Source organism: Haliotis asinina, chromosome 1, assembly GCF_037392515.1.
Source record: "Haliotis asinina isolate JCU_RB_2024 chromosome 1, JCU_Hal_asi_v2, whole genome shotgun sequence".
Classification (NCBI taxonomy): Eukaryota; Metazoa; Mollusca; class Gastropoda; order Lepetellida; family Haliotidae; genus Haliotis; species Haliotis asinina.
In genome coordinates, this window is record NC_090280.1 from 80,728,057 (window position 1) to 80,872,235 (window position 144,179).

The 144,179-nt window shown below is 39.2% G+C and overlaps 7 protein-coding genes across 12 annotated transcripts; 4 read left to right on the plus strand and 3 right to left on the minus strand.

The window, feature by feature from the left end:
• Window positions 1–1,590: 1,590 nt before the first annotated feature.
• On the plus strand, window positions 1,591–48,815 carry LOC137272348 (MLX-interacting protein-like). 4 transcript variants are annotated; one of them, XM_067804755.1, is made up of 18 exons: window positions 1,591–2,047; window positions 21,055–21,161; window positions 21,842–21,915; window positions 24,857–24,982; window positions 27,146–27,344; window positions 28,069–28,158; window positions 28,619–28,713; window positions 29,188–29,667; window positions 30,373–30,496; window positions 32,380–32,612; window positions 33,102–33,210; window positions 33,991–34,109; window positions 34,848–34,976; window positions 37,082–37,163; window positions 37,793–37,892; window positions 39,602–39,725; window positions 40,514–40,643; window positions 41,116–48,815. In XM_067804755.1, the coding sequence occupies exons 1-18, from the start codon at window positions 1,731–1,733 to the stop codon at window positions 41,244–41,246; spliced, it is 2,769 nt and encodes a 922-aa protein (XP_067660856.1). In that variant the 5' UTR covers window positions 1,591–1,730; the 3' UTR covers window positions 41,247–48,815. The 4 variants fall into 4 exon arrangements, with proteins under 4 accessions (XP_067660856.1, XP_067660929.1, XP_067661001.1 ...); XM_067804828.1 differs by having other exon boundaries at window positions 34,848–34,964; XM_067804900.1 differs by having other exon boundaries at window positions 1,620–2,047; window positions 27,167–27,344.
• LOC137273471 (N-acetyllactosaminide beta-1,6-N-acetylglucosaminyl-transferase-like) lies at window positions 46,542–57,390 on the minus strand. The gene is made up of 2 exons (XM_067806213.1): window positions 55,902–57,390; window positions 46,542–50,016 (listed from the first exon to the last, which is right to left on the minus strand). The coding sequence occupies exons 1-2, from the start codon at window positions 56,965–56,967 to the stop codon at window positions 49,724–49,726; spliced, it is 1,359 nt and encodes a 452-aa protein (XP_067662314.1). The 5' UTR covers window positions 56,968–57,390; the 3' UTR covers window positions 46,542–49,723.
• A 22,482-nt stretch (window positions 57,391–79,872) lies between these two features.
• LOC137283227 (transcriptional adapter 2-alpha-like) lies at window positions 79,873–97,863 on the minus strand. The gene is made up of 13 exons (XM_067814662.1): window positions 97,760–97,863; window positions 93,863–94,039; window positions 93,068–93,159; window positions 92,320–92,417; window positions 90,173–90,223; window positions 89,603–89,767; window positions 87,590–87,653; window positions 86,949–86,992; window positions 86,224–86,334; window positions 83,622–83,782; window positions 81,551–81,638; window positions 80,698–80,771; window positions 79,873–80,065 (listed from the first exon to the last, which is right to left on the minus strand). Exons 2-13 carry the CDS (start codon window positions 94,025–94,027, stop codon window positions 79,874–79,876), a joined length of 1,305 nt encoding a protein of 434 aa, XP_067670763.1. The 5' UTR covers window positions 94,028–94,039; window positions 97,760–97,863; the 3' UTR covers window position 79,873.
• Window positions 97,864–98,047: 184 nt separating this feature from the next.
• On the plus strand, window positions 98,048–103,507 carry LOC137283239 (thioredoxin domain-containing protein 17-like). The gene is made up of 4 exons (XM_067814670.1): window positions 98,048–98,236; window positions 98,845–98,926; window positions 100,045–100,126; window positions 102,868–103,507. Exons 1-4 carry the CDS (start codon window positions 98,098–98,100, stop codon window positions 102,934–102,936), a joined length of 372 nt encoding a protein of 123 aa, XP_067670771.1. The 5' UTR covers window positions 98,048–98,097; the 3' UTR covers window positions 102,937–103,507.
• A 2,522-nt stretch (window positions 103,508–106,029) lies between these two features.
• On the minus strand, window positions 106,030–120,865 carry LOC137272120 (zinc finger protein 184-like). Of its 3 annotated transcripts, none has more exons than XM_067804646.1 (6): window positions 120,814–120,865; window positions 115,651–115,735; window positions 114,709–114,785; window positions 112,238–112,432; window positions 109,459–109,714; window positions 106,030–108,959 (listed from the first exon to the last, which is right to left on the minus strand). In XM_067804646.1, exons 1-6 carry the CDS (start codon window positions 120,820–120,822, stop codon window positions 106,732–106,734), a joined length of 2,850 nt encoding a protein of 949 aa, XP_067660747.1. In that variant the 5' UTR covers window positions 120,823–120,865; the 3' UTR covers window positions 106,030–106,731. The 3 variants fall into 3 exon arrangements, with proteins under 3 accessions (XP_067660747.1, XP_067660676.1, XP_067660609.1); XM_067804575.1 differs by having other exon boundaries at window positions 115,633–115,735; XM_067804508.1 differs by lacking the exon at window positions 120,814–120,865 and adding an exon at window positions 116,295–117,063 and having other exon boundaries at window positions 115,633–115,735.
• A 3,576-nt stretch (window positions 120,866–124,441) lies between these two features.
• On the plus strand, window positions 124,442–126,400 carry LOC137283250 (glutamine synthetase-like). Its single transcript, XM_067814679.1, has 2 exons — window positions 124,442–124,592; window positions 125,220–126,400. The coding sequence occupies exons 1-2, from the start codon at window positions 124,442–124,444 to the stop codon at window positions 126,398–126,400; spliced, it is 1,332 nt and encodes a 443-aa protein (XP_067670780.1).
• A 2,987-nt stretch (window positions 126,401–129,387) lies between these two features.
• LOC137283259 (dynein light chain 2, cytoplasmic) lies at window positions 129,388–131,302 on the plus strand. The gene is made up of 2 exons (XM_067814686.1): window positions 129,388–129,472; window positions 130,531–131,302. Exon 2 carries the CDS (start codon window positions 130,537–130,539, stop codon window positions 130,804–130,806), a length of 270 nt encoding a protein of 89 aa, XP_067670787.1. The 5' UTR covers window positions 129,388–129,472; window positions 130,531–130,536; the 3' UTR covers window positions 130,807–131,302.
• Window positions 131,303–144,179: the final 12,877 nt, after the last annotated feature.

A 144,179-nucleotide genomic window follows, 5' to 3' on the forward strand; every position in this document is an offset into this window, starting at 1 on the left:
TGGTCAACGAAGAAAGATCCCCCTGTGGAATGGTCAAGGGACCAACGGATCCTGGTCCTGAAACACAGATTGTACTCTGGAACGGGACCAAACGTGTCAAGCTAACTGTTGATCAGCACAACAAACAACCCTGAAAAACGCATAGGAAAGATACTTAAACTAACGTCTCGTCTGAAAGTCCAAGTTCAACAAGTAAAGAGAACGCCTCTTGAGCGTTTGGAATCTTTGAAGTGGTTTCTATACAATACATTCATGTATTAATATTTTGTTACAGACACACATCACGGTATGGTAAAACCCGAACAGAATCTTTCAAAATAAATAAGTTCAATTTTCAACCCTGTTTGTTTCTATTTAATAGGTATCCAATCGTCATCATCCAGGTTACAGTCAGCTGCAGTAAGCCCTACCATAAGTAACTGAATGAGTTCTACTAAATAGATGGTTACCATTTAAAACTAATGAGCACCAATGAGCAGTTATGAAGGTGTCAGGGTGAGGCCAATTTGCCTGGCGGGTCAGAAAATACAGCAAGGCTATTCTAGTAATTAGTGTATTCTTGTTTCTCTATGTTTTGAATGGTGGCATCCCATTAGTCTTAGGGCCCATACGTTATACATCGTACATAAACATTTATCGTGATTGACCGCTCTTGTAAATGAACCCTTCGTACCTCTGTAGGTAATGGAATCACACGCACGAACGAACGCACACACAAACACAGACAGACAGACACGCATCCCATCTTAGTTTAACATATACGTAGCTATTCAATAAACTCACCGTAAATTCAATTTTTGAATAATTAGAGCATTTTCTTAAATGTGCAAAGCAGTAAAGGCTGGTAACCCTGACTATATTCCTAGCCTTTGGCTTCTCGCGTTCCGACAGGACAATAGGCGACGGGGTAGCCTAATGGTTAAGCCGTTCGCTCGTCACCCGGTTTCGAATCCAAATGGGCATAATGTGTGAAGCTTATTTCTAGTGTCTCCTGTCGTGATATTGCTTAAATATTGCTAAAAGCGGCGTAAAATCCAACTCACTCGCTTCGACAGGATAAGAATGTCTAATTCTTCACGTAACAAGCACACCGGGTTCTGGTAATATAACCACTCTATATCGTTTATTCATTGGCTATTTGGCTACAAGAGGAATAGGCGCATGTGACAATTTTTCCCCCCAATTAATCCTTAGCAACGGGTCAACAGGCATCTTTGAAACTGATTAGGACTTTTGTTAGTATTATTTATAGTGTCCTAAATATTTAATAATGTTTCATAAACACTTGCTTAGGATATAATCGGAATTGTATTGTTGTACCTGATTATGCAGATAAAGTGTGAATTTTTTATTGAATTTGTCTTTTTTGTATCATAGGCAACAGTCTTTTATTCTCAAAGTTAACGGCATTTCATCATGACAAAAAAAAAATCCTATAGAACTTTCGTGAAAAAACACCCAAATCATAACTTTGGTCTTGCAATAACTGAATACCGTTAGTGGTACAATTGGATTTGAACTGAATGTTTATGGTTACAACCTGAAATAACACGGAAATATGTACTCATGAGTTATCTTTTCCTAACCTTGAAATACTGTGGTTTGATTGGCTAGCGTTCACACCCTCAGCGAGTGATCACGAGAGTAATGTCGACCATAGACATTCTTGAATTGTTTTCTCAAAAGTATTTGGCACTGAAGTACTGGCAGTCCAATGTCTCGGATTTGTTATGGCCGTAGAGGACCCCTTGAAATCGCATTCACCGGAAACTATGTTGGAAATTCAGAGTAACAAATCAGAAGGAATGAAAACCGAAAAGACGAGCCACATTCATAGTGGGCATTTCATGATAAGCCGTGTACATGATCCCGCTACTGACGAATTCGATGAATATGACGACAAGTCCGGTGATTCTGTCGGATACGATTTTATGGAAGCGACGAAAGAGACTTCGCAAACCTATAGTTTTGGTCCAAGAAGCACCAGGACGCTTGCAATTGACGCGTCGCTAACGAAGCTATTTCAGTGTTTGACACTCGCGTACAGGTGAGGCCCGTTCTGTTGTTTCAGTGTTTGGGACAATCATGGCCTACATTCTTTTACGCAGTGTACTTTAATCTGAGTTGTTAGATTCATATGAAAACTGTGTCACAAATTCAAGTTTACCCAAGGCTTAATGTCGTGTGTCACGTACCGCCCCAGATGGCAATATGTTGGGCACGATGGACAAGAGTTATCTTTGACCTCAATATTCTTCACATTCCTTAACCCATTTGGCATTTGTTTACAATTTTGCAGCGACCTTGATATTTGAATTTTCGATTTTTTTGCAAAGTGCACATTGGTTGAAATGTTGCAGCAATCACACTGAGGGCATCTGTATTGATGCTTAAAAATGAGGAAATGGCCTTGAACAAGTCTATCAGCTGATTGTTCCATAACAATTGGAAAGCATCACCACACATTGTTTCTAAATGAAAATATGTTGTTGTTTCTTTGTGTTGATGCACTTGCATATGACCATTATTCTGCAGAGACTTTTCAATTTCATGATCAAAATATTAGTTGTCTTTTTTTAAAAAAAAAAAAAAAAATACAGGATGGGAGAGATTTAGTCAGTTTCTACTTTATCAGCGTTTTCTTTCAAAGATAATGAATAATAAACCTCTATATTCTTCCGTTATTAAATCATGGCAGGATGCACATTCCTTTGCTATTAATAAACATAAGAGTGGCAATATTGTCAAAAGCATATGCAGGTAAAACTGTACTATTGCATCAGTCTGAGTCACATACCAGATAGTACCTCACCAAAGCATGTAACAGAACTGGTAGTTGAATGATACATTTCAAAATGATTTTAAAGTGCAGTATAGATGGTTGGAACACATTGTCAAGGTTAAAGTTTCTGAATTAAAATCATGCACAGTAGTACAGCAGTATTAAATTGTAGATAGGTACATACTCTTTGATAAGTATTCTGTCTGTTTATTTTGTCATCAACAAATGATTTGGAAAAATATATGCATGTGAATACTGTTAAGATATAACATTGTTGGAAGTTTTCACATTGATTCTTCTCCCTCATTTGTGATTTCATCATCTTATCTGAAGTAGTCTGCCATAGCCATGGAGTTCCGGCAATGAGCAGTCAGCCATGTCGTCACCAGTGTCTGCCATTTTAACTCCTTTTAGATGAATGTCTTTTCACCTGTTCTTTTGATATCCAGGGGGCTGATGCAATACCACCCTGCCTACCAGAAAATCTTTGTTCATTGTATATGTGCTGATATCTTTCGTCATTATTCTAATGCCCAGGGGTTAAAACAACATTGGACTTTGCTACCTGAAAACCAATCTCGGGAAAAAAGATTTGTAGTATGCTGTGCCATTTGTAACTGTGTTGCTGTCCTGCACTATGGGTAGCCCCAAAACCGTTCAACAAGATCATTACAAGCAAACTTGGTTCATCCAGAAGGAGACAAGCAGACATGTCTCTTTGCATCACTAAATGAAATTCTAAATAAACTTGTAGATAGTATTGCTGTGATATGTCCAAATTACTCTGCTGGTTCTGACCCATTCTAACCAGGTCCTCCATAGGTATCCACAGTATGCCTCAAATTGGGTACATATGACCTCTTGGGAATTGAGTCACCAGACTCCTGGAAAAATGCATTCAGATTTATGTATAAAATGCTATGCACACACCAAAGTGCTTTCTCAAACTTTGGACAGTCAGAGTGAAACTTTGAAAGCCTTCATATTGAGAAAGAAGTGTGAACATTTAGCAATATGTAGTGTAACCACTGAGCTTTATTGTTATGAATCTCCATGTGGTATCACAGTAATGCCTATCTCTATATCCATGAGTATGACGACATTGAGACTCATTACACAATTATTCGTAGTCATTGCTGTAGCACAAATCATAAGTGATGATGCCATAAACTATGTCATATTGCAAGCTGGTGATACTATTTACTCTAACACTACTTACAGTGGCAACAGAATAAAGTGATTTTGACAAAATGTCACATGACGAACAATTGTCCTGTGGCTTCTCTGGGTCTGCTGAGGGAAATGGGGTAACCTAGTGGTTAAAGTGCTTGCTCATCATGCTGAAGACTTGGGTTTGATTCCCCACATGCATACAATGTGTGAAGCTCATTCCTGGTGTCTCCCACCGTGATATAGCTGGAATATTGCTAAAAGCAGCATAAAACTAAGCTCATTCACTCACTACAGTTATTTATCAGTTGTCTGATGGCTTGAACCTGTAAAGGACTTCAACAGGATTTGTTTGTAGGGTTCAATATCAAGTTCAGCAATCCAAGACTTGTAAAATTCTGGCAGGACAAGTTACATTTTATTTATGAACAATGTCTCTTCAGTTCAATTTCTAACGATTTAATTTACAAGACAGTTCTGTGCACAGACAACATAGAAATGAAGAAAGCACTTGGAGCATTGAAATCAGGATATGAATGAATGAGAAATGGAATATAAGGTATGTGTCAGTGGTCCCCATCAAAAACATGTAAGGTACATTTAAAAACAATGGGTTATCACTTGTCAGTTTATGATATTTCAGACAAATTGTCATTATAACCATGATAGCACATATTTGCGACAGTAAAAACATTAACAAGTTGAGAGAGTGGCTATGTCTTTTGAAATGTTATTGCTCAAAGATAATGATAATACTGATATGACTCATTTGGCATTGATGATGTAGGCAAACTAAGGCATAAATACTTGTAAATGCAAAATAAAACATAAATACTTGTAATGATCTTACTGTAGTGTCCTCAGAGTGTGCGTATGGCCCTGTAACCCATGTTTTCTTGTTCTGAAACATGTTAAGGGTTAGGCTCCTATGTGTTATCATGATAGCTGCAGATACTGGCACGGAATCCATGGCTATCATTCTCACAGAATCTGAAAACCACATAATGAATCAACCGATGCCATTTACACTGTCGGTTACAGTTACACTGGTATATCAGTAGGTATGGCACTTGCTCCTTCACCGTGATTTATACCATGTGCCTCAGAAAACAGCTGTCACTGACCTTCAGACCACAGTCACAGGTGCTCCAGCATTAAGAGTCTTGAATGAAAACCGTTCAATTTATCAACTCAGTTTTAGAGCGTCCTTGATTTTTTCCATTTTCCCCCATAGAGTATATATATCTTCCTTGATAGTATTTCAAGAGATAAAAAACAAACACATGTAAAAATATTTAATTTGTGATAAAGTATCTGTCACTGGAAAATCATTGATGACAGAAAATAATAAGATCAAATCAATAAGGTGCCTGTTGTCTGCGTGCTGAAAATATGAATGGATGGTAAGCATAAACTGTATTTCTAAAGTTAGTTGAACTGTAGCAACCTTTCGTTTTGCATTCTATTACCATTTTTGTGATTTGCAAGCAAGGGACCACTTGGATATAGGCATTACAATAATCTCGAGGTTTTTATTATGCAGTTGTTTGTGATGATAATATCTACACATTTCAGACACATTTATATTAGTGTTACAAAGAGGTAATTATTGCCAAGTTATCAGATTACACATGCAACACCGTATTAACCTAGTCTGTCTCTCAGTCCCAGAACCATATTATTTCCCCTGAAGCAAGTCTAGAATTTCTCAGGTTTCAGGTCTCCCTCGGGCTGCTTTTCAATTTTTTAATGGATTTATTTGTTATTATCAAAATTATATTCAGAGACTAAGCTTTAGTCTGCATATTATTAACCATACAGTCTCTCTGAAAACATCTTGACACAGATTGTCACCTGATATGCAAGAATTATGTTTGTTCTCCTGATTGCCAACTCCGTGCACAGCTTGTGTCCACAATGATTTTATTATATATAGCACTTCTTGTGTAGAAAATTATACAGGCTGTTAGGGTTTTTAATTCAACAACTGAATAGGACCGGACACCTGAGATAGTTTGCAAGAATGTGTAGTGCTTGATAAGACTTGGAATTTGTAGCTGTTGTACCTTGTGTTAATACCTCTATTTGTAGATTAATCCATATTTTGTTAGTCAATTTTTTTCCCTGTTCTTTCACCTCCAGGGATATGAGTTAAGATTTTACTGTGCATTGTAATAGCCTAGTCTAGTCCCTGAGAATAACATGTTTGGCCTATGCAGAAAAAAAAATTGAATTGAATGATGAAATAAATTGTATATGTAATGATGTCACATGCTTTTCGCTAACTATGGAATTTTGAAAGGGACACTTGTTATGGCCAATTGCCTTAAGACAAAAGTTTACATTGAACAATGGTTAACATGAGAATGCATAAATAACATTGTTAATAAATTAAATGGAGTAAATAGTAGTGGTAATGTTAATAAATTAAATGGAGTAAATAGTAGTGGTAATGGTCAGTGTTCACAAATGGTGTTTAAAGAAGACATTGGCTCCTGTAAGTTTCAGACAAATTTATTCTGAAATATTCAGTCAGACACTGGGGCCAGCAAGTTGGTGACTTCTATCTAAAGGTTGGCGAATATTCTGGATTTGTCAGACATGAGATGCGATTTGTGAACACTGAATGGTGTCTTGTATTTACAACCTCTGTCATCGGTTTGAAGTTCATACAGAGTTAGACTCTCACAGGGTGATTTATGTAATGTATACGTTTTTGAAGAAGATGCCTCTGTCTAACAAGTTGCTGCTTGATTGTGGGTTCCTATTACCACATTGAAAGATAGAGCAAGAAGGAGGATCCATATTGACACTGTTGTCTGCTGAAGGGATGTGACTTTCATGCTTTTCATAATTTAGAACACTGATCAGTATTGGTTTTGGTATTGTTTTCTTTGCAAATTGAGTTTATTTGTCATTTATTCAAGACCTTGATGTCATGGTTACAAAAGTTGGCACATCAACATTACTGGAATAATGTTATGAAGAAGCAAAACTGACTTTATCATAGAGGTGTATTAGAAATCGAGTCAATGGGTAAAGTTAGTGGTCAGTAGGAAACAATAGTTATTACCCACTAACTTCATAAGGCGCAGTCTCATTCTAAAAGTGATGAAAGTCTTAGGGCCAAGGCTAGGGACATTCATAATTTAAGGCTGGGAGTACGGAGTGATGATGAAGATTTTTATGGAGAAGCATCTACAATATTAATGACCTCCCTAAATATTTTATTACAAAAGATAAGTTACCCCCCAGCATGTCATGTACAAAATCAGTGATTAGCAAAATGAAACTCATTCACTCACCCGGAATCACCCAAATAGTTTGTAATATTTCATGGATCAACATTTAACACTGACCAACAAATAATTGTCATGGTAACGGCTATGAAACTGCAAACCTTCAATGATAATGACCCTTAGATACTGCATCTAATCATGGCAACAAAGTTATCCATTCTTGTAGGTCTACTTCAGGGTACTGACATAGTGACAATATTCAGGTTTAACATTCAATCTATTCTGTGTTATGGTGTAACCTCAGACTTCTTTGTTTGGATTTGTGTTGTTTGTTACACAACACACGCAGTAATCTTCTACCAATATGGCAGTGGTTTCTGAAAAGTCAAGTTTGGTCCAGACAATCTGGTAATCAACATCAGAAGCATCAAGCTAGGTAATCGGGATATGATATATGTCAACCAAGTCAGCAAGCCTGGTCTCCCATTCTGTAGGTCGCCTCTTATGACATGCATGGGTTTGTCTTCAAGGGTGATTGTGTGGAAGAAGAGTCACCTCTAATTCTACAGTTTAGAAGAAGAGGCACTTAAGGCCCCTCTGTTTGTCATGTTTAGGGATGAGCCATTCCATGGAAAAAGAATCATTGTTTTTACTTCTCTATTTAAGATCATAATCATATATAATGTTAAAATTGCAACAGCAGTCTGCTGTTGATTACTGTCACAACAATATGGATGGCATCAAGTCATGCTTGTACATCATGATATATTATCAGTTTTATTGATCATAGTTAACACAAGCTGTTGTCTTATTTTAATGAAGAACATAGATGTCAACAGCTTGGATGGATCGTAATAGTATGATTTGATACCTGGTCTTAATACTCTTATCTTCCCTGGGGAGAATCTTGACTAGGCCAAAGTTTCCCTGGTGAAGTTTTGACCTCGGATATTCTTACCCTGGGGAAAGTTTGGGCAAGGTAAAGTTTCTCCAGCCTGTTAAAACTAGGATATTTTGTTCTGTTTTCTATGAAAAAAGACGAAGATTCTGGTCAAGCTGGGCCGCTTCTTCCCTACCTTTGCCCTTATATCAAAATGGGAAATTTCTGGCCTAGCTAGGCTACTTCTTCCCCACACTTTTTATCCCCCTGGCATGTAATATAGTCGACACCTCGTCTGTCCGCCTGTCCCCCGTCCATCCGTAATCATTTTGTTTCCCGAGCATAACTAAAAAACCGTTCAACATTTTTCTGCAAAACTTGGTAGATATGTGGACTCCACCCCGCTAGGCCGCTACCCGCTAGTCCGCGACGGGTAAATGACGTAATTCAGTACCGCTAGCCCGCTAAGCTGCTGTGCTGTTCTAATAATTTACTCCCTCTGTTACCGCTACAACTGATTAATGCAGACAACACCTCGGATAAGGAAAACTAAATTAAAAGGAACAAAAAAAACAAAAAAACTAGTCTGTATTGTATCACCATTTATTTCACATTTTCACATGACCACTTAAACCCTCTCCATGATTTCTAACAAAACATTGCAGAGTAATGAAAATGAAATGTACGTAACAAAACATACTCATCTTTACCGAAAATCATAAAAATAACATACCACCCGCCGTAAATTCCATGATAGGGTATCTATTATAACATTGCTGAGACTGATCTTACCTAAGAAAACACACTCTACTTACCGTCTATCAAAGCATTGCAGAGTAATGAGATTAGAGTAGGGAGGGAGTAATGAGACTGGAACAGCCACATCGCGGACTACCGGCACACATAATCAATCGCGGTCTAGCGGGAGTGGACTAGCGGGATGATGCCGATATGTGTAGCAGGCCTTAAAGTGGTGCCTTTTGGTATTTACAGGTTTTTGTGATTTATTATTTTCTTGGTTTCCATGGAAAAGTTTTGGACTTCGTCTCAAAATGAAGGGATGTGCTTCGTTTCCAGAGCAAAACTCAAAATTCGTTTGATATTTTTCTGCAAAACTTGGTAGAAATCAGAAGTGGCAATGGTGCCTTTTGCTAATTACAGGTTTGTGTGATTTCTTAGTTTCTCAGTTTCCATGGAAATGATTCCGACTTAGACTCAAAAGTGAAAGGTGTGTTTCGTTTCCGGAGCATAACTCAAAAACTTCTTAATATCTGTCAGTGTAACTTGGTAGATATGTGTTGCAGACCCCAAAGTGGTGCCTTTTGGTTTTTACAGGGTTTTGTGATTTATTATTTTCTTGGTTTCCATGGAAACATTTCGGACTTAGGGATGGACTTCCTTCCCAGAGCACAACTTGAAAACCATTTCATATCTTTCAACAGATCTTGGCAGATATATCAGACAGATCTTGAAATTGTGACTTTGCTGATTACAGATATATGGCATTTATAATTTTCATGAATTCCATGGAAACAATTCAAACTTAGTCAAAAATACAATGAGTAACTCTCAGATTATTTGTCCTTTCAAACATGTGGGGGCCGGGGGGGATATGTCACCTTCTGATGACTCTTGTTTCATTATATCAAAAGGGGGAAGAGTCTGACCTAGATAGTCCATCTACTTTTGACTTAAATTTTGCTTCACATTTTTGCAGAATGGTCCATTCTTGTGTGTAGTATTTTGAATGCATCTATATCTTCATTCATCCTGCTCCTTTCGCTGTTCCTCTGAAGACACATTTCATTAGTTCTTCATCTGTCCAAATTGTGTCACCTTGTCATAAACATTCAATCACAGTATATAATGAGTAATGAGTATATAAGATGTAGTATACACGTTTGGCTTGCTCTCAGATCATGCTGTTTATTGTGTAATATTTGTTGTATTTATTTATAAATGTTACAGAACATTATTACATGAGCTTGTTTATTAATCCATAATCACATTCAGCGAATGAAATATGTTTCAGATATCTATGGGTCAAGTATACCGGTTATCAAGCCTTGTCTTTTGAATTAAGAATAAGCCACTGTAATTGAATGATAGATAAGTAAATTGTTGAAATATAAAAATAAGTAAATGATAATGTAAGGCAATAGTAATGATGTAATATATAGTAAAGTAAAGATAAATTTTGTAATATTAAATTGTTTTTAATAATTTGGAATTAGGGAATTGTGTTGGTTCAAACATGATTATTTTTACCAGTGGTTGTTGATATTTTAGGACTAACGTCACAGAGATACGTATTGATGCAAAACTATTTCCTGTTAAGCTGATAGGTCTACTACATAACAATCAGATTGATGCTTCACCCTCAAATGTTTAGTATGGAATAAAATGAAATCATCCATTTTTCTCACTCACAGTCCTGAACCACATTATTTGCCCTTCCACCCAGCCCTTTTGCAATGCTAACGACCTTGATCATGTCAATTAAGCAGCAATTTAGAATCAGTTGTTTGTTTCTGTTAAAATTATATATATTCAGTGACTTAGCAAAAGTATTAGCATTGATCTACTTAGCCCATTCCTGGTTTCCCCCTTTAGTATTTCTAAAAGCGGCATAAAAATAAACTCACTGACTCCTTAATCTACCTTTAACCCCTGCCCGGTGATTCTGTCTTGACGTGGCCCTGCACTTAATACTTAAGTTGTAGTTTGGAAATAACTTAAGTATCTTGTTTGTTCCAACTAACAGATACTCGTCTGTATCAGACTTGTGTCACATTATTGTAAGATCCACTTCATAGAGATAGCCATGCCTCGTTCAAGGTTACAGATGACTTCAAGGCTACTGATAACATCATAGCTTGCTGTTAGGACAATATTTTTCCCAACTCACATTTCTGTGTTGTTTCTTCACGTGTGACAAGCCATTTCAAAATACGTTTTTACTTTTTTGGGTAACACACATCAAAAAACTGTAAAGGGCATGTAATTTGCTTTCAACCTGGCCAAAGTGGCGAGCCTTGAAAATATTGCTATTTGCTTCTAGTTTGACTCTGTTCCCAGTTGGTGTTTTATCAGAAACTTGTTCAATCTCCAGAAGCTAGCACGTTGTTGCTACGTTACAAAGCATGTGTGTGGTTTCTTGCAATTAGAACCCTAAAAAGACAAATTGTTTGTAGGATTTCCATTTTACGGCTAACAGACAGGGTCTTCTGTGTTCGTTATATTGTTCCTAGTTGAAATAGAATGGTGGTGGGGAGCCTCACAAAGCTACAGGGGTGGTGGGTAGCCTAGTGGTTAAAGTGTTCTCTTGTCATGCCTAAGACCAGGGTTTGATTCCTTACATGTGTGAAGCCCATTTATGGTATTAATCTCTGTGATAATTACTGGAATATTGCTAAAAACGGTGTAAAACTTAAATCGCTCACTTACATGGGTATAATGTTTTAAGTGGATTTTACATTCACGTCTAGTGTCCTATGGTTTTGTTAGAATATTTTTAATAAGGTCAGACCAGTCATTTCTTGTTTTACATTTTTTCTCTGAAAAACCTAAAAGCAGGAGTGAAACAGTAAAAATCATCAGTGTAAGCAATAATCCACATGATTTTCCAAGTGAACTCTTTTGGTTTGTCTGTATCAACTAAATATAAATTGAGTGAGTTAAGGTTTCACACTATTTCTAGAGTATTTCACCTATATCACAGTAACATTAGGATTCTATATTTTGAGCGACCAACGGATCTGTAAAACAAGAAATAAAATTGGTTTGGCGTAATGGTTGTTAAACCATACTTGCTTAGTCTTTAATGTTGAATAATGAATTGGGTGGTGGAGTATCCTAATGGATAAAGTATCACTTGTCACACCAAAGACCTGTCAAAGGCTTTGATTCCCCTTATGGGCACAATGTGTGAGGCCCATTTATGGTGTCCCCTGCCATGAAGTGCTGAAATATGCTAAAAGTAATGTTGAGTGCCCTCTAAATCTACTTATACAGTCAAATGTTAAACAAATCTCTACCGTTACTTGAAATAACTTGATGCACATGTCTGTCATAAAAAGTGTAAACTGATGCGGGGGGAAAACCTAATTAACCATGTTAAAGCGTTATTATATAACATACACTAATGTTAAATGAGATGCAGACCAGTCATTTAGACGGTACCTGTACATGCTGATAGATGTAATACAAAATGACTGTTAAATGTTGAAATGAATAATTCACAAATGATTTCATTTGCTTGGTAAAGCAGTGAATTTTTGGTGTTGATGTTTGCAAAAACCAAAATGAATTAGACAATGCCTACATTTGGACTACTGTTTTCAGATTAGATTTAATGGAGTACATGGGATTTGGTTTGCATTATTCAGTCAAATCATGTCCTTTTTGTTGTGCACATGGGTACAATGTGTGAAGCCCATTTTCCGGTGTCCCCAGCCGTGATATTGCTGGAATATTGCTAAAAGCAGGCGTAAAACCAAACTCACTCACTCACTCACTTTTTTGTTGTGTATGTTTTTCTGTTTTAGTAATGAAATAATAAGTCAATGAATGTTGACGTATTTATTGATGAGAATAGACTTTCTGAGTATTTTTGTGTTTGTAAAGGTATCAACATGAAAACTAGTTTCCACACACAAAAAAATGTCTGATTATCCATATTTTGTGATGTATGTTTACTGATAGAGCAACTGATTGAATTATCTTGCTTGCATCAACAATTGTTGATGATCTTGGAGGACTAATCAATATTCAATGTTAGAAAGTATGTTTCTTGTTGTTGTATTTGTTAAATCAGCCTTAAACAACTGATGTAGTCTCCTTTCTTGAAAAACTGCCATGAAACCATCATTGTGCATGTGTGGCTCAACAGGAGGTATCCGTCATTGTCTTGATCGTAGATTTAATTGGTGCCTCTTTATGTTATGAATGTATCCTGCTATTGCCTTGTTTAGGTTTGTGATGGGGTTTATGATCACAGTTGATTATTGATTGATTACTGAACTCTGAGCAATATTGTGAGCAATAACTAGTGTTTTTATCCCCCCGGCATGTAATGCGGGGGTATATAGTCGACGCCTTGTCTGTCCATCCGTCCGTCCGTCTGTCCATAATAATTTTGTTTCCGGAGCATAACTCAGAAACCGTTCAACATTTTTAGACCAAACTTGATAGATATAGTAATCTCAGCCTATGGTTGTGCCTTATGCTATTTACAGATTTTTGGCATTTTTATTTTTTTTGTTTTTCCATGGAACAATTTGGTGTTAGTCTTATGGTGGGGTGGGCTTCGTTTCCGGAGCAGAACTCAAAAACTGTTCAATATTTTTCTGCAAAACTTGGTAGATATGTCAATCAAAACCTTAAGTGGTGCCTTTTGGTATTTACAGGTTTTTGTGATTTATTATTTTCTTGGTTTCCATGGAAACATTTCGGACCTAGTCTGAAAAGTGAGAGGTGTGTTTCATTTCCGGAGCAGAACTCAAAAGCTGTTCTATATTTTTCTGCAAAACTTGGTAGATATATCAGTCAGTCGTTGAAGTGGTGCCTTTTGCTGTGTACAGGTTTTTGTGATTTATTACTTTCTCGTTTTCCATGGAAACGTTTCAGACATAATCTCAAAATGGAGGGATGGGCTTTGTTTCCGGAGCAGAACTCAAAACCATGCAATGTTTTTCTGCAAAACTTGATAAATATCAGTCTGAAGCTATAGTGGTGCCTTTTGGTATTTACAGGTTTTTGTGATTTATTATTTTCTTGGTTTCCATGGAAATGTTTCAGACATAGACTCAAAAGTGAGATGAGTGTTTCGTTTCCGGAGCAGAACTCAAAATCTTCTTAATATCTGTCAGTGTTACTTGGTAGATATGTGTTGCAGACCCCAAAGTGGTGCCTTTTGGTTTTTACAGGCTTTTGTGATTTATTATTTTCTTGGTTTCCATGGAAATGTTTCGAACCTACTCTCAAAAGTGAGAGGTGTGTTCTGTTTCCGCAGCAGAACTCAAAAACTTCTTAATGTCTGTCAGTGTTACTCGGTAGATATGTGTTGCAGACCCCAAAGTGGTGCCTTTTTGCTATTTACAGGTTTTTATGATGTATTATTTTCTCGGTTCCATGAACATGTTGCTGACTTCGTCTCCTGAGCACAACACGAAAACCATTTCAAATCTTTCAAAAGATCTTGGCAGATATATGAGACAGATCTTGAAATGGTGACCTTTTTTGATTACAGATTTATGGCATTTATATTTTTCATGAATTCCATGGAAACAATTCAGACTTGGTCTAAAAACAAAATAAGTAACTGTCAGATGATTTGTCCTTTCAAATATGTGGGGGCCGGGAGGATATGTAATCTTCTGATGACTCTTGTTTTAAAGTTTGTTCTTCCATAATACAAAAATTGAGGTATTGGAACATGATTATGCAAATGAACCCTAATATCTGCCATTTCAGGTAATCCTATATATACAATCATGGTGATACCTATTGAACTTGAAGTTCAGGAAATTGATAAAGTTATTCATTGTTTAAATAATTGTTAAAGGTCACATGCAACGTAAAATACAACTTTGCAGATTCTGATACCATTCGGTTTGCACTTACCGAAACAAATCATCAAAAATGCCAATTCAGCCAATAAAGTTGAAAAAATTGCGATGAGAAAAAGTCCGCGAAATTGGAGTTCAAACGATTCACTAAATTTCTCCCAGCGCTGGGGGAAAAAGTGGTTTCAACAGCTGTGATGCATGTGCAGTGAATAGGTTCGTGGAGCTTGAAACAGTATGCCTGCCACGAGTATGAGGTCGTGAGCTGTAGTCTAATCTTGGTTGTGTACACAAACAAGTAAATAATCTACTCGTTACATAAAAAAACTTGTTGAATGTGGTAAGCAGTCTCTGTCACAGAGAAAGCTCAATGTCTGGTTTATTGACACCTATATGTCTGCCTGCCTGTCTGCTAACGACAGTATGCAATACACAGCTTCAATCATTGACCACATGCAATTTGAACTTGACACTTAACAGGCTATATGCGATAAACAAGATAAAATGATTTATGACTCGTGCACCCGAGTCCTGTTTCTGCCATATTATGTAATTAGACAGGTGTGATACTTGTACACATGGCATGTTTTTATGTCGTGGGTTGCAAACAAACTACATCCATTCTTCTCGGATGACTGGATCTGACGGAAACCGGTCGACTCTTGTCAGTTTCAAGTCCTGCTTTGTACTTGGACGAATGACAGTTTCCAGCTGCACAGTAGTTCACCATCTCTACTGAGATGATTTTTGACTGGATCGAACACAAATTCAGAGAATATGTATCTACAAAATCCAACATCTCTATATACATTCTTTATGGATAACAATTTCTTCTGGTGCATATGATTTTGTTTGACAACGATATGTGAATCCATACTGAAACGACGCATCAAGTACAATAAAAGAAGTTGTTATCCATAAAGAATCTTACTTTCTTGTGACTTGATATATTTCTAAAATGCTCATGAAACAGATCATCTTTCTGTACAAACAATGATCCCTCAGCGTATCAGCAAATAAACCGGCCAATCGGAAGCTGTCGTTACACTTGAGTGCACCCCCACCTGCTATGACTGGGTTCGGTCTCCTGAAGGCTTTGTTGCGATTGCACGCTTATAATTTTGTTTATTTTTTTACAAGCAGCAATGTGTATTATATGTCATGAATAATTGATAACTGCATTTTAATTATGTTTGATTTTATTGCATGTGACCTTTAACATACTTAATGCATGATAGCATTCAGCATGTAGATTCAGTTTTACAAGTGAACAAACATACCTCTATTCAGATGTCAGCTGATGAACATAATGAACACTCCAGTGTATGTGGAAATTACACAATGAGAAAGTGAGTCAGTTATACTTTACGAGGGCAGATAGTGTACTTGATACACCTGCAGGATGCCACTTACACCTGTAGCTGATACCAAACCTGTGAACATGCTGAACTAGTTTGAAATAGACAGGGATTCATTGATGAATCAGTCGGTTTTACAACTTACATTAAGTTAACATTAATTGTCAAATTAAAAGGTATTTTTTGACATGTTGCCTGAAGCAGCATTAGACTGAGCACTAAGGCCTTTTCAACCCTCTTTATTGGTCCTGTCATATGTCATGTACAAAGCTGTATAATAACTGTAAAGTTTTTAACATGAGTTATCGTTGGTTTAAAGTATGACTGCATGAAGTTGGAAATTTGTAATTCCTGTTTGTGAATTCATATTGACATTATGTGGAGAAATGGGTTGAATATCGACCTTTTAACAGGTCTAGATGAATTCCTGATACATTATAGATCATTGTTTATTTTTACGTCGCTTCAAGCAATATTCCAGCAGTGTCATAGTGGACAAAAGAAGTCGGCTTCACACAATGTACACATTGGGGATCGAACCTGGATCTTCAGCAGGACGAGTGAATGCTTTAACCACTAGGCTACCCCACTGTCCTTCTTTTGAAAAAGCCATTTATTATAGTCTATTTATGAAGTTGACAAGGTTATGGCAGTATGCATTGAAATGAGTTATTTTCACAGTGATCATATCAGTAACCCATGTCAGCATTCATGTAATTTGTCTAATTCAGATAATTGAACACCTTTTTTTTCACACAATCCGACTATTTATCAGTGGTACTCTCATCTTACAGCTCAATATGGTTCATGGGCAGTTGGGGCGGTGGGGTAGCCTAGTGGTTGAAGCGTTTGCTCGTCACGCCGAAGACCCGGGTTCGATTCCCCACATGGGTACAATGTGTGAGGCCCATTTTCTGGTGTCCCCCGCCGTGATATAGCTGGAATATTGCTAAAAGCGGCGTAAAACCAAACTCACTCACTCACTCACTCATGGGCAGTTTGAATGCCATCACATGTGACAGGAAATTCTGTTTTGGATGATAATATACCAGTAGTTTATGGGTTTATTTATGGGCCAAGGACAAATAAAGCTTTACTGCTCTATCAGTCATAACAGTTTTGATGTGATCCAGTTGTTTAGTTGACAGGGTGTTGTAACTGAGATATTAACAATAAATTTATGTGTTATTAAGTTTAATTGGATCATTACAAGGTAGGAGCACACTTAGTTCCACAAATGGTCACTTAATTTTCTGATGGGTGCAATACGGCACCTGTTAGAAAAGTGCATTCTGTCCCTGATTTAGTGAAAAATCTGAATTTAAGTATTGCCCTAATGGTGCCTAAATAACAGACTTTGGACTGTTCTAGTTTCATTGTCTTACACAAATCTCTTCAACAATAATTATTATCATTATATGCCGGGGTTACAGTGGACCCCTCATCCGTCCGTCCGCAATCATTTTGTTTCCAGAGCATAACCTAAAAAACGTTCACTATGTTTAGACCAAAATTGATAGATACAGTAATCTCAACCTATTGTTGTGCCTTTTGCTGTTTGCAGATTTTTGGCATTTATATATATATATATTTTTTTCATGGAACGTTTCGGTCTTAGCTAAATAGCGGGGTGGGTTCATTTCTGTAGCATAACTTAAAAGCTGCTCAATATTTGTCAGCAAAATTTGGTAGATTTTTCAGTCAGGACCTGGTGCCTTTTGCTATTTACAGGTTTCTGTGATTTACTATTTTCTCGGTTTTCATGGAAACGTTTAAAAAAAGTGAGAGGTATGTTTCGTTTCCGGAGCAGAACTCAGATATGTGTGGTAGACGCCAAAGTGGTGCCTTTTACTATTTACAGTGTTTTGTGATTTATTGTTTTCTGCGTTTCCATGGAAATGTTAAGAATTTAGCCTCAAAATAGAGGGATGGGCTTCGTTTCTGGAGCAGAACTCAAAAACTGTTCAATATTTTTCTGCAAAACTAATTAGATATATCAGTCGGAACCTAAAGTGGTGCCTTTTGCTATTTACAGGTTTTTGTGATTTATCATTTTCTCGGTTTCCATGGAAACGTTTTGGACTTAATCTCAAAATGAAGGATGGGCTTTGTTGCCAGACCACAACTTAAAAACTTCTTAATATCTTTCAAATTGGCACATATTTTGAGGCAGACTACAAAGTGGTGACTTTTACTATTTACAAAGTTTTGGCATTTTTATTTTTCTGGATTTCCATGGAAACAATTCGGACTTAGTCTCAAAACGGAGGAATGGGCTTCGTGTCTGGAGCAAAAAAAAAAAAAAAATTGATATCTTTCAACAGAATTTGGCAGATATATGAGACAGATCTTGAAGTGGTGCCTTTTGCTGTTTAAAGACATTTATATTTTTCATGATTTCCATGGAAACGATTCATACTTAGTCTTAAAAAACATCAAGTAACTGTCAGATGATTTGTCCTTTCAAATATGTTTGGGCTGGGGGATATGTCATCTTCTGATGACTTTTGTGATTATAATTTCTGTGTTTTATATATAGTACAAACATGCTGTCCCTGTGAAAGACTTGATCTTCTTATCTTCTTATCTTATGCAAGGATTGACTTGACATACAGTACAGATTAGAGCATGGCTTAACTTAGGTACAGTCTAAAGTCCAGGTCATTCAGACACAACAACTGTTTATTTATATTGTTGTTTGTGTTCTTTAAGATAAAAATGTTTACCATGTGATAATGTCTCATTTTGACAGGTAACTGCACATCAAGAGTTAGAGAAGAGATTGGAGCATAGCTACAGACCCATTAAAGTCCAAGTCATTTAAACACTACTGCTTTATATTTGTTTTTATGTGTATCAAGTTACATGTTATTTTTACCCTGATGTCTCAATTTAACAAAAAATGTCAACTACACAACAAGCCTTGGAAAGGAAATGTTAACCTGTCCATAGGTCATAGACCTCCCTTGACATGTTTTACATAGGTCAGTCCACCAAGGACATACACCAGCTGATTTGTTACCCTGGTAGTGAAGGAGTTCCTAGCTCAGTGTCAGGTTTTATCGCTGGGAATGAATTTGGGATGTGTATGGGAGATGTGTGTAATGATAGTGGACTTGCCAGAGGGTATAATTGTTTCTTATGAAATCCTTCTTTTGACTGATTTTTTAGGCATGGTTTGTCAGTGCAGGTGCTGGTTTCACGTGGGTGTTAATACTTAAATGTCCTGGGGTTTTTTATATATGGAAAGATGAATCTTACATGTTGTGATAGAACTGAAAGTCTTAAACCAGCTTACTCAAGATTCATGTCTTGACATCAGCTGGCTTGTAAACAAGTTGTGTTTATTTCTTTTGACCTACTAAGGTAGTTTGATAAGAGCTGACCTGCTTTACTTGTAGGTGTATGTGGGATCAAGGTCATGTAGACACAATGGTAGATACTAGATACATGGGTACACTTAGGTTGTGCTACAGGTTTAATATAAGTGACTGAGTGAGTGAGTGGGTTTAGTTTTACGCCGCTTTTAGCAATATTCAAGCAATATCACGGTGGGGAACACCAGAAAATGGGCCTCACACATTGTACCCATGTGGGGAGGTTTAATATAAACACAAGAAATTCAGGGTTCATAATTATCTGTCCCACAGTCCCTGAACCACATTATCTGCCTTTCTGCCTACCCTTTCTGCAATGCTAAACCCCGAAATCAGTAAATGAAGCAAGTCTAGATTCCCTCAGGTTCTGAATCTGGTCTTCCTAGGGACTGCTTTTTGATATGACTTGGTTTACTTGTTTGTTACTATAAAAATGATATTTCTTCAGAGACTAAGCGTTAGTCTTGGTTCACAGTTCCTTGTATTTGAGAAACGTTTTAAGTCATGTGATAAGGACACGGGTTACTGATGTGAAGTAGTAAGTATTTGATGCATTTATGAATCACCTTTTGTTTCTTAATGTGAAGCCAGTGATAAACATGAAATCTGGGGCTGTACTTTCACAAGTGAAATGGGCACACACAAAATAACTGTCTGAACCTGCTTTGCATCTTATGATTCTAGGTATTTTGAAATTGCGGATGGTGTAGTCAGTCGTATCCTCTTTCCACTTGATGGAAGTTGAAGTATTGTAGGGGCACTGGAGTGAAATAATTTAGGCTTTTGACATGATTGGTTGTCATATTGTAATTCAAATGCCAAACAGACTGGATCCATAATATTAAAATTTACTGCATACCCTAAGAAACCTATCCTGTACATAATGCCAGTGGTAACATATACGTATATACAAAATGGCTGAAATGTTATCTGTATCCTTGGTTTGTAGTGTTATGCACAGCTATGCTGGTTGTAAGAGTTTTACATGCCTAACATTACCAAGGGCGGTCTGGTGGCCAAGTGGTTAACCTGTCGATGTATCACTCTGAAGACTTTGGTTCAATTTCAAATGGATACAATGTATGGAGCCCATTTCTGTTGTCCACACCCCTGCCTTGATGTTGCTGGAATATTTGCTAGAAGGTGACATAATGGCAGACTCACTCAAATATTGTACTTGTTATCCAGTTTAATGCATGGAGGTAAGAAGATAATTCAACTCTGAGTTGATATAGCTAGTTTGAGGTAACCATGTTACGCTGTGGTGTAAATCTGTCTTTACTGTGCACTAGTAGAAGCAGACCTAGGTCTTTATTTGCTGATCAAATACAGGCTTCACCCAAAGATACCCAAAGGAACCTAGCCAATACATAATATCAGTGACTAAGTGTAAGTAAATATAAATGGCTTAAAATATCATTTGCATCCTTGGTTTGTGGTGTTTTGTATGTCTATACTTGTTTTAAGAGTTGTACCAGTGAAACATGTTCCAAATAAACCATCAGTTTTCTAAGAAAGTCATCAGTCATTTATTTATATGATTTACTTTTAATTAATTATGTTTATGTCTGCAGAATGGTGAAAGAATGATATAATTGTATGACTTTTCGATTCTCAGTAGTTTATTAAAAGCACTTGTTACTTTTTTACTACTTCCTAACCATCTGTTCTTGATTTTGCAGTGGGAAAATTACAAGTCCAAAATGGAAGCCATTCCGTGGTATGCACCTGTCAATAAAGGACAAGATCAGACTGAACAACATCATCTGGAGGGAATGGCACCTACAGTGTAAGTTGATGTGCCTTCTAGGCTGCAACGATTCGGTTTGATGAAAATCAAATCTGACACCTTAGTTCTGATTTTCACTAACTATCATCACTATTTCAATTTGATATTTGAATACCTATTGAAATTAGTTCCACACAGCCAGAACAAAATTTTGACTCCAACTGGAGCAGTTTCGAACACTGATAGTGATACAAGGTGAAACCCAATAATTGAGAGAATTGTTTTTAGTAGATGTCACCAAGTTGAAAATGGATTTCACCCTAAAAAGTTCACTCTTAGAATTAAATGAAATGAATGAATGAAGAATCACTTTGAAAATGATCGATCCAATATAGAAAATCAAATCGAATTGAGGTCCTGGGTACCGTTTCACAAAACTCTCGTAAGCCTAAGATCTCGTAACTTTTCTTGTAGCATTTGTACCTGGCATACTGTAACATAGGAGGTGCAAATGCTACGAGGAAAGTTGCGAGATCTTAGGCTTACGAGAGTTTTGTGAAACGAGGTCCAGGTGAATTGTTGCAGCCCTAGTCCCTTTCATTCTGCCTTAACCTGAGATCCTTATTTGCTAATATATTATAGGGTATATGATAAGAATCTGTTGTCTTTTTGTTGGTATGTATGTTTGGACTGACTCCTTGGTCATGTGGAGATTTTATGAAGGTAATTATGTTTTTCAGATGTTTTTCGGAAAATACCCAATGTTTGCCAGTTTGCGACTCCATTGTCTGACGACATTCATACGAAGCCCGAGGTAAATAATTTCTCCATGCATCTTATCATATCACTGGTGTCATTGTCTCGGTCTTAAATGACATTGTGACTTCAAACATCATGCGTTATATTCCCAATGGTCTTCAGCGTCTGTTTTTGTTGGTGGTATGAGGCATGACCATAGTTACTACAATGAGGAAAGTAGTTTTGAAGATATGTTTTAAATCAGGATTTATTAAGGGGTTGAAGATCATGAAGATTGTCGTATTCATGTGCCCTGAAATATTTAGAAGAGAACATTGACTGTGCAGGATACATTTTTATGAGACAATATTTATGTCCCGGATGCTCATACTTGTGTAACTTGAAGTAAGTCATGTATGACGAAAGTGCAGTGACATAAAAATACTAATTGACTGATGACTCTTTCCTTCCTAATGACATGCTTGGTCTTTTTGCTGCCTCAAGCTGAGAATTTTTTATGGATATTTTTATCTGATATGCTATAAGTCACAAAAAATCAATTTGTTAAACTACAAAATATGAATTGAAAGGCATATGTGTGTTAGTCAGATTGTGAAATTAGTCATTTTGTGAAATGACAAAAACTTTCAGTCATTTTGTGAAATGACTAAGAGGGTCAGCTATTTCATGTCATTTTGTGCAACAGCAATCAATATGCTGCAGACATAAAGTTTGGTAGTTTTGGGTTTCGTACCATCATTTCTATCAAGTCATAAAATGTCAGTTTTGTCATTCAAAATGACAAAGATTTATGGTTATTTTTTCCTATGTTATTAAACAATGTAAGGTGTAGCTCTTGTCTATTTTCTGCATTATATCTGATATACTGAATTGAAATGGACGAACTGAAGGCCTTGTACCACAGTATGATAGGTAACGGTATAGGGCGTACCGTTTCACGCCTAAAAGGCATATCGACTCGTCCAGATGCCTCTCAATCCTGAGCCTGTTCATCAATTGTTTGTTAACAGTGTTAGAACCAACATCAAAATGATGTTCTTGCTTTAGGAAGTGGTGCATCCATTTATTGTTTCCCACCCCGAGTGACATGTTGGCATGTGACTAAATGGTGTCTGTATGCTCATACAGGCCAAGGAGCTGACAGGCAGATTTATTTTGTAGAGTAGCCATGGGGCCAAAAGTACAGTGACATTTAAACATTATTTTCTTTTGAATGGTGGCATGGATTGGTATTTTTGATCATCATAAAATGTTGTGGATTTTGTTTACAAGTATGGCTAGGTGTAGCATAACATTTCCATTCAGCTGAGTAGCTGACTTATTAAATTCTTATAGATTCTTTTGAGAGGGCAACTGACCTATCTGATAGCTAGATTGTGTAACCTTCCACTTCAGGCAACAAGACAGTGGTGTTATTCTCCTGCTTTAGAATTGGAAATAAAATCCATTATGAATTGTCGAAGGACATGTGGGGAATGATTATTGATTATAATTGAAATGTATATATTTTTAAGGTAATCACCAATTTAAAGGGTTTTCCCCAGTGTTTTTTATCCCTGCTGCGCATTTAGCAATAAACAAAACAATAAGAAATATGTTTTTTCACTGTCGATAATCATTTTAAATCCTTCTTTCGATTGCTTTAATTTATTTTCAATCATTGGAACACCACTATGTTGAATAAAAAGATAGTTGAGGGAAGAGTTATACACCTTAGAGCTTCAATATACATGGTGTCACATGTAATAATAGATAAGGAAGACAACTGACCTTCATAATCATAGGCAGGATGAGAATAAATTGAAAGGGGACAGGAAAAATACAGTTTAGGGATACTGGTGTAGCAAAAACATGTGTATGTGTGTATATGCATATTTCCGGTTATGGATCTAGTTGATAATTACTCCTCAGAAAATACCTGTTTTTCATTGTTCATTAGGCAATCTGCAAGCAGTCAGTGGTAGTAATAGCAAAGAAGAATGAGATTCTCCCAGATTGTAGGATACTCTTGATGTTGTGAATTTTAGGTTCATGTATTCACATGGTATAAAGAAAGAACTTTCTGATCTGAAATCTTTGAAAACGAATTTTGAAGTTGATCAGTGCAAGTTGATGTGAAAAAAGTAATTAGTTATTTCAGTGTTTCCACTTACTTTTCAAACCAGTGGTACACTGTACCAACAGCATTTTTTCAGTGCGTTACAAAAATCTTCAACGGAACTTACTACAGCCTGATCTTGATAACCTTCATACCCATTGAAAAAAGGAAAAAGCCTCATGATGACTGTCGCTTTCATGGCTGTCTTTCAAATCCGATTTTTGTAAATTAATGCCCCCATGAATAAATCCATTCAATTTACCAGCTGCTTCACTTATGTTGCAAAACATTTGAAGTCTCCCTTTCTGGTAATTTTTTTTGTACACATCCAACGAAATTCATTAAACAGCTTGACTCTCTTCTTATCACTGTGACAGGATGAATCTTTTTTTGCTGTCATTGTTATTACTAATGTCACTAGTTGGTTCCTCACTATCCATCGCCTTATCATGCTTATGTTATGGTGAACGAGCTTGACCTCTACCAGAAACTATGACATTGTTGTCTGCTTTCGAGTTGTCATTTGACATGTGCTTTGTAAAGCCAGCCGTAACTACTCGTATCTTTCCGCCAGTCAGGGAGCACACTAATTGCTGCGAATCACTCTTTCAGCCAATCAGAATCATGGAACATTGGCGTGTCAAGGTTACTTTGGTGACTTCTATATATAGATCAGGGGGATTTCCATTATTATTTATTCCATGGTGATGAGACCAAAAAGTCATCACATTTTTAATGTATGATCACCACCAGTGGTCTAATAGCCAACTAACTGCATGTGATTTTTTCCAGTACTCTGAACCAGCAGTCTTTGAGATTACCGGTACAGGTATTTTACAAGTAAAGTACCTGTAATTACTGGTAAACGGAAACACTGTATTTGTATGCATGCTTCCAGGCTGTTGTGTTGGAGGGCAAATACTGGAAGAGACGGTTAGACACCGTCACAGCTGAGTACAAGAAATGGAGGCGGTACTTCAAGGAACGAGTATCCAGGAACCCCCCAGACTCACAGATGCAAGAGGTACTGGGATCATTTTCTTGAAATAATCTGATATTATGTGTGTGATAACATCCTTACAGGTCAATGTTTTAGATGCTAGAACCAGTGTACTTCTGAAATGAATTAGCATTTTTTATGACATTGATTATCAGGATCACAATGTTCTGTCATTTATTTTTTGTAACTGTTGATATACTGTAAATCATGAAATTAATGCGAACATTTTATTAATGCGAAAAATGCGTCTGTACATGTGTCGCATTATTATTTCAGTCTGGGGGTGTACTTTTGAATAAACGGAAATCTCTTCCTTTCATTGACACTACTTAATACCTATTGACATTATTCATCGGCAAATTTTGTCACTAAGCAGAAGTGTTGACACTACACCAGACAACACAGGTCTCTTCCTCATTACGGGTATCGCAAGTCAGTTATCACTGGTTACAATAATCACTGTCAATTGTTCAAAGTCATTGAGGCACATCAGCCAGACCGGACATTCTCCAGCCACGCAGGATCGTTTAGCGATCTTTGCTCACCTTTGCAATCGCAGCCTCCATCCATTTGGCATGTAGAGGCTTCATCACACTTATTCGTAAATCCACAAGTCCTTTTTGGAACCTGTGAAATTGTCTGACACTTTGTTGGCATACCAATTAATAAATTGGTTCTTCATGGCCACCTTGAATTCACCATCAATTGTTGTCATAAGACAAGTAGTAGCAAGCAATCACGTGATCAAACATGGCAGCGTAATCAAAACATCGTCAGCTCCATTCCATTCAATGCTTAACAAGTTCAATTCAGGTAACTAGTGTGTGGTAATAAGAAATGAAAAGAAAATGAACAACAAAGAATCAGGGTGTCGCATTTTCTGATCAACACAGCTTCCTGAGCGTGCATTAATTTCATGACGCATTTTAGACAAGACCTTTGCACTCGCATTAAATTCATGACGCATTAATTTCATGATTTACAGTAACTTTTGATAAACCATAACTTGATATATGCTTTATATTTTTGTAAAGTATCCTGTGTACATGATATGTTTGGTTTTCAAGTAGAGCTGATGTAGGGCTTGAAATTCTGTATCCCACATTGCTTTAATGCAAGTAACCTCAGTGCTTTGATGTATGCAGCCTCACTGAATGAAAGGATGCATTGTACAATTCATTCTGAATTTGAAACCACAGCAACAAAGAAGGGTTAGATGTAAACTTTACTAGGTAGATACTGACATCATAAGATGACAGAACAGCATGTTTAATATCCATGATAGGTTGTCAAGCAACATTGTCACAGATTCAGTTATGGGTTACAGCAGCATGAGCGGCGTGAACAGCATCCTCACCAATGCTTAAATCTGTCAAATTGGCAGGATTATCTTGAAGATTTGATACATGGTGATGGTGTCACTCCATTTCATTCCACACATGCTCTATAGGGGAGAGAATTGGTGAATGGACAGGTCAAGCAGTACTTTAACATTGTGCTGTGGAGAAAAGCCATTGCAGATACAGCCGTGTGAGGACGTATATTTTCCTATTGAAATATCAGTCCTTGACCGTAACATTGAAGAATCAGAATTGCTAATGTTTCAGGAATCAGATATCTATAAGCCATACCGCTGTAACTAACCTAAACTACTCAACTGACCCAAACAACCTGCACTTATTCCACCTTAAATCATCATGGAAACAAGTGAACAATTGCCTTCCATGACACAGGCTTGAGCATAATCATTCGTAGTCACTTTGACTTCTTTCACTACGAGAGTATTAAATGTGCATGCATTCCTCGCTGTGGTGGCACTACCTTTCTCGATGATGTTGTGTCAAGAAAAAATGTTTCTTTATGAAACTGTGAGTGACATGACTGACTGTGTCACCATATAGATTAATACTCATTCTGCCAACCTGGTTTCTAGGTACATTGCTAAAACAGCACTCACTTGCGCCCTGTCTCTTGCTCGGTCACTCACTCTTTCACTCACTCTATTTCTCGCTCTCACACTAACTTAATCACTCACGCACTCACTCAGCCCAAGGGACCAAAAGAGACTGATTCAGTGACATGAGTAAAGAAAGGTTATAACATCCGATCACTCGCTCACTTGCACTCAGGCTAATGACTTGCATTACTAACCCTGCATGCTCTAACTGTTACTAATACCGATTACAGGACGATGATTTCCCTTACCAGGTGGCAACCATTGCTGAATTGCTGGAAAGGGTCAAGGATTCAACAATGATCCCAAGACCATCTCAAGCATCGGCCACTGACTTACTGATCACAAATGATTTTGAGGAGATGGATTTCAGTGATAATCTTTTCTCATCACTGAAGGAACCATTTCAGTTTCCCAATCCTCGTGAATTGTGTAAGTGTATAGGAAACAAGCACATTTATATTGCAGGAACAGTAGCTGTCAAGGTCAGGTAACAGATTTGATCATGGCAATTAGGTTTTGTGGAAGAAAAAAATACTGGACATAACACTTGTCCTGTAAAAGAGGTATGTTTTGTATAAAGTAGAAGAGTTGTCTCTGTTCTTGATATGATACTAAATGTCTTGAAGAGGTAACCCAACAGATATCCCTTTGCTGGAAAGTTCCAGTTCCCAAAGAAAATACATAGCTTTCCACTTTCACAAGAAAGGAGTACAAAATCTGATAATGACCATTATATTAAACATTATAGAAGGTCTAATTTGGGGGCACAAGTGTATGGCTTGTTGTTCATTAGTGTAGATAGTTGAAGTCAACCAGTGATATTCAAAGCGATACTTGACTATTTGGGAAAGACTTCCGAACAGGCTGAATTGTTGGTGTAAAATGCCAGTTTCCTTCCATCCTCCAGTTTTGATGATGTGTATGTGATGATCCATGTAACATCGACATCAACATCTATGTTCCTATGTCTTTGTGGAGGTGGTGGGGTAGCCATTACTTAAAATGTTTACTCATCATGCCAGTGACAATTGTTTGATTGCCCACATGGGTACAATGTGTGAAGCCCATTTTCCATGTCTCCAGCTGTGGAATATTGCTAAAAGGGGCATAAAACTTGACTCGCTCACTCAATCCTATGTCTTTGTCGACACAGCTCAACTGGGCTGTGCTGACCTCATCCAGCCAGGATTGATTCAACTGCAGCCCAATCTTGAGGACTTCATGGATGTGGACAGTGTGCACGGTGAGTTCTTCCTAGCCTTTAGGGGGATTAAATAGAAGGGTCCATTATCAAGCTTACTTTCTGGTCTAATATTTCTGGTTATTACTAGTTAAGAATAGAGATGATTATGATAATTATGTATGTAAGGTCCAGTTCCTCAAAAGGAACAGTCACCCCATGCTTTCCATAAAAGGTGACTATGCTTGTCATAAGAGGCAACTAACTGGATTGGATGGTCAGACTCGCAGACTTGATTGACATGTCATCAGATCCCAGTTGCGCAGATCGATGCTCATGCTGTTGATAAGTGGATTGTCTGGTGTGGACTTGATTATTTACATACTGCCGCTATTTTAAAATGTCAGCTGATTAGTTGAAAATACAAAGTCAAATAGATCCAGTTGTAAAAAGGTATGGTCATCAGAAAAAAAAAATGGGATGTCAGTAAAGAATTATTTCAGGGACTTTGGTGTGTTTTCAGATATGATAATGAACTCCTCTCGGACCCAGATGACCAACTTCCTGTCTGGATCAACAGGCTCACTTGATATCATGCCTACAGGGTCTGCATTGCAGGTAGGTTGGGAGGAGACAGATATACTTACTGCAACCTATGCCAGTCATAAAAGGACACCTGTGAACCTCAGGGCAAGCAATGGGCTTCAGCAACACATGCTTGTCACAAGGGGATACAAAGTGTATTGGTGGTCAGGTTTGCTGACTTTCTTGACACATGTTATCATTTCTCAGCTGTATACATTGACATGCATAATTTAACAAAACCTGTCAAGTCACGACTTTACAAGAAACCAATACATGATCAAAATACCTTGAAGAGGGTGTTAATTCATCTCTATAGTGAAGCAAAACATTCCCAGTGCAGCAAGTTATTTCCCCCTTATGGTCGGTCTCACATTTGACCACCTTGTGTGTATTCAACTACTTATGTGTGATATGTGTGTCATAAAATTGTTGAATAGACCCTAAATATGCCTTATATTTGATGGGTGATAATCTGCACAAACCCAAGGTGTTTCTTCTTTGTTTCAGTCAAGCAACTCTGACCCGATGCAGGTTACCATGACAGTGGAGCAGCAACTAGCAGCCCTGCAGCAGCAGTCCTATCCTGATTCAGCAGGAGTCCTGGAATACCAGTTGTCTCAGGCGCTTGGCAACACGGGATCATTTGGTCAGCCAAGCAGTGCTGGGATAGGTCAGTCAGGCCTCATTGTTGATCTACAGACTGATCAGTTTGGACAGAACACTGACTTCATGCAGTCTAATGTCATGAACAAACCTGAAGTGAAGTCTCCACCACTAATAGAGCAGCCCACTACTCGCCGGGTTGCACAGGTGTTACCAAGTGCTAATATTGCTCCCACATCAGTGACGTCATCACAGGATGTGCTCAGAAAGACAGGTGATCCAGTGCCACGTATGGCTACCAAGCCCCAAGCAGGTGGGGTTGGAGGAGGGCTAGTGCAGCAGGAGTTTGTGCCACAGAAGAAAGATGGTTTTGTTGTACCAAAGGTGAGTGTAATATGAAGTCTGGTGGGGATTAGTACTACTGAAAATCATAGTATTAAAGCAGAATTGCAAGCCTGACTACAATAGGATGTTGGTGTGCTATGTCCCTATATTAAATTTTGAAGACTAGACTCATAGTGATGAAAAACATCACTTACCAAGGCCTGTTCGTCATCGCGCACCAGTTTGTTTGAAGATATTTATGCCGTTTCGGGATACTATGACTGCTGTTTTGTATGCTGGGAAATCGTTCTTGCATGCTGTTGTAGCTGATGAGCAAGTTTTGTTTCAATTTCAAACAATTAGTTTTCCATTACAGATGCATTTATTTCGATTTTTGAGGACATTGTTTCGAGTTTAGTGGACATTTTTGCAGTTTTGGAAGCTCTTGTTTTGGTGATTTTTGTTCCGTTTTGAGGATTTGTTCCCTCTTTGTAGACCTGAATATGCCTTCCTTCAGAATTTCCTGCTTTTTAATGTCAATCAGTTAGTTTGTGATCATATTATTTAATTGACTAGTTATGTTCTTGGGTCCTTGGTTATGCTGTTGTAGTAAAGGAATCGAGGGAATCCAAGGGTATAAATTTGACATAATGATCAGTAGCATGTTTTTCAGCTAGCACAGTTAGAATCAATTGATGATGAGGATGAGGATGATGATGATGATGATGATGATGATGATGATGATGATGATGATCCATTTTTCAGGGCAAGCCAGTCCAGACGCCACGGAAGAACAGGATCATTGCCCCTGCCCCTCCTATCAATTCATCACCACCTTCATCGTCCCCTTCTGTGCACAGTACATACCTCGCCCAACTACTCACTAAAGGTAGCTTCTGATTGCCTCAGGTTCAGAGAATCAAAACAATGACTTCGGTTAACACAACTGTAAGCATTACATCAGTGTTATGAGATTGCTGGATCAGTGTTGGAGGAATGTTAAGATTTCACTACTTTAAGGGTGGTGTACTCACACACCTCTCTGATCCAACCAGTCCTTGTTTCATCACTCTATATGGACTGTTGGGCTGCAACAATTGGTTTGATTCACTGAAAATCGAATCTAGCACTTTTGTTTTGATTTTTGATATCCATTATCACTATGTTTCATCACTCTATATGGACTGTTGGGCTGCAACGATTGGTTTGATTCACTGAAAATCGAATCTAGCACTTTTGTTTTGATTTTTGATATCCATTATCACTATTTCAATTCAATATTTGAATACCTATTCAAATAATTTCCACACAGCCATAAAGCCATTTTGAGTCCAACTTGATCAGTTTCGGGCATGATGAGAATTGTTGTTAGTAGACATTGCCAAGTTCATGATGAATTTTACACTAAAATGCTGACTCTGAGAGTTAAATGAAATATGATGGTTTTTACTTTTATAAGGAATCAAATTGAAAATGGCAGAATTGAGGGTCCAATATCTAAAATCGAATTGCATTGAGGCCTGGGTGAATCGTTGCAGCCTTAGTGGAGTGAAAAGCAGGGTAACAAGTAAAACCACCGAGATGATGCAGTAATCAATGGTAATATGTTGACAATATTGCCATGAAGACAAACATTTTGTAATGGCATATACAATGAAATGAAAAAAAACTTGCAGTGTCATCAATATTAATTCATACTGAAAGACTGTGGTTCCTCAGAGTTCAGTTGATTCATAGCTATGGTATCATTTTGAAATAATGGGATTGCAATTCTTTTAAGTTTAGAAAGGTCAATTCAGTTACAGATCTCAACTTATTTTCCCGAGAGTGCTTGTTCTGTAGTTTGAAATACCGTCTGCTAGATTGGTTACATTTGATGCATGATTTGCAGCACATCACCTTGATCACTTTTGTAATAAATTCAATTTTATTGCAACCATAGTGAAACTCACAAAAAGTGGATGGGTGTTAAATTATTTGAATCCTTTCAAATTACTAAGAAGCGAATGTACAATCACTCACCTTGATGTCTGCGATGACTCTCTGAAGATCTGCGATTCCAATACTGGAGGGTCAACATAGCTGGCGGCGTTGGCTGCACTCTCAGGCATCGGCACACTAGTCGGAAATAACTGTCTACGGACGTGACTGACTGAATGTGTAGATTTCACTGACTGCCATGATCTAGATGAATGTCTAGAAGATGATGACTCTTTGGAGGATGAAGTTGACCTGGACCTAGGTTTTCAAAGCTCTCTTAGCACTATGATAGTCAAAAGTTAATGTATGGCACTTAGGAAATCTTAACGCTAAGAGAGCTTAAAAAATTTAGGACCTGGTCTTTGAATATTTGTTTCAAACATGATGAATAATGCATTAATAAAAGCATTCACGTGGAATTTGGGCTCAATATCTGAAAATAAACTAAAGATAAGCCATGAAGGGACACAAGAAACACTGCCCAACCGTCTGCTCAGGTGATTTAGGAGGGATTGAAGTTTGGTGTGTGTGTGGTTACGTGGGTACTTTTGGCAGGAAAAGGGAGGTGGCTCAAGGTGAGTGATTGGTTGTTCGCTTCTAGGGAATTTGAAGGGATTCAAGTTTTCACTGTCTGTTAAGAAGGAAGGGGAGATAGGCAATAAAGAATGAGACAGGATAAGTATAAAATATCAATTTTATAATAAAAATTTACATGTTTTTCTGGCACTTGTGAAAGTGAACTGCTGTGACACGCTCTGAAAGACCACTGTATCATTGTGATGTTTGTCACAGGAACTTACCCAGGTGCAATAATCAGTGTGAAGAAGGAGCCCGTGACAGGCCAGATCACCACCACCACCACATCCCCCAGTACCACCACATACCAACCTATCCGCCCTGCTGATCCTTCTCGCTCCAACAGTAAACAGCCATCCAGTCCATCGCCCGGCAGTCCCGCAGTAGCTGTTGGGGCCTTATCACCAGCACATAGTCCGTCGCCAGGATTACCCATAGATCTTACAAAGGTAAGTGTCAGGTCTGTTGCCAGGATTACCCGTAGATCTTACAAAGGTAAGTGTCAGGTCTGTCGCCAGGATTACCCATGGATCTTACAAAGGTAAGTGTCAGGTCCGTCGCCAGGATTACCCATAGGTCTTACAAAGGTAAGTGTCAGGTTCCGTTGCCAGGATTACCCATAGATCTTAAAAAGGTAAGTGGCAAGGTCCATCTCTAGGACTACCAATGGATCATACAAAGATATGCCTCCTGTCCATCACTAGGATTGCCGAGAGATCATTTGAGATAAGCCTCACAGACATTTATTGGCTAAAATAGCTTAAGGATTGCTGAAATGGTGTAGAGCAATATTTGTACATTTAAGTTTACGAAAAGCGAATATATGAAATGATTATATGGATGGCAACTTCTTTATTGTATAACACAATGTTTCTGGACTACTTCAGGTGATTGAAGTTAAGTCTCTCATTAATCTGTGATGTGCCTATTTGTTGCAGGTGCCCTCTAGTTTCCCCACCAGTGTTCTAATAGCAGCAGCCAGTCAAGCTTTCAGCACCATTTCTACTGTCTCCTCTAGGGATGTGCTGTCTATGTCACCAAAACCATGTAAGTTACCATGCCAACAAGATTCAACTCTTCTCCACTCCCCACAAAGAACTCATATTAAGTAGTATACCCTGACACTCCTCCTGTGTCATTTGTTCTGAAGGCATGGTTCCTTCAGAATATTACCTGTTTTCTATCTTGGCTATCTTCACATATGTTAAAGGAAGAATATGTAAGTGGGCAGGTGCCCTGTTCTGGTCCAAGTCTTTGAGATTTAAAAAGACAAAAAAGAAAATTTGTCAGATTAAAGAACTTGACCACAGTATATCCTTCGATGTGTTACAAATGTTGTGGTAATTTCAGGGTACAAATGCCTGTTATGGTATGATATCATCTCTGAAAAATGGGCAATTCATATTGTTCTTTAGCAACTTCTGTGAAGTACTCAAGGCAATGTTTTAAGCAAATTGGTATATACTGTTTTGAAAGTATACTGTATACTTGATGGTAATGTGATTATCTGGTCATCAGTCTGTGTGGGTAGGTAAGTTCATTCACTTGTGAATAGATGCTGACCTCTAACGATTGTGGTACTTTTCATGCAGGTTGTTAACTAGCGTGAGGTATCTATAAACAGGACGTTTACATGCTTCCCTTAAAGCTGTGCATGATCGGAAGCGTGTGTGAGAGTGACACCTCTTTTTTCCAGTTTTGAAGGCGGTGTACCCTTATTTTGTGTGACAAATAGAACCATTTAACACAGATAGGTTTACATAATACCAGTTATATTTATTACTTTGCTTTGCTGTTTGTACTAAAGTATTCGATTTGTACTTCCAGCCGCTAATATCTTAACAGTCAGTCCTTTGCCACAAAGTCCGCCATCACCTCAGCTGGATTTATCACCACGGCAACCACCTTCCCCCCAACCAGAAGTCATGTCACCTCTCTCTGGCATAGTAAGTTAACATCGCTTGATGTCCTAGACTGTTTAGAATTAGATTGTTTTATTCGTGAGAGTTGTGTAGGATAGTTGGAATATTGCCCAATATTATACAATGTACATGGAAGCAAACAAACAATCATGTAGATGGGTCTATTTTATACAGTTATGTGGGTCATTGTGTCTTATAAATATTTTTCATTCTTTTAATAGCTGCTTCAGTTACTTTCTTTGTCTTATTTCTTTCGATTTACTGTTAGTGCTTGTCATTAGCTGAAAACCATAAATGGTCCAGTCAGAAGTCACCTGACAATTTTTTCCCAATACAGGGAACATACCTTTGAGGCTGCCAAAGATGATACCTCTGTTTGAACTGACCCTTGTACTGTTAAATGGTCCCTACACACCTTCATGGAATTGGCCTGAATTTTGAATCCAGTCTTTTGCAATCCTGGTTTTTGCTTTGTGATATGCACTATAATTATCTATTTTCTACATTTTAATTGGTTATGAATATGAATGATAAAACCTTCCCTACAGGTTTGTTACAAATTTGTATTTTGATGGATGTTGCCATAATCACACCTGATGAATTTTTAAACTTTATATACATGAAACAGAATTACACTTAAATTTGGCAATAAACCCCAAGTGTTTGTGCTGAACGGCCACTGTCTCCATTTCTTGATCTTGGCAAGACACTGATGGAGTGATTACTCTTGACACTTTGACAAATTTCCAACACTGTGTTCAGATGAGCCCTGGACAGGCAGACATCTCCTTTGGGCTGGAGCCAGAGAAGGTGCAGTACCACGAACAGCGGAGGATGGCCCACCAGTCTGCAGAGCAGAAACGGCGATGTAATCTCAAGGTAAACCCCAATGTGAGAATCATTCAATTTTCTTGAATCCTCTTCAGTTTGTGCACCTGCTTGCATTTAATCTCCAGCCCCGAAACTCTAACTGGACCATCAGGAACTCCCTTGACTGCACAGACCCTCGCTTTCAATGCATCTGATAATCTGTAGATGGAGTAGTTGTAAATTTGGGACTTAAGGGATGATTCAGAGTAAACGTTTTACAGTGAGATTTGGGAGTTTAGGCTAACCATTTTGTGTTTATATAAGCTAAAATGTTATATAAGCCATTCATGTAGATGTAAGCCGTTTAGCATGTTTAGTGAGTAGTGTTTGGCAGCGTTTCTGATCAGACAGAGCTGTAGTTCTCAAGGATGTGTTTGGAGGTTCTGCTGGACTTCCATAGCTAGAGTTTAAAGCTTGTAGGATGAAATCATTTTCGTAGTCGTTCCTTTAAACTCAAGGTGGTAGGGTAAGTAGTCTAATTCTTTAAGTGTCCACTTATCAAGCATGGGTACAATTTTTGAAATTTTTTTCTGCTGTCCTCTGCCATGATATTGCTGGAATATTGCAAAGAGCGGTGAAAAAGTAAACTCACTCACTCCTTTCAACTTAAGTAGTGATTATAAAAATTTAATGCCTCAAGATTCAGATTAATTTCGATAGATTTGATTAATGTTAATGTGAGATATGAGATAGTACAAATAGAAACATTCATCTAATTTCTGTAATTACAGTCTCAGCTTCTGAATCTTTTCCTCTCTCCCTTCCCTTGCAAGGCCAAAATACATTAATTCCACATGTGTCTAGTGCGTTGACAAGAGAATCTTGTAAATTAGTATATTATGGCCTAATGTTGCATCATTTTTACTGCCTTTTAAATATACACAATATACCTTCACATCTTATTCTGTTTATTGGTGGTGGGGTAGCCTAGTGATTAAATAGTCTTCTTCTTGTCACTCATATGGTTTTGAATACCCATATGGTCACTGTGTGAATCCCATTTCTGGTATTCCTGCTGTGATATTACTGGAATATTGCTAAGAATGGCGAAAACCATACTCACTCTACTTTGCTCTTTGGGAAAATGTGTTTGGGAGAATGGTATCTGCCCTCTTATGTAATTTGACTTGGTAGAGTGCATCCTCATATACTATTGGCAGAGGATTTGTTCATACTTTTAGTGACCTGTCAAAGTTTTAATATTTATTATTATTTTGTTTTGTGTTGTAAAAATAAATACATTTTGATCAGTGAGGTGACGGATGACAAATATTTCACAAGCTCTTAGCCACATTTTTTGAAATTGTTTTGTGGTAACTCAAAACCGAGGGGTGCTTTCCAGAAAGTGATTCTAGCGCTAAGATGAATATTTGGGCAAGCTGACTAAAGCGCCAGGCTAGGGATCCAGCGAGGTTGAGGTGGCAGGATTGCGGCCTACCTGTGACTAGATCTAAAACCCTTAGAGTCAACATCGTGGTCAAACTCTTTCAGTGTGGTCACAATCCCACAAATCTGTTGGTATATGACCAGATGATGGCCTCATGAATATGTGCAAACACCTTGTTGTGGGTACAGCAATGTGCAGTGAACTTGGACAAAGTACTGGACTATGTGTCCCAGTCCACCTAGCTGTAGGATGAGAAAGCCACCATAAACTTGGTATATGATTGAAAATACAATGTGCTGTTGAGATCGACATCCAATGATGGAGGTAAAAAATACCAGCTCCCTGAACAAGCACCTATTTTGTGGATGTGTGTGCCACATATAAATATCCCATAATATGGTTACCTTGCATGATAACATTTTATCATGGACTTGCAACTGTACTACTGATTGCTTAGTGGGTCAGACCTCTGTCTATGTATTCAAGGGACCAATCATTGAGTATGTATTAGGTGATGATATTTATATTTGAATGAGAAAATTGTATAATTTTTTCTCACTGAGATAGAAACAGACTTTGTGGGACTCAGTCATTCTTCTAGAGGATCAAACCAACTGTTCGCAAACTGATTATGCCTGTGAAATGTTGGAGAATGTTATATGGCACCAGCTTCCCCTCCCTGCTTGATTTTTTTCTTGCTGGAGAGTGTTATACATGCAGTAACTCCTTGTCTCCACAGAGCGGCTTTGACATGCTGCATACACTTGTGCCAGCACTAAGTGTCAACCCCAAGGTCAGCAAGGCAGCCATGCTTCAGAAAAGTGAGTACCATTCTTCTTGATATTGGGATGTGAGGTTGCCTGATAGCTAGAGTGTCCACTTGTTAGACTCAAGACCCATGCTAGATTCTCCACATTGGTACAATGTGTGAAGCCTGTTTCCTGTGTCCCTTGATGTGATATTGCTGAAATATTGCTGAAAGTATTGTGAAACCATGTTCTCTCACTTTTCTTACTTCTGTGGCGTGGTAGGGCAGCCATGTGGTTAAAGCATTTGGGTCACAGGGAAGACCGGGTTCTATTCCCCACATGGGTACAATGTGTAATGCCCATTTCTGGTGTCCCCTGCTGTAATATTGCTGAAAGGTGTGTGAAACCACACTCACTCACTCACTCTTCCTACAATTACAGTGTAAGGAAAGGTTGATTATCTGAGAAATTTCAAGATACATGTATATACAGCAAAGCTTTATATTAAGATCCAATGTTGGATTGCTGGATTGGACATCCAAAAATAGATGCACACTGAAATCATGTAAATATGTGTAGTATATTGATTGTGAAATTTGATGTCCCCCACCTGATATAGAGGCTTGGGTAATTTCATATTGGTCTCTGAAGTCTATACATATATGCCTGTCACTCATTTAGTCTATCTTTGTTGTTGCCAGCTGCTGATTACTGCAAGAAACTCAAGTCAGAACGAAGTCAAATGCAGAAGGAAGCAGAGATTCTTAAACAAGAAATAGAGTCTCTGAATGCTGCTATCAGGTATATATGTTACTGTCTTGACTTGAAGGGGATGCAGGTCACACTAAAGGGCCTGGTTTGATTCTCCAGAAAGGTACAATGTTTGAATCCCATTTCTAGTGTCTTGAGATGTGATATTGCAGGTATATGCTTGAAACAGCATAAAACCAGGACTGACAGTCACATGCATATTGGTATTTGCTGAAGCACACTGAGGATTCAAGCAAAATAAGTCAGCTCTGAGACAGTATTTGTCCTCTTGAAGGGCTCTCAGTTTTACAGTATGACATAGTATCTCACCTTTGTAGCACAGTGAGACAGACATTTGTTCAGGTTAGTATATAACGGATATTTTCGGTATCCGTTGGGGTCACATACGGATAGCGATGCAAATTAGAGAGGTCATATGCAGATTTTAGGGACTACTTTCACACTGTAACCAAACATGGCATCACGCCCATCTGTCGGCGATCGTGTCCAGATTGACGACCGTGGTTACAGTACTGCGTTGAGAGAAATTTGTTGTCTTGTAATGATAAATGGGACTGATTACGACTTCAGTAGCACCAAAACGCAGGCGTCTTGCAATCATTGATAGCAGCCAAGAAAATCTCGTATGAACTGTTTGACACTTTGTCAGTTAACAAGTGTGCTGGCAAAATGCCTCGTGAACATTATAATTATTGTTCAAAAGTTTAACTGAAATTTACCACAATTCCACATGTGTTTTTTGTCATTTTTCAAAATAAATTAATATTTGTTGACAACAATACACTCTTTACCATAAAAGCTGCCTGGGAACTACATGACGTAACGCAGTTAAATGAGTGATCAGTAGAAAACTGTGTCACCGAGCTTGTGACGTCACATATTACTACGCTCATATTTGTGATGTCATAGATATGCGGGCAGATCTCTGGAAGTTTAGTTTCATGATCTGGGGCAAATGAAATCACATTTTAAAAAATTTTAAGTAAGAATGACATTGTATGATAAATAGGTTATCACACTTGTGTGTTTTGGGATGGTTAATATCCTGCATCAGGAATAAACACCATGTATTTAGCTCGCCAAGGCTCGCTAAATACAATGTGTATTTGCAATGCAGGATATTAACCACCCCGAAACACACTCGCGTGATAACCTGTATGTCTAAAGCGTCCGCTCGCCATACTTAAGACCTGAGTTTGATTCCCCTCATGTGTACAGTGTGTGAAGTCCATTTCTGGTCTGTCTTGCTTTGACCTTACTGGAATATTGCTAAAAGTCATGCTTGATCATTTACTCCAGGGTGAGCAGGCTAAGGAGAGCCTCTGGTGACTTGGCACCAGTTTGCTTGTGGTAGAATGTTTGTACTCTTTGTTTTAACTTGGCTTAGAAACAGTACTGCAATACTGTTGATTTTACCATTAACAGAGTCTGGCACAGCCATGAAAAAGCCTGAAATTTTATCCCTCATACCCCTAAATTAATTTTAGCCTCAGAAAGGCCCTAATTGCCAGCAATTTTCCGTAAAAGAGGTATTTCCCTCTTATGGTTGGTTACACAATTCACCAGCCTTGTGTGTATTCAGCCACTTTTGTGTTTCTATGGATCATTAAAATTGTTGATTGGGCCTTGAAAAGCCCATAAAACAGTCTTCAATGTGATGGCTGATAATCTGTGTGTACTCTCACAAAACAACTTTCTCTGATGTGTTCTTGAATCTTAAAGTGCGTCTTTCCTTGTAGTGTTGTCCAGTCACAGTTGCCAGAGACTGGTGTGCCAGTTACAAGGCAGAGGGTTGACCAGATGAAGGACATGTTTGATTCTTATGTCCGAAACCGTACTCTCACCAACTGGAAGTTTTGGATTGTATCCTTGCTCAATTGAAAAGTTTTTGAAAAGTAGGGAGAGGTAATCCAATGAGATGTGTTTTTTCATCCTGTCACCTAAACTTGATTTGAAGAAAGTTGGAAAGAAAATTCATAAATGATTAGTCAGTGTCAAGATTTTACATGTCTGTACCTAACAACAATATTGTGATATTTGTGTTAGTGTTTTGATCTGCAACTGCAAACTAATAATAAATGTTAGTAATGTCTTATGGTTGAGATATGGTCAATGCAGTGTGAAGCTTTAGCTCATGCTCTCATATCTTGTGTATTAACGTCTGGTTTGTCAATAGAAATATTTTGTTTCAACTTTTATAGACAATCTTTTAAGAGAGCCAACCCATGAAGATCTTTGTTAGAATTGATCTTCAGTAACCCATGCTTGTTGTAAGAGGCAACTAACAGGATGGCGTGGAAGGGCTTGCTTACTTGGATGAACATATCAGTTCCCAATTTGCTCAAATCAATGCTTATGTTGTTGATCACTGGATTGTCTGGTCCAGACTTAATTATTTACAAACCTCTTCCTATAGCTGGAATATTGCTGAGTGCGGCGTAAAACCAAACTCACTCACTCAGTTTAAGAGAGCTACAGTGTCATACCTGATTTATCTTAGAAATATCATCATGGTCTCTTTGAAACCTGGTTAGGAGGATTTAACCAGGGAATTGCTCTCTCGTCTCAAACCTGTTGCTGATCTCCACCAGAACTAATCAATATCAGTAATATCTGAGTTTATTGATGTCATGTCCTTAACAAATGACCAGTTTTCAATAATTATCAGGAACCTTTTTGGTTCATTCAACAACACAGTATCAACAGCTAGTATTGAAGAACTTTGTCGGACTGTGTTAGCTTGGCTGGACCAGAACTGTTCCCTTGTATCACTCAGGCCGAGTAAGTATATATGGAAGACTTGCTAATAAGACTGTTAACCTTTTTGAGATTTGGTTGTGTATTTCCCAGGGTGAATAGGATGAATATTAAGTGCACATATAGTGACTCTTAACCTTATTGAGATTTGGAATATTTGGTCGTATGAGAATGAACAGGGAGTGCTCATGAAGCGTCTAATTGTGATAATGATTACAGTTAGTGACAGGTGTAATAATTTAGGGAGAAATGCGTTTTAAGCATTATGCGCAGAAAAAAAACAAGTACATTTTATCCCTTCAGTCAATGCGGGCATGAAGGAACATGCATGCTAAAAAGATATGTTGACATATTTGATTTGTATGCTCAACCTCCCAGCATAGACACCAGATTTGGATACAAAGGCAGCAAATGGAGGTAATACGGTTATTGGGCCACACCACACATTTAATGGATTTATTGGCTATCACTCTTACCATCTGTGTTTTTGTTGCAGCTGTTTTGAATGCATTACGGCATTTAAGTACGACAACCAGTATCTTGACCGAGCCATCTCGGATGAAGGAGCAAGCTACACAGGCTGTCACAAAGGATTCTCAATCGTCCTCCACACACACAAGGTCATGATAACTCTCTCAGGAGACTCGGACAGAAACAGGCCTTTGCCATCAGTTTACAAACAGTGCTCAAAGATGTACTGGAGCTCACACTCACAAGTGTTAGTGGGACTTCGTGTTCATCTTGTTTTGTACTTACACTTTTATCAATTTGCTTGCCTGCAACATTTGAACCCAAGCATTGATGTAGTGCTGAAGCTTGTGTTTTTGAGTGGTATGGAGGAACATCAGTTTTAAGATTTGTGAAAAGCTGTTGACAGTTCTTAGGCTTCCTTTCAGGATTTAAGCTTGTGGGGTTGAAGTGATGCTGAAGCTCCCCCTGCTGGGAGCATGTTAGAGGCAAGGAGCACTAAAGTGACTGATCACGTTTATGGAGGTTGAGGAGAGTTGGTGGGTTGCAGAAGAACGAGCCGTTACATACAGGGAGTGAGGAGATGCACTGATGTATCTCTAGGAAAAGCGTATCATTTGTACATGGGCAGTTGTTCCACACAAAACAACATGTCAGTATGTTGATTTATAACAAAAACAATGAAGGTGTTCTTTATAAAATACTCGTATGGCACTTCAAAATTGTGCTTACAGATTCTGGATGTAATTAAGATCAGGGATTTGTTGTTAAGGCATGTTTGATCAGATGATTGTTTGGAATTTGGGGGGAAAATTAGTTCGAACCTTGCAGCTCAAGCAGTATTCCTGCTTTCTCTGTTGCTCCTGTTCTATTGGTGCTATTACAGCTGCTCTATGTACAGTAGAGGCAGTGTTGTGAACTAACTCATTAACTGGCTGTGAACAATGCCTCTCAATCTAGAATGTGCTCTTATTAAACTTCAGTCATTAAACTTCAGTCACAGTGTCATTTGAAGCTGGCAGTTGCCCTTAATTCGTATATTTTGGTGACCTATCACTGGAAGTGAAAATTATGTTTCGGATGTGTTTGGGTTGATCTTGAATGAATGTGATTTTGACTTGCAGTGAGCTGAATGTTAGGTGATCAATCTTGAGTGTATTTCTTCGAACTGACTCTGATGTTCCACAGAGCATGGAAAGTTATCTGATAATGGCTGTGGTATGATGTTTATCACAGTTGTGGCCTGAGTTCAGGTGAGACACTATGAATGCCTTAGTGGGACCTCAGTGATCAGTGGGAGATTTGTACCACACTGGTGAAAGGGGTGGTGACGTGAATGTATGTTCAAACCAAAGGAGGTCTGAACATTATATGAATAATTGCCAGGAAACTGGATGAAACAGGAGTGGTGGCCAAGAAACTGGGTATAACAGGAGTGATGGCCAAGAAACTGGATGGTACATGTGTAATGGCCAGGAGACTTGGCCCATGAATGAGGATGAGAATGTGTCCCAGCCACATATATGTAATCCACGGGGGTTCATGCACAAGGATATTTTAAGTTGTGTCTTATCATCAGGGGCACTCTCCACATTTTCAGAAAATGTGTGTTAACAGTGAGTTTGTGATGGACTTGGTGTGACCTATGTTCATTAGAAAATACTAACACACATTATTCTAGGTAATGTAACAGTGGTGCCTGTCTGTATCACTACAGGAGGTTGCTGAGCTGACTGGGTGGAAGTCATCTTATTTATTTATTTATGGATGAATCAGAATATTGAATATTGTGTTAATTGTGCATGTTTCCTTTAGAATGATACTTAAATTCCATCCTCAGCATCCAGATACAGTGTCTCAGAAAGGGGATGTTTCTACCCTGAATTGTAAAAATAAAACTCTTCTTCGATGAAGCAGCTATCTGATCTTCATATCTTAAGGTCTTTGGAAGGAAGGTCACCTCTGTAAAGGCAAACAAAATGTGCATTGTTTTGTGAATATCGATGTCATTTCATCAATATCCAACTTGTCTTTGTAGTCCGTTACTATTTGTCATTTGGTTTTCCTTTGCACAGATAATCTGGGTGCTGTGTTTTCACTATGTCATTGAAACTCTTTGTTGATTTGGACATTTCAGATTGGAATTATGTGTTAAATGTCACGCATGATGTTTTGGTATTACCTGTGATCCAAATTTCAAAAGACATTATCTGTGATCCATAAAGACAGTATGATGTGATTCAGGATCTATATGGCCTTATATCATGATCTTGAATTCATGATACGTGTCATTATTCTGGCCAGTGATGATCTTCCATCCATGAATGATGCATTGTCCTATGATCCATATGATCTTTGAGCCATAATCAATACTGCTTTATTTGATGATCCAGATGACATTTTTCAATGATCTGGGATCAGTTATCCATGAGGCATTATTTTATGATCCATGACGAATATGGCATAATTTTATGATCCATGATTTGTGGTTTGTAGGGCATGTTTAGCTGTTATTTGGCTTCAGATTATCTCCCCAGTGTCAACATTCTACCTTTTGTTCAGTCAGCTACTAGCTTTCAGTATTATGTGACACAGTTTCACAAGATCAGGCACTCTCCCTTGCCGACTTGGTTGGTGTCATTGTATCCATAGTGTAGCACTGATGTTGATCACTAGACTGTCTGGTCCAGATTCAATTATTTCCAGACAGCCGCCATATAGCTGGAACGTTGCTAAGTGTGGTTTTCAACAACAAACCAACCAACCAAGCAACCAACCAACAAAGGTTCATCCACCATGATCATGAGTGTTATGGAAAGCAGTATTGGCTGTGAATTGGTACAGAATTACTCATAATTCCAGACTTTTAATACTATCATGCTCATGGGTCCATCCAAAGCAGGAGACACTGCGAGACTGGCATCCCTTACTGCTTTTCAGGAATATTGTCCAAAGCTTTCCCAATTAATATTATCACATGTACATTCTTATCTGGAAACTGCAACAGAATTACTGTATTTTAGGAAATATAATCAAAGATATTCAGTGGAGAACGGACAAATTGATAGAAATTTTGGTGAAGAAGGATGACTTTATTGGTTGGAGTTATCTCCCTTATGTTCATTTTGAACATGAAACTCTGCCTCAGGGCTGGTGTACATTTGCTCACTGCTGTTTTGTATACATATGCGAATCAGGGATTTTGCTGCAAAACAAGTTTTTTTACTAAATTTATTAAAATATGTATTGCAGTGTAAGTGTTTGACAGTGAGTAACACTGATTGTACATGCAGAGTCTCATAAAAAGCAGTTCTTAAAATCAGGTTGGATAGTTACGAATTCTGTATTCATTTTTACAGTTTTTAGTATGTAGAGTATGGAATTACGATGTTAATTATGGTGGAAAACATCAGTAGTGAATGGAAACCAGTTACATCCCTACTGTTGCATCCCTACTTTAGTTGTTTTGAAAATGATTCTGCCAGCAATTATAGGCTACTTACATGTTTATGACCTAGGATGTAACACAGACTGACTGTTACAGTATAGTGATGAAGCTTTGAGTTTTCTACTTAGTGGGGTGGTGGGGTAACCAAATGGTTAAAGTGTCGTTCATCGTGCTGAAGAGCCTGGTTCGATTCCTTGCATGGGTGCAATAACTGAAACAGATTTCTGGTGTCTTCCACCCTGACAGTGCTTGGAATATTACTGAATGCTGCATAAAATTGTACTCACTCACTCCCTTCTACTTAGGACAACTTGCACTTGAAATGTTTGTTTTATTCACTGAGTGAAGTTAGGTATAGATACAGTCGAACTTGTCTCTGAAATGTATTTCCAAATGTCCAGTATGTTTGTTGACTCAGGGGGAGGGCCATGGTTTCCTTGTTCAAGCTGCTGTTATCTGGGTGTCTTTTTATTTGTGTCAATGCATATATAAAAATGTGTTAAGGTTGTTCAGTGCAGAGGGAGAGTACAGTAATACAGAATGGCATTGTAACGGTTTTCTTGTTAGTACTGGATAGAAACCTTTAAAGGGATACTTTCTACTAAGGTATGCTCAGTTGACATCATAATAGTGTTAAAAGGGACAGGCACTGGTGCAACTGGCAGTTGGTGAAAAGTAGGACTTGCTGTGAGATACAATCTGATTAGGGGCGAAATGGTATGTTCTTACCATGGTTTGGTACATATTGAAGTACAAGGCATTTGGTTCGGTATATGAGAACTTACTTTCAGGAATAGAGCATCCATCTAGCAATGAAATGCATAGATTTTGACAAAATGATTTGATTTCTAGACAGTTTGGAAACGGTTTAATATAGGTTCTTAAGATGATGGTATGAAAACATAAAATACAGAATTTCTTAATTGCATTACAGTATGCCCAACTGATGGCAAAATACAGCGGTTCTACTAAAACTGAATTACATTCAAGTCTCCTCAATCTGACATCACATGTTGCCCAGCAAATTGTTGGATTAACAAAAATGTCCGACTAAATAACTGATACTAAATTACGTTTATTCAGTTTGTTACCAACAAAAGCGTCGGATTAACGAGACTTGACGTATACTGTTTCACTCCTACTTCTGATGTGTGAGCTCTGGTAGAAAGTCTAAGACATGATCTCTGTGAGACAGGGAATGCCACACCCTCATTGTCTAGCAATTCATGATAATCCTTTGGACACCCATGCAGTAGTTGGACAAGGGTTAGGTTTGTGCAGAGTTGCATCCCTTGACTTGCAAGAAACCCATGATGTTTGTTTGGAATCCCAGAGTTGCCATGTCAGTGTGTGTTGGTATTCAGCGCCATACCTTTTGTCCAGTAACATCTTAATTATCAGATAAATAGCATTTTAAAGTTGTACTTTTAAACTAGCAACAGAGGAGATTTGACGTATTTAGTGTTAATACAAGGCTAGGCGCTCTATCGCTATGTCAGTCTGAAATGTTACAGTGTGAGTTACGTCCCTTTGTACCATTCTCCTTGAGTAAGGTAATACACGTTATATCAGAAGATGCTATTTGTTCTATGGTATGTTGTTGTGAAGTTCTGCCATGTCTAAGACCATAACACAGTCCTTCATAAACAAAGGCTTTGCTCCATCATAAGCATAGTGGTGATCACATAAATGAGGTTCATGTCAGTGCAGGGATAAATCCAACTCACTCATTCATTCTGCATACTGTAGATGCGAGGCAGATGAGTCCCTGTCTACTGTACTATACAATGAAAAAATGTAAACACATCATTTGTAGTTCTTGGGATAAGAGTATACTTAACAGTGTATAAATCCTGGCAGCTGTTTTTGTTTGTTAATTGCATTGGACCAGAGCAATTGTATTTCTGGTTTTATGGATCCGCTGGTCATATGTTTTCAGGAATAGGAAAAGAAAAATTGCGTACTAAGTTTCTAATTCTGTTGGCCAAAAATGTAAACTTTCGAGATTTTTTGTTTTATATTGTTCTTTGCTCTGTATACACCTCATAAATTGCCAGTAGTAAAATACTTTAAATATTTAAGAGGAATATTACTTAGACTGGTAATTTTCTATATCTTTCCTCCTCTTCACCCCATCTGAGGAAAAAAAGCTGTGAAACAAGAAATGAAATCGGTCTTATAAACACATTTGTACAGGATTCTGTGAGTAGTTATTGAAGTTTGATTTTCTTTCTGGTTGTGTTACATATCTCTATTTATCATCTAGAATAGCAACAGTTATTCATTTGATGTTTTAATCCTGACTGCATGATGGCAATTTCTAGATTGATTTCAATGATATTAGTCTTCATTTGTTACTAGATGGGTTATATGTCATATGTATGTAGCCCATTTACATCTGTTAATCAGCCAGTTGTGTTCTATACTTTCATATCATGTTTGAAATTTTTGTTGCAGATTTTATTATCCGAAACAATTTTCTGAATCTTTACTTGCAAATCTTGCCGCTTCTTTGGAAAAAGCATTACACATACTGAGATTAAATTATTTGTTTATCTTAGTCTTGAAAGGATAATAGATAAATGTGTTCCATGCACATTGAAAGGTATTAGTGTATAAAGACTTAAGAAGTCATTGGCAAAGTTCTTGCAATGTTTTTTAATAGTAAAATTATATGGAGAAAATTTGGAATTCATGTGTGAAATTTTGTGCAAATTGTTCTGTAATCAGAACTGTCTTGTGTTGGATTTGAATCAATGATGTTGACCATGGTAGATCTTGGACTGAAGTATCATGGAAGTGTAAACTTTGAAGTATAGATACGTTCAGTAGTTTATCTTTGAACTCTTTGATGTTTGAAAATGTTTTTCCATGTTTGAAAAGTGAAATAGAATTATAGTGTTGATTTATTTTCTATTGCAGCCAGACTTACATTTTCAAATGACCTACTATGCTCCTGTAGTTTTATTGCTGTAATACATGATTCATGCATCAGTACATTTCTATTTGTCCCTGCAGGAACATACCGTTAGTGTTTGGAAAAAGATATGATTCGAGTGTTCAGTGACCTATGTTTCAAGTATGTTGGGACTAACCAGACTGGGAGGTCATCCTCCATAATCTTGATACATCTGATTGTATTCATTTGTGTTTATCAGTGCTCACTGGATTGTCTGGTCCAAGCTCCTGTGGTTTACAGACAGCAGTCATTTGGCTGTAATCCTGCTATGTGTGGCATTAAGGAAGTATTTGTTGATTTGTATTAGTGATGGTCAGTAGTTAGTTACACTGTCAGTAGTTACAGTGAAATGCAAAACAAGGAAGATGCTCATTGAAAACAGGTTTGATCCATTGTCCACATACATTGCCCTTATGGAGAGAAAGATAAAGAATATTCGTTAAACCATGCGTTATCCATGTCTGCTGACTTTTCAGATGTGGTCTAAACAACATTCATTTGAATGAGTGTAAATCTGCATCCTGTGTGTTGCATTACATGGTCTCAGAACTGGTATTCAAACATATAATAAAACTTCATACATCAGGGTCCTCATCCACAAAGTGTTGGTAGCATTACAAAATATCTTAACTCTACACTGTATCATTGGTTTAGGAATGATGTAGTGCTACGAACACATTGTTTGATGGGGTCCATGGACTATTTAATTTGGAAAAAATTCTTTGGGTGAAACACATAAAAGGGTAATTTATTCATTAAGGTCCCAATTTGCAAAGTGTTTGTAGTGTTATGTAGTTCTATATGGTATCTTTGGCCAGTGAATGATGTAGTGCTACGAACTCTTTGTGGATAGGGTCCTTGGACCGTTTAGTTTAGACCATGATGGGCGAAAGATAGAAAAGGGTAATTCAGCATCCATGGTTTGGGCCCTAAAATGATTTCAGTGGATTACATCAAGCCATTGCTGTCCACTATTCACTTGCATCAATGTGTTATGACTCGTATCAACCAGTGTTACAGGAAATGAAGGTATGTGATCAAGCTTTGATCTGGTGGAATGTGTAATTAACATGATTAATGAGTGTGTGTTTGATATGTATGCTTCAGTCACTGCAGCAGTTTTAATTTATACCTTATCGTGGGTAGACATGTCTCTGTTGGGCCTTTGTAGTGTTGGCCCACCCTTGTTCCTTTGTTAAGATGTCCAGTTGTATGGTGCCAGTGCTGAAATGATACCTGTAACCTTTTTGTGTACTATAGATTTGTATATAAAAAAGGACATATTATTTGATGTACATATGTCATTAAATGTCATGAAAGAGATACTGTGTTCTGTTTGCAGTTTATTTATGCAGTTTATTTATACGTCTTCACTCATTTCCTTACCTGTGAGGATCCAGGTTAGAATTGGTTTTCAGGAAGAGGCGTTTGTTGGGATAGGACGGTCAGGCATGCTGACTTGGTTAACACAAGCCATTATATTCCAGTTCAGTAGATTGTTGTTCATGGTTCCAGTCACTGGATTGTCTGGTAATTTGATCATTTAAAGACAGCCGCTTTATACTTTTCAACAACAAACCAATGAACCAAAGTCAGGTCAAAGACCTGGGTTTGATTCGCCATATGTATAGAGCCTCTTTTTGGCGTCCAATCATACTCACTCACTATTAATTAAGGATCGCCATCATTTGAGTTTTGCTTATCCACACCACTTCTAGATTAGGGATGAAGGGCCTAGAGTGAAGTCCAAAGGCTTACTGGTATATCCAGTAGATGCAGACCACTCACTTTTGTTGCAGGTAGGCATTCCCCAGTCAGCTGCATGGCATGTCTTCCAAGTATAGACCAGAAAATCCAATGATGTCTTATGATTCACTGAGCGACATTGATCCTCGGAACACCCCCCACGACCAGACTAGCGGAGGTGCTTGGGGAGAATTCTTATCCTAAATGGTGAATTTCTTTAGAATTTAGGTCTAAGAATAATGGGTGATTGACTTGTATGAGTTGATTAAGGTGGTCGGGTAGCCTAATGGTTAAAGGCCCAGCTCATGACTCTGAAAATCCACGCTCGATTCCGCACATTAGTACGATGAGTGAAGCCCATTTCTGACATTCCCCCATCATGATATTGCTGGATTGTTGCTGAAAGCAGCAAAAACCATACTCGCTCACTCGGAATTCTTTGACAACATCACTGCTGTAAACGTACATGTGCAGCCCATTTACTTAGAGACTGCAATTTGAAGAAAGAATGTAACAAATGTAATGTACATGATTTAATAACACCAGTCCGTTGACAGTACGTTTTCGTACAATCCCTTCCACACACGCGTAAGTCACTGGGTCATACTGAAGGTCAAACTTGTTTGCGACCAGTTTCAGGGCGACCTTCAAAGAGGGGAGATCACCCAATCCAAAAACACATATATTGTGTCGGTACCTTCCGTGGCATCTATACCGTTGTTCTTTTCCGTTCCAAATAACAAATCTCGAAATAAAACGTTTCTTGTCTGGATGTTCTGTAACACAAAAACAGAAGTGGGAATTACTCTGCGCTGCGCGTTCAATAGCACACATGTACATGCACCTATATCGAAAATATTTACAGAGATGCCAACCCCAAAGTGTTGCAAATAGTAGTTTCAATTTCCAAAGTTAGTAGTTTTACGATAAAATTCGTAGTCAACTAAATAAACAAAATCGTGATGGATTCTGAGAAAAAAATGAATGATATTACGGTCACGTGGTTAAATTATTTCCGCAGGAACTAAATGTGTCAAATCGCAAATTTATTGAAATCAGCCCTGCTAAAATTACGTTTGTTACTTGCAATCATTCCAGTTCAAATATGTCATTAAATATGATGAATGGAAGGTACGTGAAGTCCGAAAATATATTTCATCGTTGAAAATGTATGTTTTTGTCTATATATCCGAATTTTAATGAATTTTATTCCAATTTCGTAGGATTCCTAGTGGAGTCGTATTGGCGTAGTTCGAAGTTAAAATTCGTAGAGACTACGATAAAATCGTAGAGGTTGGCATCTCTGTATTTACAGGTTCCTCCATCGCCATAGAAGACATGTGGCCGCTTTGCAGAGGACTACATACCCAGGCAGTTATATGCGGACACCTCTGCGGTAATTTCCAAAGACTTACATGTGAATGTATATAGCACGATATATAGTTTCCATGTCATTAAGTCACATTTTGCACTTATGTGAAGAATCATCTTACCTTCAATCACATAATTTGTGTTTTATTTCCCGTTGCATATTTATCGAATGGCAACAATTTTAATTTTAATAAACAATTTAAAACCAAACACATGAATCTTTGGGAATTCGAACCAAGGACCAACTACTATAGTTATTTTCGGTTTCTTAGACTTGGGTACATATGTTCCGCGAAAATACTATTGGAGATTCTTTAAAAGATTTCTGCTCTATCACCATTTAACATATTCGCCATGTAAAGTATACATGAAGTAGAGCGCTTAAATTAAAGATATATTTAACACTTCATACCGAAACATGAGTCTCTTTAACCTATTCAGACAATGACCTACTTTTCAGCCGATCCGAATTTTCTCGTGAGAAAGTGAAAATAGAGATCACGAAAAACTCTGGTAACACTGAATTGCAATTCCTTGTTTCATAAGATAATAAATGAAATTTACAAATAAATTAAATGTTTAAACTTTAATAACATTGTATTTCTATATTTTGTGGTGAGGATTCAGTCTAAGTTAACTTACAGTGTAACACAGTGTATTTCGTGACACTCCGCCACTGAGTCTAACAAAACCTAGTAGAAGGTCGCGTCAGGTAACCTCATTCGTAACTACTCGTCTCTTTCCGTGCCGGAATGACACGAGTAGTTATACGAATGCAGGTAACCGTGGCTTTGAGCGATCAATCACCGTCCAATCAAACGCGAGACGGTTAAATAGATTTAACCAATCAGCCAACGGCTACTATTTGGGGATCGGAGGGACTTTCAAAATACTCAGTTCACAGACACAGATCTCTCCACAAACAAAAATCCGCATATAACACAGTTATTTGACCTGCAGTATATACGCTTTGGGGTTTCTGTTCACGTGGTTACCATTAGCTAATAGCCATAAAATAACATCCTTGAATATTGCAAAAAATAATATTTTCAGCGACTGTTTACTCAACGTTGTCATGGTTGTACGTACGCCGTGTGCATCACCCGGATGCGGGCGCACGCTAAATAGCATTCGGCATCATTGGGGTACGAACCTTTTCGAGATAAAAAGTTCAAAAGGTATGTGCGATTGTGCACTTTCGCGATTTGGTAAGCTGTGTTCTGATTGGTCAATCTCAAAGGTTACCTGACGCGACCTCTCATAAGGTTTTGTTAGACTCAGTACTGGCGTGTAACGAAAAGTACTGAGGATAAGTTTACTTAGACTGGGTGAGGATTAGGCAGCGTATCGCTAACTACTGACTGTTCCAGTTTGATGAGGTCGTAAAATGATTCACAATTCACCTGGCTCGCTGGCTACACCTGTTATGTGTTTATTTAGTGTCATTCTGTAACGCAAAATGAGATTAATATAATATCAATTGCGTACCATACCGCCAAACTTTTCTAGCGGCAGAGCCTCGTTGTGAGATTTCCACGATTTCAAGGTTTCCGTTTGTCAGAGCTCGCTTACAACAGAGCACGCTGTGCGACGTGTTTGCAAGAATTGGAAGGACCGTGGTGTTGCGATAGACAAAGTGCTTAGGTGCATCAAATTATACTGATTAACATGTATGTATCCAGTTAAATTAATCAGTCTTTAAACTGGCTATTGTACTAAGTTGCGCAATAGGACGGAAGCCAGTCAACAGGAAATCAATGTTTCGACGTGTACATTATAATGATGTTGCCATCTTGAATACTGTTACGGAATGACATTCTCCGAATTATTTCTTGATATACAAGTATCTATTTACAGGAGGGATTTCACACCCACGAAATGAAATTAATTAGAGAAACGATTAAGAAATGCTTGATAGTTTGATATTACGATGGTCCACAGGGCACATAGTAACGTTACCAACATATTCTGAGTGAGTGAGTGAGTATGGTTTTACGCCGCTTCACACAGTGTACCCATTGGGGGAATCGAACCCGTATATTGGCAGGGACAATCGAACGCATTAACCACTGGAGTACCCCATAGTTTCCTTACAATTTTCAGTGATTCTCGTGAGACTTTGGTACGTTTCAAGAAACTCTTTATCCGCGTTTCATGTTTATCAGTAACAAATTTATCAATATTCAGTACTTTGTAAAACACATTTTATGCTACAAAAGTGGCAGCATTAATGACTTGTTGAAGCAGAGTCTAAATACATGCACAAGGAATTACTTCGAAAACAGCACTTCCATTGTGAAAACGTTTCAATGTCTCACGTGCCGCATACACCGTATGTGGCCAAGTCATGTTTTTAATCGTTATTAGTTTCATAGTCTATACGCTTCAATATTAAGAACTTGTATATAGTTAATATATAGTGTATAGGTGTCAGCTTTTATGTGTACAAATAAAATATAACAAACCCTCTCAGTTAAATGTATCCCTGCACCCACAATCACTCCAATTAACAATAGTCTCTCTACTGGGTCAGGCCAGCTTCTGACCCATGCGCTTCCACTCTGCACATGCTTCTTTTGTCTTTCTGTCTCAGTTTCTCTGGTCAGCTTGCCACCTATTGTCTGCTAAGTTTTAAAGGTTTGTGTCACACACAGCTTAGTGGCAGTCAATAAAGATCATAAAAAGAGGAGGATCAGTTCAGTATATTGGATGTTCTATGGAGTTAATGAGGAGTTTATCAGGTCAGTACATATATTGTATGTGTATTTATGATATTGTATATAGTGTACCCCTTACGGAAGTGTTATATTAATGCTTCCGTGTATAAGTAAATGTATTTATTGTATAACTAAATGTATCTATTGTATAACTAAATGTATCACCATGTTCCCAACTATCAGTACCGTCGGTTGGACGAGTATGTTAAGTGAAATTTATCTAAATTACGTCATCGAATATAAATTGCATATTTACATTAAATATGGCATATACAGTTGGTCTCTACCAGGCTAAAACTAACTAGACAAAATTAACAGATGGTGTGAATGTATAATCGTGTGAATGTGATATGAAGTGGTGAGGGTAGATGTGAGATTTGTGGATTTCACCATAACGTATCTTATATACCATTATTAGTATTATCAAGGTTGTATTTTAATTTTCTTAGAATGATCTTCGACAACTCGACTGCATGAGAGGTCGTAGTCACTCATTGCCACACAGTGGTAAGTGTACATTATAGGACCTTATAAGTATTATACTAAATGCATTTTCCTCAGGTATATGTGCAACATACTTATTGAATATCCTAAATGATTTATGTATGTATGAATAGTTTTCATGTTGTTATTTATATTTTGCAATATATTTGTGCTAGAGCAGTATCAGGGCTAGCTATATCCCGTTAATAAATGGAAAATGCAATACTTCCATATGAATGCCATGTTATGAATGCTACGCTCAAATATGTAGTTACGTGTATGTATGTTTTCAGGGTCACCTCAACTATTCATTTTAATTGAAATAAACGGCTGTCAACTATAACCACAAGTAGCGTTGTGTTGCGTGCACCCCTCCACCAACATTACCCCTCTACCCGCTACTACACGTATATACAGGTTGTTCCTTGCGACAAGAAAGTAGTTTAAATTTTAACTTCTACGTGACCTATATATGTATTGCGGTGTTTAGAATGACCGGATACCTGTTCAGCTGATGAAGATCTTCCTTAATGGTTAATGTCCGCTGGCCCAGTTTAGATTTTTTTACGCGTGCTCGGATTTATGAGTGAGAGATTTTTACACCGCACTCATCAATATTTCAGGTCTAAGAAAGCGGTCTTTCAATAACTAGTCTGGACTAGACAATCCAGTGATAATCAACATCAGCATCGATCTACACAAAATTGAGATACAATGACATGTGTCATCTCCGCTGAGATACCTTGCACCAGTTTGACCTGTCCACGGCCGTGATACTTGTGAAATATTTCTGAAAGCGGTGGAAAACCATACTCACTCACTCGTCTTATCCCCATAATACCTGGTGCCAGGCTGGTCAACAACAAGTAGCATCTTTTGGTTTGCGCTGTTGGGGATCGAATCTTATCCGGCGGCCGGTCCAATTCATCAGACCACAAAGTCAGAAGATAACAACGCGTGCTCGGATCTTAAGGACTTATGGGTGAGAGATTTTTACGCCGCACTCATAAACATTTCAGCTCTATGAAAGCGGCCTTTCAATGACCGAGTCTGGACTAGACAGTCCAGTAAGTAACAACCAAAGCATCAATGTACGCAATAGGGATATGGTGACGTGTCAGCGAGGATGATCTCTCGGTCCCGTTAGCCTCTTATGATAAGCATGGAATGTTCGAATTCCTTTATTAAGTGCTACCATGATAACTGAGAATATTTAAGAACCATATTTATATGTCTAATGGTATCGCAAGGAAAAGGCATAGAAGCGCATATCTTTAGCTCGTATGTAGTAATTTTATGACAACTAATGTCCTAGGATGCTTAACACTAGATGAATATACTCGAAATGTGAAGCATGACAATACTTGACATAAACGACGAGCATTCCATGCATAATGTACAACTGAATCCCTGTAACAACACTTGTTACATGAATCCCTGTGCATGTGGTGACAGATGATCCATCACTGTTGGATACAAAACACTACCATCCTCGTTTTGACATTCATAAGCTCAGGACACCGCGGGAGTTAGAATTGTTGCCAATTTGTGTTGGTAGTAAAGGGCGGCTATGCCAGGTGGTAAGGTTCGTGACATGGTAAACTGCGTCTCTGTGTAAGACGTCCACAGTAAGCAAAACAAACCCTCACACTGTTAACCTACCTGTTTGACCAGTCCCCTCTGAATTCTCTCTCTCTCTCTCTCTCTCCACACACACACACACACACACACACACACACACGTGTTAAACCTGATCAGCGATCGTCAACGGTCATGTGAGCCGTCATCTATTTTCAAAGCGTTTTTACAGAAAAAACACACACGTACAGAAGCCTCGAATTTCTGGAAATAACCCTTTCCTGCAGATCACATTGAAGTGTCCTAAGATTAGAGTTCTCTATAAATATTTACTAAAGAATCAAACAAACCGAGCAACTCTTTGTTATTAAATGTCAAGAGCTCTAAATGTTGAAAACAAATGCCGATCTCAAAACCATAGTATAGTATGTTTGCTTGCTTGCTGAAGGGCTAGTGACCACTAACCAGTATCCCTGCTCATTGCAAAAGCACACTCACTCACTCACTCTTACCTGTAAACCCCCCGGGGCTGAGGAGGAATGGATTGTGGTAGAGATTATTCAATGTCGCCCAATAGTGTTCGTCGGGACTGTGAGTATCCATGGTCCAAAGTAAGAAGTCTCGAGCAATCTGATTGGTAAGAGCAAATTCCAAGAACTGTCGACTAAATGCACCATATGCAAGACCCTTGGTGATGGTTAAGTTATGAGGAGGTGGTGGCAAGTACTGGTTAGTTTTGACCAATGTACCCTTGGACACTGAATAGCGGAAAACAAACCTCTCCAGTCTACGTCGTCTATAAACTTCACGAATATCGTTAGAACCGTTAAGTTTCTTTAAAATATTAACTATTTCCAAATTCGTTTTCAAAGGTATTTCCGTCGATGCAAAATTTAGGAGATACTTCCACTTTCTGTCTTTAACCAATAAATCCTCCATGCAGTTTAAGTCCGCTCTCAGTCTGCTGAAATGGGCATAAATAATATCTTCAAGTCTGGATGCAATAAATACATTTGGGAAACACTGTGTGAGCGTCTGGACAGCATCAAAGAATAATGGCGACGATTTCCTATCCACATGTATACAATAATGATTTTGGGGCGCGTAGATCACTCTCAGCAACCTCTCAAGGGCCTCAATTCCTGCATGTGTCAGGATTGAGAAAGCAAGGGGAAATTCAATTTCAGTGATGGAATATGGTCTTTTGTATCCAAGAATTCTCTCAAATGCCGCACAATCCTTCGTCACCTTTAAAAACACACTTTCAGGAAACGCCGGAAATGTGAAATTATTTCTCTCCAGATATTCCTGTGAACGTGAAGTCTCACCAACATCTTGCTCGAAGAGCTTATCACACTTAAACTCCTTACTGTGGTATTGGACATGTGCTGCGTAGCGCTGTAGAGGAGTGAGCGTAACAAGTTCATCACTGTGGAGCTTTGTCTTTGCCACTAGTTCCCCTCTCATGCGGGTTTGTGAAGACACCTGTGTGAAAAGAGACAGATTTGACATCAAGTAAACCGATGAGAAAAACCCCAAGAGGAACAAAAACGCACGTTTGCCTCTGAAGCCGGGCATCGCAAGGTATTGTAGAGAATGTTGTCTGTACTCTCTACCCTGTCAGGAGCCTCGGGAAGCGATGAGCACGCGCGTACCTCAGTATCTGAAAAAAGATAAGGGAATGTGTATTTTCATAGCTTGTTTATCTGAACATTAGAATGACTGCAATGTTTCTGAGCAGATTTAAACTGCTTGAAGGGAATATCTTGCCGACACGAATCCCCCCATCATATTTTTCTCTTTCGGTAACTGGCAAAGCGTGAACGCTGTTGGGTTCGCGAACCAAGCTTGGGATGACTATTTCTTAATACGTTTTAGCGGCACTCGCGTTGAGACGTCAGCTTCTATTTTGGTACATACTGGGCCGACGAGCTATGTACCTCAAAGTAATGAGCAAAGAAATATAACTTATGTCCTGTCAACTCTTCAGCAGAAATCGGTGGATATTTGGAAGCAACACGAAACAAGAGCTTGTTGTTTACGAACCGAGAAACGATTCGCTTGTGATTGTGTCAGAATGATGGCGTTAGCTGACCCGGCTGTAGTAATTATGACTAAAAGTGATATGTTTGGAAAACATGCCAGTCAAGGAAGTAACCTGGGCGGAACAGTCTCTTGGGTCTGTAGGTCGGTTCGGTGAAAATACGTGTATGCCTTTGCTCTTTCACAACCGGCAGTGTTGACGTTCGAGGGTAGCAGATTCCCGTAATTGTGGTCGCTAGATATTCTCCCTGATAATGATGCCTTGTTTTTCATCACCGTGCACGAGCGTTAACGTATACACAGGAGCGTTGCAGATTTACGACGGTGTTAACCTATACACGGGAGTGTGCCAGATACACAACACTTGCATGATAACAGTGTTAACACATACACTGAAGTGTGCCAGGTACACAACACTTGCTTAATAATAGTGTTAACACTTGCGCCAGGCTGTGAATGTACTTTCCTGTTGCCTTGCTGTCGATACCATCTATGGGCGTATGGCGAATTTGCCTTTAAAAATTGAGGAGTGCATTAAAACAACGTTTCTACCTCTCCTTGAATGTGTCTCCCACAATGGAGTTGGATAGTTATAGACAAGAATCCCTCAATAGTCGATCTATTAGAGTAAAATAACTGGAAATGCTGATGAAGAACTCTGTCTAACAAGACTTCTAAGATTAGTCGGTGTCACCATTCTAGAAGTTATGTAGGCTTAGAACTTTTTGACCAGCCATCGTATTTTACAAGATGAGACAATGTCAGCTTTATCAGATCAATGCAACATATTTATACTTGGGATTACACTTTTTCAGTAAAGCACAGATTCTAGTACTTTTTCGTACCCACACCCTCAGAGTCAAGGTGCTGATCGGCAGTACAGAAAGTCAGCAACCTAACCCGCTCAACCACCACACTTATTTATCTTTGTCGGATCACATTATGAGATAAACATGTTAGTTTACACGATTAATAAACGAGTAAAGCTTAAAAGAAGAACAACAAAAACAAACAGACAGTAATTAAACCGTTTAACCTTAAAACCTCTTGAGACGACCGCCCTCTTGGTGTAGTTGCTAGAGAGTCCGCTCGGAGAGCGGGAGGTCGCTGGTACGATCCCCGGCCGCGTCATACCAAGAGACGTTAAATATGGTACTTGCTGGTCCCTGCCTGGCGCTCAGCATTAATGAGTACAACTAGGACTGGTCGGCTCAGAGTCGGTATAATCTGTCTGAGTGGGGTATTCATGCTTAACTGGAATCTCGACAAGCTATAAAACCAGCTTAAGTGTGGACTAGCACAAGCAGCCACACACGCATGTACGTCGTCATATGGGCAAAAAAAATATTCTCAATTACGACATTTAACCCTACTTCACCTCACCCCACCCTCTTTAGACAATCGACAGATAAATATAGTCCATAACAAGCCGACCGAGAGACTATTTTGGATACATTCTCTATAAAGAACCCTGCTACTTGAAATTCCGGGAAATTATAGATCCCCAATATCGCGGGCTCGTGCGAGCTGACTAATAAGGTGAAATGCGGTTTATTGTCGCGTGTAGTCTGTCGATCGGTTCCTGAACCGCATTTACTTCCGTACATCCTTTCTGCAAAGAATTCAGTAACTGAAGATAGTCCAGCTTATTTGGACTCTTAATCTTAAATGTTAGAACATTTCCCTGTAACTAATATGAACAATATGGACACTAGTTTTGACACTAGCCCCTCCTCCACCGCCACAGTTGAAGCGTATTCTGCCGTGGAACACTGCTAGTCTACTACTAACGCGGTGCCCTTACCGACAAGTTTCAGGAATTGGTGCCATGTGTGAAATTAGGTCATTACCTTCGTGTTTGTACACACCATACTCTAAATTGATACACATAATGACACTTGACTTCTCAGACAAAGTATTCACAGTGGGCTTGAATAGTGTTCCTAGACTAACAATTAGTTTATGAATGTATAACAGTTTGATAGAAAGAAATAATTCCTTATAGGTTGAAAAGGAGACCCAGTGGGATAGAGGAAAACTAGACTTGCTTAATCGAGGGCTTTAGAACTGCAAATAATACTGGGTTGAAACTGTTCTGGAATTGTGAGACTTCACTTGGCTCACGCTTACCGGAACTAACATTGACCTCGTCCTTCTTTGTGTAATGTAGCTGAAGGATCCCATTGTTTGTTTGTTGTTTAAAGAAAAATAATAACTGGCTACTGAAGCGTCGTTTCAGCATAATCCCTCCTGACGATAACAGTATCAGGGGTGAACGTTTTTCAAGGAGGCGCGGTGACGTAACTTTTGTCTGTTTGATTGTTGTGTAACGCAGTAGTACAGCTCGAGTCTGGACCAGATAAGCCAGTGATCAACATCATAAGAATCGATCTACTTAACTGGGAACCGATGACAAGTAGCAGCCAAGTAGCAAGCCTGACCACCTGATCCCGTTAGTCACCTCTTTTAACAAGCATGGGTTACTGAAGACCAATACGAACCCGGATGGTCACGGGTGTATATTTTGACGTGGTTCTGAAATTATTTTGCAACCTCCTGTATTACGGGAAGTAACACTTCCAGCCTGAATCTTGACGCAAGTAGCCGTAGGATATAGATAAACTAGATTTTACAGCCATATGAGATGTCTGTAAACAATCATGTCCGGGCAGACGATCATTTTCATTTCCGAATCTGTCCATCCATAGAGAATCAAAGGTCTGGACCTGACAAACCTTACAATTAAGCCACCGCATATCAGTGTCAGTGAATGAAACCCCTGCGTGGAGTTCAGCTCTAAAGGGATAAACAAAACTGCTGGTGATAGAGGCATGTCAGCCTGTCTCACAGTCCCTGAATCACATTATTTTACCAACTGCAATGCCAAAGCCATCCTCGATATCTCAAGGGTATACATTCCGATAAGTCTCCACTATACCCTGGATTCATCTAAAGCTCGTCCCGAAAATGTTATTACCTCCCTTTGCTGGCTCCGCTTTCTCACAGTAGCCAGTAAGCTAAGCCGCCCTTACAACTGAACTTGCCAGTGTCAGGATAGATAGCGGTTGCAGCTGTGAAGGCTTGTTCTCAGTGCGACTCAGATTTTGGGGAAATCATACAGGCACATTGATAAGTCGGAAATTTAAAAAAAAATATAATATTATGTAAACACTTCGGCCTCTTTCAGAGAACCTGTGCATGGTTCGTGTTGCCAAGTTTAATCGGTTAGATAATTTTAAAAGCGAAAATGAGTTCCCAGCGTATACTCCTGATTGGATAAAAAGCCAGCCAAGGGAGGTAATAAAAGTTTCGGTGGTAGATGCATCCAGGGTATAGTGGAGACTTACCGGAACGTATACCCTTCAGATGTCGAGGATGTGCCAAAGTGCGAAATGAAGCAAGTCTAGATTTCGTCAGGTTCTGAATCTCCCATCTCAATGAGGTTCCTTTTCAATTTAAATGCATTTACTCTTTACTGTCAAAACTATATATATTCAGTGACTAGGTGTTAGTTTGGAGAGTCATAAGTCATCTCGGTAACGAGTAGCATGATAGTGAGTGAGCTAGGTTTTACGCCGCATTCAAATACTATCCGTAAATAATCGGATCTGGACCAGACAACCCAGCGATCAGCATTATGAGCATCGATCTACGCAACTAAGATACGATGGCATGTGTCAACCAAGACAGTAAGCCAGACTACCCAATCCAGTTAGTCTCCTCTTACGACAGATATGGGCTACTGAAGATGAATTTTAACCCGAATATTCACAGGTCAACTGGAGATGTTACATTACAGAGATACGTGTCTAGTATATCATGGTGCACAAATCTCTACTTCAAAATCACTTGAAATACAATCCACTATTGAAAAACGCCGCCCAGTGATCATCTGAAACCGGAAACACGTGCACTTTGGTGATATGAAGTATGATTCAGCAATCGGGTCCTTCACAACTTTAGTCAAACGAACAAAGTGATTGACAAAAACAGAAACTGTATACATGGTCAGTGATGGGTATTTTTTATATTTCATTTTTTGAAATTATCATTTAAGCTATCTATTATTACGCTAGACTTGTGCAAGTCTACCTCCCTACTTCGACTGTTCCCAGTTGTAGACGTTTCACACTGTAATAGATAAATAGAAAAAAAAAACCAAACACACGAAAACTCGCACCCTTCTCTCTTTTTAAAGAGACGGGGGACCAATTAGCGTTTTCATGTTTATTCTCCTGCTATCCACCTCAACGTAAAGATGGCAAGGGGGGTCACACCCTAAAAAGCGAAACGACCCCGGCGCCAAGCTATGTATTGCATTCAGGTTCTAAGTTGAAGGTAACTTTTCACGAAACTAAACGAACCTAGAAATACAGCTGTCTTAGCGTAGTCGTTAAATAAGTCCGTCTCAGCGTACTCGTTAAACACGACCGTCTTAATGTAGTCGTGAAATGTGACCGCCGTTAAATACGATCATCTTTGCGTAGCTGTTAAATACGACCGTCGTAACGCCATCGTTAAATAAGACGTCTTAGCGTAGTCGTTACCGCGCTAATGAAGTCGCTGGTTCCAAGCTGGGTTCTGTCTTTCCACATCCTTGAATTCACATCCGCGCATATAGAATGTTTATTGATTAACGCCACACTAAGATATATTCCAGCTAAATGGCAGCCATCTGTAAATAATCAAGTCCGGACCAGATAACCCAGTGGTGGATATTGTGAACATCCATCTGCGCAACTGGGATGCAATGACATGTATCAACCAAGTTTGATAATTCTGTTGTCTGGATAAGTAACTGACTATCTATAATATAGTTAAGCCAGTATTGAAGTAAGTGCATTTCATTTTTCACCTTGATGAATATTTGGAAATATGTTGACGCCACGCTTGCGGAAGCACAGTAAATATTCTCATCATGACCATTATTAAAGTTAATCCCTTTTACTATGTCGTGTACCGTATTTCGCATGATCTAACTCAGCGCTGGAATGTGCTGAACCTTGGTGAATGTTCCAGTGTTTGGTGAAGTTGTGGTTGTGTATAGGAAAGAAAAGGTACCTACACAGCACCAGTTTACTTCATCTGCTGTAAGTGAGTGAGTGAGCTTAGTTTTACACCGCACCCAGCAATATTCCAGTTACCACCATCAGCTTTAGACAAACAACACAACATTGACGGCACCGCGTGTGAATCTTTTGTGTGTGTGGTTTCCTGATAGCGTTTGGGAACGTTTCGTTTGTTCCCTGAACCAGTTTTAACAGTGTACCTTGGTACCATTTTCAAATTCGCCAGTGAGACGTCTTGACAATAACGATTGTAGCAATGGCCAAGAGTTTATGAAGCTTCATTGTGAAACAAAACACGTGTACTGCTTCGCGAATACAATAATAATCTGATCCTAGTGGGACAAAGGGACGCAATTTGGTTTAGCGTATCAAACGCGATCTTATATTTTTTGTCATCAAAGAGACGCTAGTTCATTCATTTCATTTGACAATAAAACCACCACTCGTATACGGACAAATTTCAACGCATCAGTTTACTTTACACCACCATCAGTAATATTCCAGCTATATGGCGGCGGTCTGTAAGTAATGGAGTCTGGACCAGACAATCCATTGATCAATAGCATGAGCATCGATCTACGTGATTGGGAACCGATGACATCTGTTAACGAAGTCAGCGAGTCTGACCACCCGATCCCGTTAGTTACTCCTGCGACAAGCATGGGATACTGAAGGTTAATTCTAACCTGAGTCCAAACTGAGAATCGACACGAACAGATTTTACCAGATATGCTGACTGTGAGCCTTCGTGTTCTTGCTGTCAATCACTAACTGGCTCAGTGACTTAACCTGCCACTTTGGTATAAACAATCAATTAATATAAATCTTTCTTTCCAAAACACTATTATTTTTCTAGGCAGATTAGACAGGCATAACACCCATTTCCGCTATCAAACAACTCTAAATGTCAGATGTGTTCTGCAGTTTGAGAACTGCATGTTGCGAACGTTGTGTTCTCCGTAGTTATAGGCCAAATGGCCCTGGACATGTATCAACTACCGCTCGTCACACACGATCAACTTCAGTCCTCGATATTTTAAAAAGAACCATTAAATATCCTGATTGCTAATTTTATAGGAGCACTGCCCGTGTACCAGAATAAACACATGTCTTTCCAGAGAAAAGGACTAGAACTACCAACAGTAGTAACAAAATACATTCAAAGTCCTTTCTTAAATATCTACCTTTCAAAAGCGGGTTAAAACTCATCTTCAATAACCCACGCTTGTCGTAAGAGGCGATGAACAGGATCAGGTGCACAGGCTCGCTGACATCTCTGACACATGTCATCTATCTCAGTTGTGAGGGTCAGTGCTGAAGGATGTCAGTGACTGGATTGTCTGGTTCAGACTCGAGTATTTACTGACCACCGTGATGTATACATATGGACATTAAACAAGCACCAACTATTTTGCTTTTGATATGATAAACACAAAACCATTACATGTTATTTTATGTCCCGATGTAAGACAAAAACGTAATTTTTATCTTAAATATCAACTAAAGATTTTGATAACCTTGAGTGATAAATATATATTCATCTATTTCACACAAAAATATTATGTGTTTCCTACAAAAATAACGTTGATGACATCGTATCTGCGAAACTGTAGCCGCTTGCCACATCCGGGTATTTTGTATGTGTTATCGACGATGAGCCATACTTTTACATCTGCACAGCGAGAGAGTGTTTTGATCACGTGGCTTCCTGTATTACACATAACCTATCAATATCAGACGACTGATCTTGCTGGATTTCCCTCGCTATTTTGTATTACACACTCAGGCAATTGACTTTGCATCTGGAGTGGTATTAACGATCTTGGGTAAATAATATTGATGTTAATTTGCTGTTTACACAACTTAACTTCTGGATTTCAATTGTCAATTAAACGTCTCACGACAGTAACTGGACATCAGTCCTACCAATGAAACTCTTTGTGCACTCCATCGCGCACATGCTTCCCCGATATAGCGTTAGCAATGCAGTCGTCGAAATGACCAAAACCTCGAATTTAGCTCGCTTTGGGATGTGCTTTGAAAACCATACTGTAACTTATTTTATACTGAATGAAACAGAGTACGCCACCAATCTGATTGTCACAGAGTTCTCAGGTCATGGTCGTAGCCTGGTGGATAAAGCGTTCGCTCATCACGTCGAAGATCCGGATTCGAATCCAGCTACCACCATCTGCTTTAAACAAACAACACGATATTGATGACACCGCGTGTGAATCCTTTGTGTGTGAAGCCCATTTCTGGTGTCCCTCGCTGTGATATTGTTGGAATATTGCTAAAAGCGGCGTAAGACTAAACTCACTCACTCTGAAATAATGATTCCTATGATTGTAGAAACAAACAATGGCGGCCACATGATCAGTATCCGGTGTAACCACCCTTCGCCAATTTAGCATCTGATATCTCACTATCATACTGGCCACGTGGTGTTGAATTCGAAACATCGGGACCCACTGCTATTACCCAAGGAGAGTCAGTTCCTGCATATGTTTACCAGGGGGTCTTTAGCTCGAACTATGCTATGCATTCAACAATGCTCTCTTTGTGATAATATCCCATTTGGCACGGTGGATCCTCAACAGCTACTGCAAGGAGATGAACATTCCTCTTACCTGGGTCCAAAATGAGTCTTAGCTTGACAGAAGAAGCCAGGATGTTATAAAAAGGAGACAAACAATCTTGCAGTGGAGTACCACAGGGATCGGTTCTAGGTCCGTTACTATTTGGGATATATACGAATCAACTAGGTGGAAACATAAAACGGCATGATCTCTGTCACCAATCATGTGCTGATCACTCCCGGACAGTTTTGAAGCTTCAGCAAGTGTATGTGCATCGGATATAAAATCATTGATGACGCATCGCCAGCAAATTGAAACTTAACGATGGAAAAACTGAAAATACGTTGGTTTGCTCTCAGTAACAGTTTCGGATGTCATCTGAGAAGAACTTAAACTTGTGATATAGGAAACTGTGTTATAGATTTCTCATCCCGGGTAAAAAAACCCCGAGTTATCCCAGATGTATAAGTCAAACAGAATAGGATTGACACTAAGTGCAGTGCCTCCAAACCCAAAACAAAATTACAAGTGTCAACGCGCGTTTGTGGTAAATTAGGATGACTGGAGAATTAGCTCTTGATTTTGATGAACATTACGTTGACGAAGACAAATGAATAGTTTAGTTGTTCAAACTTCTTTAGTTGGTTTCACAAGACATGACAAACAAGTATACACGAATGAGGTGAGCGGACTTCCAGCTCAACCCCAGGGCCTTTCCTGCTCACGGCATAATCCTGCTCGCGGTCGTCGCTACAAAGGCAGTCGGAATGCCTCCACACTCACATCTCACATACAGTATAGATGTGAGCATACATATATATAGTTTTTAACAACAATAGACAGGCAAATATTCAACAATTGACAGATAGAGAAACAATAGCACTTCCTTCTACAGTTGATGTGATGGCAGACACACCCAAGGGGGATGACCAATTAAAGCCATAAATGTCCTATACAGTAATTAATGGAAGTGACAAAGAGGAAGAAGGTAGCTGACAAAACAATGTACTCTGTTGTAGTGGTAAAGATCAAGATTGCAGACTGAATAATAATAATTAAATATCATATAGCCTGACTACATAGTTTTTGGTGTGTTGAATATTTGGACATGGCTGTCCTGAAGTAGACACTATAACACAAGCTTGAGATGCCAGAGTCTAAGGGTCGCCCTCCCCGGCCGGGTCCTGAAGCTCCCCAGAGTGAGTGATGAGTGAGTGAGTGAGTGAGTGAGTGAGTGAGTGAGCTTTACGCCGCTTTAAGCATTAGTCCATAATACCACGACGTGGGGCACCATTATACCCATATAGGGAATCGAACAAAGGTCTTCAGCGCAACCAGTGAACGATGTAACCACTAGGCTACGCTGCCGCCCTGAAAGTGATACAGATTCTCCTCAACCCCAGAGACCAGAAGGTGTGGACGTTGCATATTATCAATCACAGGGTTGTCTGGTCTACCCTCGGTTATTTACAGCCTACCTCTTATGGATTTAAACTGCTTAATGGGCGGCAAAACAATCAAACAGACTTTTAGAAACTATTTGCCCTGATCATAATACTTTCTGCCATGACAACGAAACCATGCTGACCCTGGCGTAAAATCAGGATGACATTTACGCCTAGATGCTATTTTCGTAACAAATACTCTCTCGTCGTGACAAATAAACAACTAATCGCGTAACATACACTGTTTTGTAGACTGTTTAAATTCTATCACCACTGCCTGCGGTTTAAATTATTTATTCTCAAAAGGATACAAAAACATCAAAGAGGAAGACTAAAAACCCCGGTAAAAATTGCTAAGGACGCATTTACAGGGAATCTATACAAACTTTGATATTGAAACAACGCCGATATGTCTATGTATACGAAGTAAACCTTCGTGGTATTGTATGTTTAAACTTCAACACCGCCGTGTCCTAAGCCGGATTTCATTCAGAACAGCGTGGTCTGACGTACATTGTTCTAAGCCAAACGAACACACTTGAATTTTCAATTTCTGCCATATGGAATTTTTCCAAGTATAACACAAGCGCATAGGAACACATTATCTCCTCCGAGCGCATGCTTTCCATATGGATATTCATAACTTTCTCATAATGCACGTTAACACAGAAAATTGAAACCTTAAATTAATTAAACATGTAAACAAACATTGAATTGTTCACCACTGCCTAAATATGCCCTCTACATTCAGGTTTTTAAGTCGACACGTCGAATTAAATTAAGTGGACTCAGTTCAGAATTTAAAGATACATAGGTAAAGCTAGATTTATGGATGTCAACTTCTTCATGGTGGATAACGTAACGTTTCGGAGCGTATGCTTGCTCCTTGCTCCAAAACGTCGTGTTTTCAACATTGAAGAAGTTGACATCCATAAATCTGGCTTTTCTAATGCTTTCCACTTCTAAGTGTCCTTCAAAAATTTAAAGGTAGATAGATGAGTGAGTGAGTGAGTTGAGTTTTACGCCTCACTCAGCAATATTCCAGCTATATGGCGGCGGTCTGTAAATAATCGAGTCTGGACCAGACAATCCAGTGATCAACAACGTGAGCATCGATCTGCGCAATTGGGAACCGATGACATGTGTCAACCAAGTCAGCGAGCCTGACAACCCGATCCCGTTAGTCGCCTCTTACGACAAGCTGAGTCGCCTTTTATGGCAAGCATGGGTTGCTGAAGGCCGATTCTACCCCGGGACCTTCACGGGTCCAAAAGGCAGATAGATTAGATAAATCTTTAAAAGTTTACTCACATAAGAGCTACATCTAATTTGAACTACATCACAAATGAACTACAAGGATTAATTAGAGATTACCGATACTCATTACTTCTTTACTTGTCCTAATTATTCCAATATCAGATATCATATGTATTTTTATGTTCATGGATATATTTTAAATTCTTCCTTAAAAGGAAATCCAAACAAAACTAGACTTATAATTTCTTGTATACTAAACTCAGTCCATGCTTTTATAATAAATTCGGACACACGTCTATATTTTAACTCTATGTCTATATATCACTTACATAAATTGTATTAGGATGATGTAATGTAAGCGTGAAAGTATGATGCATGATAATGAGTGTCAAATCAGTAAAGGATATATATTTGTATTCTGTTGGGCAAATCCATTAAGCAGTCGCAGGTGACAGCGTGTATTTAATCTGTGCCCTTGACCATAACGTGTGTTTTAAGTTGTAGTTTTATGGGCTGTAGTTCTTATGCGAGGACACATCGTTAAAGGGAGATTCTCAGGCTTGGTGCCCATAGCCTGGCAAAGGGTCACGCTTGTTTTAAATTTGATTTTTTAAAAATCCTTACTCTGAAACTGTAACTGACTCTTTTACCTCCTTAAGTATTTTTGTTCAACTGAAATGTTTAGGCGTGTGTGTAAACAAACCCATCCGTCCACTTATGGTTAGTCAGCGGAACTAAGAACCCCTAATGCTACTACTTAAACGACCAGTAATATGTCATAATATTGAACATGAGCGTTCGAACTGATTTTCCATGCAGCATCTTGTTATATATAGATAACGATATTCTATATCTACTCACGTTTGTTCTCATAGATAACGATATTTTGTACCTTCTCACACTTGTTCTCATAGATAATGACATTTCGTACCTTCTCACACTTGTTCTCATAGATAACGACATTTCGTACCTTCTCACACTTGTTCTCATAGATAACGACATGTCGTACCTTCTCACACTTGTTCTCATAGATAATGACATTTCGTACCTTCTCACACATGCTCTCATATATATGACGGCATTTCGTACCTTCTCACACTTGTTCTCATAGACATGACGGCATTTTGGAACGTTGTCAAACATAATTAAATTTCTGAAATATTTACTATCAGAAACGTTGCAAAAGACGCCTTGTCACACAATTTCTAGTCCAGATTCTTTAAGTACATGATTTAGAAAAGAAACACACAGACTATAAGCAAAACTGCACGATTCAAAAGATAACTTTGAAAGTTTAGAATCAACATATAACACATGCGCATTAAATAGGAAAACTGCTCAGTATTTTCAACGTAGTTCGAATCAGTCATAAGCCTAGTTGTCACTTACCATTTAGTTTGCCTGCTCCCACTGTATATGCAAAGTGCTTTCCATGCTAGCATCCACCAACCGTTTAGCTGTGAGTTTGGCGGACCAAACTGCCAGACTCCGCTGCATCCTGTTACAGCGGAGTTAGAGTAGGTTGAGACTACAGATGCCTCAGTGGCGACTAAGTCAGCCGAGGAGGTAGCCAAGCGGTTTAAACAGTTTTAAAAAAAACTTTTTATCAAGTTTAAATAACGTGTTTTTTTGCACGGATGCACAAGAACTGTGTTTCTGTCAAATGTTTTTTAGATGGAAGGGGGCAGGTTCTAACTTTAATTATTTTTGTCAACAACAGCAACAACAACAACAACAAAATTGAATTACCGAAAAACCCTAGATCGATTCTCCCTTGAATATAATGCGTTAAGTCAATTATTATTTCAGCAATATTGCTGAACAATGCAGAGAATCGTTTCCGCTCATCCCATGTTGTTTTTTCTTTGTGTGTGTGTGTGTGTGTGTGTGTGTGTGTGTGTGTGTGTGTGTGTGTGTGTGTGTGTGTGTGTGTGTGTGTTGTTTAACGCCGCACTCCGCAACATTCCAGTTGTGTGGTGGTGGTCTATAAATAACCAGACAACCCAATGATCAACAGCATAAGCATCAGTCAACGTAGTTGGGACATGACGACGTGTGTCAACCACGACAGCAAGCCTGGTCACCCGGTCCTGTCTGTCGACTCAACGACAAGCATGGGTTGCTGAAGATTAATTCTAACCCGGGTCTCCTTGTTGGTAAGATCCGCCTGATGTGGACAGGCTGTGAACAGTGCAGAGTGTGTGTTCTCGTCCAGCGTGAATAATTCCGCATCCTTAATCTGAAGAGGAAGAGGATGTGTAACAGGTTGATTATGCAATGTGACCGATTTTGTCTAACCCAGAACTGACAAAATTTTACACGGCTGATAAAGATGGATATCTGTGACTACTTTGGAATATACCAACTTTCAGCCTTAATTCAGAGTATGTCTAACTTTTCTTAGTGCAAATTTAGCTTTATTCCAGCATTATTACGTGTTCATAATTCACAAGAGACCCGCGAAGATCCGGATTAGAATTGGAACGGGATCGAATGCTCAAGCTCGCTGATTTGGTTTACATGTGTAATTTGCGTAGAACGATGCTCATGCTGTTGATCACTGGGTTGCCTGATCCATACTTGATTATTTACAGACATATAACTGAAATAAGCAACCATATTGTGAAGAGCGAAAGCATGATACTTTGGAGGATCGAACCATTTTGTCAATGGCCACAGCGAGATGCAACCGTCACATTAGAGCAGGATATTTCAAACTAAAAAACTCCACCTACAACTGCCGGGTATCACTGTTATGATATAAACCATACTTGATCAAGTGAGAGCGAATGAGGAATCGGGAAGTCAGGTTTTTATAAAAAATACTTTCTTTATCACATGTTTGTGAAATACTACAGGTTTCCTATATCTCCAGCTTGTGAAAAGAGGCAAAATGGTTCGGATTTTTTTAAAACTTGGTAGATAGCGTTTGGTCGTATCCCTTGGATTGGTACCCATGATGTCATTCAATGTACTGTCTGGTTCACGAAGCAGCATATGTGGCAGGGTAGCCTAATGGTTAAATCGTTCGCTCGCCACACCGAGCACTTCGGTTCGATTCCCTACATATGTACAATGTATATGAAGCACATTTCCTGTCTTCCCGCCAAAGCGGCGTAAAACTAAACTCACTCTCTCATCTATCTGGAATATTGCTTCCCTTTGAAGCGTACCTCAGATGGGAATACAATGGTGTCGCACATTCTCGTGGGGTAGTCTAGTGGGTAAAGCGTTCGCCCGTCACACCTAAGATCTGGGTTCAATTCCCCATTAGATACAATGTGTAAAGCCCATTTCTGACGTCCCTTGCCGTAATAATAGTAAAAGCAGCGTAACACCACACTCACCCAGTCGATGTCTCAAGTCGGGGCATTGTTACTTGAGACGTCGCGTAACTCTCTGTAATCAGAGTCACCTGCTCACAAACCGTCCACCCCACTTTTGGAAATATTACCGTTTACGTGTACCGCATTTCCTCTTTTCATAGGACTTTCAGGCCCGCGCGTCTTGAGCTTACTGGGTCTTTCACTATCGATATAGCCTACATGTCATAGGTATTACCAGAATCTAGTTTGGTGAGACCACATTAGTCTAGCACCGGATCCCTTACATATGTATATACAAGAAACACACGTTGCAGCTTCGAAGATATAGTATAACACCCAACAACCCGTGTCATTTGGAGGATAAGATGTTAAGACAAAAGAGCCATTCCTTAATAAATCTATTTTTGGATGAAGGGAAAATGCATTTACAAAAAGGAACAAATCGTAGCTAGCTCTCGTAAGCATAAGATCTCGTAACCTTTCTCGTAGCATCCGTAGCTACAGTATAGGAGGTACAATGGCTACGAGAAAACGTACGAGATCTCTGGCTTACGAGAGTTTTGTGAAACGGGGCCCAGGTGATGATTAAAGGAAATGCGGTATGTACAATTTAAGACGGCATACCATGTAGTTAAAAAAATTATGTATGCTGTATGTTTATCTAGGGAGTGTTCTGGAAGATCTCTTGCCGGTTGACCCGAGGCTGATTTCAGGCATTCTGTAACACCCATGGTCCACTGTTAATTGTCTCCACAGAACTGATGAGGTTCGCACTAACAAAGGTGTCAAGACAATCGGCAAACAATGCCATCTATGCATGTATCACAGTCTCTGGACCGCATTTATTTCCCCCTTCGCCCAAACCCTTTCTGCAATGCTAAAACATTCTAAACGAAGCAAGTCCAGGTCCACATTTCTCGAAACATTCTTCAGTTTGACTTAAGTTAGAGTTATTACTCAAATTTGAGAAAATGCATTTCCCAGAACGTACCGAAATTGATCTTATACTTTAACATAGTAGACAGTTTGAGTTTGATGGATAGATTAAAGCATTGAGACACTACTAAAGCTGTTTGGGCTTTTTTATTTAAAAATGCAGTTGAGTTAAAAATTCATTTGTTTCAAATTGAGAAAACAATTTTAAAAAATTTAAACCTAACTTAGCTTCTTACCTGCATGGCTGTCAAGTGAAAACCTCACAATGTACCCGAAATACGATACGTTGTGGACGTACCGGTATGGGACACATGTTGAAAACATTCCCACTTGAGAGTTGAAAATATTTCATATATATTGTATACATATACAGCGTATATACCCGTTTGTATCGTATATGTTTGGTTTGTTTGTTGGTTCACGCCGCACTTAGCAATATTCCAGCTATATATATGCTATAGGGCTGGAACAATCAAGTTTGGACCAGTCAAATCCAGTGACTGACGTAAGTAATGACATCTACGCAACTGGGACACGAACACGTGAGTCAACTAAGTCAGCGGGCCTGACCACCTGACATGTCATTAGCCTCTTACGACAAGCATGGGTTGCCAACGACAAATTCTAACTCGGATCTTCAGTCCGAACATAATTTGTTGTTACGGTTGCTACACAACCCGAAAGAAATGCTCCACAACAACATCTCTGCATAGTTTGGCGTTGTTGAACAGATGGGCCATTTCCCAAGTTACTTCCCCGCTTACACTCCATTCGTAGTAAGAAGTGAGTATATATAGTGAAATAACACGACTGGGACACAGGAAATGGACTGCGCATATTGTACCCATGTGTGAGGTCAGACAAGGTTTTCTGCGTGAAACGCGAACGCATTAATCACCAGGTTACCACACCGCCACACAAGACTGGCTGGTTGGTTAGTTTATTGTCTAACGCTGCGCAGCAGTATCACAGCTTTATGGGGACGGTCTGTCATTAATCGAGTCTGATCAACGGCATGAGCATCGATCCACGCAATTCGGATACGATGACATGTGTCAACCAAGTCAGCAATCCTGGTCACCCGATCGCCTCTAACGACAAGCATGGCTCACTGAAGATCAGTTCTAACCCGGATCTTCACGGGTCCCGCCACAAAAGGTGGATGGGCATGAAAGCATGTCACTTTACACAGATTTTCAAATATCAAATTCCCTATATTCAAAACACAGTCATAACTCCTGTGTTAAGCCTTAAACTCATACAAGTTTTCTGAAATACAAATGTCGCCTGACTGACATTATTGGTTATTGATCTGACCATCCTTGATATTAACATATGCCAAGAGTGAGTGAGTGAGTGGATATGGTTTTACACCGCTTCTAGCCTTATTTCATCAGTATCATTGAGAGGAAAACCAGAAATCGACTTCACACATTGTGTCCATATGGAGAATCGAACCCGGGTCTTCACCGTGACGAGCGAACTTTCAAGGAAAGTCAAACCAAACACTCTTCTCTTAATATCTTTGTCCTGTAAACTGAGCAGCTATCTTCACAAGCAGAACAAAGACGCGCAGTTGACATTTTCAAATATCAGATTCGCCATTTGCAATAAACTATCTTAATTCCTGTTAAATCAGTCTGCCTGTATGTTAAGCCTCAAACTAAACCAATTTATATCATTTTCTGAAAAATATGTGTTGCACGACTGATATCACAGGTGATTGTTTTGACCATGCTTGCGCGGGCGGATACAACTTTTTGAGAAGGGCGAGAGTGCGTGCGTTTGAGTCTGTTCGTGAAGACTTCATTTACACGAGGGTGTCAACGGTCATTTGAAAACGTTCATGACAAATGGGGCGGTGCGCTCTTCCAGTAATATATGTGCCCTGTAAATGGAGCATCTTCACACACAGAACAAAGACACAGTCAAAACCAAACATACATAAAAATAAACCTTGGCAACAAATCTCTGGTACCGGAGATGTAACACGAGTGAGTGAATTTAGTTTTACACCCCTTTTAGCAATATTTCAGCAATATCACGGCGTGGGACACAAAAAATGGACCACACACATAGTGCTCACGTGGGGATTCGAACACTTTGACCATGAGGCTACCAATCGCCCCTGGTAGTGGAAATAAGAAATGGGTTGCATGTTCTGAAACGTAAGATACGAATGGGAAAACATGGCGTCGAGCAGGTGTACATTTTCCAGCCTGGACGTATACGAACCAACAATCCAGGGTCCATTTCTGCTGCCACCCGCCGTGATGTTGCTGGAATATTGCTATAAGTGGGAAAAAACCATACTCAATCACTCATCAAGACGCCCATTCCGCACTGAAAACGTGCCATTAAGCCGTTGCTACGTAAACGGGCACTGATTACACAGACTTTGTGTTGATACGGTGATACGATGTCTACAACATCAGGCCTCCTGGCGAATTACGAGCATGGTTCGACAAAATTTATTTGCAGGTAAATAGGTAAATATATTGCCGGTTCAGTGTAAAACTCCATCGGAAGTATTCATCCTCGAATATCCAATGTACCATGTGTCCGTTCTCTTATAGTAAACAGTCTGGAACCGGGAATCGTGTTGAACACCTAGTCACGTGATACGATGCTAAAATTACCTATACACTCCAATTACAACGTGTGCGAAATAAAATCTACGGAGGGCTGGTGATGTTAGATCGATTATCACGTTACTTCTCACAGTTGACGATATGTACAAAGGAATAAGTAAAAGTATAGTAGGTGTTGGACGATACTTTAGTGGTTTAACTCTACACTTAGGAATACCCAGCATTCCTTTCAAAAAAGAGCCCCAGTAAGGGTGATTCAGAACACGGGCTTGTATTGGTGAAAATAATACATCCTGGGTCCAATATGTATTTGGATGTTAGTGTACGCTTGTTGGACACAGGACGTATTATTTTCAGCAATACAAGCCCCTGTGAACATGGGGATCATTGCAGCCAATAGCTTTAGCACCACAGGAAGGGTTGAGCAAAGGGAAACATTGCTGTTGGGACTACGAGATAAATAAGCGAGTGAGTGAGTGAGTGAGTGATTAAGTTTGGTTTTAAGTCGCTTCTAGCAATATTCCAGCAATATGACGGCGGGAGACACCAGACATAGGCTTTACACATTTCACCCATGTGGGGAATCGAACCGGATCTACAGCGTGACGAGTGGACGCTTTAACAAGTATAGCTAGTCAGGGCACGAAACTAGACAGAGGAAACACAAGGGAGGAGAGAAAGACAGAACAGTAGAATTGAGACCGTGACGTCAGAGTTAATAAATCGATACAAGAAATCTTCCCAGGGGCGGATACAGTTTTTTTTTAAAAGAGGGGGTGCACACTATTGAGAAAATTGGTGGTGGGTCTCTGTGTGTGTGCGTGCCCATTTCCTTTTCATCCGAGTTTCAATGGTCACGTAACAAATGTGTTATGTCTCCCCCCCCCCCTCTCCAGTTTGTTAAGATCGCGTAAGACAGTGGGCCCGGATCATTCTCTTAAGTGTTTGCTACTGGTCTTGATACCTTAGCAGATTTACACGAACTCTCCTCCAGCAAACAAACTAGAGCCTCGGCAACTCTTGTATTTGTTTGTGGGATTTCCTGAGTAACGGTAGCGGCATTTATTTCCCTGTGACCCTGAAGGACGGTCATCACAAACTATCAGTGAGTAATTTGCACTGCCGTGAAGGAGACAATACATTACATACATTAATCAGTTGATACAGATCTGCAATTTCGATCTATGGCAAAGGAACACTGCGAACGCCCCTGTCTTTTAGGCTACCGCAATGAATTTGTGAGTCAATGATTTCTGTTTACAGCCAGACCCGGAAGTCTCGGGGAAGACATTGGACTGCACATGATCAGGTTCGGACCAGACAATCCAGTGGCTGTTGTTGTGATTAATGATCCACACCACAAGTACAATGGCACTTCCTCAGTCAGTCATTGATTCATCTTCCTGATCAAATAAAATTCTTCTTCTGACTAACATAGGTTGAAGACAGAGAAAAGACAAAAATGTAGTCAAACACATCAAAAGGTAGCATAATATACAGAAAGACAAAAAGTAGCCCAACACACCTACAGACAAAAAATTGTCCAACACACAGACAGACAAAGAGTTGTTCAACACACAGTAGGACAAAAAGAAGTCCAACACACAGAAAGACAAAAAGTAGACCAACACACAGTAAGACAAAAAGTTGTCCAACGCACAGAAAGACAAAGACTTGTCCATCGCTCAGAAATACAAAAAGTAGTCCCAACATAAAGAAAGACAAAAAGTTGTCCAACACACAGAAATGTAGAAAACTATAGTAAAATCTGCAAACATTTTGCCACCCCCAAATGTAGTGCCACCTAATATTCAAGATCTTTACAATCGTCTACTGCTAGACACATAATAGATGATCCTGCGCACTAAACGCATTTGTGACAAGAAAGGCGGTACAACGAATTGGGCGAGTACACTTGGCTGCTACAGGTAGCTTGACGATTATGCACTTGCAATACATGCTAACCGTGACATTAAATCAACACCGCTACTAATTAACACCTGTCTCGCTACTGTTTTACACCTGTCACAATACTGTTAAACAGATTTCAGTTGTAGTTAAAAATGTCCAAGTTAGGAAAACATGGGCAAACAGTTCATTCTCAGGCAAGGGAGATAGCATACAATGTTATCATGTATATGGACAAACATTGTGCAACCAAAGCAGATTCTCTTTTACAAAGTAGCCTTGCTACTGGACTCTCAACGGCAACTTTAAAGCGCATTAAGGCAGAAGGTGGTAGGAGTGCGAGTGGACCTACATTTATCAGTCCCACCAAGTTGCGCAAACGCAAAACTTGCAGTTACAAACTAGATGATTTCGACCGGCGTGCAGTCCGTCAATTTGTACAAAGTTTAGATGGCGTAAAAACAACAACTACCCACTCTGGATACGATGTATGATATGGCAAAGTGCCAGGTGAACTACAAGGGTTCAAAGGAAAGTTTTCGAAAAAATCTCAAAGACATGGGGTTTAGGTGGCGAAAAACGCAGTCAAACCGTAAACTTTTTAATGGAACGTAAAGACATTGTTTCCAAGCGTTTGCAATACTTGCGTGCAATAAAGAAATACAGAGAAGAAAATCGACCACTCATCTTTATCGATGAAACATGGTTGCATGTACACCACATTGTCCCAAAGTGTTGGCAACTTGAGGGTGAAGTCGTAATAAATGGGGTTCAACCTCTGTCTGGCACCGGACCTCGGGTTATTGTGGTTCATGCCGGGCCTCGGGTTATTGTTCCAAATGCTTTGCTTGTTTTTGATTCCAAACTCAAATCAGCAGACTGTCATGACGAGATGAACTTTGATAATTTTTCCAAATGGCTCCAGGAAAAGATGATCCCAAACCTTCCACTGCACTCTGTCATCGTTATGGATAATGCACCATATCATAGCAAGCAAGTGGACAAATGTCCGACAACCGCTAACAGAAAAGATGACATAAAAGCGTGGTTACAAATGCACAATATCTCATTTGATGAGAAAATGCTTAAAGCCGAACTATTGTTTCTTGCAAAATCCAACAAATCGGGCCCTGTCTACAGAGTAGACACGATGTTGAAGCAACATGGTCATGATGTACTACGTCTCCCTCCATACCACGCAGAACTAAACCCGATTGAGTTAATTTGGGCAAATGTGAAAAATTATGTCGCTTCACAAAACTTGCAATTCCCAAAAAGTTCCTTAAGAGTTGCCATAAATGAAAGGATGTCTGCAATCGGTGCAAAAGAATGGTCGGAATGTTGTGAACATGTTAAAACAATTGAAGATGGTTACTGGCAACGCGAAATCGCAGCAGAAAGGGAAATTGACAGACTAGTGATTGACGTAGGACTTGCAAGTGATTCAGACACCGAGACTGATTCAGAGAGTGATAATTAAAGCATAAATCAGTAAGTCCGCCTAATTTTCCAGCATTGTTGTGTCTTGTATAATAATTGACACATACTATATCAGGTTTTTACTGTTCCCATACTTTGTCATAAAAAAGAGTAATCTTTGGTGAGTTGTCTGCATTTTATCTTTTTTAGTCACTGATAAATCTACTGAGTCTGGTATTGAGTAATCCCCAAACCGACAAATTTGTGTACAAAGATATTTCTCACTGACTTATCAATGTCAATAGGTATTTTCAGCTTTCTGTACACAATTTTGGTGACCATAACAAAAATATGACAGAAATTTGGAAATATTGTTTGATTACTAACCATTTCTCTGGAACCGGTTATATAAATTTCCAAGACATGTATTCCCGGTCGATCACCAGCGGAATTATAGACGAAAATCAGCCCGTACAGAGAAATAGGAACAAAATTATGGGATAAAAATATTTCCCCCTTGCTACTCTGATTTAGCCACCACCATTCAGTAACAGATAACTTTTAACATATTAAAAAGTTAAATGAAACACAATTAACTATATGTAGTTATTATCTATTTAATATTTAGCAGACGAAAAGTCAACTTTACCCATTAAAACAACACCGCATATTCCTTCGAATGATAAGACTGTAATTTCAGGCATAAGATACTGACATTCCACGCTAACCTCTAGTTAAGACGAAGACAAATAGATGATTGGGGCATTGACAAGCATTTTAGATATTCAACAATTTTGCTTTATTTTGTTGTTGATTCAATTCGATGGGATTGTACCTGTTCCCAAATCGAGTGTGCTATAACAATTCATGCGTGAAACGCACGGGCAAAATGAACTTCTCGATATTTATCAGACAACCTGTCTCCCTCTTGTTGCAAGTGGATCGTTCTGTGGTGCGTTCCCAAGTATGCAAATTGGGGTCATTTGTCAGGTCGTGGATCATCTTATATGTGTTTACCAGTAGATGGTCTAGGTGACCTGCAGAGGAGTCTACAAATATGTTGGCAGCAGCTCTACATATGCTGCGAAGTAAAGAAAACAAGAAAGCATCTAGTATTCTAGGTTTGTTTGAAGAAGGGGAAGAAGAAAAATTGGAAGAGATTGTGTTGAGAAATGAGGCATACAAAATATTGGAAATATGCTAGAAACTATACAAAAAAAAGGACATGCATATCTATTTCTGCTCTGGCACTAGTCTGCCATAGTGTTTAGGCTGTTTCAAAATGGACACCAATGACCTCCAAATCCGGTCATGATGAAACATTCATTTCATCAGAGAATGTATCGAAAACATCAGACCAATTCTGGAAAAAAAAGTTCTGTCATTTTTGTCTCCAAAATACAAAAAGTTACCTCACAAACAATTATTTTGTTTGATTATCAGGGTTGTATAAAAATTCTGGAATCTGATGAAATTCCTGATTCACTTTCACTTCTCTAGGATTGTACACTTATGATGACAGGTTGAATGGCAGTATACTCTAAACCACTTTTTATCCAGTACTTATTCTCCATTTCATATTTGACACAGTTTTGTCAGATTCTGGTGTTATTTAACTGAAAGTTTTGTGCGTTCATGTTCACAATAAAAATATGATGTGACATTGAGATTGACATGCACTGATAGAGGGGAGATAAAACTTTGAGAGGAATGGGTCTGGCTCAATAGATGCTCAGCCCATGTACCTGTTATGAGAGAACCCACTTGCATCAAGCTCCTCACAGTGAAAGCTCCTGTACAGACTTCCCCATTCTACTGCTGTCACAGCTCCCCTCTTGGAAACTCCCCTCCCCTCCTAACAATCACAACAATCAATATGTAACAGTCTAAACTAGAGACACAACACAAGCTTTATAAAGGATCTTTATTTATGAATCCTTCTTGGATGAGGTAGTCATACAGTTTTCTAGTCTTGTTGACATCAATCTTGATAAGTGTTCGGGCCTGGGCTAACTTGAGACACCCGATTCTCTGACACTCCGTCATTAGAACCCTCTTGAATCCACAAAAAGCTTCTGGCACTAGTCGAACCGATGCACACAACTGGAACACAAGAAGTGAGGACCTTAACTACGAGGGCAGCACAAAATACATTTGATGCCGCAAAGTGGCTGAGGAATTTGGAAGGTCCGGAGGCAGGACGCCTACAAATTTTTTTAAATTAGATGCTCTCAGATGCCATGTTCTGCTATGTGAAGGTAAAATGACTCTATTTATGTAACCTACAATTTTGTTTGAAATAGTTTTTTCCTGCAACATTTGACCAAACTTTTTTTTTGCTTTTAAAGAAAAGCGTTGTCTTGTTCAAAATTGTAGCAATTTAAGTACAGATATTAATGTAAATTAGTTGTGTTTCTGAATTCAGTTGACAGTCCAGAAATTGCTTGTGAAAAGTTTGTCACATGCATGATGTCTTCAGACAGACAGACATCCATCCTTAATTTTACTTCTCTTTCTGTGACACATCCTCCTCGAAAAGTGTGTTAGTAGATGGGAGCGGGGAAGGAGTGGGGAAGGAGCGGGGAGGGAGGGAGGGAAGGACAGACCGACAGACAGACAGACATCCATAGCTTTATCTCTCTTTTTTTCTGTAAAAGCTCCTAAAGGCTGTCTGACTAAGTGGGTTGTAAGACTGACAGACTGACAGACAGATAGACAGATTTCACAAACTTTACCTCTCTTTCTTTCTGTGACAGTTTCTCCTGGCCTGGTAGTCCAGATATATCAAGGGGAGGAGCTGATTTTCGTGCTGGAATGAAAAGCAGAGAATTTCAAAAATTAAAAATCGAACACTGACTACAGAATACACTGCTACAAAATAATGACTGGCAGCATATATGCCTTGGGGTTTCTGTTGATATGGTTACCATTAGCTAATATTTCCGCAAGATGACATCCTTGAATATCGCCAAAAACACTATTTTCAGAACCTGCTTACTCACTGTTGTCATGGTTATAATGTGTGCATCATGCGGAAGCGAGCATATGCTAAACAGCATTCAGAATTGTTTGGGGACGAACATTTTCGAGATAAAAAGTTCAAAAGGTATGTACAAATGTCCACTTTTGTGATTTGGTAAGCAGTGTTCTGATTGGTCAATCACAAATGTTACCTAATGCAACCTCCCATATGGCTCCGTTAGACTCAGTAATGGAGTGTAACGAAAAGTACTGAGGCTAAGTTTACTTACACTGTCCAGACATCATGAGCACTGATCTAAGCAACTGGGATACTGAACACAAACATCAATCACTTCAGCAAAGCGGACTGGCCAGTACAGTAGCCTCTAAAGTGAGTCAGTTTAGTGTTACGTAATAATTAGTTTGTATCGAGTCCGGATGAGACAATCCAGTGATCAACATCAAGAGCACTGATATACACAATTGGGATACAATGGGATAGACACGTGCGAACCAAGGCAGCAATCCTGGCCATCCAATCCTGTCAGTCGCCTCTTACAACAAGCATGCGTTGCTGATGACCAATTCAGCATTGTGTTCCCCCAATAGAGATCTGATGAAACTTACGAGCAGCAGGGAGAGATAGGGGAATGCCTTTAGACACATTATCCAGAGCAACTTGACGATTCAGCCAGGACTGACAAGCAGACTCATCCTAGGATAAACAAAAACATTTAATACAGAAGAAACAAACAAATCATGTTAATCATAAACTACAGGTATTGTTCTGTCTAGTGCCCCAACTGAAGTCAATGAGTGAGTTTACATATCTGTTTCTAACAGCAATTGTCTGGAAGGTTTGAATGAGTGAGTGAGTTTAGTTTTACGCCACACTCAGTTATATGGTGGCACTCTGTAAATAATCAAGTCTGGACCAGACAATCCAGTGATCAACAACATCAGCATTGATCTACGCAAATGGGTACCAAGTCAGCGAGCCCGACCACCCGATCCAGTTAGATGCCTCCTACGAGAAGCACAGTCACCTTTCCCCGCATCTTCATGTGAGTGAGTGATTGAGTGAGTGAATGAGTGAGTGAGCATGGTTTTATGGCTCTCTTAGCAATATCCCAGCAAATATCACAGCAGATGACAAAAGAAAAAGGCTTCATGCATTGTACCCATGTGGGATGTTGGGAATCACAGCCAGATCTTCAGCATGACAAGTTAATGCTTTAACCACTAGGATACCATCCTCCACATATCTGCAAGGGGAACAGTGGTTTCACCCTAGGCCACATCACAACATATTTTTCAAGCCACCTGGTGACTGATATTAAGAGGATACAAAAAGGACTCCTGACATCACAATCAGTTTACTGTGTTTTTCATATTTGACTGTGGCATGGCATATCATGGGGCTTGTAATGGTATCTTTCAGCAGAATTCAATGTCATTGATACCAAGGGAGATAACTGCTCTTGTACTATGGAAGTATGTAGTAGAGATGACTGTTGCTATCTTCTCAGTAAGTAAGATCTAAATCCTGTTGCAACAGGGGTAAGCACTTAAAAAGCAGAGTTTGTTTGGATCTGTACTAGCAGCATGTGCATGAACTAACTAGAAATCTGTACTATCATGGATAAAGACATCTCATAATCTCTGGACTATATGTTCTGATAAATCTCCACTAGTACCCGGAATGCATCTACAGCTTGGCCTGATAATTGTATCACCTCCCTTTGCTGGATCCACCTTCTCACAATCAGGTAAGCCATTACAACTAACGTTGCCAGTGTCAACAAATATGACGTCTGCAGCCGTGAATGTTTGCTCGCTGTGTGACTTCAATAACAATTTAATAAAACCACTAATAATTTATTAAAACATAAATCAAATTGACAGGTCAAGAACTCTGTTTATCTCTTTCACAATTGTGTGGCCAAGTATAATCTGTTAGATAAAAGAAGCAGCACAGAGTTACGATATAAGCCTTGTGATTGGTATGCATAACTTCTCAGATACCTGACTGGATAAAAAAGCCAGCAAAGGGAGGTAATAAAATTATCGGTCCGAGTCATAAATGCATTATCGAGATTATCGAGGATGGGACAAACAGTGGCATGGATACCTGACCTTGCAGAGCAGTCCCTCCTGGGTTCCACAGCAAATTTTTAAGAATTCCGTGGCAAATTTAAGCAAATTCTGTTGCCCCTGTTTCAATATTCTGCAAAACATTCTGCGGCTATAACATCTAGAAAAAACTACAAAAATATTATCTAGACCTTCATAGTTTAAGTCAACAGTATGTACCACATCTTGAGTAAGTTTGATGACAAAGCAACAACACCTCTGTGTTTGAGAATTTCTATTTCTCTCACACAGTTGTAACTTTGATGCAGAGTGCGGTTTTTAAAATAAGCAAATTCCGGAGCAGAAGAGCGGCAAATTCTGCACAGATTCTGCATGCAAATGCATTTTCTGCAGACCAGACGTTTTTCTGCATGGCAAGGTAAATTCCGCGATTTTTTCTGCAACCACGGAATCGCAGAATCCAGGAGGGACTGGTAGAGGCATCAGTGGACATGTCTCATGAACATGATATATCCTCTACTGAAGCAACAACAGTAGCCTTGAACCCAGTCAAACCCATCTCTCAGAGTATTCTGGGAAGAGGACACAGGTGAAGAGGACAGACCTGAATATGTGAGAGGATATCTTTCAGCAGGTGGCGTTTGTTCTGTGTGACGGTGCGCCTGGACTTCAGCATACTGTATATCTTCATGTGTCGGAATCGCGTGAGTCCATTCTCCCTGTATTCCTGGAGCTTGCGGATGTCATTCTTCAGTTCCTGCTCATCTGGAATAAACATGATGAAGCAGGGATTATCATAACAACCTGCAAACATGAACACACATGAAATATTTCATAACTGAAGGCAATACTGGTAGATGTAACACTACCTCCTGGAAATGTAAACAGATCTGATATACTGAAGCAGACGTATCACTACCTCCTGCAAATGTAAACAATTTTGGCATACTGAAGCACACGTATCACTACCTCCTGCAAATGTAAACAATTTTGGCATACTGAAGCAGACGTATCACTACCTCCTGCAAATGTAAACAATTTTGGCATACTGAAGCAGACGTATCACAACCTCCTGCAAATGTAAAGAAGTCTGATATACAGAAGCAGATATATCACTACCTCCTGCAAAAAAGTCTGGTGGCTGAGCGGACTAGGCGGTGGACTTTGTGTGCTGGTGAATAGGTGCCTGACTCTGGGGGTGTGGGTTTGAATCCTGGATGGGACTCGCCCCCCCCCCCCCCCATCAAAAGTACTTGATTTTGTACTTCATTGAGAAAGCGTAATCCGACGCTCCAAAGCTGATATTTTACAAGCACCACAAATTGTGAAACAAGCTTGATGCACTATAACACAATAGGCAATATTCTAGCTATATCATTACCTCTGGGTATGTGACAACAGCAGTAAACTCAACACAATCAGCAAACGAAAAAATAATGTATCATATAGGGTACTAAACTATGTCCTGAATTATGGCAAAATGTAAACTAAATCCTCAGTTAAAGGGTTTGTGAACCTATTCCAACCTTAATAGTTATAAAGCAAGGAAGATAAGTCCTGAATTTTTGTATTTGTAAGAGGGACACTAGCTTATTTGGTCTATAAGTCAAGTCCTGGCACCTGCACAAGGGTTCTGTTGTCATGTTAGAGTTACTTCCCTTTAACGTCACAGCACTAGAGGGTAACTGTTGGCATGATATGGGAACAGTCATGTATTATTGGTGTGGTTGGATCAGATACAACAAGCATTGCCACTAAGGTGACAAAAGTCCCCTGCCTCAAATTATCAAATCAACCTTAAAAAGTAAAGAAACTACTGAAAGTGATGGTCATAAATTAAGATGACCTCTAATGGAGGTTACGACAAAAGACTCATATTTAACTTAGGTCAGGAGAAAAAGGACACATAATCAGAATTTCAATTGCTTTAGCATTCTGACTTTTGGATTCGGCTATCCAAGAAGATGAAATTATGGGTTGGGGCGTCATAAGTATGTGAAAGAGCCCCATCTAGTCCCAGGAAATGTTCGGGAAAAAAACCCCAAGTATTCTCCTTATAGAAACTGTATGCTACAAAAAATACACTGTCCCCAGAATATTAAAACAAGAGCCATCAGAAGATGACATATCCCCCCGGCCCCCACATATTTGAAAGGACAAATCATCTGACAGTTACTTATTGTGTTTTTAGACCATGTCTGAATTGTTTCCATGGAATTCATGAAAAGCATAAATGCCACATATATGTAATCAGAAAAAGTCACCATTTCAAGATCTGTCTCATATATCTGCCAAGATCTTTTGAAAAATATGAAATGGTTTTCGAGTTGTGCTCCTGAAACAAAGTCTGCAACGTGCTGATGGAACTGAGAAAATAATACATCACAAAAACCTGTAAATACCAAAAGGCACCACTTTAGGGTCTGGCACACATATCTACCAAGTTACACTGACAGATATTAAGAAGTTTTTGAGTTGTGCTCTGGAAACGAAACATCTCACTTTAGAGACAAAGTCTGAATCGTTTCCATGGAAACCGAGAAACCAGGAAATCACAGAAACCTGTAACTAGCAAAAGGCACCACTTTAGGTTCCAACTGATATATCTACCAAGTTTTGCAGAAAAATATTGAACAGTTTTTGAGTTCTGCTCCGGAAATGAGGCCCATCTCTCCAATTTGAGACCAAGTCCAAAATGTTTCCATGGAAACGGCAAAAATAACATATCACAAAAACCTGTAAGTACCAAAAGGCACCACTTTAGGTTCTGACTGATGTATGTAACAAGTTTTGCAGAAAAATGTTGAATGGTTTTTGAGTTCTGCTCCGGAAACAAAGCCCACCTCACAATAAGACTAACACCAAAATGTTCCATGGAAAAACAAAAAAAATGAAAGTGCCAAAACACTGTAAATAGCAAAAGGCACAACTATGGGTTGATCTCATTATATGTATCAAGTTTGGTCTAAATATTGAACGGTTTCTGAGTTATGCTCCGGAAACAAAATGATTACGGACGAACGGACAGACGACAGACGGGGGGATAGAAAAAAAACACTGGTCATAGTTTCAATTGAAAACAATATCTAGCTGTAATACAAACGGTGTACCACATTAGAATATGAAATGATCTGTCCTTTATAAAGCTTCGGGAGGACCATAATGACCATCAAACACAAAATAAATATCAAAGGATTTCTACATACGATTTAGTGATTCCAGGTACATGTCTGACTGCATTGGTGACTGTAGACGCATAAATACTCGCAAACCCTCCACAATATGTCGGATTGAACGCTCATAGCTGTGACTTAACTCTGGAAATTAACATACATAATTTCATCATTCACTGAACAACTGTTTGTTCCTTAACATCACATGAATTATTTTTTGGTATTATGACAGCTGGATGTAAATGAATGAATCTGAGAAGGACAGTGAAATGATTAACATTATAACAGATACTGTCCAGTACTGACCCATAGTGTTCACTACAGGCCATTACAGACACTCCAATTACCAACCCATACTATTTACTATAGGCCATTACAGACACTCCAATTACCAACCCATACTGTTTACTATAGGCCATTACAGACACTCCAATTACCAACCCATACCCTTTACTATAGGCCATTACAGACACTCCAATTACCAACCCATTCCCTTTACTATAGGCCATTACAGACACTCCAAATACCAACCCATACTGTTTACTATAGGCCATTACAGACGCTCCAATTACCAACCCATACTGTTTACCATAGGCCATTACAGACGCTCCAATTACCAACCCATACTGTTTACCATAGGCCATTACAGACACTCCAGTTAGTGACCCATACTGTTTACTATAGGCCACTACAGACACTCCAGTGACTGACCCATACTGTTTACTGTGGCCAATTGCAAACACCATAATATTACTGACCCATCAGTTTTCTGTAGTTGATCAACCCATAGTCACGTATTATTCTGCAACAGAAGACAGCCATGCTAAGTAAACATACATACATTTGGTGCCTGAACTTTGTGGCTTTGAATCCTGGATGGACAAGTATTGTACAGTCAAGTCTTGTTAATCCGACATCACTCATTGCACAGCAAATTGGCGGATTAACAATGATTTCAGACAAAATTATTGAGACAAAATTATGTTTATTCAATTTTTTACCAACAAAAGCATCAGATAAAGCCAACTGTTGGATAAATGGGTCGGATTAATGAGACTTGACTGTATCTTTTACTTATGCAGTTGTCAATTATCAAAACTTCTAGAAAAGCATGTTTAGGGGACCACTGTGCACTGAGATCAAACCTCTTCCTGGGGAAAATGTGCAAGTCATTCAGTCAAGGTTAATGGTTTTAACATATTTATTCATTTGATCATGATGGGATTGGCAAACAAGTATAAATCATGCTCATATCAATACCGTTGACTAACAAAGATTTAGTTGCCGTTGTAATGTCAAGATATCAGGGAACGTATGTACAATAGAACTAAAAAGAGCTATTTTTTAAAACAATATTAAAATTCATTGCACAATCACCCGAACAGTGATAATACCTTACTTTTTTCTCCTTTGCCTTTCTTTAAGACAGCTGTTGTATATTTCAATCACTGCTGTTTTCAAATCTGCAAATAAAGAACTCATGTTCGTGAGTGAGTGAGTGAAACACAAACACATCTGTATTAAAACATTGCCACGACAGCCCTGACCTGACCCAAAGGAATGAAAACATTTATATACTTGTTCGGCACTTCAAACACAACCCAGTGGGATGTGAGTCAGAGCTGCCACCTGTGATGTGTACTACCTGTTGAAACCCATGGGTGAGGTCCAGGGAAATCAATCACCACAACAAAACAAAGTCATTAATATCCCCATCAACAGGAAAATACTCTTCATGAATATGTCTCCTATTTATGATTATTACTGTATGTTAATGTTTTGGTGTGCATATGGCAGAGTGGAAGGAGAGTATTGTAAGGTGTTACAGTTCTGCTCCAGAAAAGAACACTACCACCAAATTCAGTCGAGGTTGAACTTGTTGCCATGGAAACACAAACAATATTTTATTCAGATATCTAAACCCACCAAAAGGCACCACTCCAGAAAAGAGCACAACCATCAATTTCAGTCTAAGTAAAACGAGTTGTCATGGAAACCACTAAAAGTAAATTTCACACACTGGTGTAACATCCAAAAGGCACACTTTGGGATCATGGTGGACATGAAGAACATGTGTACCAACTTTGATTGGTTTGGGCGATCTGCCCTGAACAAGATAACATCCTCAAAGTCACAACCTAAGTCATGTTTCCATGGAAACTGCCAAAAGTAAAATTAATATCTTGGTCTAACCCCAAAAAGGGACATCTAGGGATCATGCTTGATATGTGTAACAAGTTTGATGCAGCTAGCATGTACATTTCAGGAGATCTGCTCCAGACAACATCTATATTGTCTACTATTCCTCAGCCTAAGTCATGTTTCCATGGAAACCATCAAAAATAAAATACATATCTGGGTCTAACCAACAACAGGCACATCTAGGGATCATGCTTGACATGTGAAACAAATTTGGTTAAGTTATCACAAATAGTTTAGAGATCTGCTTCGGACAAAGTATTGCGGACACATGGTCAGACGGATGGATGGACCAAACTCATTTCTATATAACCAAACTACTTTGTTGTTGAATTACTTACCTAGAGCTATGGCATAATATGGCAAAAAAACTTTGTAATGCAGTGTTTCCATTTTAATGTATATATTGGAATCAGGCTGGACCAATAAATTTGGAGGGTGTCGATCACCAAGTCTGTAAGACTACTAAAGCTATATTTCATCTAGTTTATAATTTCTCTGAATTCAAAATAAACTTGCTGAAGTAGCCCTCTACTAATGGGATCAGACATTTACTATTTTTGTGTGAGATGAGGTTCCCTTCTAAATTCACTATGCTATGTGCAAAGTCATTTGGCAGTTTGGCAGTTGTTCCAAAATGATTGATGTATTTTGTACCTCGAAATGTAACTAAAATCACTGTTGTCAGGAGAAATTACAAAAAATAATGATGTTATCCAATTGTTTCTTCCCCATGTGTTTGTCAAAATGGCAAATGGAGAGCAGATGACCCTCTCCAATTTTGTTAAAGTAATCGAAAAGTTCCGCTACTGAGGATGACAAAACAAACAACAGTAAGGGGCAAGAAAATGACTTAAGTTCCAACTGCAATCGGTCTTCAAAACTAAAACCAAGTAAATTGTGGAAATTTTATTCAGATTGGATGTCTGAATTTAAATGGCTCTGATACAAGGACAACGAAACCATAATATTTTGCAAGATCAGTAAATTAGGAAGTCGTGAGACATAGTAACCGGCTGTTAAAAACCCAGTGGAAACACTGCAATGCCAATTGGGCAAGTACACTGCAAATTGTGTTGCTGTAACTGATTCCATAATAAAACATATCAGTGCATTTACGTAATATGAAAATGCCCTGAAATGTGTATTATGTAGTTAATTGTTCTCAAATGGACAACGAGCATCAAAGAGATGCATTCCTGTTCACATTCACCTTCTTCAAGCTGATTTTCTCCATCATTCTCAAACTCAATGTGCTGAAGTTCCAGTTCAGCGAAGTTGTCATGTTCAATGCTGAAGTCTCCGCGAGCCGCCATATATCCAGCCATATCTATTGATAGAGCAGTGCCTTCACCTGGTCTCGGTGGGTCCTCTGAAACTGATGGCACGTTTCATGCTTACATACACATTGACAATCTGACATAATACCTGACAATTACACTGCATCCAGACATAGCTTTCAGTGATATAAGGGCCCCGTTGCTCAAGGGATTGTAGCGCTAAGGGGATCTAACTCCCATACTTTAACATACACTTACTACTGTCGTAGCGCCACGATTACTTTGAGGAACGGGGCCCTGATAACTACATTGGGGCTGCATGAACACATACCAAACTTATTTGCACATACTTGATGACTACACTGCTTCAAGCTTTCAGAGTGGTGTGACGACTACGTCAAATCTTAACACACATGTGAGGTATGTGATAACTACACTGTATACACAAATCACAGTTACGCTACCAACAGTTGTACACATACTTCAATATAATCAGTACTTACGCTTAAACACAATAGGAGATGGAAAATATGTGATCTTGGATTCTGGAAATTCTGAAAACACCAAAAATAGCAAAGTATATATAGATGTGATGTAGAAATCTCATCAGATATGCATAATGGGAATGTTAGAGAGTATGGGCAAAGTCAGTATTTAAAACATTTGCAAACACTGGAATAAAGTTTATGAGTCCCATAATTATCAAAGTTACTACACTTTGCACAAAAACAGTAAAGACCATTCTGTAAACTAGGTTTAAAATGAACAAGGTACAATGAATTGTTTTGTGGGCTGTCACTTAGAATATAGTGTTGACATATATCTATAATGAACTACAGCTATAAAAAACTAAAATAAATACCCTCATTTAGTTTGTTAAAGCTGTAGGTTGGGGTAAATCTTCCTTGATAATCACCAGGGTATAGGTTACGATAAATCTCTACTATACCATGGATGCATCTATGGCTTGGCCTGATAATTTTATTACCTCCCTTGGCTGACATTTTATCCAATCAGGTGTCTATGCTGGGAAGTTGAACATATCAATCACAACTCACTTTCACTTCTCAAATTATCTAACCGATTAAAGTTGGCAACACAAGAGATAATCTGAAAGAGGTAGAAGGAGTTCTTGCATATATTTTTTAAAATTTTCAGACCTGTCAATTTTTCCATGACTTCCCCCCAAATCTGGGTCACACAGTGAGCAAACCTTTGCAGCTGCAATCTTTATCTTTTTTGACACTGGCAAGCTCTGTTGCAACAATGGTGCTAAACATGCTGATTGACTGCTGTGAGAATGCAGAGTAGTAATAAAATCATTGGGCAGAGCATTAGATGCATCCTGGGTAGAGTGGAGATTTATCACAGCATATACCCCACAGGATCAAAGAGGATGACTGTAAACATATTTTCCAGTTTGTGTGTTGAGGTGGTCAGATTCCAAATTTCTTTGAACCTCTTGAACAAATCCTGGTTATGTTGAGAATAACTAAGCAAAGTTTCCAACTGAAGTGAACAATGTTCTCAAAGGGAATAAATTTTTAAAAAACTTAGGAGATTGGTTAAAACCAATGATCAACAGCATGAACATTGATCTACACCGCTGGGATACTATTACATGTCAACTAAGTCAGCAAACTTAACCACCTAATCCTGTTAGTTGCCTCTTGCAACAAGCATGAGTTACTCAAGATCAATTTTAACCCACATCTTCACAGGTATCGTAACGAGTAGAAGTGTCTTGAAGCTTGGGACCCGTGAAGGTCCCGTGGCAGAATAGGCCTTCAGCATCCCATGCTTGCCATAAAAGGCGACTATGCTTGTCGTAAGAGGCAACTAACGGGTCCGGGTGGTTATGAAAACAAAGGTCAGCCTTAAATACAAGTATTCACTGTTTGTTGTTTAGCTGCACCCAAGTCAGCAACATTCCAGCTATATTGCTAGTAAATATGGACCAGCCAATCCAGTGATCAGCATCATTGATCTATGCAATTGGGATGGGCTTTCACTGTGTTTCCCCAAGGTTTAATGCAACTGCTAATTTGCTATGCTTGTCGCAAGAGGCAACTAACGAGATCGGGTGATCAGGCTCGCTGACTTAGTTGACCTGTCTCACTGGTTCCCCACTGTGCAGATTGAAGCTCATGATGTTGATCACTGGATTGTCTGGTCCAGACTTGATTATTTACAGACCACCGCCATATAGCTGGAATATTGCTGAGTGCGGCATAAAGCTAAACTCACTCACTTACTCTTGAAGCTTGGTTTCAGACAAACAAACAATTAACCTCAAACTTTCATAATTTCTGGACCCATGAAGGTCCCGGGGTAGAATAGGCCTTCCAGAAACCCATGCTTGCCACAAAAGGCGACTATGCTTGTCGTAAGAGGCGACTAATGGGATCGGGTGGTCAGGCTCGCTGACTTGGTTGACACGTGTCATCGGTTCCCAATTGAGCAGATCGATGTTCATGTTGTTGATCACTGAATTGTCTGGTCCAGACTCGATTATTTACAGACCACCACCAAATAGCTGGAATTTTGCTGAGTGTGGTGTAAAACTAAACTCACTCACTCATCATTTCTGAACGCAATGTTTCACTATGTTGATTGTAAACCAGCGGCAATATTGGAGTCAGTAACTTACTGGGCAGTGCTTGGTGGGGACTGTCAATGTACCACTGGTTGTAATGCCTCTCACACTCTGAGCTACTCTTGTTTTTCATCTGCTGTGAAACTTCCCGCCTAAAGGGTGAATTAGGGAGCAAGTGACCACATTTCAATTTCAAGGAAGAGAGAGACTGTTCTTCTGTTCATGATAGGACACAACACAGCATATAAGATTACTTCATCAAAGACACTACTACATTTACAAACACTGGAGATCCATTTGACCAAGTGCTTTGTGTGCTTCCATACTTTAACATAAACAACAGTGGAACAGGTTCTTGAATGAAATCCCACCTGTTTTACTTCACTTAAAAAATCAAAGCAGTTGCCTTCACAATGACAACATTAAAGTAAATCTTTACTATTTTTATATCTTAAAGTTTTGCCTTGTTGCTTGTAGTTTTGATCATTTAACATACACCTTGAACCAGCTGGAACCAAGTATTCATTTTAAGACTACCTCAAAAGACACAAGCTTAAAATTACTGTTTGAAGGCGGATCTCTACATAACTATTGTCTAAAAAAGGTCTCTTTGCATGGTTGCTGACTCTAACAGACTTAGATTTCGGGACATATATCTTGAAACACAACAATGGTGCTAAACATGTTGAAAATGTTCATGGTATTTAAAATAAAAATATAAAAGTATGTTGAGATACAGTGGACAATCATGATAATAAAGGGTGCTGTGTCTGCAGGCATGCTGAGTTTGTGAAAACCCTACCAGTTCCCATATCCGTTCTCCTGGATGAGACTCAACAGTCTCTCCTCATCTTGAGCAGACCACTGACTCTCAAATAAGGGGAAGTCCTTCTTCTGAAACATCAATGTTACAATGAGTGAATTCATTGTACAATCTGGCAAAAAAACATTTGAAAAACTCACAACCATTCCTATGGAGTGAGTGAGTGAGTGAGTGAGTGAGTGAGTGAGTGAGTGAGTGAGTGAGTGAGTGAGTGAGTGAGTGAGTGAGTGAGTGAGTGAGTGAGTGAGTGAGTGAGTGAGTGGAAAAAAGGTACCAGCAAAAAAGCACTAACTTTTACTAGGAAGAAAAGTCCTCCCTGATTCAAGCAGCTAAAATCACATTTTTGCTGGACAAAAAGATCTCAAACAGTACTCCACAAGCCAGTTTGTTTAAATAATCTTGCTGTGGACAGTACTTATTCTTTGATTCAAGCAGGTAAACTCAGTACTTAACCCATGTCTTTTATACACAATCACTTTATGTTTTTTCTACAATAACTTTGATGTCAACATCCACTTAATCTGTTTTCTCAATAACAGGACTTTTTTTCCGAGGACTTTCATCTGGTACTTTATCAGCAGGAACTCTTCTTCTGAGGACTTTTTTCCCTATAGTTCAACACTTGCCTACCCCACCGCCCATTTAGGCACCAGCAAATACTATATTCTAGAGGTGAAATTTGAATCACTTCATTGTAAAAGACAATTCCTCTCTTGCATTGGCCGGAATAAGCAGGGTAAGATGGCAACAACAAAAGACAAGGCATCTCCTTACACAAATGGCATATGAGTGATTGCTTTCGTGACTCCCAAACTCTACACCTCGGGCGAAGCAGTGTAGACATAGTTGTACGTTGGGTTGACACTGTGTGCAGAGGATGAAGGGTTCTGTCAATGATGTGGTGCACGTGGGGCAGCTGGCAGTGTCTTCCTCCTCCATCACTGCAGTGATCTACCAACATAAACACAAACATCAAGATGCGAGTCCCTATGATAAATTTACAAAATATTTTACAAATAAAGTTGCTGAAAACTGAGAATCAGTAAGCAGGAACATGTGTTATGAGGATGTATTTTTGTTAATTTAGTTACTATGGGGTCATAAAACTTTAAAGCTCTTAGTTTGGATCTAAACTCACACCTTGAACAGTGTATTTTCACTTTCTAAGAGTGGAATGGGGAGTTATCAGCCTTTGCTTTGCTTGCAGTTAGTTTGATAGGATGCTGTAATCTTTGAGATGACTCTAGTACTTTCTAAATGTTAGTCGTGTGGCTTGGCTTGTGCTAGAATTCTCTCAAATTGTGTAATAGGTACATAAGGCACTGTTGTTGAAATGTCTGTAACTTCTACTTCGAATTTACTCTCATTTGTCTGCTAACATCAATGTTCCAACACTACATTTCAAGAGGCCTCTTCTACATTAAACTTTCACAACTGTCAACAATCTTCAATCCATACATCTGTTTTAACTGGGAATAACAATATTTTGGGGAGTTAATATTTTAGATTTGTGACCAAATATTTTAGTAAAGTAACTCAATAGTAATGTATTACAAATCTGTACTACAATTCACTGCAATCTTGCTTGTTTAATTGAATATAATAGACTTGCTTGTGTTTTATTTTGCTTGTTTAAAGGAAACTCACAAGCCGTTTATCTCTATCTCAATACTTTCTAAACGGTAACACATGACACTGGCAAAGTCGAACCATGACTTACAGGTACCACTTTTTGATCCTAAGGGAGTGGTCAATGTCCATGACTTACAGGTACCACTTTTTGATCCTAAGGAAGTGGTCAATGTCCATGACTTACAGGTACCACTTTTTGATCCTAAGGGAGTGGTCAATGTCCATGACTTACAGGTACCACTTTTTGATCCTAAGGGAGTGGTCAATGTCCATGACTTACAGGTACCACTTTTTGATCCTAAGGGAGTGGTCAATGTCCATGACTTACAGGTACCACTTTTTGATCCTAAGGGAGTGGTCAATGTCCATGACTTACAGGTACCACTTTTTGATCCTAAGGGAGTGGTCAATGTCTATAAATAGGAGCAAGGTTAATTGGAAGCTGTTTAAAAAATGAAACTCCTAAAGAGTCTTAATTATTAACATTTGCAAACATGACATAGTTATATTCTTTCAAACATACTAATTATACATTTGACCATTACTTATTATCAATAAATGGGAGGTGTGTCAGCAAAACATAACATGATGTAGTCCTTGGTACATAATACAGCCCCTTAGCCCAAGTCCTTTGGTGCTAGTTATAAGGAACGGTATTTTGTTTGGATTGTCCAACATGTTCATCCATTTGATAAAATGTGACATGTGGAAAAAACATAAATGTTTATCAAGTTCCATGGAAACACATTGCTCCTGCCAATGGGCAGCAACCCCAGGTGGTGGTCAGTAGGGAACAGGTCAAAAGAGACAAAGGACGAAAGGGCCAAAATTGGAAGTCAAAAGGGCTAAAGTAACGTCAAAGAGGCAAGTTAAAAATCAAAAAGGCCAAGGGTATGTCAAAAGGGCTTCAGATTTAAGTCAAAAGGGCCAAATGTTTTGAAAATAGTAAGATTAGAAAGAAATTGATTACATGTTGTTGCATGAGTCTCTCATGATTGTTTATTTGAAACATCTTATCACTTGTGACAATTACACTTGTCAGTAAACAAAACAAGATTAATTTTAATTAGTTGTGAATTGTCTCATGACTCGTAATGCTATATAAGATGAACAGTTCAACCAATTCAAATTGGTAACCATGAACTATTGCACAAGTGTTCATGGATTTATGGCCCCACCACACACGTGGAATGATTGACAATGTCTGTAGTGAACTTGTGTATTGATGTCAATTAGGGGTGAAATAGTATACTGCTGTATTTGTAGAACTGCAGTATTTTGCCTTTGGTTCGGTATAACGTTACGTAAAAGTAAATCAATTTTCATACCATCATTTCTATCTAGTAATAAAATGACAAAGGAGACGCTTATTTTTCCCCATATTATTTTCCAATGTAATGTTTGGCTCTAGTCAAATTTATGCCATATGATCAGATCTCATTTACCAAACTGAACTGAAGGCCTTGTACCGCAATATCTACCCTACCGTGGTAAGGGCATACTGTTTCAACCCAATGTGTGTAGTGAGCTTCAAAGATATGTAAATTACGAACATTTGAAATTCTTATGAATATTTGATCCCACATAAACACCTAAATGCACGATGAACACACTGTGTATTATGTCTATAAATTGATACAAGATATAAAAAGATATTAGTCTGGGGTGCAGGCTAAAACGTCACCACAGCAAAACGGCACCTGGTGAAAACGTCACCATTTGGACAGAACGGAACCTTCCCTTTGCGAAAACGGCTACAAATGTTATGGCGAAAACAGCTACAAATGTTACGGCGAAAACGTCGCCATATACAATTTAAAAAAGGATGAACATTGATATTATGACTTTATTGTATTGTGAACTTTGGATAAACATTTAGTGTTTCATAAATAGACTTTGTGAAATAAAAACATATATATTAGGTAAGTAGACTTTATTGGATTGTGAACTTTGGATGAACATTGATATGATCACTTTAGTGTTTCATAAATAGACTTTGTGAAATTAAAACATATATATTACCTAAATATAAATAAAAATATATCAGGTAAGTATGCCAATCAACATTCAATGCTCAGCAGAACACTCACCAATACTGCAAGCATTGGAAAGTGTTTCCCAAGTTGCTTGCATTATGTTTAGATAACAAATGCGTCTACTCAGCCGACAATGATTGGAAAGAGCTTCTCATACCCAAGCTGCTTGCATTATGTTTAGATAACAAACGTGTCTACTCTGCCCACAGTGATTGGAAAGTGCTTCTCATACCCAAGCTGCTTGCAGTATGTTTAGATAATAAATGCGTCTACTCTGTCGACAATGATTGAAAAGTAAAAACATTGCATCCTTCAAACTGTATTTAAAACACAGACATGTACCTGATACACATCATTCATCACAATGTCTCACCACTGTGTTGTATGCGATAAGACTGTCCGAAGAAATCAACATGCTGTGTCTTATGGTGCGAGCTATGGTGATCTCTCCTTGTCCCAACTGACGAGATGTGCGGCAATTCCTTCCATTGAGTTAACAAAACTCTATCTCAACTTGAAATAAACATCTAAACATTACAAACAACTAAACAATAAAGTCAACATAATAATAAAGTCAATATAATATTGATATATGGTGACGCTTTAGCCCATTAATTAGTCGCCATTTTCGCCAATTTGGTGCCGTTCTGCTGTGGTGCCGTTTTAGCTATAACCCTTAGTCTGTATGTTCTTATTTGAATTTGATCTATGGCCTTGTTGACATTCATTTGTTCCTTTTGACTACAACCCGTCAGTATAGACATACTTGATAGCGGTCATATAGTATTAAATGTGTTGGATTATAAGTCATTTGTATAACTTCTTACTTGGAGGGCCTGTTCGATAACTGAAATCAGAAACGTCGGTGCGCGAAAACCGATGACATGTGACGCTTATACCAAAACATAATGGGAAAGACATTTGTCATGTCGTTGTCATGTATTGAAGTTAATGAATGTGTATAAATGACATTCATGTCATAATAAATGTTAAAATAAGGTACCTTTCATCTGCTAAATCTAAAATGTTCCTGAAAATTCAACGATATGACAGAAATCGCTTAAGACGGATCCCTAACTTCCGGTTGAATATTGTTATCTCACCTACAAAAGAGTTCTAATAATTGGAATCGATAAATATTGCTAAAATGACTCTATTAATGTCAATTATACCAAAGAAATGGGTATATATAACGGTATATGTTTACTGAATTCTTTTCGAATCAAAATACTCCACAGCTCTACCTATTTAAGAATACTATGATAAGTTGTCATTTTATCTTGTAGTAGTCAACGACGAAGGTAAAGGTCATTACTTAGGAGGCGTGGATTCTGAACCAACATGGTGAAGGAAATTGACGTGAAGGGTTACGAAGCTTACCAGAAAGCTGCTGATGAGAACAAAGATAAGGTCGTCTACGCATTGTTCTGTGGCGATGTAGACGATCAAGGGAAGAGCTGGTGTCCAGACTGCGTTGTTGGTAAGGAAAGCTTTTATTGTCCGAACCCAAGCTGAAACGCTGTTCAAAATTGCACCGAGTATTTGTTGCTATCGAGATGACATACTTGTCATTTGTTCAGACACCGAAGATACCCCATCCTATTCGCTCTTGATAGTTTATTCGACTTATTCACAATTTGAAAACCGACTGACACAGCGCTTGGACCGTTAATTAAAACTACAAATGATATATACATAGTAAATTTTATGCTAGCTAAGATACATAGCGTTCATGTATTGAACGCTATGTATCTTAGCTAATTTTATGCAGGGTCATGTCTTGACTGTATGCGTCGGTCGTAGCATAAGTGTTGACTCCTAAACGATGACTTGACTGTCTGTGAATTACTTAGTCTTCAGATAATGGATGTGAAATCAACAAACAGTAAAAAAAAGTTCGATGTGATTAACATTTGTGTATTATTTCAGAGACCATATAATAATCTATTATATGGTCTCTGATTATTTATATGGCAGTGGTGAAAAGATTCTGTATTATCTTGAATGTTGATCGTAAGTGTTTGACAACTGACAATGAACTATCTAAATGTGGATGTGTTGTAAGACAGGGTTGCCTGTTATTTGCAGCTGAACCTGTTGTGACTAGGAATTTAAAGAGTGCCCCCGATGATGCTATTTTTATCCACTGTAGAGTTGGACCTCGTGATTTGTAAGTATGACCATTCCTATTATTACTGGATGTTTATAACTGTATGTATTCTTTGGAGAGTTTAGTCCACAGATATCTCATATACATACTGGATATCTCTAATTTATTGATTCAATTAACCAAATGTTCACCTAATCAGATCTGACAAATGTTCAGTTGTTCACAGGGGCCTGTAATGCTAAAAACTGCAATCAAGGTATGTACTAACGGAGTCTTTGCACTGTATAAAAGGAAACGGATGTAAAGAAGTCAACACACCAAGTTCATTTCAGGGTGAATTCAACAATGACCACTGTATCTATCCCATCCAAAGTCAAGCGAGCGAGTGAGTGAGTGAGTGAGTGAGTGAGTGAGTGAGTGAGTGAGTGAGTGAGTGAGTGAGTGAGTGAGTGAGTGAGTGAGTTTAGTTTTACGCTGCACTTAGCAATATTCCAGCTATATGGCGGCGGTCTGTAAATAATCGAATCTGGACCAGACAATTCAGTGATCAACAACATGAGCATCGATCTGTGCAATTGGGAACCGATGACATGTGTCAACCAAGTCAGCGAGCCTGACCACCCGATCCTGTTAGTCGCCTTTTACGACAAGCACAGTCACCTTTTGTGGCAAGCATGGGTTGCTGAAGGACTATTCTACCCCGGGACCTTCACGGGTCCCAAAGTCAAGCTAATAGATTTACCTACAAACTGAGACATACAGCACAAGGACCGAAGCAGTACTTTAGGAGCTATGGTCTTTGGAAGCTAAAATAATCGCGACATAAATGATAACATTTATTCATCACAAACAGGATTGTGTCGTGCCATTGACAATCTCTGCCTTTACCTGCTCCACACTAAAAAGGGTCACCTATCCGATCGGACATAATTTATTTTTACAGCTGATCAGCTCCCTCTCCCTTTTCAGTGTGTGCTTGTTTTAATTTCCAACCCTTTTAACATGTTTAACATTATAAAAACATTCAGTATCAGGTCAAAATGGCCCACCAGAAATCTTGCTAACCATCTAATATAGGTCTTAACTGTTGGAGTAGGTGTTAATTGTTGAATTATTATTGCAAAGTTTTCTAATCTGTTTGATTCTTTGAAGAGGTTTCACTTTGATATGTGTTTCAGCTGGAAAGACAAAAGCAACATCTTCCGTACAGATCCACAACTTGCCTTGAAGAGTGTACCCACATTAATGAGACTAGGAAAAGTAAGTATCAGTTCAACTGACAGTTAAATGTACACAAAGAATCCTTCTTGGAAATGACATTCATCTGTTTATTAAGATTTTAAAACATGATTTTAGTTTTTATTCTGGTCATTTCATGAGCAGTTACTGAAGGGATGGAGACTGTTAGCAAGAAACATTCGCAACTAATTGATAGTCAGTGTTTTGTCTGAATGTTGTTTGTACTTACTGTCACGTGTCCCATCAGTATGTCAGCATTGGTTTTTTTTTTTCAACAAGGGGCGATGGAATATCCTTGTGATTTAAGTGTTTCCTTGTTACGCTGAAGACCCAGGTTCGATTCCCCACACATGTACTATGTGTGAAGCCCATTTCTGCTTTTCCTCCGCTATGATTTTGCTGGAATATTGCTAATAGCAGAATAATACTGTACTCGCTCACATTCAAACAAATCATTATTACAAGTCTGAGCATGGTCTGTCTGAAAAAAGAATGGTTCATATACTAAATCTGCTCATCCTGATTATTTAAAAGATATTGTTTATCTTTAAGTCAATCAACATGAAAAATTCAGTTACAAAATCACAACTAGTGCTTTCTCTAACTGGACATGTTTACTATCTCACGCCTGAATAATATCCAAAACATAGTACTAAAACTATCATTTAATACCCATTACACCTGTGATGATTCTGGATAGAATTAGTCTTCAGTATCCCATGCTTGTCGTAAGAGGAGACTAACAGGATCAGGTAGTCAGACTTGCTGACTTGGTTGGCACAGGTCACCATAGCCCAGTTGCATAGATTGATGCTCATGTTGTTGATCGCTGGATTGTCTGGTCCAGACTCAATAATTATTTACAAACCATTTCCATATAGCTGGAATATTGCTGAGTGCGGTGTTCAACAAACAAACAAATTAATACCACTGCCAACGTGGCTATACTGGGACATGAATATCAAAATGTGTTGCAATCAGGTTATTATGAAGTTATTATATTGTCCTGTAACAATGTAACCATAAATTGCCAGTGTGACAGTTGTATGTCAAGTGGGTATGATAAACAGGTCCATTGTGAGATACAAGGTTTAAAGCACTCTGTGATAAGATATTGTTGGATTGGCATTCTTGAAGTTGGCAAGTCAATATTTGAATCATGAACTTTATGAATGACAACTTGTTTATTGCATAGAGTAATGTTTTGATGTAGATTCTTTTTGCCTTATCATGAAAACGAAATGTTACTCTATGTAATAAACAAGAAGTTGGCATTCATAAAGTTGGATGCTTCATTGTGATAGGAGATAAGACAGCATTGTATTTTGATTGGCTTTTTGTTAATTTTTACAAATATTTCGCACTAGATGCTTGGCAGGTCTCATTTATGATGTCCATTTTGTTATCAAAGCCTTGAAGCAGAAAACACGGTCTCCATCAGCAACATGCCATTTTAGCAACTGATGAGCTTCTTGTGAAGCGACCTTGACAATGCCTCTTCTGAAAGGGTAGTTCAGTGTAGCTGGCTGAGGGAAAGTAGTAAGCGTTTTGCTACTGCTCCAAATGAAAATGATGAATGAAAACCATTTTTAACTCTGTCAAATTGATATTTAAAAGATAAGTGTATTTTTTGTGACTATACACATTAATCTACATATTATTCACCATTTATTATGTAAATGATAAATCTTTTTTCTTTTCATTTTATTGTAAAACATGTTCAGCAGCCCACCCCCATAGAGTTTAAACAATTTTTTTCTCTTTTTTTTTCTTTCTAATTTCATATATTTTTGTTAAATAAACCAAAGTTGCAAACATCTAAACTTGCTCCATTGTTGTCTTTCCACCCATATGAAGTTGACACATTGTGACATAACATATGTATTGTTCAAATGAGCATTAACTCCCTATTCTCGTGTCAGGGTATCCAACACAAACTGGGTTTGGCATCAGTGAAATACAAGTCACCTCATCAAAGCCCTAACAGTTGACTAAAACCTGTTGACAAAATTGGGGTAACTCCCATTTTTGAACTTTTACTGACTTGATGCCAGATATTGGTGTCCCTGAAAGAAGCTCTAACTAGTCTAAGTATTTATGGGACTGGGGGTTGCCAAGGGGTTTAAATTTTTGCTTATCAGGTCAAAGACCCATGTTCAGTTCCCCACATGGGTACATTATGTGAAGCCCATTTCTGGTGTCCCGTGCATTATATTTCCATAATAATGCTAAAAGCAGTGTAGAACTAAACTCACACTATTTATTTGTTTTTTTATATATATACATCAAGACATGGGGTAGCCTAGAAGAAAAATTGTTTGCTTGTCATGCCAAAGACCTGGGTTTGATTCCCCACATAGGTACAATGTTTTAAGCCCATTTCTGATGTTCCCAAACCATGAAGGTCCAGGAGTAGAATAGACCTTCAGCAACCCATGCTTGCCATAAAAGGCGACTGTACTTGTCATAAGAGGCGACTAATGGGATTGGGAGGTCAGGCTCGCTAACTTGTTTGACACATGTCATCGGTTCCCAATTGTGCAGATCGATGCTCATGTTGTTGGTCACTGGATTGTGTGGTCCAGACTCGATTATTTACAGACCACCGCCATATAGCTGGAACATTGCTGAGTGGGTTGTGAAACTAAACTCACTAACTCACTCATGTTCTGTGGCATAATATTGTTGGAATATTGCTAAAAGCAGTGTAAAACTAAACTCTCGTCCTCACTTTGAATAGATCTTGTATTTTTCTACTTCAGCCCCAAAGACTTGAGGAGGAACAGTGTGCGAAGGATGACTTGGTCCAGATGCTGTTTGAGGAAGACTGATTCTGATTTAACCAGACTCTAATATAATCAGAGTGTTTGTGGATCAAAGACTCCAATATGGTACATTGTCCCGCTTGGTATTCAGAAGAAATGGGTGCTATCTTACAAGGAACTTAAAATACAAATTGTTCCCCCAATCGTGTGACATGATGTAAACAGAACAGAACAGAAAGGGGAACAGAAAGATGATTGAAATTGTTGTGTTTTCTCTTTAGGCCAGACTGGCTTCTTTCTTTTCTTTATGGATCTGTCAATCATATTTTTTCAAGAATAAGAAAAAAAATTACATGCTCAAAACATAAAATCCTGCAGTTTGCACTGGCGAAAAATGTAAACTTACAAGAAAATACTTTATAGATTAAATTTTGCCCCATATACACTTCATAAATTGCCAAAAGTAAAATACTTTTTGTATTTAGAAGGAATATTACTTTTTCTGGCAATTTTAAAATGTTTTCCCTAATGCCTTTAAGTTTTCAGAGGACAAAATCTGTAATACAAGATTGGTCTGGCCAAATGAAGTTTTAAAACATCTTCCATTGTGTTAACATTAATAAATATCATCCTTTTATTGTTTCATTTTTGCTCGTAAATAGACTAAGCTGTCACCATGGTTACACACCAATTTCCCTAAATGTCCCACAAGATGCTTTGGGATATAATCCTTTCCACACCTATGATGCTTGGAAATTCTGAGTCTGACTTTAAACTACATACAGTAAATCAGTTGCAGTTTGCAAATATGAGTGCCATAACTTTTTTGAGTCCAGTGGCATTTAAAAGATGGTGTTTTGAACAATGAGGAGAGTTCTATGGATATACATCTCCTTTATTATTACGACTGACGTATCAGTGTAGGTACTAACACCATTATCAAGCAAGTGACGAGTACCGTACTTTCCATTCTTACAGTCTGCATTCTAAACTCGTATCTGACGAGATATCTATTTCTGCTGGCACTGGGCATGTCTGTAAGTTTTCTCTGCTGATAAATATGGACTAAGTTAGCCGTCATCTAGAATCTGAAACAGTCAGGACCTTTCTATGAAAATACTTATGGGGATGTTACTCATCATTATCCCCCCAGCATGGAATGCGGGAGTATATAGTCGATACCTTGTCTGTCAGTCAGTCCGTCTGTCCGTCTGTCTGTAATCATTTTGTTTCTGGAGCTTAACTCAAAAACCATTCCATATTTTTAGATCAAAATGGATAGATATAATATTCTGAACCTATGGTTGTGTCTTTTGCTATTTACAGATTTTTGACATTTATTTTATTTGTTTTTCCATGGAACATTTTGGTGCTAGTCTAATGGTGGGGACCCGTGAAGGTCCCGGGGTAGAATAGGCCTTCAGCAACCCATGCTTGCCATAAAAGGTGACTATGCTTGTCGTAAGAGGCGACTAACGGGATCGGGTGGTCAGACTAGCTGACTTGGTTGACACATGTCATCGGTTCCCCATTGCGCAGATCGATGCTCATGTTGTTGATCACTGGATTGTCTGGTCCAGACTCGATTATTTACAGACCGTCGCCATATGGCTGGAATATTGCTAAGTGCGACGTAAAACTAAACTCACTCACTCACTCTAATGGTGGGGCGGGCTTCGTTTCCGGAGCAGAACTAAAAGGCTGTTCAATATTTTTCTGCAAAACTTGAGACTAAGTCTGAAACGTTTTGACTGATATAACTACGAAGTTTTGCAGAAAGATATTGAACTTTGGTCCATGGATGAAAAGTGCAAAGCCAGATATGACTGACCTTGAGACGATCAGACAAAAATCTATATATACGACAGTCCATCATGGACATCCTGGACAGTGTTGTACCACATCTCAATGACCATTCCCTAAACACAAGCCCATGGATTCACAGATGATAGCTCTGGGCATTTGTGCATCTGATTTCTTTCGCCAAGAATGGAACATCAAATTCAAAATCTGATATAGACGGTAGGGAGGGTAGGAGAGGTTATTGCATTTGGCGGAGCTTACATCACATATTGACATCGGTAGATACAACATGGAAAGCTGAGGTCATCAGTAGGACATGGAGCTTTTATAGGATCTACCATTGTGAAGGTGTAAAGTTTCATACCTCCTCAGCAAAAAAATATAATACACACCATAGATCTGTAGAGAACAACAATGACAAAAGACAAACATCCCTTCAGTATCTTATCATGATGATGAAAACTTCTTTAAATTGGTTTATCAAGAGCATACATGCAAGAGAAAAACTTCGAACAAGCTTGTCATAGTGTAGCAAGACACAGAGTCGTCCCACAGATGACATCCTTACCTTGTCCGCTTGCTGACATCTTTAGTCATGGGGACATGATGTCTGACTTTGGATTAGAATCTCCATGGTCCAAATCCCAGCATGGGACTCAAGTCATTTCATGGTTGCTACACTAGGCCTGCCATAATTACCTTTATGCACCATATCGATATCCATGATACCCCACTCCGGTGCAGCGATGACTTAGCATAACATCTCTGCCACAGGCTAATTTGCATATCACGTTACCAAACTTTTCTCTTGTTTGTAAACAAATGTGCATATTCGTAAATAAGCTGAGACTGGCATAATGCAAGTGATTTGGCGAGGTTTTCATTTTGCACTGTTACATAAATATTCTACAACTGCGTCAGTAGGGTTTATGACTATACTTATTTATATTTCAAACTGGCTGCATCATTTATTCTCCATAAGGCTTCGATGACAGCATGTGGAGCCATACAACCCATGTAAACAAAGGATCACTGCGCAAATCGAAATAGTGTTACACGTTTTAGGATAATTTCTCAGTGAAACTGAACCATTTTAACAACAATATTTAATGAGATGTGTAGACTCATAAGAATAAAACAGTTATGAAATGTGCACATTATATTGAATGAACTGTGTAAGATCTGAGGAATCGTCACATCTTTCTTGCCTGTGGCAGAGAAACTATGCTGGCTCGCCGCATAGGAACTCTGGGTAGGAGAGTGCCATGATACAATACAAGGTTTCTCATGTTTATAATAGAAATACGCAGAATGGGTGTGTGTGTTATTATGAGAAAAAAGTACTGGACAAATGCGTTGGTAGCACGGTTTTAATCAGAAGTACAGGGACCTGCAAACATGAAGTCTAGAGATCCTCATTACAACGTCAAGGTATCTGTTGCAGTGTCAGTGTTTAAAGTATCACATTTATAAAGACTGGTCACTGAAACAGACACTTCTCTTGTGGAAACTACCTCACAGGTTGTTGGCTGTTGTTTACCAGTAATGCCAAAGATCAATGTGCTGTCCCCAACACAAACTGTTTTACAGCATAATCTTCTCCTGACACCAATTACAGGTTGTTCAGACAATAATGAAAAGATCTTCACTCTCATGAAATATTCTTCAGATTCTCATGAAGGCTTCTTCAAACACACATGAAAGGTACTTCACGTGAAATATTCTTCAGACACTCATGAAAGATTCTTTAGACACTTATGAAAGGTTAAAACACTCCCATGAAAGGTTCTTCAGACACATGAAAGATCCAAGATTCTTCAGACGTTCACATGAAAGATTCTTCAGACATGAAAGGTTCTTCAAACACCTGTGAAAGGTTCTTCAAACACTCATGTTCTTCACATGCCCCTATGAAATCATTGGCTCCACCTTTATTGTGGCAGCAAGATACAGTTTTAGTTGGTCTAGCCCCGGTGTCTTTCCAAAAGACTATGTAAATGTTTCCCACTTGTGTCAATGCCATGTGATCGAGTAAACACCTTCCATCACTGACCAGGATCAATCAGGTTTACTGCTACTGTGACATCTCCGGTGCTTTTTTAGAGTCCCTGATCGAGTAAATTCCTTCCCACACTCATCACACTTAAAAGGCTTAACACCAGAATGACATCTCAAGTGGATTTTGAGATTACCCGATTGCGTAAATGCTTTCCCACACTCATCACATTTGAAAGGTTTCACCCCACTGTGACATCTTAAGTGCATCTTGAGGTTACCTGATTGTGTAAATGCCTTTCCACACTCTTTGCACTTATATGGCTTGTCCCCACTGTGACATCTCATATGTTGCTTCAGGTCACATGACCCCATAAACACCTTCCCACACTCCCCGCACTTATACGGCTTGTCACCACTGTGACTCCTCATGTGTAGTTTCAGGTCCAAGGACTGTGAAAATGATTTCCCACACTCGGGACACTTACAAAGCTCAACCCCCGTGTGACGAATCATATGATGCTTAAGACTGCATGATTCTGTAAATGACTTTCCACACTCACCACACTTATAAGCCTTGACTCCCGAGTGACGTCTCATGTGTTTCTGCAAGCTACTTGACCCTACAAATGCCTTCCCACACTCACTACATTTATAAGCCTTGATATCGCTGTGGCTCCTCATGTGAGCCTGCAGGTTTCCAGATTTGGCAAATGCCTTCCCACACTCACCACACTGATATGGCTTGACTCCAGTGTGACACCTCATGTGCTGTTTCAAACTCCCCGACACCACGAACGCCATTCCACACTCACTACACTTGTAAGGCTTGATGCCACTGTGACTCCTCATGTGTATGTGAAGGCTACCAGACTGTCTAAATGCCTTCCCACACTCACTACACTGAAACTGTCGAACACCAGTGTGACTGATCATGTGACGCTGGAGCTCAGATGCTTCTACAAAGGCCTTCCCACATTCACTGCATTTATGTGAACGAACCCCACTATGATACTTCATGTGTTTCTGCAAATATTTTGATAGTGCAAACACTTTCTCACACTCGATGCACTTATAAGGTTTTACTCCGTGAAGTTTCATGTGTGTTTTTAGGTCATGTGACTTTGTGAATGTTTTCTGACACTCCTTACATGGAAAGGGCTGGGTTCCTCTTTGACGTGTCATGTGCGTCTTCGGTTTACTTGGTGAATTTATCTCCTCCTGAAACTGAAAGTCTGAACTTTCCTGATGTTTCTGGGGACTATTTATTTCTGTTGATGGTCCTTCACATCCAGTGTTTCTGTCGCTATTAATGACACTGTTACTGCCCTCTCTTGGGCTCTCTGTCTTCACCACAATGTCAGACCTGTTAGTGACACCTACAACACTCTTCTGTTTGCATTTCTTGGGACTATTTATTTCTGTTGATGGTCCTTCACATCCAGTGTTTCTGTCGCTATTAATGACACTGTTACTGCCCTCTCTTGGACTCTCAGTCTTCACCACAATGTCAGACCTGTAAGTGACATCTACAACACTCATCTGTTTGTATTTCTTGGGACTATTTGTTACTATTGATGGTCCTTCATGTCCACTGTTTGTTTCCTCATTCATATCACGGTTATGATCGTCTTCTCCATGCTCTGTCTTCACTATAACCTCTGTGCTGTTACTGTCCTCTGTGTCACTCATCTGTTTCTGGTGACTCTCCATTTCTGTTGATGGTCCATTGTGTTCAGTGTTGGTGTCCGCATTTATGTCGTTGCTATGGTACTTTTCTTCATGCTCTTTCTTCACCAGAATGTCAGGGCTGTTTATGCTCTCAGTGTCACTCTTCTGTTTGTTTTTTCGAGGATTGTTTATTTCTATTGACACTTCTTCACATCCAGTGTTTCTGTCCTCATTTACGTCCTTCGCATAGTCTTCGTCTTCATGCTCTGTCTTCACCATAATCTCTGGGTTATTAATGCCCTCTGTGTCACTCTTCTGTTTCTGTTGACTATCTATTTTGGATGCCGTTCCGACATGTTTAATATTTCTGTCCTCATTCATGTCATTATTGTCCTCTACCTCACACTTTATCTTCTGTATAATCTCAGGAATGTTAATCCCCCTTGTCTCACTCTTCTGTTTCTCTATCTCCTCAATAAACTCATGGATGTTAACACCCTGAGTGTTTACTATGAACCTCAACTGAGCTGTCAGTTTCCCCCCATGCATCTTCTCCAGATGCTTCCACAAGAACACCACAGATGAGAACACAAGTTCACAGATGTCACATGGATACATATCTGGAAATGGAAGATCAAGATAAGATGTACTCTAGTGAAAATGTCAGCACAGATATTACCAACAGTGATGTGGACAACATGTTTGATGTTATCCCTACAAAGATCAGGACACCCAATGACCAGTGTGTGAAACAGCTAATGGCCCTCTAGTCTGTGGATAGTAAAAATCCAGTTGTACGAGTGTATCGCCACAGTCTCTGGTCTGACAGGCTAGTGGATTTCCATGGGGTCATTTTCTAAATACGTCACTCTCTCCCACTTTTGATAAGTTATAATACAATTTTAAGTCATGCAAGATTATGGTCTGATAAAAACGTTCATCATATTACCAGCAAGCCTTTGTGTGATCATCTGCTTAGTTTCCATATTCAAATTTCTGCTGGTAAATTATTTTGTAGGCTAGTATCTTACAGGCCTACCTGGAGACTATATTGCACTCTACAAACACATTGAATTCAAGATTTCAGTTCTTGCAAGAAAATATGATAATGTTTTTTACCTTCTGTGTGGCCCTTCGTAAGTTTGAGCTGTCTCTTGATTCCAAGTTCCTTCCCATACTTGTGTCCGTACCACACAAGCAGCTCTGAACCAACACTAATCTTCTTGTACACTCTGTAGTAGATATGACCTTTGTATTGAAAGGCTGTCAGATTCTGTTCCTCCTCTGTACGAGCACAGTTGACGTATCTCATCCAGTTGGCGGTGCTGCAGTTGTGGCCGTCCACAAAGTGGGAAGGTTGTCCATCTGTGTATATCTGAATGAAAGACAATAGGAAATAACAATCTGACAGGTCGGGGGGGGGGGGGGGGGGGAGAGAGAGAGGGGGAAAATGTGGTGACGACAATGTATTTCTGTGAGTTGGACTTTACACATAATCTTCCTTCACACATAAATGTTGCTTTCTGACTGGTTGTGGCCACCTCTATTAATTTTCAGTCATGTACCCCAATCACAAGCGAATATAATTTCGATATTACCCTGCTGGGAATGCCGAACTAATTTGGTACTTCTTGGTAGTAATTCTTTATCTCAAATAATATTGAATCACGAATGGCAAATGGAAATTACTGGTGTTTTAAGAATGCAAATTGATGGGAGGGAGATACCTCTAAATCTGTTTTCTTGTCGTCTGCAGAATCTAGTAATGACTACAAAAAGTTTTGTACCAGAGCTTCAAACAATTCAAAATTACCAATGACTCAGATTGAGGTGTTCAGTAAGATAAATACATTATTTACTGGTCCCTCAGGGCCCACAGGTTGATGTACCCTCTATGTTTGAGTATGTTCCCCTCCCCTAGTGGTGTCCTGATTAATTGAAATAATCGAAGATTGGTTGCAGTGACCAAATGACTAAGCAATTGATCACATTTTCTCATAATCGAACACAAACGATTTTGGAACTACTGTTTTAGTGTTTGAAACACTTGAGGATGTAACATATCTTTGAAGATGTCAGGGCCTGAAAACTTGTTTATTTCCTAGAAAACTCACGTCCCTCATTCTAAACGTCATGAATGAATATTTCTTGAAGGCTAGAAAGTTTATGTTCACGATATATATGTCATCACGTTAAAGTAGCTAGCTGCATCATTTTACATTGGATGGTGGTTTAGCCTAGTGGATAAAGTGTTCACTCGTCACGCCTAAGTCCTGGGTTCGATTCCCCACATGGGCACAATGAGTGAAGACCATTTTCTGGTGTCCCCCACTGTGATATCGCTGGAATATTGCTAGAAGCGGCATAAAACTAAACCCACTCACTCACACACACTGGACGTGAAGTTTGCAAATGCAGTTTCTAAATAAAACAAAAAGAAAACAAAACACAGAACCATGTCATTGGTATCTGCAGTAACAACCAAGATAGGAAAATCTGAAAAAAGACACCAACCAATTTCTAATATGATTGATCACTGATAAGGAACCAATCATCAACTGTGAGATTTCAGCTAATTTCTAACACTACCCTCGCCCTTCAGCTCAAGGCACATAAACAAAGACGTCAACTCATGACCCCACCATGGTGGAGCACACCAGAAATGGGCTTCACACATTGTACCCACGTCAGGAATCAAACCTGGGTCTTCAGCCTGAAGTTTTAACAGCTAGACTACCCCATTCCCCTGTGCTGAAACGAAGATAGGTTTACGAGGAGTTTGATTCAAAGTCTTTAATCCAAGATTATTTGTTTCTAGCTTATGTAACAGATACAATGTTTTGTGTGTGTTTCTGCATTTGTGTTTCTTTGGGGGGGTGTTTCCATAGATGTGCATGTGGCTGCATGCATGTCCCCAGACTAATGCTGGTTTAATGGTGCCTCTGAGATAGTTGAGCAAATGAGTAATGGAAAATCCTCGAACTCTCTTCACATTACATCACTGAATGTTAGTTTTCTGTGAGGAGGAAGCCCAATGCAAGGCAAATCTCTGATCCTTGCCACTTGGATGAAACTTACAAGCATGTGCATGCTCTTGAAAAACTCTAAAATATAAGGAGGATGAAGCAAGATTTTAACTCACACCCATATGTTTTTAACTCAAGGGACGCAACACTGTTGAGACAATTATTGTGGGGCAGTGGAGTAGCTTAACAATTAAAGCGGTTATTTGTATCATCCATTGTGTGTGTGCGAGCGTGCCTGCATGTGCGAGTATACCGTAATACAATCCAAAACTTCGATATTTTCAGTTTTGGTAGTGTTACTGTATCAATCTGTATAAACCTTTTCCAAAATATCTAGAAATCTAAGCATTTTTGTCAACATCTAAGCATTTCTTAGCTAGATGTCAATTTTCTGTATTATCATGATCTCTCATATACCAAACCAAAACAGACTGAACCAAACAAACTCTTCATCGAAATATGTACTGCACCATGATAAGAGCATACTATTTCACCCCTAATAAATTGACTTCGGTTTTCTTTCAATCCCATTAGTTACAATAACTCAAGGACTAGATTTTGCAGTCAGTTTCTATAATAACTGAAGTATTAAGGCCTCACAAATTGATCCTATTTCATCTTTGTTGAAGAATGTGTTTGTGTCCCTATACAGTCAATCATGATTATGTGTGGTTCAGGAGAGATCATGTTGAAGCATTCTGGGATGTTATCAGGATACCCATGAAATAAACAACAACAAAAGCAACTGGTTTGCTCTAGATCAGTGTCCCTCTCTGATGAAATGGCAAATAATTAATTCAAAGTGGAATTATTTTGGTCATGTAGACTTGTGGGCCAAATATTTCTGCATTTCTTCCATTCCCCACACATACTTGCCAGCTGTATCCTGATCTTTGAGCAGTGGCCTCATCTTTGATTGGGTCTCCCACGTACGGCCCAAAGCACATGCGGGGTACCAAGTCCTGAGATGCCCAAACTCCAAGACCAGCTCCTGGGATCCTAGACTCCTCAATCTCCAGACCAACGGGCATTGTTTTCCATGCTCTGTCTTCATTTTCAGACATTTCCTGAAATATCAACGCAATACAGACATCAATACTTATGGTTCCATATTTAACAAACATATTTCTGCTCATATGAACATTGTGAATGGTAAAGTTGTTGCGAACCAGGCAGGTACAGCATTACAAGAATCTGTATTGAAACTTTGCACCACCTGAATAACCAAGTTGTTCATTCATGGAGTTTGTCCATTTTTAGTTTTTTAAAAAAAAAAAAAAAAAAAATTCCACATGCATAAGTTTGTCCATATCTAGTCTGTAAAAGAAGATAACTTGGGTCTGTAACTTAATACATTTATCAGTGGTGTTGTGGAAAGTGCCATGATTGAAAATGAAGATTTTCAAAAGGGTAAAGTAGATACCATGCTGGAGACTTGGCTTTGTCAGTAGCCATCACTTCAGTAGACAGTGTTCAGTAGTTTAAAGAAGTGAGTATGGTTTTCAGCCATCACAGTGGGGGTACACAAGAAACAGGTTTTTAAAATGTGGGGAATTGACCCCAGGTCTTTGGTATGATGAGCCAGCATTTTAACCACTACACTACCTCACCGCTCCTAGTTTAAAGAACAAGTCATCAGAAGATGACATATCCCCCCAGCCCCCACATGTTTGAAAGAACAAATAATCTGAGAGTTACTCATTGTTTTTTTAGACTAAGTTTGAAGACTAAGTTTCCATGCAGTTCATGAAAATCATAAATGGCACATATCTGTAACCAGCAAAGTCACAATTTCATATATCTGCCAAGATCTGTTGAAAGATATGAAATGGTTTTCGAGATGTGCTCTGGGAATGAAGCCCACCCCTACCAAGTTTTGCAGAAAAATATTGAACGGTTTATGAGTTCTGCTCCGGAAATGAAACACACCTCTCACTTTTGAGACTAGGTTCGAAACGTTTCCATGGAAACCAAGAAAATAATAAATCACAAAAACCTGTACATAGCAAAAGGCACCACTTCAGCTTCTGACTGATATATCTACCAAGTTTTGCAGAAAAATATTGAACGGCTTGTGAGTTCTGCTCCGGAAATGAAACACATTTCTCACTTTTGAGACTATGTCCAAAACGTTTCCATGGAAACCAAGAAAAATTAAATCACAAAACCTTGTACATACCAAAAGGCACCACTATAGGTTCTGATTGATATATCTACCAAGTTTTGCAGAAAAATATTGAACGGTTTTTGAGTTCTGCTCCGGAAATGAAACACACCTCTCACTTTTGAGACTATGTCCAAAACGTTTCCATGGAAACCAAGAAAAAATAAATCACAAAACCTTGTACATACCAAAAGGCACCACTATAGGTTCTGATTGATATATCTACCAAGTTTTGCAGAAAAATATTGAACGGTTTTTGAGTTCTGCTCCGGAAACAAAGCCCACCTCTCACTTTTGAGACTATGTCCGAAACATTTCCATGGAAACCGAGAAAAAATAAATCACAACACCAAAATGTTTAATGGAAAAACAAAAAAATATAAATGCCAAAAATCTGTAAATAGCAAAAGGTACAGCCCATAGGCTGAGATTACTATATCTATCAAGTTTGGTAAAAAAAAATATTGAACGGTTTCTGAGTTATGCTCCGGAAACAAAATGATTACGGACAGACAGACGGATGGACAGAAGAGGCGTCAACTATATCCCCCTGCATTACATGCCTGGGGGATAAAAACATGGTAAAGCTGAATATGCTCCCATTTAAAGTGAGTGATTTTAGTTTTATGAATCACTTAGCAAAATGGCGGCTGTCTGTAAATAATCCAATCTGGACCCGACAATCCAGTGATCAACAGCATGAGCATCAATCTGTGCAATTGGGAACTGATGACATGTGTCAACCAAGTCAGCGAGCCTGACCACTCGATCCCGTTACTTGCCTCTTACGCCAAACAGTCACCTTTTACGGTAAGCATGGGTTGCTGAAGGCCTATTCTACCCCAGAACTTCACAGGTCTCCCATTTGAAAAGGCATAAGTTTTGATAAATGAGTGAGACTGGTTTTATGCTGCTTTTAGCAATATTCCAGCAATATCATGGTAGGGGACACCAAAAATGGGCTTCACATATTGCACCCATGGGGGGAATCAAACCTGGGTCTCCAGCATGATGAGGGAGAGGCTTTCACCATGAGGCTACCCCACCGCCCCTGTGTTTTGATAACCATCCTGCAGGTTGCATGGGAAACACCTGTGTCTGCTACTCACCTGAGGCATATCAGTCTTCTGGCAGTAAACCAGAAACTTATTATCATCCAACAGTATACATTATAAATACCTGTGTGTCTACAACTATGAGGAGAGGTCCATGTACTGTACAATCCCCTTCATACTCCATCTTGCAGTCCTCACAGTCTGATGAACAAAATGGAAAATAAACAAGCATACAGTGGTATGGCAGAACATTTGTCTCAACACAAGAATGTACTTGCTACAATACCATAGAACAGTAAGTGATTGAGTGAGTTTAGGTTTACATTGCAACTTGCACTATATGGCGGCGGTCTGTAAATAATCAAGTTGTCCAACAGCAGTTGTCCAATTCAGTGACCAACAGCATGAGTATTCATCTCTGTAACTGGGACATGATGAGATGAGTCAACCAACTCAGCAGACCTGACCTCCTGATCCTGTTAGTCGCTTTGTACGAAAAGCATGGGTTACTGGAGATCAATTCCAACGCAGATCTTCCCTGGTACAATACCTAACAAAATACATGTATTGGACATGCTCTCTTCAATACCTTACATCATGCCCGAAACAAACATCTGCATTCTCCGATGCTTTACGAGATGACTGCAATCAAACATGTGGCTGCTTATATATGCCTTGATAGATCTTGCAAAACTGAGATAAACATTTTTAATCAGAGAAGGTGGAACAAAAGATGGTTGAACTGAAATGAATACTGAAGTTTTCTACAAGGTATATGAGGTACCTTATATCAGAAGAGACCTATGAATATTTGGGTTAGAATTTGTCTTCCGAAACCAATACTTGTCATGAGACTGAGAATGATGAGTTTAGTTTTAAGTCGCGTTTGGCAACGTTCCAGCATTATAAGGCCAGGGGACACCAGGGATGGGCTTCACAATTTGTGCTCATGTGGGGAATCAAACCTGTGCCTTCGGTGAGATAAGCGAGCACTTTAACCACTGGGCTACCCCACCACGCCTGATGAACAGACAGATGTGTTACCTACACAGAAGGTTATCATCACCTGGGACCTCAACGTCCATGTAGTTGTTTTGTGACCTCTCACTCTCTGGATGAAGAACAGATTCTCCACATGGCTCCATCACCAACTGAAAATGTCACAACATTTATCAATGATTACCTTGAGCAGTATTCCTCCATCCCATAATATCTACCCTCACTCCACATATTAACATTCCTAGTATTAACTGTATTCTAAAGACCGGTCACTACAAATTTCCCATCCAACCAGATTGCACTAAGGTATTAAATGTAACATGGTATATTTTCCTTTAAAAATGTGTAATATTTTAAAAATCTGGTTTACACTGTACAGACTTATCAAACATGCTAAAAAAACCCTCAAAATGTCATAACATTAATTACTTGTGTGTTTGGGTTGTTGGGGTTGCCTAATTGTTAAAGCATCAGCATGTCACACTGATGACTTGGGTTTGATTCCCCCTATGGGTGCAATGCGTGAAACCCACTTCAGGGCCCACTTGCACAAAGCAATCTTAGCGCTACGACTATCTTAAACCTGTGTTGAAGAATGGTAGTTACGATCATTGCAGCTCTAAGATTGCGTTGTACAAGTCAGCCCTGGTCTCTCCTGTCATGATATTGTTGAATATTGCTAAAGAGCGGCCTAAAACAATTCTCGCTCACTTGTGTGTTTCCTTGTTCTGGGCTTTTCTGTGCAATGTATGTTTTCTGTCTTAGTGCCAGATTCATCCTTTTGATGAAGCGTGTACACCAAGTTGCTGAAGCTTGGAACGATGACGGCAAACTGAAATCTTCCTTTTTCTCCTTGTACAATGTCTTTGCTCTGAGTCGAATCATGCTCCTTGTGACTTTGAAGCCATGTCGCCTCCTGTCAAATACCCACTCGGCAAGGATGTCTTCAAGTCTGATAAATGGCGATAAAGTAAATCGCCTTGATCTTTTGCTCTTGGGCATATCCATCAATAACGCCTTCTCTTTCCTCCAGTTTCGGACCTGCCTCTCATCAATTTCAAACTCGCGTGCAGCAGCACAGTTGTTTGTTTTCTCAGCTCGTGCCACAACTCTCAGCTTGAATGACGCATCGTAAGCGTGGCGTTTTCTTTTAGGACTCATGATGAGACTGTCACTTCAATAAAATATGCAAACGTCTATTTCTTAATAATAACGACGATTAACGTCTTAAATTAAGACTCAAACATTGCCGCCACAACATTCGTATTGAATACACCATAAACACTCTGCTTGACATATATCAATCACTTACGCACAGCTTTTACAACTCAGTTACGCTTCTACACCTTGAATTTTTTTGTGTGCATACAATTAAACAATAGCAATCGGACCTGTCACGGTTGATATCAGTGCTCATTTCCTTGTGTAACGCTCGTGCACAAACAGGAAGCAACCACAGTCTTCGCCATACAGTGACGTCACAGGAAAAAGCTGATAATACTGGCACGTGGCTTTTTGCAAATGGCGATCTCATTATTCTTGTTGTGTTGTTTGGGTTTTGCTTGTGTGGGTGCGAATACTAGGCAGGTACCTGTTTGATAAATGAAATAATGACAAAGAGCATAAAATGTTCAAACAATGCAAACGGTATAGTTTATTTTATTGATAATTTACAACATAAATCTTGAGACGATAACGGTGGCAAACTTCCCCGCATGTGTCAAACCGTCCTGTCTGCTGTGACGCTTCTGACACCGCCAGAGACGGACGACGTAGAGATCGTTCGCACACCCTCACTTCAACATAGACTTACGACCATCGTTGCGCTACGATCGTTTTGTGAAACGGGACCCAGCTGGAAAATACTTTCATGAAAGTGTATCCGTAGATAAGCCGATTCTCTTTTACAGACTGCTACTTTTGGTGCTTAAATTTCGCCTTGTCAACGGCAATGTACCATATTTCTTAGTGCCAAACCGAATCCATTAGAAATAACGTTATATTCACCAATTTTGCTATCCATTTGACGAAGAAGTTCGGGAAATAATCTTTTTCGCAATATTATATTCATCTTAAATATAAATTTGCTGCAATTAACGAGAGTTAGACGTTAGAACCAACATAAGTTCAATCCAGTGGTAATGGTACATTTTTCATAAAGTATGCACAGTGGCCTCGCAAATCACCTGATAAAATATAAGGTTGTCATATGACAATCAGCAACGCGATCTCGCGCGGACCACTTCATTTCAGAAATGGTAAAGAGCAGAGAGGTATCCAAAACAGGCTCCCACAGTACACATCCCTTGTGTGAAACCAAGCGACATCTACATTATAGATTACACGACAATTGAATCATCATAATGATACTACATCACCAGTTCATCACCTCACAAAGCTTTGACATCACTAATAACACATCTGACAATGCTATGATGTCATGAAGCTGAGAGCGTCACATTGCTATTACCTCATTGGTAATGACGTCGACGGTTTTGTATTCATAATATTTAAAATTGTAAACCAAAAGTCACTGTGTTCTGTAATCTGATTGGTTGAAAAACATGATCAAATGGTATTAGATTCCCGGAAACTGCAAGACTATTCACTGCGTATTTACACGTAAACAATTGTTTTGTTGTGTCATCAACAGTGGTGACGTCATTCAAATCATATTGTGACGTAAAGTTAGAATGACGTCACAAATGAGCAACTCCAGATGCTACCATGGGAACCAGCTGAAACGGCCTGCTGATGACACTTTACTGCTGTACTCATACTCGATGTAAACGAGTGCAGACAGTAAAACCCCTTTGGTTTACTTTTTTGTTTACAATGTCGATAAACATCATGTGTTGGCCAATTTCCGGGTGTTATTGAGTATTTGAAGCACGGGAATATTTCATTTGAAACCTGACGCCGTCGGTTCCAAATGCATTCCCGTGCTTCAAATACTCAATAACACCCGGAAATTGGCCAACACATGATGTTTATCTCCTAAATAGTATTCCCAGAAATTATTGAGAATCATGTTGCGTCATGTAACTCATTACGTTTATTAACTTCTGGCGTTTTACTTACATAAACATGTTAAAACATCATCTTTTTACAGTCTCAGTCTTGTTTTAGTACTTCAGCAATGCATGCCTGAATACGCCTAGGCACACTACCCATCAAAGTTTGTAGGTAATCGTGTGACACGGTATCCCAATATTGGACCACCTCGGCCTTCATATCTTCAATATTTCTCAGTCCCTTTTGGTTTATTCTGTCCTTCATGACTCCCCACACATTCTCAATTGCGTTTAGGTCTGGGCTGTAACTGGGCCAGTCTAAAACTTGAACATTTTCGCCCGACAACCACTGTTTTGTGTAGCGCGCAGTGTGTTTTGGGTCATTATCATGCTGGAAAATCCAATCATCTTCATACAATGTTTGTGCTGTCGGAAGAAGGTGACCATTTAGAATGTCAACGCATCTTTCTTTTGTCAAGTTTCCCGTGAAAACACACAATGGCGTCACTCCGCGAGCCGATATGCCACCCCACATGTGAAACTTCGGGCTATGTTTTGGTCGCTGGTAGATAGGTTCGACAGTATCTTTGGTCCAAATTTTCACACAATTAGGGAAAAGCCAAACAGAACTTTCATCCGAAAAGAAAACATTATCCCAATCTTGAATTTCATGAGCCCGACACCAGTTTAAACGTTTTTCCTTTTGTGCATCTTTCATCAACGGCGAGGGAATTCCACGTTTTTTTCACCCAATTAAGTCTCTGTAATTCCTGCCTAACTGTTTCATTGCATACCTGAGGACTTCCTCTGCTAATCATTTCATTTCTGATGTTCTCAACACTTTTCAATTTGCCCCTACTCACAATCTGCCCAAGTCTTCGGCGATCCACAACACTGAATTTCCTAGGCCGACCTGCCCCTGCTTTGTGCTCTATCCCGGTTCCTGTTTGAATATTCTTCAAAGTTCTGTATACTGTAGACAGAGGAATACCATGTCTACAAGCTAACACTTTAGCATCAGCCTCACCCCTTTCAAAATCATCTAGAATGAGCTTTCTTTTCTCTCTTGCTGTAAATTCTGCCATGTCAACACAGGAAGCCGTCTGCTCAGACAAGGGAGATAACTCTTGACGTAATGAGCTGCCTTCTAAACCTTCAAGAGTTGTCTCCCTTATTTAGTATGCTTAGTTCATAGTGAAAGCCCTTTTTCCACTCTTAGCATCATTAGAAAAAAACCAAAGATTTTCTCAATAATTTCTGGGAACACTGTACATATAGATTATCACACGAGCAAGTGTGTAATACATAACGAGTGTGAAATTTTGTATTTTGCACGAGTTTGGTATAAATTGCATGACACACTTGCTCAAGTAATAATGTCTTTATGATCCATTTTATACATGTACATTTGTGCAGTAAAACACGTCAAGCAAGTGTGACAGCACTCTTCATTGACGTCACGTTTTGTTGTTTTATAAATCACAGACGACGAAATGCAGGAACAATGGCTGCCTGGCAAATGTTGTATGTGCACATATGATATATATGACACTGGCTATGTTTCATCATGACTATATGGGTTATAAATACTTGTGTTAACCTGTATCATGACAATTCATCTTTGGCATTAACACCTCTGTTGTTCATTCAGCTCCTTAATCGCGTTGGCTGCTTCGGCTTGGTGCCGTTTCGTTACGGGGCAGCATTACAGCTGCTTATTTGCAGCAGAAGCCTTGAGTCATGTTTGAAATTAAATCCGTAAACTCAACAACCAAACGGACAACGCCGACGTCGACAACACATTTCATCATTCACGAGCGTCGGGAATCGTCTGTACTGCAGTGCACTGTATCTGCGTTCTTGAACCTGCATCTGTTTTGCAACTACATCTCACCCTAAGCGAATGGTGAGTGAGTGAGTTTAGTTTTACGTCGCACTCTACAATATTCCAGCTACATGGCGGGGGTCTGTAAACAATCGAGTCTGGACCAGACAATCCAGTGATCAACAACATGAGCATCGATCTGCGCATTTGGGAACTGATGATATGTGTCAACCAAGTTAGTCGCGACAAGCATAGTCGCCTTTTATGGCAAGCATGGGTTGCTTAAGGCCTATTCTACCCAGGGACCTTCACGGGTTCCTAAGCGAATGGATAAGTGCACGTCTGATTAATAATTATAATAGACTCTGCAATGAAAATAATATCTACTCACGCCATGCATGCAGCAGACGGAATCCTTACTTTGTTTGCCCTGTCGGTTGGAATAGAGTGAAACCGAAAGGTGCAAAATGGCTAATGCCAAAATGCGCAGAGCGGAAAAATAGCTCAAAGAGTAGATTTTTGCAGAAAATTCGTTGAGCTCGTGGCCCTTTGAACCCGGTCTTTCAAGCTTTTTCTTCTCTTTGTATTTGAGTGAATTTGGTTTTACGCCGCTTTTAGCAATACTCCAGCAATATGATGGCGGAGGAAACCAGAAATGGACTTCACACATTGTAAACCATATGGGAAATCGAACTCTAGTGTTCGACGTGACTAGCAAACTCTATAATCACAAGGCTACCCAGCTGTACCCTTTCGGTTGGAAGCTCTGGCAGCAGAGAGTACTGATGGAAGATGTGCACTTGAAGTATATTCCTGCGCCAAACAACATTCCTCCGACAGTTGTGTGACGGCGGATTTTCATTATGGAAAATCGAGTCTGGACCAGACAAACCATGAACATCAATCCACGCACTTTGGGACGGAAGAAAAAGACATTTAGCCCCGGGAATATTAACACCGGATCCCTTAAGCGTGGAAAGGATTAATAGCACGATCGGGCCATGAATATGAATATATGTATTGTAGAATCGATCGAACAGCTTGTCTGAGTAGGAGTTTCGGATACGAGTTACAGTCAAAATGTCATGCGGTCTGGCGAACCGCAGAGCAGAGTGCTATGTGCGGCATGCGTGTGTTCAAATGTTCAAACAGTATTCAAATGTGTCAATTATGTACATGCATGACGTTCTTATGAAATGGAGATGAACATGACCGAAAGAGTAAGATAGTTAAGTTTTACGCCGCACTCAGCAATACTCCAGCTCTGTGGAGTAGTACTGTAAATAATCGAGTTTGGACCAGACAATCCATTGATACCAATAGGAGCATGACAACTGACACGTGTCAACCAAGTCAGCGAGCCTGGCCACCCAGTCCCGTTAGTCACCTCTTACACGAAACAAAGTCGCCTTTTATGGCAAGCATGGGTTCCTGAAGGCCTACTCTGCCCTGGATCTTCAGGGGTCTGACCTTAAACAGTTCTCATTGACAGCAGTGTAATTCACGCGGTACGTTAATATTCTTTGGAATATTCCATAGAATGTGTCTCGCTTGTGATTTAGTTTGTATTGGATCAAAGTTTTCATAAGGATTGTTGCGGAATGATTTCAAATCAAACAACAAATGACTTCAACTTCATAAACCACGATTAACTTTATGATCTCTTACAATTCAAGTTAATGCACTCAAGCTTCAAATATTTTACGAACGTTTCCCAAAGACCGTGAAAGTGTTTATAAAGTGAGTTTGCTTTTACACCGCTTTTAGCGATATCACGTCAGGGAACACCAGAAATGGGTTTCACACATTGCACCAATGTGGGAATTGAATCAGGGTGTTCAACGTGAAGGGTGAACGCTTTAACCACTGGACTACCACACTCATTGACTCCTTTGTTCTTCCATGCGAATTACCCACTTGCGTAGATCGATGGGCTTGCTGCTGATCACTTGATTGCCTGGTCCAAACTCTATTATTTGCAAGCTGCCGCCATATAATTGGAATATTGGCGAGTGCGGCGATAAACAAGCGAAAGCGGGACATAACTTTGTATCTGCCTTAGTTACATTCCTTGCACACAGATGGTCTCTCGAGGATTATTGTTTAATACAACTACTGCCCGTCACGCTCTAGCAGTCCAGTGTTCCCATGGCGACAGCTGTTGTGTAGCTATTATCACTGGATTGACAGATGGATGATTAATTACGAGTCTTCTTGATACCAAAGCAGCTTAAGTACTAGTAATTAAGTTATTAAGTAATTAAGTAAGTTCATTATTGTGCATCATGACATCGCTACTTGGACTCATGCCTTTCGACCTAGACTAACATCTATAATCTCTGAGATGGACACACTTCACTGAAAAAACCCAAACAAAACAGTTCCTACATTATATTCATGAAAGATAAGAAAAACGAGTCCAGAGACGTCTTCACCTTCGGAAATTATGGGAATGTAGACTTCTATATGCTTTCTGGATGTGTTTGTTTCAGGGTCTGTAAGGCAGGTTACTTTCGGCCATGAGAACCAGTTAACACATGTTCACTTGCAAAGACCGCCGGTTGTCCAACTTACATTTTGCGGAAGATTGATTGCTGAACCTTTTTTTCTGGAAGATGATTGGGATTGGCTGCTGAACATTTTTGCGGGAGATGAGTGGGATTGATTGCTGAACATTTCTTTTGGCAGATAAGAGGGATTGATTGCTGAACATTTTTTGTGGAAGATGAGTGTGATTGATTGCTCAACGGTTTTGTGAAAGATGAGTGTGATTGATGACTGCGTTTAAGAGCTGCCGATTAGGTGCATCATTGATTTGAGAGTGTGAGTTCATATCTCGGATGGGACTCGGCAAAAGCATTATAATCCTACTTTACTGAGGAAGTTTAATGTCATAACACATGTTACAATTAACAATTCTCTAAATACCATTGTGTATTCATAATAACTTTTCTTGCAAAAGGGTCGGCAGGGTAAACAAGTGGTTAACGCGTTCGTTCGTCAGACCTTAAGACCGGGTTTGAGTCCCTACATGTACACAAACCTTGAAACACATTTGTGATGTCCCCTGCCGTGACATTGCTGGAATATTGCTAAAAGCAGTTATACCTTTACCCACTCAATCTGTAACATTTTATTGCTTATTCTATGAGCGACGCGTGTGTGTGTGCTTGCGTGTTGTAGTTCGGACACTTGCATGTGATCTGTTTTTTCTTGAGTGGAGGCTTCAATAACCAATTCTTGTCAGAAGAGACCGGTGATGGGAGAAGCTGATTGGTGGACAGGCTTGACTTGATCGATGCCCATTATGGAAATCACTTGATTGTCTGGTCACGATTATTTATATATCTCAGTGTGGTACTGATAAACAGATGCTCTTCCTCGCCGAAAAATGGTAGTGTAACGATGTATATTATTGCATCAGGAGCCATATAAAAACTAAGTCATAATCTTGTCCCTTGACCCTCGCTGGCAAAAATAACAATCTGCCCCGATATGTCGGTAAATAGGCACATGTCTATATGTTATACGTATGTCCTGGGAGAGGAAATACGAGGCATGACATGAAATGGTAGGAATGGAGGCTGTCGGTGATCGTAATGATAAAAGTGAACATCGACAGACTGTACACGCATGCACCACCCCCACTCAGCTCCCCCTCCCCCTTCTCTCAGCCTTTGCACACAAATGCAGGCTCTTGATCCAAAACACGTTCTTAGATCTATTTCATTCGCAAGTCTATGATAAACTACAGATTTACGACAGGTCGAAATGCTACAAACGGTTTGTTCGATACACAAACTACGTCGGTAAGGCATAACGCAACTTTTCCCACCACTAATGTCTGAACTGATGGCGATGGACAAAAGAACGTGGATAATTATCACAATATGTACCATGTGGTATTTAATTACCCAGTAATGGTAACCTATATAAATGATGCCGAAACAGCACCCGGCAACAGAGGCTGATTGACAGCGAACTGATAGACTTTGATTTCGTCCGATCTCATTACCACAATGTCCAATCTAGAAGAAGTCAAGAAAGAGATAGCCGAATACGATTACGTCCGGCTATCCCTTTGCGACCTAAACGGCACGTATCGCGGTCAGCTGGTGGCCGGACGACACGCGGCTAGTTACTTGGAGAACGGGCTAGGGATGTTTGAAGGTAAGTCAGTTACATGTATGTGTACAATAGTGGGTAAGCTAATGCTTAAAGCGTGGTAGGCTATTGGTTAAAGCGATTGCTCGTCACACCGAAGAACCGGGGTTGAATATTCTCGAATATTTACAGACTGAGCGAGGTGTAATGCTAAACTTACTCACTCTTACCGCAATGAACAGAAAGCAAATAAGCAGTTAGTCCCTGTTCTGTTCTGTCAGAGATTCAAAATAAATGAACCGATTATATAAGTTGCCTTACTTGCGACTGACAGGGAATAATATTCGGATTTACTTGATTTGAGGTTTCAGCGCCAACCACGCACACCGGACAGTGGGGTAGCCTTGTGGTTAAAGCGTTCGCTCGTCAAAGTGTGGTGTAGCAAATGACTCTTGATCCAGTAAACATTTATGGTGCTTTTAGTTTTTCAGTTACAAAGAGTGAATGAGGTTACATGTACGCTGCTTTTAGCAATATACCAGTTATATCACAGTGCGGGACCTCACTTCATGGGGGATCAAACTCGGGAATCAAACCTCAGGGTGACGAGCGAAAGCTTTAACCAAAACGCTACCCTACCGCCCTAGATACAAAGAAGCGCATATACTCATCATCAAAACTATCTCGTTTCAGGGTTCTTGTTAGCTGGTCCAAGAACAGAAAAGGTTTTAGTGGATGATCCCAGGAACAACAACGCTGGCAACATGCTGTGTTTTCCCGACGCTCACACGCTGAGGCCGGTCCCATGGGTTGGTGATGGGGTCAAGGTCGGTGAAATGTTGTGCGAACCTCGATGGAAGAAAGGCGGTCTTCCGCAGGAAGCGTGTCCGCGATACGTTGCTAGAAAACAGCTGAACAGGTTGGACGAACTTGGATACAAATTGTATTCTGGGTATGAAATTGAATTTAGAATGGTGAATAAGGAAACAATGGACCCAGTGTTTGATGGCGAAGAAGCATACTGTCAAAGGACTCTGAACAAATATGCCGACATTTTACTTCATTTTGACAAAAACTTCAGAAGATCGAACATCGATGTTGAACGGTACCACCCGGAATTTGGTCCTGGGATGTTTGAAGCAGTCACAAGACCGAAATATGGCATTGAGAGCCCGGATATGGTGTTGAACCTGAAACAAGGTCTCATGGAAATGTCAGATTCGAAAAGTGCCACTGTCACTGTCACGTTCATGTCAAAGCCAGACAACGATGAAACACCCACTGGAATCGGAGCTCATTTTAATTTTTCTCTCTGGAACAAATCTGGAGACAGCCTTTTCTATGATGCTGACACTCCTGATAATCTATCTGTTGTTGCCAAACAGTGGATTGCTGGCATTATGAAGCACAGTAGAGCCCTGTGCGCTTTTTCCAGTCCCACCGTTAACTGCTACAGGCGGATTCATCAGTCGTACTTCCCTTCAGCTATAACCTGGGGTATAGAAGATCGTGGAGCATGTTTCCGAATCAAGAATGACGGTCCGTCGAGTACATACATCGAGAACAGACTACCCAGCGGGAAATGCAATCCTTACCTCGTCTTAGCGTCTACCATTGCTGCTGGACTGGATGGTGTCATGAACAACCTGGAGTGCCCATCCCCGGGGCCGAGGGAGAACGCCGAGACGCTCCCCAGCTCTCTGTCTGAAGCTCTGGAGGAGCTGGAACAGGATGAGGCTTTGGTGGATGCTCTGGGCAGCGAGCTAGTCACGTGGTTTGTGAAATGCAAAAGGGATGGAGAGATTGCCAAGTATAAATACTTAACGACTGACGAGGAACGATTCGGTTTGGAAAAAAAGGTTTATTTCTTGTAAATATCGTCAGAAATGTTTTGAAAGTTCACATGTTGTTATTGCTTTATATGGGAAAATAGTGGAACAACACGGTTTATTATAAGATGGTATATTTTGTATTGTTTCAGTCAGCAATACAACCTCCTTTGTAACATTTGTTACAATTTCAAAACTAAATGACAAATAAACACTCCTGGTCATATGCAGCAAGCAGTCTGGACCGAACGGAGGAACCAAAGAGGTCCTAACGTTAGCACTCGTGACGATCCGGGTTAGAACTGGTCTTCAGCAACCCATACTTGTTGGAAGCGGCTAACGGGTCTGGGTGGTCAGGCTCGCTGACTTGCTTGACACTTAACATCGAATCTCAAGTGCGTAGTTAGATACTCATGCTGTTGATCACTGGCTTGTCTGGTACAGACCGCCGTCATATTGAATATCGCGTGAGTGCAGCGTTAAACAACAGGCAGACGTTTTGCACTTACCATAAACTGAATCTGAATGAGGCATTTTAGTTGTTGTTGTTTTTTTACGGATGAATGTATTCTTGTAGCTTCACCACAACATAGGAAACTGGTTTGTCATGCAAAAAACGGCATCAAAGTATATACTCTCTCTGACGGGGTCCTAACGCTTTATCCTTTTATAGGTTGAATCTCTTGGCAATCGGTTTCTTAAACTAGTATAAAGTATGAGGAGGAACACGTTTTATGGCTAGACAACTTCTGTATTGCAATAGATGCGACGTCTCACTGTAAGCCATAACACCTTGAACAAGCAAAGCATACTGCATGCTGTTGTTCACACTGGCCCAGACTCGATTCATTACAGATCGTCGCAATATAGCTGGAATATTGCCGAGTTAGGCCAAACCAGCTAACGTTAGCATTACGTCCAATGACAGAAACCACATCACCTCTGTGCCGCGAAGAGATGTTGCATCCGATGCGTTTTGTTAGCATAGGAGCGGTAAAGTGTCCTAGATATAAACCTGAAGTGTGCTTCTCACTATTTGACATCGCATGTTTTCACGGAATAACCGCATTTGAGGTTTTTGTTTTGTTAGTAAGACATCTTCCCAGGTCCTTTTTTTCGTTAGTAACAACTCGTCAAAGGTTTTACTTTTCGTAATTATCTTTTCCTGACTCTTTTTCAACATCAACATTCAAATGATATATGAGTGTTTGAAATCAATTGACAAATATCGTTTGATATCAAATGAAAAGTGCAAATGTTTACCCTAGGGAGATTGTAAGAGCAACTCTCACATGTGTGGGCAGACACTCTACAACACATTCACTGGGCCCATGGAAGTTGGGTTGAATTATCTTTTTTGTAGTCATACTGTCATTAAATTGATTTTACTTGCGCTTCAGTTATTGCTATGTAGCTTCATTAAACAATGTTAAATGATCATCTACATTGTAATTATCTATCACGGTATATGTTAGATAAAACGCTTCTCGGTTTTGGTGGCCCCTCGGTATTTCCCTCCCCATCCTGTTTTACACTGTCTACCAAAACCTCAGAGACATGTTTTCCCCTATACTTACAGCGTTCGCTTGTCACGCCAAAAGCACAGATTCCCCAACATTGGTACTTATAAACCAAACGAACCATTCATCAACAACTTCATACTCATGATGTTTGATTGGCATTCTAGAAGTTGGTGGTATAGACCAAACCGTTTCGATGATCAACGTCTGTATTTATGCATGGAAGTGGTATAAGTATAATGGATAAGAATGGCTGGAAAAGGTTATTTTTTGTTGTTGTCACCTTGAAAGAAATGTTGCCAGAATGAACAACCAACCAAATGAACCTATGAGTAAATGGTCACCATTATTTATAGTGTGGACAGATAGTATATAGTATGTCAGGACTCTGCAACACGTACAATCATGTATGATGTATGGTCTCTGTGTAGCAATGTATGAATGTTCCTACTAGTGTGAATAAAAGCATTGGAAACACATGTCATCTGGTATGGAAACATCTGCTTTTACCTCTCTGGGCAGATCCATTACCCACTGCACCACAGAGGCGGTGAGTTCAAAGAATTAGAAACATTTCCGAAATTTCCGACGTTCCGAAGTCCCCCCAAACATGTTTTAAGGCCAAAACGGCGCCATGTTGTACGTGTACTCTTTTCAGGACGATCACATATTTCAAATATCCTTCCATACTCTAACAAATGCTTGTCGTTGTAACCACTTTATCACAGGACCTGAAGTGCTTAGCCCGCCCTGCAGTTTTAAAACCCTAAATAAGCAAGTCTAGATTCCCTCAGGTTCTGAATCTCACATCTCACTGGGGCTCCTTTTCAATTTAAATGTGATTATTTGTTACCATTTAAATTATGTACATTCAGAGACAAGCCGTTAGTCAACCTTATTCCCCGAGAAGTTCCGAGGAGATTTTGAATGCTGTCTTTCTGACAGATTAGCATCACATCCCGAGATTTGATTTTACGTTATTCTTTCTTCTTTATAGAGATCACTGAAATGATAAGTTAAATTTGATCGGCGTTGTTTATAGTTAAATATCAAATTACAAAAGAAATATCAAATTACAAAACGGATTTTAATCGGAAGTATATTCCCGATCCTGAGATTCGGTTATTTGCTATTTATGTGTAGATCTATATATAGGACACACCTTGACAGTAATATGGTTGTAACCCAGGTTGAATTTGAAATAACTATCCTTGATTACAACAATATTTTCCAAAACAGGGAGCATAATCAATTATTGGACCCCACGAGTGAATGAAAACTCGTATGCGCTGAAGCTCCAAAGTCACTGAAGCGGAACTTATCACCAAGGTGAAACAGCGTTTGTATACAGAAGTTTGATATCGCGCGCTTTTGGCATGCCGGGAAGTTAAAACCCCCTAAAGAGTACACCTGCCTCAGCCAGTCATCATACAACAATTAACCAATAGAATTGCTTCTCTTAGCACGGCCCAGTTGCCATGGGATTATTACCTGAGTGTTGCTCCGGAGCGTATATATTGACCTGCCGTTGAAATTGTGACATATTGCAAATCACTTCACGATAAACATTGGAATCAGTTTGAACATAGCATAAAACGTAAGTATACATATTCTCTCTCCCATTTTCTGTTCTGAATAGTTAAACTATTCTGTTGCATAAAAAGCGTAAACTTTAGTGTCTGATGTATTTTTTTAAAAACTGATATCAGTCGTTGCAAATTTAGCGGTGGTTTTGGTAGCTCAGTGGCAAAAGCGTTCGCTCGTCACGCGGATGTCTGGGTTCTATTCACCACATAGATGTAATGTGTGAAGTCTGTTTCTGACGTCCCCCGCTGTGATATTGCTGAAAGCGGAGTACACTCTCTCTCTCACGGGAACGTGTTGCAGCGGAGGTAGCCTAGTAGTTAGGCTGTTCGCTCGTCACGCCGTAGACCCGTGTTCGATTCCCCCACATGGGCTCAGTGTGTGAAGTCTATTTCTGGTGTCCTCCTCCGTGATATCGCTGGAATATTGCTAAAAGCGGTGGAAAACCATATTCACTCACAAATTCACTCAGAAACTCACTCAAGGGAACGACTGCGGTTCCACCACCAGACCGCGTGGTAAGCCTCTAGAAACCAATGACAAGGAGTTGTTATTTACGAGTAGTACCAGTGTAAATAAGGGAGTGCTACTATGTGGACAAATATGACTGAGAGATATTTATGATATGACTAAGCAGTGTTTGTTTATCTACTCGAATTAGATGCGTAGATCGATCCTCATTCTGTTGATCACTGGATTGTCTGGCAAAGACTCGGTTATTTACAGACCGCCGTCATATAGCTGAAATACATTGTATTTGTGAGCGCGGCGTTAACAAAATTTGTTTGTATCTATAAACATACGTATTGTAAACATGGCAACAACAATAGCAATATCAATGACCAAAACATTTTTTTAGTTTAGTGGTTAAAGTGTTGACCCATCATGCCAGGTTCGATTCCCCACATGTGTTCAATGTGTGAATGAAACCCATTTATAGTGTCCCGCCGCCATATTGCTAAACTCACCATAGAACTAAATTTACTCATTCACACACACATTGGTTTTCAAACTGAACGCAAGTTTTATTCGTTTTTATACAAGAACTTTTAAAATGTTTTTGTTCTTCAGAACACCATGTCTGAGAGGAAAGCCGTCATCAAGAATGCTGACATGAGCGAGGACATGCAGCAAGATGCTGTAGACTGCGCCACACAAGCCCTTGAAAAATACAACATTGAGAAGGACATTGCTGCGTACATCAAGAAGGAGTTCGACAAGAAGTACAACCCCACATGGCATTGTATTGTCGGACGCAACTTTGGCAGCTACGTCACCCACGAGACCAAACACTTCATCTACTTCTATCTGGGACAGGTGGCCGTTCTCCTCTTCAAATCAGGATAATCTTGTTTCCTACGCAATGCCATGAATATAAACTCCTCGTACCGTCTGACCTCTAATAATATGTAGCAACCCTCCCATAACCGAAAATAGGGAGCATTACCCCAATAAGTAAAACAGTCTTAAAGTGTGTGGAACAACATGGGTTTCAATACAATGCCCGAAGCATGAAACCGATCTGGTATTTACAGTGCGATCGTTCGTTCAACATGGCGTGTGACCGGAAGTGGATGAAAGAAGATAGATCAGGACGTTGGAATGTGACTTTCATGCAGAGCATGCTGTCCTTGACGTGCAAGAAAACACGTGCCAGTACAAGTCATTGATTTATTTTGTCATGTTTTCTTCTACTGCCACTGAACATTTATAATGATGTAAAGAAGGGATGTACATCAATGAATTCCACCTTTTGTATGATTTACGTGGAATATATCTGAAGCATTATATGATATGTTTTTACCTATTTATTATGTGTTGACCAATAAAAAATGCGACATAACTGTCTACTGTATGAAAATCTAGCCTAGCGGTTAAAGCGTTCGCTCGACACACCGAAGGCACGGGTTCGATTTCTCAATTTGCAATTGTGAAGCTCATTTCTGAAGCACCCCGCTGTAATTTTGCTGGAACACTGCTAAAGTCGACGTAAAACCAGACTCACTTTAAATCCATGCAGATTTCACTCTCCTGGTGTGATTTGTTTTCTTGTGTGTGAATGGTGTCCGGGTGCCCTAGGGCTATAAGTGGTTATGAAGAGTGGCGCCCCTTACCTGAGGTCGGATACGGTGATTATGTCTTCGAATAGCATGTCTCAACAGATCATAATTCTAGGATTGTAGATCTGTCAAAGCATAATCGTATAGTCATGTTGACCCAGCAATCTTGGATTTCGGGGCCAGTGAGTAAGTAAGTTTAGTTTTACGCCGCTTTTTACACTTTTGCGGGGGACATCAGAATGGAAACTTCAAACATTGTACTCATGCAGGGACTCGAGGCCGGGAATTCAGTGCCGCGAGCGAACGCCTTAATCTTTTGGCTACCCTATCGCCTACATTCCCTTGAGTGAAATTTGGGAGGAAGTTTTCGGCGCTCTCAGTAATATTCCAGCAAGTTCATGGACACCAGAAACATACCAACGTGGGGAATAGAACCTGGATCTTCGGCGCGACGAACCAACGCTTTCACCACTATGCTACCTCACTGCTCCTATTCGGGGCCAAATTGATCGTCAGCACTTAAAGTTTTTTTTCAAAAGTTTCAGCATTAGGCAGTGTGCGAAATAGGTTCCAAATTTTGGCCTGAAAGTTAAAAGCCCGCAAATTCATTCACTAAACCGAAATCTGAATGTAGAAACTTAACCAAGATTACAAAATTAGATTGGAATAAGATATTGCCTGCACGACACGGGTTTCATAATTAAGCTGTTGATATGGTGTACATATTCATCAGACAACACACTTGCCTGATTTAAAAGTGTGTTATAAGTTAACAAGTCGGAGAGTGTGGTCTATTTACTAATGATCCCATCACAATTCAATAGCCAAACACGCGAGTGACCGGAGATTTACTGACCCGACTGGATTTTTACTAGCCATGGGCTTGCGAGCTGCTAAGATATATTCATCGCATAATGTCATTCAAACATGAATATATACCACATCTGCATCCTGAAACAATCGGAACAATTACAAATATGGATCAAACCTAGAACCACTTTAGCCACATCCACGCGTATGTTTGCGGTCGGACACGTGTGACTGTGACGTCCCGACAGTCTGCAGGAAGACAACTTACGACAACTTACGTACGACTTGTGTGTTCTAGCCGATCACGGTGCCCGTGCTCTCACATACTACTCTTACCTTCAACATTTGTTTACAGAAGAAGAGAAGAAATATAGTTCATCAATTTGCACATGTTGCAATTCATTAAGACATGGCATTATTACAGATGTTTAAAAGCAGAATCCGTCCATAAGACCTATGAAACACATGGGTAGTAAAAACACACCCATGCCCCTCATATAAACGCGCAAATCCAAACATTTACACATTTACACACACAAAAACATATGCACCATCACACACACACACTCACACACGCATACACACACAGACATTCACGTTCTTACGCTAAAAAGCACAAATTACTTCTATAGCCAACACGTTTACCTTATTATCCAAATACATTGTAGATTAAACATTTCCGCGGAAATATTTCGGCGCCTAAACATTATTACAGGATATTCATATAGCGCAATTATTGCTTGCAAGGTATTTGTTTCCCTCGATCATTGGAGGTCCGTCTCAGCGTCACATTGTATTACCAGTCTCAACTCCCAAGGGAGTGTACACCTCTTGCTGCCACTAGGCGCACAGAGTTTATTGTAGCTCTCTCATCCTAAGGAGGTATCCAATTCACCGCTGGTTGGACATGGACACATAGTCGCAGTACCTTGTCCAAGTTTACTGCACATTGCATAAGGTGTATGTCCATATCAATATGGCCACCATCTGGTCACAACGGATTCGTGGGTTCTCTTAAGTGAGCAGGGTTGTGTACTGCACACTAGGGGTTGTGACAACACGGAAAGAGTCTACACACAAAGTTGACTCCGAGGTTTTACACCCGGTCACAAGTGTGCACGATCACGACACCACAACCTCGCTGGATCACTAGCCAGGCGGTTTAGCCAGCTCGCCCACCGCGCTCCCAACATAGTATGGATGAGTGTGCAGAGGGACTTTACGAACTACTTATTTTTATCTACTGCTGGCATAGATGGGAATGTAGGGTTAACATTGGTAATTTCTTTCCAAAGATTATATGTGAGACCTGAATAATAATCACAGTTAAGCAGAAAATGTAATTCGTCCTCGACAGCTTTGCTACTACAGCGAGTTCAAACCCTTTCATGAAGAGGAGACTTCGGACGTCAGTATCTACACGGCTGTACCTCGAGTGCCACAATGGAATTTACTCAAGATACCACGATGTGATCTCGGTAGAATTATTTCAACATAATGTTCAACCTGTACTTATTTTTTAAAAAGACGATAAGTATGTAATTGATTTCCATTGTCCTGCCCTTTATCATCCCAAAGCCCATAAAACCAGTCAAAACTGTCTAACGCATCAAAATGTTCTTTATGTTACCGTTAAACATTTTGCCGTGACCAAAGGTATAAGAAACCCTCTCAGAAGTAGCAAAATATAACACAGTAACACAGACAAGTCTAAAATATCCAGTATTCTGTATTGACCTAAGGGCAAGATACAAAGATTCACAATAGAGGTTTCTAGTACGATGTAATTGAGTCAGTTTAAAGCAATGAATCACAGATCTTTCTTGAATGTAGTTCATGCTTGACGAAGAGGAATTTTTGTTTGGTATAGAGAAACCCAGTTCATTTCGCCACGAAGCGCTAAATTAGGAGCTTTCTAAGAAGAATCTGACTGCCTGATGTTAAACCGCATTAACACATTTATACTTCCATGTTCCCCAAACAACGACTCCATATGAAGAAGATTATGATATAACTTACTGTAAACTTTATAATCCATACCACCAACTGCCTTGACCTTACAAAAGTTCTATTAGCAGACTGAGCTATTTCCTTATAAAAGGCGACTATGCTTGTCGTAAGAGGCAACCAACGGGATAGGGTGGACTTGGTTGCCACATGTCATCGATTCCCAATAGCGCAGATCGATGCTCATGTTGTTGATCACAGGATTGCCTGGTCCAGACTCGATTACTTACAGACCACCGCCATATAGCTGGAATATTGCTGAGTGCGGCGTAAAACTCAAGTCACTCACTCCTTAGAAGTAAAATCTAAATGAAGTTCACATGCAGCCACAGACCGAAGTATTTGTAAGCTCAACAGTTCGTAATGACCTCACTACTCAATGAAAACTCTGAGCGTTTAACAGAACAAGGATGGTAATGTTCAACTTTAGTCTTCTTGATATTAACTTCTTGATGCGCCAGTAACACAGCATACGCTATAAAGACTGCTCAGCAATCAAAGTAACACCTTCAGCTAAAGCAATGAACTCCATCATATTTCCTTCAATATTTATGCCACAATGTTAACTGTCTATTTCATTGGCTAGATCGATAATATAAACTGAAAAAAGAGTCGGCGACAAAACACAACCCTGTCGTACGTCAAGCACATCAGTGAAGCCATCATTAACACGAACAAAGTGCCCTCGCACATCGACTTTAGTGCATGGAGAAACTTACCATTAATGCCCAATTTCAGCAGCTTAATAAACAGTTACGATTAACCTTATCAAAATCTGTCGTGGCATCAGTGAAACAAAGTACTCTTTCCCTCAACACTGGTTTACATATAGAGAGATCTATCTACAGATCACTGTGACGTCACTATTCACTATTTCTTTGTTCGTGACACTGACGCGTGAGACATCTCAATGCCAATTCGTCTGTATCAAGAACCGGAATATATTTAAACGACATGATTTATTTACGTTGCACACATTCTTTGATGATTTTGATCTCAGATGCATTTCAGTGTTCGCTGACGATTATTTCGTTTTTTTTTGTTATTGTAAAGTATTGATGTGTGTGCTTCTGGTCACCTGACTGTTTCGGGTTTCTCACACTCGTGTACATTCTCAGCGTGTTTTTCTTATGTAACAGGTCAAACAACATCACATTGTAAGTTGATATTACCAAATGTTAATTTGAAAATGCACACAAAAAGAATGATATCGGATCAGTGATCATACCATCAACGTATCAGAAAATCAGAAAAAGTTCGAATATTTTATTACAATCAGACAAATAATCCTGGGGATATTTTCATATAACGGCATCTGATGTGCATTAGTGTTCTTATCGTCTCACTAAATTCTTTGAAGGCAGACAGCTGCCCAGTCCCTGTGTCCTCCATAGTCGAGGGAGCAGGCGCAACCCACCAAGCATCCCTGCCAATCAAACTGCAGCGTTTAACCAATGGAATTCCTGTTGATAGCGTGATATATTTGTTATGGGACGATATATAAGCAAAAGTAACGTCGAAATAAACGCACTTTCAATATCATAACTTGCCACTTATAACGCGATATTCATCGGAGTTTTCACATAAATCAGGTGAGTGTTCTAAATTGTCCCAATATTCTTATATAAACACACTTAGATTGAAATGATGAATCCATGTTGAAATATAGATTTCAAGTTCTATGGTGCTTACAAATGTGATTTACCGTCACACCTATCAATTTTGTCCTACGTCGCGGCCTGCTGTTAATATCTTTTCCAATTATGTATAATGCCCGCTCTCTGAAAATAAGTAATTTTGCTAGAACAAATAGATAGGGACACTGTCTAAACAGAAAGCATCGCGAATCATTTGGGAGATTCCAAACGTATCAGCTGAGATAGGGTAATACACGTGTTGTAAGAGAATTAAACTAAGGAAGTAAACGGCATGTCATAACAATTTACATATAATGTTTAGTATTTTCCAAACATGACAAATTTGTTTCGAACATAGTACGTTGGCAACGATGTCTTTCTTTTTCTTCATTTTGAAATGAAATGAACCAAGGCCCTTCGTTTGTGATTCAACAGAAATGTAAAAGCATAAAATGTCTTTGAGATAACCCTTTATGCCTGCTGGCGGCACATGCATTTCATGGCAGCTGAGTTGACGGGGCGTCATCATAACTGTCTGAACGATCTAAGTACCGTCTATAGTCTGATCTGTTGTTTTCGGTGGTAGGGAAAAATAATAACAGGAAAAAAGAAACGGGAAGAAAGTAACAGAATTTGTTGAATGTTTTTATTTAGTTACATGTTACATACATCAGGCGTTTGTTTATTACATACATGCATACTTACAAACTTTAGAGGTCATTTTAGAGGTGTACAGTGATCGTTATCTCACTAATGATAACATCTGATCAAGTAATACAGTGGAAGCTGCCAAAAGCAGCATCTGCCAAATCCGGCTAGTTGCCAACACCGGCATGGAATCTCAGTCCCATCCTTGACTTGAACATTTATCATCAGCTCTACAATCCGGCGCATTGTGTAAACTGGATTATTTATTCAGTCCCAGTGAGTGCCGGTTTCGACAACTTCCTCTGTAGTACATCTTATAATTATTCCATGAGGTACCACTGAAGGTCAAGACTTACATATAACAGGCAGGTTGTGTCGAATACATATCTGTACACATGCAGATCAGCTTCCAAATCATAGCCATCATGGACGTGCACCCCAGTCATTATCTGAGTAGTGATAATATCTGATTAATAATGGTACATCATTATATAAGTATTCCTTGTGGGGGTCCACATTAGGCCCAGGTAGTCTTGCATGTAACAACCATTATGTATTGAATACATAAACGCATACATAGAAACCAGCTTTCAAGTCAAAGACACATGGCAATGTACATTAATCAGTATCTGATTAGTGACACCATCTGTTTAATCATACATTATTTCGTCTGATACCCATGCTGAATGTTGGTAGATTTTGTACAATTCGTATTATTGTGCTAGGAGAGTGTGGATTAGCATGTGCAAAGACAATAAATTGTAGTATATTTTGATCTCACTTTTGATCTGCTGAAGGTTAGTTTGACTACTTTTCTGCTCATAGTCGAAATATTCTTCTTTACTATCAGCCAAAAAATGTTTAAAGGATTGTTATTTCCCCCTTAATACCAAATGATACATTTTTCATGGTAATTCAAATTGTCCTTCGCCCAATATATCACTCCCTTCACAAAACTACACTCGAACAGTAGATGTCGTACAGATTGTCGTATCTGTTTACTGACTGACTGAACTGAGTTCTCATTTCCACTCTGGCTGCAAACTGCAGCATAAGAGGTACAAAAATAGTGTTTACATTTATACAACATAAAACTGATATACAAACTGTATGATAGCTACAATGGACATTGAGAGAAGTCACATATTAAGAGGCTGAAGTTATATTTCTTAAATAAAGCCAAAATTACTTTACGGAAAATTGAAAGTTTGAACGTTTTCTTAAGGTTCCTAGCTTATTGGTGTTAAAAGGGTAATTATTTTCTACATATTTGGTCTAATATAATATTTCTACTTCTAATCTATTCCCACTTAAGTCGATGTGGGTTATTTTGACACGTGTCATTTGCAATTGTGTGAATTTTAGGAATACCGAGTAACAGCCAAAACAGCTTTCTTCTATTTCCGGCAGTAGTTTAGTGGTTAAAGTGTTGACCCGCAATGCCAGGTTCGATTCCCTACATATGTTCAATGTGTGAATGAGACCCATTTATGGTGTCCCGCCGCCATATTGCTAAACTCAGCGTTGAACTAAATTTACTCATTCACACACACCTTGGTTTTCAAACTGAACGCAAGTTTTATTCGTCTTTATTCAAGAACGTTTATTCGCAGAAAATGTCTTTGTTCTTCAGAACACCATGTCTGACAGAAAAGCTGTCATCAAGAATGCTGACATGAGCGAGGAAATGCAGCAGAATGCAGTTGACACCGCCACAGAAGCTTTAGAAAAATACGACAATGAGAAGGACATCGCTGCGTACATCACGAGGGAGTTCGACAAGAAGTACAACCCCACATGGCATTGTATTGTCGGACGCAACTTTGGCAGCTACGTCACCCACGAGACCAAACACTTCATCTACTTCAATCTTGGAGAAATGTCCATTCTCCTCTACAAAACAGCTTAAACAATGGGCCTTGAAGATGGACTATAAAGACAATAGATAAAGAAACGGTTGTCGGGGACCTGTCTGAAACTTATAGTACCTTTGCTGAAATTCTTGAGAAATTTGAAATACAAAATATTATTTTGTCGATAATAGTGAAAAGGCAAATTCTTTGAGACAATATCACATCCAGTGATAATATCATTTGGTGCCTTTCAAATGATATATTGCACCTTTCTTATTCTTCCTACAAGATCCCTTGATACGTCATTCATCTAAGATTTTTATGAATGTTCGCAGATAATTATTTTGTTTGTCGTTTTGGAGTAAAGTATTGATATATATCTTTCTGAAATGATTGCCTTATATTGTCTAAAATCACATCAAACGTCTTTTAGCTGACAGCAAGGCGTCAACTCATTTCATATCATAACAAAGTATGTCAAAAGGAAATATTGAAATCAGCTATTAACCTGTTGTTAAGTTTGGGGGTTGCACGGCAAGGATATATAACACAATATCCACAAACGTGTGTGATACTGTTTGGGCCCCAAATGAGAAAGAAACAGGTAGACTGAGAACAAGATTTGCTAATGACCGAATATACTATTCGATATACTATTCATCTTGTTACGAATGTGTATTTTCTGTTTATTTTATTATACATTTCGTATAATCGATGATCCGAATTTTTCGGGTTTTGGCAGCAGGATTGTCCGGAACTTATCTGCCCTTGACTAGCTGTTTGTTTACTTCCGGGAGACATTGTTTCGAGGGCATTGTACAGTGTTGGCGATGGCAGTAAGTGCTCGTACTTTCGGGAAACGACTGCAAGAATACATAAAGGCTGGTTGCCGTGTTGTGAGCGACACACATTCACATTCATTCGCTGGAGATTATCATTCTGCCTCTCCTAACGCTTCATCTCCATAACCGTCGTCAGATCGCTCACTGTGTTACATTCTGCACGACTGTTTCTCTCTCGGACTAAGACTTTGAGTTGAGTTTGCTATACTGTATATTTTGCTGAGTTTGCTATCGTTGCTAAAACATATAATATCTGAATATTTTAAATTTGTCTTTGTTCTGTAAAAATTCTTAACCGTAACAATCTGCAGCTGACAAAAAACCTGTGCTCCGTTAACCGTCAAATATGCAAAAGAAGTATAAATCGTGATAACAGGAACAGTATATTTCATAGGCAGACAACTTCTTTATTACAATCGATGCGACGTTTGGGCGTAGATGCTAATGCCGTTAACAAATCAGCCTGTAACTGCCACTCAAAGAATTAATAACTTCAGACGGTTTCTTAACTGGTCAATTTGCGTGACTCATAATAATGACTGATGGATTTTACGCTACGTGTTCCACTATACTGTATTTTACGTCACAGTTCATCTCAAAGTCACAAGCTATGTTGAACTTGTTACAGAAGAAGAAGAAGAAGAAGAAGAAGAAGAAGAAAAATATTTTGTTAATGTGTTACACGGTTAAAAGCGTATTAGATGACATCCAGCCATTTGGCCTATGAGACACATGTAAACATATATCACAGTAAAACGTTTAAGATAGATAAAAATATATAATGCACTGCAATCCTTGCACACAAAAGTACATCCATGTATGCATCAAAGTCACCCACACACCCACATACCCCCCTCCCATATCAGACCTTAATTCATAATGTTGAGTATTTACTTCGGACATTTTCTGAGGAAATCTGAGTATCGTTACCACTAATTACGTCAGTAATAAAATGGGTCACTGCAGTTGTCTCCCATTAGTTACACGTGCCATTAGTTACACGTGTCATTAGTTACTCGTGCCATTAGTTACTCGTGCCATTAGTAACTCGTGCCATTAGTTACACGTGCCATTAGTTACACGTGTCATTAGTTACACGTGCCATTAGTTACACGCACCATTAGTTACACGTGCCATTAGTTACTCGTGTCATTAGTTACACGTGCCATTAGTTACTCGTGCCATTAGTTACACGTGCCATTAGTTACACGTGCCATTAGTTACTCGTGCCATTAGTTACACGTGCCATTAGTTACACGTGCCATTAGTTACACGTGCCATTAGTTACACATTAGTTACACGTGCCATTAGTTACACATTAGTTACACGTGCCATTAGTTACACGCGCCATTAGTTACACGTGCCATTAGTTACACGTGCCATTAGTTACACATTAGTTACACGTGCCATTAGTTACAGGTGCCATTAGTAACACATTAGTTACACGTGCCATTAGTTACACGTGCCATTAGTAACACGTGCCAGATATTACAGATATTAGGTGTTCTGGGCTCTCTGCTAGTTAGGTGATGTGGGAGAAGGTTGGACATGAAAATTAGGTGATGGGGTATACTCCCTGTTGCTGCACATCCATGCGTATATTGCATAACAAATCATACACTCCCAACATCACACCTTAATTCATAATGTTGAGTATTTACGTCAGACATATGGAGACTTTTCTCAGGAAATCTGACTATCGTTACCACTAATTATATCTGTAATAAAATGGGTCACTGCAATTGTCTCCCCTTAGTTACACGTGCCATTAATTACTAAGTTTGAAATTGACGCAGTCAGATCACCTTTCTTCCCATATGATTCCTTGATAAGTCTTTGATCTCAGATGCTTATGAATCTTGCTGATGATTTTGTTTTCGTTTTGTTGACGTGTATCTTTCTGAAGTAAATAAACCATTTAGTTTAAAATTACGTTTAATCATTCGTCGTCCGCATCTTCAAAGTAAGTAGGGGTCTTCATTGTTTTAATCTACGATTATAAATATTTAGGAGATTTATCGGAGTCAAACAAAGTGGATATGATATTATTGAATGTTTTGAGAGTGCATCACCATTTGCACTGCCTTACAACCATAGTTATTTGGAATGAAGTCGCTTTTGAAAGATGATTGGTGTATGGCATGTGATTTGCATGTGTACGATTTTCATTATATAACAAACGACTAGAAACAAACATTAAAAAATGTGTGATGCAAGATGAGTGTCAAAATTAATGTTCTAAGTGATTTTCTCGACCTTCTTGAAAAATCGTCACAATCAAGAATGGGATACCATGTACATGCATTGTGTTTAGGGGTGGTAATAGAGGGAAATGGTGGTGCGTTCTTAAGATGTCTGTCCTTGAAACGTTAACGTTTACACTTCCTATCCAAACTAAAAGTTCATTATCCCCTACTTTTTTTAAGAGTATAGTTCGCTGATTGAGTTAAGGGATGCGTCCCTTTAGCATGCGGGCAATGAATGCGGCACTGATGGAGAGCATTTCCCTGGGACTTGGACTTGGACATGTTGCTTTTGTTATTGTCTTTGCCCCGCGAGTACCCGATGATATCCCAGATTTCTTGACCGGGCTGCTATCTCCGATGCGCCACTCGTGCAATTAGTAGTATATGACTGAAAAAAAACGATGTCAATGTACGATTTTGTCTTATAATCCTAATGAATTTATTACCATATAAATATGTATTTATGAATTTCATAAAATGTACACGATCAGTTCAGTGACTGTATAACCTGGCTGTAATATCCAGGCATTTCTTAAATTTCCTCTGTGAATCATTTCACACACATGCCCTATGTACGGCCTTGTGTATGTTATCTGTCTCATCACATTTCAGAGCTCAAAAAATAAAGTGGAATGCAGATAAAATGCAGACATTAAAATTAAAACCGAACAAATATATAGCAATAACATCAGGCTGTTACCTTGTTCTATGAATGTATGCATCAATATCCACATAAAGGAACGGTGTGCCATTCAACTGCAGCTGATAAAGAAATCTGTTCCATGTCATGTGACCTTTTAAGTGTCAAATATGCAAAAGAAGTATAAATCGTTATATCAGGGTGCGTGTTTTTTATAGGTAGATAACATCTTTGTTGCAATGGATGTAGATACTAATCCCCATTAGCATATCAGCTTCTAACTGATACTGAAAGAAGTAGTACCTGGTGAGGGTCATTCGTAACTACTCGTGTCATTCCGGCAAGCCGGAAAGAGACGAGTATAGTTACGAATGTGGTGATTCTCAACAGGTCACGTGACTATTAGAGGTTTCTGACATTGGTGTATAGTCTCAGTGGTCTCCCAATAATGGACGATATTACACAACAAGAGGTACATTTGACACATCAGACCATAAGTAATAATGTTAAGTATTTACTCCAGACAGTTGGGGAACTTTCACAGGAAATCCGAGTATTGTTACCGCTAAATATACTTGTTGTAAATTCACTGCCTTGACAGCCTATCAAGTGAATGATGACACATAAATAGGTGTAGGTTTAAACTAAGAGAGTAGCAATGGCTGTTTTATATTGCATTTAATTGCCTCGACGCTGTTTTGAAGATATGATCGGAACTCCATTGTCGCATAGAAGTGCAGCATTTGCTGTGCTCTAAGGTTGAAATCTGTACATACCTACTTACCTAAGTAATTGTTTAGCAGTGGCAAAGCTAGGTTAATTTAGTTTAGGAATTCAAATTAGTCAAACGTGTTTTTTAATATAACAGGTCAAAAGACATCCTATTATTACTTGACATACTAAATATCTCCTTCCTATTTCCTTCAATATTTATGTCACAATGTAAACTGTCTATTTGATTGGCTAGATCGATAATATAAACTGAAAAATAGAGTCGGCGACAAAACACAACCTTGTCGTACGTCAAGCACATCAGTGAAGCCATCATGAACACGAACTCGTGACAAAGCGCCCGACATGGAGAAACTTACCATTAATGCCCAATTTCAACAGCTAAATAAACAGTTACGATTAACCTTATCAAAAGCTTTCGTGGCATCAGTAAAACAAAGTACTCTTTCCCTCAACACTGGTTTACATATAGAGAGATCTATCTACAGATCACTGTGACATCACTATTCACCATTTCTTTGTTCGTGACATTGACATCTAAATGCCAATTCGTCTGTATCAAGAACCGAAATATATTTAAACGACATGATTTATTTACGGTGCATACATTCTTGAAAGTTTTGCTAAAAACTACAGAGTATATTTATCGGAAGACTGCATCGGCTTCATAAATTTGCTCCCAAAAATAAGGCCGTATGTATATGAGTATAAAACAATGTACGTTGTACATACACAGAAATAACACATTCATTACAAATATCACACATTCTATCATTTACATGAATATTTAAATATCGACCTACAGGTCCTACAGGTCCTGACCTTTTTTTAAAAAAAATATATGAGGTGATTTTCTTAAACTTGTTATATAATATTAGAGATATGGTCGAAGACTGTTACGACAAATTTCATATAATTAAAGCAAGTTTAGCACTTTGGACAATATCGTTCAATTTCTGCACTTATTCATCAATCAGCATAATTTAAACACTTTACAAATATAATTTGGTATTATTGTGCCTGTATAAGGGAGCAAGTTTCTTCTATATGCAAGAAAGAAAAGTCTTTGATCTCAGATGCATTTGAGTGTTCGCTGATGATTATTTCGGAGTTTTTTTGTTATTGTAAAGTATGTGTGTGTGTTTCTGGTCACCTGACTGTTTCGGGTTTCTCACATTCGTGTACAGCGTGTTTTGTTTATGTAACAGGTCAAACAACATCACATTGTAAGTTGACATTACTAAA

Excerpts from the sequence above, each read along its gene's own strand:
- LOC137272348 (XM_067804755.1), top strand. The coding sequence starts at position 1,731 with ATGGCCGTAGAGGACCCCTTGAAATCGCATTCACCGGAAACTATGTTG. Across the intron at positions 21,916-24,856 it reads ACATTCATACGAAGCCCGAG|GCTGTTGTGTTGGAGGGCAA; the intron begins GTAAATAATTTC and ends GCATGCTTCCAG. Across the intron at positions 32,613-33,101 it reads TACCCATAGATCTTACAAAG|GTGCCCTCTAGTTTCCCCAC; the intron begins GTAAGTGTCAGG and ends TATTTGTTGCAG.
- LOC137273471 (XM_067806213.1), bottom strand. The coding sequence starts at position 56,967 with ATGCCCGGCTTCAGAGGCAAACGTGCGTTTTTGTTCCTCTTGGGGTTT. Across the intron at positions 50,017-55,901 it reads CAGCCCCGGGGGGTTTACAG|AACATCCAGACAAGAAACGT; the intron begins GTAAGAGTGAGT and ends TTTGTGTTACAG.
- LOC137283227 (XM_067814662.1), bottom strand. The coding sequence starts at position 94,027 with ATGGAGGAGGAAGACACTGCCAGCTGCCCCACGTGCACCACATCATTG. Across the intron at positions 86,993-87,589 it reads GAAAGGCAAAGGAGAAAAAA|AATAATACGTGACTATGGGT; the intron begins GTAAGGTATTAT and ends CTTCTGTTGCAG. Across the intron at positions 86,335-86,948 it reads CAACTACAGAAAACTGATGG|AGTTAAGTCACAGCTATGAG; the intron begins GTCAGTAATATT and ends GTTAATTTCCAG.
- LOC137283239 (XM_067814670.1), top strand. The coding sequence starts at position 98,098 with ATGGTGAAGGAAATTGACGTGAAGGGTTACGAAGCTTACCAGAAAGCT. Across the intron at positions 98,237-98,844 it reads GTGTCCAGACTGCGTTGTTG|CTGAACCTGTTGTGACTAGG; the intron begins GTAAGGAAAGCT and ends TGTTATTTGCAG. Across the intron at positions 98,927-100,044 it reads AGAGTTGGACCTCGTGATTT|CTGGAAAGACAAAAGCAACA; the intron begins GTAAGTATGACC and ends TATGTGTTTCAG.
- LOC137272120 (XM_067804508.1), bottom strand. The coding sequence starts at position 116,744 with ATGAGTCCTAAAAGAAAACGCCACGCTTACGATGCGTCATTCAAGCTG. Across the intron at positions 109,715-112,237 it reads GATCAGGATACAGCTGGCAA|ATATACACAGATGGACAACC; the intron begins GTATGTGTGGGG and ends TCTTTCATTCAG. Across the intron at positions 108,960-109,458 it reads TACGAAGGGCCACACAGAAG|ATATGTATCCATGTGACATC; the intron begins GTAAAAAACATT and ends TTCCATTTCCAG.
- LOC137283250 (XM_067814679.1), top strand. The coding sequence starts at position 124,442 with ATGTCCAATCTAGAAGAAGTCAAGAAAGAGATAGCCGAATACGATTAC. Across the intron at positions 124,593-125,219 it reads CGGGCTAGGGATGTTTGAAG|GGTTCTTGTTAGCTGGTCCA; the intron begins GTAAGTCAGTTA and ends ATCTCGTTTCAG.
- LOC137283259 (XM_067814686.1), top strand. The coding sequence starts at position 130,537 with ATGTCTGAGAGGAAAGCCGTCATCAAGAATGCTGACATGAGCGAGGAC.